This window comes from Odocoileus virginianus, chromosome 22 (assembly GCF_023699985.2).
Source record: "Odocoileus virginianus isolate 20LAN1187 ecotype Illinois chromosome 22, Ovbor_1.2, whole genome shotgun sequence".
NCBI classification, from domain to species: Eukaryota; Metazoa; Chordata; class Mammalia; order Artiodactyla; family Cervidae; genus Odocoileus; species Odocoileus virginianus.
Genome location: NC_069695.1, coordinates 32,220,581 through 32,364,759, shown reverse-complemented (window position 1 = coordinate 32,364,759; position 144,179 = coordinate 32,220,581). Strand labels below are relative to the sequence as shown.

Genomic DNA, 144,179 nt, shown 5'->3' with positions numbered 1-144,179 from the left:
ATACAAGTAGCTCAATACATAAGACAAATACTAACAGACATAAAAGGAGAAATTGACAGTAACACAATAATATTAGGAGACTTTTAACACTCCACTCACAACAATGGACAGATCATCAAAACAGAAAATTAATGAGGAAACACAAGTATTAAATGATACATTAGACGAGATGGATCTCATTGATATCTCCAGGACATTCCATCCAAATGCAGAAGAATACACCTTCTTGTCAAGTTCACATGGTATATTCTCCATGTGGATAGACCACATCTTGGGTCACAAATCAAACTTCAGTAAATTTAAGAAAATTGAAATTGTATCAAGCATCTTCTCTGACCACAATACTATGAGACTAGATATCAATTACAAGAAAAAAACTGTAAGAAACACAAACACATGGAGATTAAGCAGCACATTTATAAATAACCAACAGGTTACTGAAGAAATCAAAAGGGAAATCAAACAATTTCTAGAAACAAATGACAATGAAAACATAACAACTCAAAACCTATGGGATGCAGCAAAAGCAGTCCTAAGAGGGAAGTTTATAGCACTACAATCCTACCTCAACAAACAAGAAAAACATCAGACAGCCTAACTTTATACCTAAAACCACTGGAAAAAGAAGAAGAACAACAACAAAAAAACAAAATTAGTAGAAGGAAAGAAATCATAAAGATCCAAGCAGAAATAAATGAAAAAAAGAAAGAAGAAACAATAGTAAAGATTAATAAAATTAAAAACTGGTTCTTTGAGAAGATAAACAAAATTGACAAGCCTTTAGCCAGACTCATCAAGAAAAAAAAAGAAAAGAATCAAATCAACAAAATTAGAAATGAAAAAGGAGAGGTTACAACAGACAGTGCAGAAATACAAATGATTATAAGAGACCATTATGAACAACTATATGGAAATAAAATGGATAACCTAGAAGAAATGGACAGATTCTTAGAAAAGTTCAATTTTCCAAGACTGAACCAGGAAGAAATAGAAATTATGAGCAACCCAACTACAAGCACTGAAATTGAAGCTGTGATCAAAAATCTCCCAAAAAACAAAAGCCCAGGACCAGATAGCTTCACAGAATTCTATCAAACATTTAGAGAAGAGCTAATGCCTGTCCTTCTAAAAGTCTTTCAAAAAACTGCAGATGAAGGAATACTTCCAAACTCAATCTATGAGGCCACCATCATCCTGATACCAAAACCAGACAAAGACAACACACAAAAAACAAAACTACAAGCCAATATCACTGATGAACATAAATGCAAAAATCCTCAACAAAATTTTAGCAAACAGAATTCAGCAACACATCAAAAAGCTCATGCACCATGATCAAGTTGGGTTTATTCCAGGAATGCAAGGATTCTTCAATATATGCAAATCAATCAATGTGATACACTATATTAACAAATTGAAAGATAAAAACCATATGATAAACTCAATAGATGCAGAAAAAGCTTTTGACAAAATTCAGCACCCATTTATGATTAAAACTTTAAAAAAATGGGCATAGAAGGAACCTACCTCAACATAGTGAAGGCCATTTATGATAAGCCTACAGCAAACATTCTTCTCAATGATGAGAAAGTGAAAGCATTCCCCCTAAAATCAGGAACAAGACAGGGATGTCCACTTTCATCACTGTTATTCAACATAGTTCTGTAAGTCCTAGCTACAGCAATCAGAGAAGAAAAAGAAATAAAAGGCATCCAGAACAGAAAAGAAAAAGTAAAGTTCTCACCCTTTCAGTATGATATGATACTGTACATAGAAAACCCTAAAGATAGTATCAGAAAATTACTAGAGCTAATCAGTGAATTTAGCAAAGTTGCAGGATACAAAATCAATACACAGAAATCACTTGCATTTCTACATACTAACAATGAAAAATCAGAAAGAGAAATTAAAGAATCAACCACATTCACCATTGCAACAAAAAGAATTAAATATCTAGGAATAAGCTTACTTAAGGAAACAAAAGAACTGTACACAGAAAATTATAAGACACTGATGAAAGAAATAAAAAATGATATAAACAGATGGAGAGATATTCCATGTTTCTGGTTAGGAAGAATCAATAGTGTGAAAATGACTATACTACCAAACACAATCTACAGATTCAATGCAATCCCTATCAAATTACCAATGGCATTTTTCACAGAACTAGAACAAAAAATTTCATAATCCATATGGAAACAGAAAAGACCCCGAATAGCCAAAGCAGTCTTGAGAAAGAAGAATGGAGCTGGAAGAATCAGCCTTCCTGACTTCAGACTATACTACAAAGTTACAGTCATCAAGACAGTATGGTACTGGCACAAAAACAGAAGTATAGACCAATGGAACCAGATAGAAAGCCCAGAAATAAACCCATGCACCTATGGGTACTTGATTTTTGATGAAGGAGGCAAGCAGCCTCTTCAATAAATAGTGTTGGGAAAACTGGACAGCTACATGTAAAAGAATGAAATTAGAACACTTCCTAACATCATACACAAAGATAAACTCAAAATGGATTAAAGACCTAAATGTAAGACCAGAAACTATAAAACTCTTAGAGGAAAACATAGGCAGAACACTTGATGACACAAATCAAAGCAAGATCCTCTATGACCCACCTCCTAGAGTAATGGAAATAAAAACAAAAGTAAAAAAGTGGCACCTGACTAAACTTAAAAGTCTTTGCACAGCAAAGGAAACTATAAGCAAGGTGAAAAGACAACCCTCGGAATGGGAGAAAATAATAGCAAATGAAACAACTGACAAAGGATTAATTTCCAAAATATACAAGCAGCTCATACAACTCAATACCAGGAAAACAAACAACCCAATCAAAAAAGTGGGGAAAAGATCTAAGCAGACTTTTCTCCAAAGAAGACATACAGATGGCTAACAAACACATGAAAAGATGTGCAACATTGCTCATTATTAGAGAAATGCAAATCAAATCTACAATGAGATATCACCTCACACTGGTCAGAATGGTCATCATCAAAAAGTCTACAAAGAATAAATGCTGGAGAGGGTGTGGAGAAAAGGGAACGCTCTTGCACTGTTGGTGGGAATGTAAATTGATACAGCCACAATGGAAAATGGTATGGAGATTCCTTAAAAAACTAGGAATAAAACCACCATATGACTCAGCAATCCCACTCCTAGGCATATGCCCTGAGAAAACCAGGGTTGAAAAAGACAATGTATCCCATTGTTCATTGCATCACTATTTGAAATAGCTAGAACATGGAAGCAACCTAGATGTCCATCAACAGATGAATTGATAAAGAAGCTGTGGTACATATACACAATGAAATATTACTCAGCCATAAAAAGGAACAAATTTGAGTCAGTTCTGATGAGGTGGATGAACCTAGAACTTATTATATAGAGTGAAGTCAGTCAGAAAGAGAAAGATAAATATCATAATCTAATACACATATACAGAATCCAGAAAAATGGTTCTGAAGAATTTATATACAGGGCAGCAATGAAGAAACAGACATAGAGAAAAGACTTAAGGACATGGGGAGAGGGGAGAAGAGGCTGAGAGGTATAGAAAGAGTAACATGGAAACTTACATTCAGTTCAGTTCAGTTCAGTTCAGTCGCTCAGTCGTGTCCAACTCTTTGTGACCCCATGAATCACAGCACGCAAGGCCTCCCTGTCCATCACCAACTCCCGGAGTTTACTCAAACTCATGCCCATCGAGTCAGTGATGCCATCCAGCCATCTCATCGTCTGTCATCCCCTTCTCCTCCTGCCCCCAATCCCTCCCAGCATCAGGGTCTTTTCCAATGAGTCAACTCTTTGCATGAGGTGGCCAAATTATTGGAGTTTCAGCTTTAGTGTCCGTCCTTCCAATGAACACCCAGGACTGATCTCCTTTAGGATGGACTGGTTGGATCTCCTTGCGGTCCAAGGGACTCTCAAGAGTCTTCTCCAACACCACCATTCAAAAGCATCAATTCTTCAGCACTCAGCTTTCTTCACAGTTCAACTCTCACATCCATACATGACCACTGGAAAAGCCATAGCCTTGACTAGACAGTCCTTTGTTGGCAAAGGAATGTCTCTGCTTTTTAATATGCTATCTAGGATGGTCATAACTTTCCTTCCAAGGAGTAGGCGTCTTTTAATTTCATGGCTGCAATCACCATCTGAAGTGATTTTAGAGCCCAGAAAAATAAAGCCTGACACTGTTTCCACTGTTTCCCCATCTATTTGCATGAAGTGATGGGAACAGATTCCATGATCTTAGTTTTCTGAATGTTGAGTTTTAAGCCAACTTTTTCACTCTCCTCTTTCACTTTCGTCAAGAAGCTTTTTAGTTCCTCTTCACTCTCTGCCATAGGGTGGTGTCATCTGCATATCTGAGGTTATTGATATTTCTCCCGGTAATCTTAATTCCAGCTTGTGCTTCTTCCATCCCAGCGTTTCTCATGATGTACTCTGCATAGAATTTAAATAAGTGGGGTGACAATATACAGCCTTGACGTACTCCTTTTCCTATTTGGAACCAGTCTGTTCCTGTCCAGTTCTACCTGTTGCTTCCTGACCTGCATACAGGTTTCTCAAGAGGCAGGTCAGGTGGTCTGGTATTCCCATCTCTTTCAGAATTTTCCACAGTTTATTGTGATCTACACAGTCAAAGGCTTTGGCATAGTCAATAAAGCAGAAATATATGTTTTTTTTGGAACTCTCTTGCTTTTTTGATAATCCAGTGTATGTTGACAATTTGATCTCTGGTTCCTCTGCCTTTTCTAAAACCAGCTTGAACATCTGAAGTTCACAGTTCACATATTGCTGAAGCCTGGCTTGGAGAATTTTGAGCATTATTTTACTAGTGTGTGAGATGATTGCAATTGTGTGGTAGTTTGAGCATTCTTTGGGATTGCCTTTCTTAGGGATTGGAATGAAAACTGACCTTTTCCAGTCCTGTGGCCACTGCTGAGTTTTCCAAATTTGCTGGCATATTACCATGTTTAAAATAGATAGTCAACGAGAATTTGCTGTATGGCTAAGGAAACTCAAACAGGAGGTCTGTATCAACCTAGAGGGGTGGGATGGGGAGGAAGAGGGTAGAGAGGTTCAAAAGGTAGGGGACATATGTATACCTATGGCTGATTCATATTGAGGTTTGACAGAAAACAACAAAATTCTGTAAAGCAATTATCCTTCAATAAAAAATAAATTAAAAAAAAAGAGTATTTGTCACCAATGTTGTGAACTAAGCCATCAACTATCTTAACTGCCATTGACAGAACACAACACCTCATAAATACAGATTTCTTCTCTCCAACTGTATCTTTTTAAAATTACATAATTAATTTATTTTTGGCTGTGCTGGGTCTTTATTGCTGTGTGGGCCTTCTCTAGTTGGGGCAAGTGGGGATACTCTTCAATGTGGTATGTGGACTTCCCATTGCCATGGTTCCTCTTGTTGCGGAGCGCAGGCTGTAGTGTGTGCTGGTTGCAGTAGTTGCAGCTCCATGCTCTAGAGCACAGGCTCGGTAACTGTGGTGCACTGGTCCAGTTGCTCCGCAGCATGTGGGATCTTCCCAGACCGGGGATCAAACCCGATTCTCCTGCACTGGCAGGCAGATTCTTTACCACTGAGTCACCAGGGAAGCCCCACCAACTGTACCTTTTAAATTTTCTGATTTCCTTTAAAGTTTATGTTGACTAATGGATTTTGACTCAAAGATGTGGACTACTTTTCAAAAATCTAATGAAAAAAGCTGTAATCATGTAGAATATGCTATTTCACTACAACAGGATTAAATGAAGAATCATAAAACAGGCATTTTGGTGTAATAGGCTGATACAGCAAAATACCACAGCCTATATACTAGAAGTGCTGAAGGGGGAAAAACTGTCAACCCAAAATCCTATATCTATAAAAATCGTCCTACAAAAATGAGGGGGAAATTGAAATATTCTTAGAAAACTAAAAACTGAGGGAATTGATTACCATTATCCCTGTCATGCAAGAAGTCCTTCAAGTTGAAATGAAACTTAACAGTAAGTTAAAGCAGTATGAAGAAATAGAGACATTTAGTAGAGGAAAGCATATGAACAATTATAAAAACTAACATTATTATAAATTAAAAAAAAAACAACACAGCATAGGTAGCTTAGGCAACATAAATGAATTTTTTCCCAGTTCTGGAGGCTGGAAGTCTAAGATCAAGGCACCAAATTGGTTTCTCATGAGTGTTTACTTCCTGGCTTGAAGACAGCCACTTTCACATCACCATGTTTTCTCATGGTCTTTTCATGGTGGGTGCATGAGACGGGGGAGAGAGAGAGAGAGAGAGAGAGAACTCTGATGTTAATGTTTATAAGGACACTCATCTCCATTTGTTGTTCAGTCGCTAAGTTGTGTCTGACTCTTTGTGACCCCATGGACTGCAGCACGCCATGCTTCCCTGTCCTTCTCTATCTCCCAGAGGTGGCTCAAACTCATGTCCATTGAATTAGTGATGCCATCCAACCATCTCATCCTGTCATCCCCTTCTCCTCCTGCCTTTAATCTTTCCCAACATCAGAGTCTTTTCCAATGAGTCAGTTCTTAGCATCAGGTGGTCAAAGTATTGGAGCTTCAGCTTCAGCATCAGTCCTTTCAGGGAATATTCAGGGTTGATTTCCTAAGATCTTATTTAAACTTAATTACTTCCTTAGAGACTCGAACTTTAAATACAGGCATACTGGCATGTAGGGTCTTCAACATATGAATTTTGGTGGGGCACAAACAATCAGTTCATAACACGTGGAAAACTTCAAATATTTAGAAGGTAAACAAAAAGCTTCTAAGTATCCATAAGTCAAATGAGAAATAACAGGGGAAATCGGAAAAATATTTCAAACTAATGACAACAAAAATACAAGATATCCATTTTATGATGAATGCAACCAAGGCAGTGCTCAGATAAAAATTTATAGCTTTAAATTCTTAATAAATTAAATAGAAGAAAGTTTTAAGATCAGTGATCAGAGATTCCAGCTTAATAAACTTTAAAAATGAGCAAGGTAAACCTTTAAATATAGAAGCCAGGAAATAAAGCTAAGAGCAGAAATCAACATAATAGAAAACATCAAACACTAGAGAAAATTAATAAATGTAAGAGCTGATTTTTATATTATTTACAAATTATGCTATAAAGATTAGCACAATTAGTCAAATTTTAGAAAAACTAATCAAGGCGGAAAAAACCCCACATATTACCAAGGAGTTAAAACCACAAATCCTAGAAATATTAAAATAATAATAAAAGATATTATTAAAACATTTCACCAATTTGAAACATTACATGAAATAGAAAACTTCCTAGAAAAATATAACACATTAAAATCAGCAAAGATGAAACAAAATCTGAGTATCCCTATGTCTATTCAATAAACTGATTTTTAAAGGTTTTTTTTTTTTTTGGCTGCATGGTGAGGCATGTGAGATCTTAGATCCCTCCCCAGGGATCAAACCTGCACCCCCTGCACTGCAAGGGGAAGTCTTAATCACTGAATCACCAGGGAAGTCCCAGAAACTGATTTTTAAACCGGAAACATTTTAATGAAGAAAAACCCAGTTTCGATGCTAAATAATCAAATATTTTAGTTAGAAATAGCACCAACCTTGCATAAACTCTTTCAGAAACAGAAACAAGAAAACTGCCAGCTATGTGACCAACATAGCTACAAACCAGAAAAATATATTAAATACAAATAATTTAAATTACAGACACTAGAATGGCTCATGAGTATAGACTCAAAAATTAATAAAATATTAGCAAATCAAATCCAACAATACGTAAAATGGAAAATATATCATGATAAAGTAGGATTTTACCCTGGACTGCAAAGCTGATGAAACATTTGAAAATCAATCAGTATTCACCATAATAACTGAATAGAAAATAAAAGAAACATGCCATTTTAACAGATGCAGAAAAAGTGTTAGACAAATCTCAGTACCCATTCATGATTCAGTTAATACCTGAATCATGAGCATAATGAATGGTCAAATGTTGAATGTTTTCCTTCTAAAGTTCAGGTCCAAATAAAAGACACTCCTTGAACAATTTTTTAAAAGTATAGTTGAGTTACAATGCTGTGTTAGTTTCAGGGGTACAGCAAAGTGATTCAGTTATACACCTACATAAATTTTTTTCAGATACTTTCCATTATAAGTTATTATAAGCTATTGAATATTCCCTGTGCTATACAGTAGGTCCTTGTTGTTTAAGGATACCCATGGTAATACTTTTATTCAACCTTGTAAATAGACATCACAATAAAAAAGAAAAATAAATGCAAAGCATAAAAATAAAAAAAGGAATAATCCTATGTATTTGCAGATGATGTATAAAAAGGCTGTGCAGTGCTGTGCTTAGTCACTCAGTCATGTCCGACTCTGCGACCCCATGGACTGCAGCTCACCAGGCTCCTCTGTTCATGGGGATTCTCTAGGTAAGAATACTGGAGTGGGTTGCTATGCCCTCCTCCAGGGGAATCTTCCCAACCCAGGAACTGAACCCAGGTCTCCCACACTGCAGGCGGATTCTTTACTGTCTGAGCCACGAGGGAGATTTTAACCCCTTTCCAGGAAACCAGGCAGGCTTTGTCCTTGAGCCTAGACTTTATTAATATGACCTCTGATCATGTAACCCAGCATACACTTCTGACTGCAAATAAAAATATTAGAGCACAGCCTAATAAAAGGCTAGAAATGACTATAAAATGCTAGAAATCAACTGCTATAAATAATGAATTTAAGCAAGATCAAAAGGTACAAGGTCAATATACAAGTCAATTATATTTTTATATGCCGGTAGCAAACAATTGGAAATAAAAAAAGATTCCATTTACAATATTACACAAAATGTTAATACCTAGGAATAAATTTAACAAAATATATGCTAAATTTCTTTTCCGAAAAGTACAAAACATTGCTGAGAGAAATGAAAGGACTAAGTAAATGGTGAAATATACTATGTTCATGGGTTAGAACATTCAATATTGCTAATATCTCAGTTCTCCCCAAATTGATTTACAGATGCAGCACAATCCCAATGATCATTTTAGTGGGGTTATTTTTGTAGAAATTGATGAGCTCATTCTAAAGTGACCTAGATGTGACCTAGAGTAGCTAAGTAATATTTGAAAAGTTGCTCATTCAAGAAATATTTATTGGTAGACGATATAAAATGATTTAAAATAATTTTAAAGCAAGAACAAATTTGGAGGACTTGACCTGATTTCAAGACCTACTGTAAAGCTATAGTGATATCAAGATGGTGCAGTACTGGCAGAAGGATAGACATAGATCACTGGAGCAGAACAAAAAATACAGAAATAGACCTTCAGCTATGGGGTAAATTTTCTAAAAAGGTGCCAAGGCAATTCAATCGGAGTGAAAGTTCTTTTAACAAATGATGCTATGATAACTTGATATCTGTATAAAAAAATTAATGTCAACTCAGTCTCAAATCACTTACAAAACTAACTTGAAACAGATAATAAATCTAAGTCCTAAACCTAAAAACTATAAAACTTCAAGGGAAACAGAAAAATATCTATGGCACCTTAAGGTTTTCTGAGGGGAGGCAAATTTTAAAAAGGCATAAAATATTAATGTAAGTGTACAAATGTAAAATTTACAGATCACTGAACTTTTATCCTCTTGATGAAAGTGAAAGAGGAGAGTGAAAAAGTTGGCTTAAAGCTCAACATTCAGAAAACTAAGATCATGGCATCTGGTCCCATCACTTCATGGCAAATACATGAGGAAACAGTGGAAACAGTGGCTGACTTTATTTTTTGGGGCTCCAAAATCACTGCAGATGGTGATTGCAGCCGTGAAATTAAAAGACGCTTACTCCTTGGAAGGAAAGTTATGACCAATCTAGACAGCATATTAAAAAGAAAAGACATTACTTTGTCAACAAAGGTCCATCCAGTCAAGGCTATGGTTTTTCCAGTGGTCATGTATGGATGTGAGAGTTGGACTGTGAAGAAAGCTGAGCACCGAAGAATTGATCCTTTTGAACTATGGTGTTGGAGAAGACTCTTGAGAGTCCCTTGGACTGCAGGAAGATCCAACCACTCCATCCTAAAGGAGGTCAGTCCTGGGTGTTCATTGAAAGGACTGATGTTGAAGCTGAAACTCCAAAGCTTTGGCCACCTGATGCGAACAGCTGACTCATTGGAAAAGACCCTGATCCTGGGAAAGATTGAGGGTGGGAGGAGAAAGGGATGAGAGAGCATGAGATGGTTGGATGGCATCACCGACTTAATGGACATGAGTTTGGTTAAACTCCAGGAGTTGGTGATGGACAGGGAGGCCTAGTGTGCTGCGGTTCACGGGGTTGCAAACAGTCGGACACAACTGAGCAACTGAACTAAACTGAACTGAGTTGAACTTTTATAAATGAATACATCTATGTAACAACTCCCAAGATCACAGTCTAGTTACCAGTGCCACAGAAGTCTATTTCATGCTCCTTTCCAGTCAATATTCCTCCACCTAAGTTAACACTATCCTGACATGTCATTATAGCTTAACTTGCTTGTTTTATTTTGCTACTTGGAATTGTATAATATCTTTCCACATGTAGCACTGGTTTAGTCTCTTTGAATAGTATTCTATAAATATACCCTAATTTATCCACTCTATTGTCAATAGACATTTTGAGTTTTTCTAGTTTTGAGCTATTATCAATAAACTGCTATGAACTTTCTTGTACAAATATCTGGGGCATATATAGTATATGTGTTTAGTGTGTATTTGAGTGGAGTTGCTGGGTCCATAAAAGTGTGTTTGGCTTTATTAGATAACTGAGATGTGACATATTTGTGTTTCTGAGAGGGTCCTGGTGTAGGTAAGGAAGCCAGTAATGGATTTATTTAGTTCCCAGGATTCTAGTGTAAAGAGTAGCTGAAGCCAATTGGACTGAATCATTTTAAACTTCCACCAGCAGAGTGAGAACTCCAGGTGCTCCACACTTTTGCCAACACTAAGTATCAGCAGTGCCATAAATGTAGCCATTATGTTGGGGGATAAATGATGTGGAACACACTTACATATGCTTATTAGGCATCTGGATATTTCCTTTTGTGAAGCACTACTACACATCATTTGCCTATTTAAAAATTGCAGTTTGTCTTTTTCTGATTGATTTGCAGAAGTTACAAATATATTCTGGATAAAATTTTTATCACATATGTATATTGCAAATATCATCTCTTATTCTGTGACTTACTTTCTCATTGTCTTAAGAGTATATTTGTTAAATAGAAATTTAAATTTTAGTCAAGTCCAATTCAGCAGTCTCTTTCATTATGTATCTTGTGTTATGTTCAGAAAGTCTTTACATATTCTAAAGTCTTTGACATATTCTTCTGTTATATTTTTAAAGTTTCTTTTTTTTTTTTTTTCCCTTTCACATTTAAGTCTATGAGCATCTGGCATAGAATTTTGGTGTCTGTTTTTGAAATTTTTATTCTGTTCCACTGATCCATTTGTCTGCACTTGAATCAACATCACATTGTTTTTGTACTTTATTCAGAAATGCTTTGGAATCTGATAGTGTAAATTTGGGCTTCCCTGGTCTCAGTGGTAAGGAATCCGCCTGCCAAGCAGGAGATGCAGGTTTGGTCCCCGGGTTGGGAAGACCCCCAGGAGAAGGAGATGACAACTACGGGAATCCCTTAGACCGAGGAGCCTGGTGGACTACAGGTCACGGGGTCATGAAAGAGTTGGGACTAGTGACTAAGCAACAACAGTGCAAATTCTCAGCTTTGTCCTTTTTCTTCAATATTGAATGTTATTCTTATTCCTTTACATTTTATTTTATTTTATTAGTTGGAGGCTAACTACAATATTATAGTGGGTTTTGTCATACATTCACATGAATCAGCCATGGATTTACATGTATTCCCCATCCCGATCCCCCCTCCCACCTCCCTCTCTGCCCGATCCCTTTGGGTCTTCCCAGTGCACCAGGTCCGAGCACTTGTCTCATGCATCCAACCTGGGCTGGTGATCTGTTTCACCCTAGATAATGTATATGTTTCGATGCTGTTCTCTCAAAACATCCCACCCTCGCCTTCTCCCACAGAGTCCAAAAGTCTATTCTATACATCTGTGTCTCTTTTTCTGTTTTGCATATAGGGTTATCATTACCATCTTTCTAAATTCCATATATATGTGTTAGTATACTGTAATGGTCTTTATCTTTCTGGCTTACTTCACTCTGTATAATGGGCTCCAGTTTCATCCATCTCATTAGAACTGATTCAAATGAATTCTTTGTAATGGCTGAGTAATATTCCATGGTGTATATGTACCACAGCTTCCTTATCCATTCGTCTGCTGATGGGCATCTAGGTTGCTTCCATGTCCTGGCTATGATAAACAGTGCTGCGATGAACATTGGGGTGCACGTGTCTCTTTCAGATCTGGTTTCCTCGGTGTGTATGCCCAGAAGTGGGACTGCTGGGTCATATGGCAGTTCTATTTCCAGTTTTTAAAGGAATCTCCACACTGTTCTCCATAGCGGCTGTACTAGTTTGCATTCCCACCAACAGTGTAAGAGGGTTCCCTTTTCTCCACACCCTCTCCAGCATTTATTGCTTGTAGACTTTTGGACAGCAGCCATCCTGACTGGCGTGTAACGGTACCTCATTGTGGTTTTGATTTGCATTTTTCTGATAATGAGTGATGCTGAGCATCTTTTCATGTGTTTGTTAGCCATCTGTATGTCTTCTTTGGAGAAATGTCTATTTAGTTCTTTGGCCCATTTTTTGATTGGGTCATTTATTTTTCTGGAATTGAGCTGCAGGAGTTGCTTGTATATTTTTGAGATTAATTCTTTGTCTGTTGCTTCGTTTGCTATTATTTTCTCCCAATCTGAGAGCTATCTTTTCACCTTGCTTATAGTTTCCTTTGTTGTGCAAAAGCTTTTAAGTTTAATTATGTCCCATTTGTTTATTTGTGCTTTTATTTCCAATATTCTGGGAGGTGGGTCATAGAGGATCCTGCTGTGCTTTATGTCGGAGAGTGTTTTGCCTATGTTCTCCTCTAGGAGTTTTATAGTTTCTGGTCTTACATTTAGATCTTTAATTCATTTTGAGTTTATTTTTGTGTATGGTGTTAAAAGTGTTCTAGTTTCATTCTTTTACAAGTGGTTGACCAGTTTTCCCAGCACCACTTGTTAAAGAGGTTGTCTTTTTTCCATTGTGTATTCTTGCCTCCTTTGTCGAAGATAAGGTGTCCACAGGTTTGTGGATTTATCTTTGGGCTTTCTATTCTGTTCCATTGATCTATATTTCTGTCTTTGTGCCAGTACCATACTGTCTTGATGACTGTGGTTTTGTAGTAGAGCCTGAAGTCAGGCAGGTTGATTCCTCCAGTTCCATTCTTCTTTCTCAAGATTACTTTGGCTATTCGAGGTTTTTTGTATTTCCATACAAATTGTGAAATTATTTGTGTTGTGATTTTTGATGGCCATTTTGCTTTTTGTTAGAACTTGATTTTCTTTCCCTGTGCCTTGAGACCAGGGCTCTCAGGAACACTTATCTAGACTATCTCTAACTCCTGAGACTGAGGGAAAAGGGAAAAAGCCTTTAAAATTTTTTATTTATTTCAACTTTTTTATAAACCAGTAAATTTTATACTGTAATATCTAATTCATGACCAAACTTAAAAAATGAAGCTAGATCTTGCACTGTGTCTGTCTAAATATGGTATGTCTTTGTCTCTGGGTAATATTTTTTAGGTTAATTTGTAAAAGAGGTCTAATTAATTGGCTTTAAAAAAGAAAAAAAGGTAAGTGCTTACAAATCAAATAATTCTAAATTAAACAATAAATTCCAGGTTCAGGTAAACTGGAAAATATTCAGTATTAAATACCTGATATTAATGTTTGTTTGTTGACCTATCTAATATAGACATGTCTTAGAGTATTTAACATCAAGTAAAATATTTTCATTATGCCTAGGTTTTTATAAGTTAAATATTGTTATATTGTAATATCTGTTACAAGTTTGTCAGCAAGGAAACTACCTCAAGTAAAGAAACTTCAAAAAAAAATGTAAAGGAGATAAGAGCTTTTAGATAAACTATTAAAAGATCATCATACTTTAGAAATGTCTCTCTGACAGTCCCTTTAGATTTTGGTAACCTGAATTTCTAGGGTTGTGCTAAATTAAGTGACTGATTTACTGAATAGCTAGATCATTTAAAAAAAAAAAAAAGATTCTGAAACATTCATTACTGAACACTAATTTCCTCTTACAGAGAAACTAGAGATTTTGGACTATTAATGAATAATGTTGGATGCCATCCTGAGATGTTCGCTAAATTTTTTTTTTAAAATTCTCACTGGTATTTATGTTCACCAATCTGTAGAATGATAATATAAAAGTCAATTCTTGGCTGCTTAAGGAAAGATGTGTGTGTTCAGTGAAGAAGGTATGAGGAATGAAGTTACATTTTATGAAGGAAAAAGGAAGTAAGTCTGACTTATAGTTGACTGTTCCAGGATGGGAGAACAAATGGGTACAGAAAGTGATAAAAAGGTTTTATAGAAACCAGACCCCAAGGAAAGAGTTTTGTGTATAAATAAAAGTTTTCTTGAGATGTTGAACTGCTTTTGATAATGGATTTTAAGTTTCTTTACCTCTGAAGTGATCTGTTCTATGTTTACCTTTAAAATATCCTTTTTTACTTTGGCTAAGTAAATATATTATTTCACAGTGATCTATATGATTCTACCTGACAGAGTACTATAAACCCTTTTGATATTTATTGACAAAACTGCCTAAATAGCTTGACTTCTGGCTGACTTTGGGATGCTTCAGAGGGCCCCTGAGACATCCCAAAGAGCTATTAAACTACCTGAGTTCATTTGACATGTTAAATTGCATGGGAAATATTGTTGGAGGAGTGATAAATCTTCTCAGGTTATATTGTATGGTTGATGTTACTTATATAGATATCCTAGAAAATATGTGAAATTCATAAAAATCTGATATGTCCTGGTAAAATGTTGTCAGTTATAATTTTAGTTATCATGTTAAAGTGTTACAAGTCACAGCAATGACCAGGCTACTTTGTTAAGTATAATTTAATTAGATTTTAAACATGCCTTGTGTGGTTTCACTCTCATGCCTTTAAAAAAATACTGCTAGTTCTTCAAGATTTATAAAAAAGACTTTTCTAAGATTAACTGATAAATTTTGTTTGTTTGCTATCTGGTAAATTGGTAACAGACTAGAATTTAGTCTACTCTATATGTTAAGAAAACAAGGTTTTCTTAAAATAAATCTTTCAATAACAGATTATGAATTTCTTTGCCTTTAAGTGATTTATATTTGTTTTTAAAATCTTTTGTTACTTTAGTAAAGTAAATAAGTGCTATTTAAGATTATGGTACGTGTAAAAGCTCATTTTGCTTCTCAAAAATAACCTCTCACTGTTAGACTTGTGCTATCCTAATGTCCTTAAAACATGGCAACAGTCTACTCCTAAATCGAAAACTTAAAAATGGGTGAACAATAACTGAAAATCAAAGAGTCAGGGCTATGGAAAATCCAAGACGGCCACTTGGCTTTTCCCAGCTCCCTGACAAACCTCATTTTTATTTGATGGGTTAAAGCCTTCCCTGGCTACAGGGTTAATGTATCCATAATTAAAAAATCACTGAATATTAAGTTTTGTAAATTGTTAAACTAAGTTTCTTAGTTTTGTTAATTAAGGTTTAGTGTTTACTAAAACTCACTTCTGAGATAGTTCCTTGTTATGTTATATTGCTAACAGATTTAATTAAGTCATTGAAAAAGACACTCTAAGTTTGTTTCTAAAGCTTATTTCAGTAATCTATCTTTGGATGAAGATCAGATGCCTCATGACCGGCAACCAAGACATTCTTCGAGGGTAACTCAACAAGCCTCCATACCCACATGGGAACAAATTAAGTCGCTTTGCCATCAAGCACAGAGAATAGCTTCTCTACAGGGATCTTCAGCCTCTCCTAAAAGGTTTTTATAGCTATGCTTGCTTCACTTTCTTGCAAGGTAAATGCTACCTCTTCTACATCAGAAAAATACTGGGCATATTTCCCTGACTCCCCCACCTTCCAAGTAGTTACTTGGAACAATGACCCTATACAGGTCAACACAAACCAGCCTCATCTTTTGGGAGGATCCTATACTTTCTATTGTCAGGGAATGTTTGACGGGAGGATTCCTACGTGCCGTCTCTCATGAGTCCTGTGTCCCTCTTTAAGCGGAACAGCACGCTGCTCCCAGGGACTGAGGTCATTGTGTGAGGCAGGCTTGGGTCTCCTTTAGTAAACATTCTCTTTAGGACAAAACTGCTTAGTCTTGTTCCCCTTTCTTGAGATATGGATTGTGTCCTGACCTTGTGACTAATATTACCCCTTGTTCCCTTGGTAACAGTTGCAGTACGTTTGGTTTGCTGAACTCTATCATTCCTGAAAGATGTTTCTTGTACTGCAGCCTGTATATACTCATAGAAAAATCATTAAAGCACCTTTGTTCCATTAGAGCTTAGGTCCCCGGGTCTTTTTTTGTCTCTCTCTCTCTTTCTCTCTTTAACTTTCTTATTGTCGACTCTGTACCACCAGCTTCCGGTCCATTAAAGGACCCCAACAAATGGCACCCAAACAGGGACACTGGTTAATGTGGCATATAGGGTGGAGTGACTCATGGACCTATTGAGGTCGGTAAGTACTAAGGCATGGGTTAAAAGGCTGGCCAGCCCCATTATTTTTCTACTTTACTTCACCACTTCTTTACATTTCAGGGACTTCTGGTTTCACGCCAATGAATAGAGGCTTGCCTTCAAACAGTAGTTGAACATAATCCTTAGTTTCCTCATAAATGCAGTTTTGACTTATAAATATGGGTCCGGGTCAAAGAAAATGTTAAATGAGCAGCCAAACAAGGAAAAACTATTTCAATTGATCTCTAGCCCCATGCGCTCTTATTAAAGCTGTAATTCTGCCATTTCAAGGTATATTCTAGCCCTTCCAATATTCAGCAACAGACAAAACACTTACAAAAGGCTCAATTAAAACATTACAAAATATCTCAAAATTTTCTTGCTAGCCCTGCCCTGGCTGCTCCAAATGCTTCTCCTCTGCCAACAGTCGCAACTCCAAAAGTCTCTTTGTTGGAACCTAATGAAAAGTTACATTAATTTTTAAGCTAGACTAGAAGCTGCTATTTCCCATACTGTAATCGGAGAAGAAACCAAAAAAACAGCTAGAGAAATTCCTTGCTTATGAGAATGCATATCAGAAATGTCAAAGAGCTATAGCTGCAATTTGTGAGACTAGGATTATTATTGATTATATAAAGGCTTGTCACAACCTAGGATCAAAAACTTTAAAGATGCAAATACTAGCTGAAACAATTCTACAAACTTTTAAAAAGAGTAATGTAGGACGCTTTACATGTGGAGATAAAAACCGTTGAAAAAGGGACTGCCCTAAAAAGGCTAATAAAAAGCCTCAAAATATTTGCCCTTGCTGCCACGGAGGAATGCACTGGGCCAAAGACAGTAAATTTAAATTTGATATTAAAGGAAAACCTATTCCAAGAAACTCCAAAGAGGGGACCTCCCAGGTCCCCTACAACAAAAAAGAGGGGCAAATTCTATCTTTTCCCTCAAACCCTCAACGTCCAGCAGTGCTGCCATTAATATAACAGCCCTAAATGATTATTTCCTTTACCCCTAAGCAGTCCCTTCTAAAGTACCTACTGGAGTTTTTGGACCCCTGTCCCCACAAACCTTCAGTCTTTTACTTGGCTGATCTAATTTGGCTTCTAAAGAAATTACTGTTCACTCTGAAATAATTGATTCAAATTATAAAAGAAAAATTCAAATTATGATGTCAGCTCAGATTCTATGACAATTCAAAAGGGCGGACAAAATTTCTCAATTACTTCTTTTGCCTTACACTTCTATTAACATCTCTACTAATGTATGGAGAGGCAGATTTGGTAATACAGATCAAAAACAATCCTTATGGACATCTTTGTTATTTAAATATGTCTGACCAAATATAAATATCAAAATTAATGGTAAAAGATTTTCTGGACCCTCAGCACTGGATCTAATATTATCATTTCCAAACTATTTTGGCCCAAATCCTGACCTATACAAAAGGTCTCTTGCCAAATTGCAGAAATTTCTCAAGCCAAAGTACAATAAATTTATCAAAATATTCAAATCTACACATATGATAGACCAAAAGGCCAACCTACAACATTAAGACCTTATGTGATAGATGCACCCCTTAATCTCATAGGAAGGGACTTACTTATGCAATGGCAAACTCAGATATACATTCCACATTTTTCCTAGGGGCCACTGCTCATTTTACAAACAAAACAGTTATTAAAATAACTGAGAAAATTTATGAGCCTATTTAGACAAAGCAATGGCCCCTTACAAAAGAAAAATTACAAGCTACTAAAGAACTTAAAAACACAATTAAAATTAAAACATATGGAAGAATCTTGCTCTTTTGGAACTCTCCTATTTTTGTATACAAAGGAAATACTAACAAATGGTGTCTCTTAACAGAGTTTAAAAAAGTTAATTCTTTTTTGAAACCTATGGGTGCATTGTAACCAGAGATCCCATTATTACTATTCCTCAAAATTGGCACATTATTATTACTGATTCACAAGATTGATTTTTTAATATGCCTTTACACCCTTTAGACCGGGAGAGACTAACTTTCTCTCTCCCTTTTCCTAATCATATTGGGCCTCATAAAAGATTTCAGTAGACTATGTTACCTCAAGGTATGCTTAAAAGTCCTGCTACTGCTGCTGCTAAGTCACTTCAGTCATGTCCTACTCTATGCGACCCCATAGATGTCAGCCCACCAGGCTCCCCTATCCCTGAGATTCTCCAGACAAGAGTACTGAAATAGGGTTCCATTGCCGTCTCCATAACAGTCCTAGCATTTGTCAAAATTTTGCAGCCAAGGCTTTACTTCCTATGTGACAAAAATTCCCTCATGCATATATCATTAATAATATACTATAGCTACAAAAAAGAAAAATGATATTTTTGACACTGAATGGCTATGATATTCTTTAGACTCCAGAAAAAACTGATGAAAATAAAATCTTTATTGAAATTACAAAACCGGTACTTGATACATGTGTAGTAAAGGAAAGGTTAACTTGTTAAAATATTTTTTTTTTTTCAGAACTCCAGTTCTGCCTGGGAAACAAAAATAGGCCTAAGAAAAATCCTTAAGTTAACTCTTATCATGTCCTTGGGATACGCAGCCCACTCTATCTAAGACTCCAGCAATGAGCAAATTGGTGGAGCTCAAAATAAATAAATAAAACAAAAAGATATTTAAATTTCATAAGGGGAACTATGTCTATGTATCTAAAATTATCTATGTCTCAATGTATGTTTTTGTTTTTGGTTAATATAAAGTTAATAAGCTCTATTTAAATTCAGCTTCACATGAACTAAAAAATGTTCAATATTAAATGTAATGTTTATTTAAATATAAATATAATTTAAATATAATTATTTGTTGGTCTAATTGAGACATGTCTTAAGTCATCAACATTGTATAGTACTTTTGTTATGCCTTGGTTTAAGGTAGCCTGGGTTTGTCAGCAAAGGGGTAACTCTTTATGTATATATATACAGATATATAAATGAGATAGAAGCTTTTGGATGGGCTCTATTAGAAATAATTAATTTTTAATAAAATAATCTGTTGTCTATAATTTAAAACAGTCTCTTAAGATTAGAGTGACTTGGGTTTCTAGAGTTGTACTGAACTGAATAGTGAAAGTTTGTTGAATGGCTGGGTCATTTCCAAATGAATTAGGATTTTAAAGCATTAATTGCTGAACATTGGCTTACTCTTACAAGGGGATTTTCTTGCAGAAGAGCTAAAGAGATTTTGAGCTCTTAATGAATATAAGTATATATTTGGACTGGAATGGACGTATGTACAATATAATATGATTTGATAAATATGTTCAATGATCTATAAAATGCTAACATACAAGATATTTCTTGGTTGCTATGAAAAAATAAAATATATGCTTTTAATAGAAAGATACAAAAAATGGCAAATAAAATGAATACAAAAATATTTTTTAATTGTCAAAACATTTATTATAAAATAAAGTAGTATTTACATAAGATTTACTAAACTAGTTTTTCATTGTCATTCTAGCTACAGCAAATGTTTTTTCTCCAAATTAAACCAAATTAAAAACAAAAAAAAATTCTAAAAAAACATTTAACAAAATTAACTTTAGTCAACAGATACATTCAGACTACAAAAATATTAAAAAATGCAGTTAAAATACTTAGGTAGATCACAATAAAAACCACAAAGTATGATGTGTTTATTTGAAATAAACATTACATTTGTTTATTGTGCTATCATATTTTGTTTTGGCCTTTTAACTTTTGTGAAATTTGCTCAGCGTTCAAATGTTCTTTCGATGAATTTGTAGGGGAGAAAGTGGTCTCCCCGTCCTATTCCTCCGCCATCTTGGCTCCTCCCCCTTTTAACTTTTAAAAATATTTAGTGCTAGAATTTTAAAAAGGCTTATGACAAATGAAAAAAAAATTTTATGACAGATAAATGTGACTCATTGTCCTAAACTTTCTTCCTCTTCCTTCTTATATGTCTCGATCAATACAAATTCTTCTTTCCTAGGGGCAACACCTCTCTAAGATAAAACTACACAACATGTTATAACCCACCTATCAACTTACTTCTCGATAATGAGAACACCTAATTCTATAAAAACAATGACTCTGCCTATATTTCTAAGCGGTTCAAACAATTTTTACATTCATTCTCTATTAAACAGATTACAGACATTCCTTATAATCCACAAAGACAAGACATAATTAAACACATTACACGCTGTAACTAAAAATAAAAAGTTAAATAAAAAGAAATACACAAAAACACTTTTATCTTCCTTATCCAAAACAAACTTTGCTAGATTCTAATGTAATATAGTCTTTAAACCTATAACTATTATTAATATGACTTTATTTATTTCCAATCTGTAAGATTCTTAAAACAAAAACAACATAAAAAAAGACACCATTTCCCAAGTAAATTATTTGTTCCTAAGAATATAAAAAATGTAAAATATTCACCTTCTTTTCGGGTCTGTCTTGAAGATGAGGTCACCTTCTTTAACACACTGAACAGTGAAATTCAACAGTTGCTAAGCTACATTTCTTTTTCAAAGACAAGGTCAAATATATTTAAATGTGAACATTTCATTTGTCAAGTTGTTCTACATCACCTTTTCAATAATTTCACTTAAAAAAAAAAATTTAAATGGTTACTCCTAATCCTTTGCCCCAAATAACACAAACTACAGCCAAATACTAGTCCCAAACAGATTTCTGAATGATTTTTTCTTTTAGACTAAAATATTTCCTAAAAATGTTTTCATCATTATCGCTTTCCTTTCTTTTTATAACTATTATTAATATAGCCTTATTTGTTTTAAATTTTTTAAACTTACGACAGAGATGTTTTGACAAAAACAAAAAACAAACAAACAAAAAGTTTTAAAACATTACAAGACACCTCCTTTCCTTTGCCCATTTGATATCAAGACGGGTTAACTAATCAATGGAAATCTAAAAAACTAATCTTACAGAAAAAAGATATGCTTCTATTTCTCCAAATGGATCCAACGAGCTCACATGACTTCCTCTTCAAAAGATTCAACCTAAAGGGGCCCCCAGCATTCAGACTAGAGATAAAACAGAAAAAAAAAACAGAAAAAAAAAATTCCAATACAAGCCATGGCGACATTAAAAATTTCCAAAAAACGCCACACTCGACGTCCATCGACCTTATGATCTCCCTACTTGGGGACAAATAAAAACCCTTACTAATCAAACTGAAAATCTGATTTCTCAACAGAAAATGCCTCAGAATCCTGAAAATAGTTTTCTTCGCTACGCTTGCTTTGCTTGCTTTTGCTTCCCCTGCTCAGGCTGACATGATTGATCACACTTACTGGGCTTATATACCTAACCCCCCTTTTTTATTATAGGTTATAAAATAGACAGATATAAGACCAATCATATCCACTAATGAGTCAACACATATGCCCCCTCCTTAAAACTTGGAGGGGCCCTCTCATCCTAAAAAAAAAAAAACAACAAACTAATTAATACCTTTCTAAGTTATAAAATCCTTCCTTTGTGTATGGACACAACAAAATTATACATAAACGTTAGCTGACAAACTTAGGCCTTCCCCTGCCTCCAAAAGAAGACTTTCTGATGGTTCTTAGATTACTTACTGCCCTTTGTCCATAAATCATGTTTATACTACTAAAACTTTAAAAAAAAATTAAAAAAAACAAAAAACACTATACAAAGGGTTTACTAATAAAAACTTTACAAATATTCCTGTTCATTAAAACAATTTTCAGGCCAAATCAAAAAAATTAATGTTTATAGTTAATTATACTATTGTCAATTAGAGACCCCATAGTATATAGCTATTAAACTGCTCAAATGATATTAGCAGTACTATGTATGATTATATTACTCAAGTAACATGAAAGGTTACTAATACTACAATAAAACATTACCATGACAAAAGACTTCTTGGCTAGCTTGAGGATGAAATGGCCCCCACCTCGTCCTCAAATCATCCTTGATAAACAGATTGGGCCTAAACAATGGGACATCTAAAAACTTGCTACAAACACCAAAAAACTTGAGACTTAGACCAGACATTTCACAGAGACCAATCATAGCTATAACAATTATTCCTTTCACTATAATCAATCATATTTTATACAAGCCTATGTTCCACTTCCTTTTGTTGTAGCTATAAAAAATTTACAATTCAATAAGACTTTATGTTCTGTAACTTACATAAATTGTAAATTATATACTTGTCTTAACTCCTCTATTTCCTTAAAAAATGACTCCCTTTTGATTCTTCGATCTTGACATAATCTATGGTTACCAATAAATCTCCAATGGCCCTAAATAAAAGGTCCCAAGGCTAGACTTGCTTCCCAGTTATTTACTAAATTGCTCTAGCGATCTAAACGATTCATTAGATGGCTGATTTTTGACATTATAAGATTAATAACTATTTGCACCATTGCTGCCATCACTAGCGTTACTTTACAAACCTCAATTCAAACACATAATTTTATCCAAAATTAGACTAAAGATGCTCATACTATGTGGGCCACTCAGGCTCAAATAGATAAAGATATTAAAAAAAATACAAAAACTAAAAACAGCCATCAAATGGGTTAGAGATCAATAAACAAATGTACAAAAACAAATGATGCTAAAATGTGATTAAAATTCTATTCAATTTCATGTTACTCCTGTTCATTTCTATAATAGTGGCTACAACTAAAAACAAATCAAATTTCATTTACAAAACATATATGATAATGCCTTTCTGAATGTACAGTTATTACAAAAAAAATATGTAAAACCTTTTCTAATAATCTGCCCTCTTCCACTATTATGAGAACTTTAGCTAAACAATTAGCTGATCAATTATCTAGGCTAGACCCACATGGATGGTTTCAAAGCCTTACTCATAACATTGGGTCTAAAACTATAATTTTGGTGATTGTCTTAACAATTATATTTGTTGTCTACCGTTGCCTTCAAACAAAGATTGTCAAAACTAAACAAACTCTGATGGTCAGAACTCTTCTTACAAATATTATAAATAAATAAGGGGGAATTGTCAGGGAATGTTTGATGGGAGGGTTCCTACGTGCTGTCTCTCATGAGTCCTGTGTCCCTCTTCAAACGGAACAGCACGCTGCTCCCAGGGACTGAGGTCATTGTGTGAGGCCGGCTTGGGTCTCCTTTAGTAAACATTCTCTTTAGGACAAAACTGCTTAGTCTCGTTCCCCTTTCTTGAGATATGGATTGTGTCCTGACCTTGTGACTAACATTACCCCTTGTTCCCTTGGTAACGGTTGCTGTACGTTTGGTTTTCTGATCTCTATCATTCCAGAGAAGTTTCTTGTACCACAGCCTATATATACTCATAGAGAAATCATTAAATCACCTTTGCTCCATCAGAGCTTAGGTCCCCAGGTCGTTTTTTGTCTCTCTCTTTAACTTTCTTATCGTCAACTCCGTACCACCAGCTTCCGGTCCATTAAAGGACCCTAACATCTATGATAAAGATCACTATCCCATTAATTTTAACTGTACTTTTAGGGGGTTAACAGATGACCTTCCCCTTTGCTTTAACTTCCCAAGAAACCTTATCACTCCCTCTAAGGAGGGGTGTGTCGGAGCCTCCCAGAAAGCAATTTTGACAGATTCTCCAACATCAAAATTTTCAGATAAAACAGGAGATCGGCTGGTGTGGATATTACAGGCCCGTATGCCCGGGGTCCTTGACCCCTATAAATCCTTGTTCCTCAACGCTCCACCAAAATATCCAAATTGTATTGATGTTGCTCCTTCAGACGTCATATGGAAAACTATAGACAACCGCCTTGGATACCTGGTATGGAAATCCTGTACTTATAATTAAAAAATAGATTATAGAATACCAGGAGGCAGAAACTATTCAGTACAAGACTGGAGCAATCCAAACCCAAGTCAGGATCCAGGATCTGTTCCTGACTATGTCAATAGGTTTAGCATTTGGAAAGATGATTCTGTCCCTTGGCCGCTGGCAGCTAGCAGATGGCATCATAATCAATTTGTTCCCCCCATGTTATCCTATACAACTAAGGGCAAAACCTTTTGACAACCAGAAATTTGGAGAGCCCTTGCTGCCACCTCCCTTATTACTCTATCTCGGCCAGAGAACGATTCCACTTACTCTGTGCTGGCTTGTTTACCCTCCCCTTAACGTTTTTTTGTTCACTAACAACTCTAGAAAGCTTCATATACAGTTGAACTATTCAGGTGGACCAAATATAGCCTACTGTGAACAATGCATGCTCTCGTCCTGCCTAACCTCTCAATATAATATTTGTTCCTTTGTGGTGCTGCGACGCCCACCTTACCTGATGGTGCCCGTCGCAGTGAGTACCTATTGGTATAACAATTACGGTCTAGCCGTTCTGCAACAACTGCAAGATTTAATGTGATCCCGACGGCTTGTAGGACGACTTATCTTAGGGATTTCAGTTTTAATAACCGCAATTACCTCTGTCACTGTGGCAGCGATATCATTGACTCAACAGGTACATACTGCTCAATATATCAATGATATGTCAAAATATGTTTCTTTAGCTCTAGCTACGCAAGAGATTATAGATAGGAAATTAGAATTAAAAGTAGACGCCCTAGAAGAAGCGGTCATGCATATTGGAACTGAATTACAGGCCTTAAAAGTAAAGTTAGCATTATCCTGTCACGCCGACTATTGGTGGATTTGTGTAACACCTCTAAAAGTAAATGATACAGATTATAATTGGGAAAAGATTAAAAATCATATTTCAGGTGTATGGAATAGCTCGAGCATTAGTTTAGATCTTAGAAAGCTTCACGGTCAGATAAACACCTTAGAATATTCCCGTCTGGACTTTACTGCTGCAGGGGCTGCTAATGATTTTTTTCATACCTTTTCTAACTTTATTACTGGAAAAAATATCCTATCAACTATCCTCAGTTATGCTACTGTGGCAGCCCTAGTCCTACTTCTCATTATAATCCTTCCTTGTATTGTCAGAACTCTCCGGCAGAATACTCAGAAGCTCGTGACTGAGATCCATCTGGCTGTCTTAAAAAATAAAAAAGGGGGAGATGCCGGGAGCCAGCACACGAGATCCCACCCATGACAAGGTCATGAGGAGAAGACCTGACAGGCAAGGCAGATCAGGACTTCAGGGATTTCAAAAAGCTGCCCCGGTGCCCACCTTAAAGATGATCTCTGTCTTTCTGATGCTTGCTATATTAGACTACTCCCTAATTTCTGTGACATGGGTAGAAGGCCTTCCCCGATCTCTCTCCAAACAGAATCAACTTAGAACTTTAATTAATATGTCCGCCAGACGGTGGTATCCTGTAAGATTATCCAGGATGAAAGGGGTGTTTCAATTTAGACCCCTTTGCTGGCATTCTAGCCTGCTTGGCAAATGCGTACTAATGCACATAACTGCTCACAACACCTTAATCATAAACAGCATAAAGAACCTGATCACATAAAGGCCCTAATAGGCACAGAGCCCTTCCAGGTGAGGAAGCCCTATTAGAGAACAGAAAAATATTATTCTAAAAGTGGTTATAGTTAAAGATTTAGAAAAATAAGAGTTTAGAATTGTTCATTTTAACCAGGAATGCTAAACAGGGGCTGCCTCACGGGAGCTGCAGAGTCTTTGTGTGGTAAATCTTTTAGATAAACTTAACTGATAACTTCTGCAAAAGGACTGACCTTTGTGTTCATTAAAGAATAGATTACGGAAAACAGCTTTGCATTCACCTAGGTCATAAAATGTCAATAGGCCCCAAGGCCAGAAGATAATGTACAAGACTCTCACAAAGAAGTATGCAGAAAACACCCTGGTTTTGTGAAGGATGAGCCGATGTAATATTAAACTATCTTCACCTTAAAAATGTACTAACTTAGAATATAAAAGCTACGGTAGAAAATAAAGATTTGCCAGACTCGGCTGCACCCCACCCCCCGCGCCGTCTGGTCACTCTCTCTGTCTCTCCCCTCGCAGACTTGGCCCCATCAAGGCCGGTCTCACGTGTCTTCTCTCACTGATGCCGTTCATCCTGAGGGTATCCCCTGGATCCTGCCGAGGCTGGACCCTGGCAAGACTGCAGCACAGTAGGCTTCCCTGTCCCTTACCATCGCCTGGAGCTTGCTCAAACTCATGTCCATTAAGTTGGCGATGCCATACAAACATCTCGTCCTCTGTCACCCCCTTATCCTCCTGCCTTCAATCTATCCCAGCATCAGGGGCATTTTCAATGAATCAGTTCTTCGCATCAGGGCTAAAGTATTGGAGCTTCAGCATCAGTCCCTCCAATGGACACCCAGGGTTGATTTCCCTTAGAATTGACTGGTTTGATCCCCTTGCTGTCCAAGGGACTCTCAAGAGTCTTCCCCAACACCACAGTTCAAAAGCATCAAATCTATGGCGCTCAGCTTTCTTTATGGCCCAACTCTCACATCCATACATGACTACTGGAATAACCATAGCTTTGACTATATGGACCTTTGCCACCAGAGTAATGTTTCTGCTTTTTAATATGCTGTCTAGGGAGCATCTTTTAATTTTATGATCACTATCTGCAGTGATTTTGGAGCCCAAGAAAATAAAGCCTGTCACTGTTTCCATTGTTTCCCCTTCTATTTGCCATGAGCTTGTACTCCAAAACAAGAGAAGTCACTGCAATGAGAAGCCTGTGCACCACAACAAAGAGTAGCCTCCACTCACCGCAACTAGAGAAAGGTCGCACAGCAACGAAGACTAAGTGCAGCCAAAAAATAAAGCATAAAGCTTTAAAAAGCCCCACTGAATCTTCAAATCCATGAACATGGCATACACCTTGATTTACTTGGGTCTTCTCTAATTGTTCTCAGTAATGTATTGTTAGCTTTCTGAGTACAGATCTCACATATATTTTATTAATTTTTCCTTAGGTATTTTGTGTCTTTCAATGTTATTATAAGCTATATTGTTTTAACATTTTATTCTCTATTTTTCCTAGTGATTTTTAAAAATATACTGATTTTATATGCAGTGACGTTACTAAATTGATTTACTGATCCTAGTGGTTGATCCAGACTCTCAAAATGGCTATACCTTTGTAATGATCTCCATTCCTCTGTCTTCTACATTTCTTTCTTAAGAGTCTCTTTTCCCTACTCTGTTTCACAACTCTGGTGTAAGCTTACACAGGAGATATTAGTGAACTAGACTTCCGTCTTGGTGGGCAAGAATTGTTCAGAACCATGGAGAGCAGCCCACATAGTTCAAACTTTGCTTAGTCTTGATATGATCATGACAGGTCTTTGTGAGCTTTGTTCTAAACCCTAGAGTTTAGAGTATTGTCTAATCTATAAAAAGTAGTAAGTATTTACTGAATGAAATGAGTCTTCCATGGTGAAATCAAATTCATGTAGGACTATAAGCATTTTCATAGCTCTTGTGCTGTGCTAAGTCACTTCAGTCATGTCCGACTCTCTGTGACCTTGTGGACTGCAGCTGGCCAGGCTCCTGTGTCCATGGAAATATCCAGGCAAGAATACTGGAGTGGGCTGCCATGCCCTCTTCCAGGGCATCTTCCCGACCCAGGGATCGAACCTGCATCTCTTGCCTTCTGCATACTTCCCTGGTGGTTCAGATGGTAAATAATAAGAGGTTTATTTTTCTTTCTGATCTATAAATCATATATATCTTTTTCTTGTCTTATGTTATCTAGGACTCCAGTATGATGGTGAATAATATTAGTAATTGACATTCTTAAGTAAAAGAGTTCATTCATGAAGAGAATTTAGCAATACTAAATTTAATGTACTTAATGAGGAACCTCAAATTACATGAAGCAAAAATTGATAAGAGTTGAACTGAGAAATAAGACAAACCCTCAGATATTTCTATACTTCTCTCTCAATAATTAATAGTAGTACACCAAAAATCTTAGTCAAAATGTTAATCTAAAGATATAGAGGGTTATACTTCTATGAGGAGAGATATAATGATATAAAGCAAGATATAAGAATGGTATTGTAGGGGAGTTCCCTAGGATTCCAGGCTTTCACTACCATGGTCTGGAGAGAGTTCAATCCCAGGTCAGGGATCTGAGGCCCTGCAAGATTCAAGCAAGACATGGACAAGAAAAAAAAGAATAGTATTGTACTTGTATCCCCCACCCCCCCACCCCTTAAAAAAGATATGTTGAATTCCTAATCTCTATGACTATGAATATGACCTTATTTGAAAACAGGTCATTTGGAGAAGTAATCAAGTTAAGTAAGATGAGATTCTACAGGATTAGAGTGGGCCCTAAATCCAAGGATTGGTGTCCTTCTAAGGACAGACAGAGAGAGAGATTTGAAGATACAGACACATAGGGAAGCAAGCCAAACGATAAGCAGACACTGGAGCTTCCATAAGCCAAGGAATGCCAAGATTTGTCAGTATCCACCACAAGGTGGAAGCTGGAAGAGGATTCTTCCCTAGAGCCTTCTAAGGAAGGTAGTCTGATATTTTGCTGATATTTTTGACTTGGGGCTTCTAGAACCTAAAAAGATGACAAAAGAAATTTCTGTTGTTTTAAGCTCCTCAACTTGTCACCAGTTTGTTAGAGCAGCCCTAAGAAACCAATGCCTCAGCAGTAAAGAATCCGCCTAACAATGTGGGAGATGCAGGTTCGATACCTGGTATTATAGAATCCATCACTGTGCTTTCAAATGTGCGAAGAACGTTTACCAAGACAGACCATATTCTTAAATCAACTCTCAATAAACTTAAAATAATCCAGTCTACCAAGTACCTTCTGATCACAGTGGAATTATAAATCAATAACAGAAACATACTTGAAAAATCCCAAATGTTTCAGATATGAATAACAAGCTTCTAAACAATCCATAGGTACAAAAAGAAATAGCAAAGGGAATTTGAAAAGTATTTTGAGCCAAACAACAATGAAAAACAAACATATCAAGTATTGTGGGATGCATTTAAAGTAGTGCTTATTAGGAATTTAACTTGTAGCATCTTTACAGGAGCATCTAAGGGATTTTGCTTTTGCCATCTGTGGCTATTAAAATTTTCATGGGTTGAGACAATCTACTAAGTCAGGAGTATGGATTTGAATGTGTGCCTTTAAAAATATTTTCTAATTGAATTATTGTTGTTCATTGCTACTGACCTTATGAATTTAGAATCCTTTATTGAGTACTTTTATTAATTCTCATGATTTTTTTTCAGCAAATTTGTCTGGCCTTTCTGAGTACATAACAATCTCCTTTTCTTTTCCAACACTTATTTTTATCTCATTAGCCCCACATCTCAGAATTAGTATGAAATAGTAATAGCAATTATTAGTAACAATGCCTTATTTAGGATTTTCACCAGAGTGCTTCTGATGTTAATCAACTTCTCAAAGAGATCTGTGCCTGGAGAATCCCAGGGATGGCGGAGCCTGGTGGGCTGCCGTCTATGGGGTCACACAGAGTCAGACACGACTGAAGCGACTTAGCAGCAGCAGCAGCAGCAAAGAGATCTGTAATTCTGAAAAATTAAGAACCATTGTTTAGAATCCTGAGTTATTAGCATTCATACAATCTTTATTCTATAGGTAATGATTCTTAAGATCAGAAAGTTTAAATGACTAGTTACAAGGTCTTAAAAGTAGGCAGTAGAAGAACCATGACTAGAATTCCCTTTCATTTATGGTTTTGTTATCAAACCTTACAGCACAAATAGTAATAGTTTTACTAATCTCTGATTCTTTAAAAATTGAAAACATTGCATTTGTATATTTTTTGGTAACATGTTTATTAAGATATAATTCACATACAACTCACACATTTAAATGATACAGTTCACGGCTTTTAGCTCATTCACCAAGCTATGCATCATCATTACAATCATTACTAGGATATCCTCATTACTCCAAAAGAAACCTGGCATCGCTTAGCCATAACCTTCCAACTCTCCCATTCCTCCTGTCTCCCTCTTTACCTCCAGGCCTAGGCAAGCACTCATCTGCTTTCTGTCACTATGGAGGTACCCACTCTTAATATAATTTTTATACAAATGGAATCTTATGTGGTCCTTTGTGACTGGCTTCTTTCACCTGGCATGTTTTCATTGTTTATTCATGTTGTGGAATGTATCAGTACTTCATTTCTTACTGCCAAATACTATTCTACTGCACACCTATAAAGTGAAAGTGAAGTCGCTCAGTCACATCCGACTCTTTGCAACCCCATGAAGTGTAAGCCTACCAGGCTCCTCTGTCCATGGAATTTTACATGCAGCACTTATTTATCAGTTGATGAATATTTGGATTGTTTCCACATTTGGCTATTATGAATCTACTGTTATAAACATTCAGGTGCAAGTTTTTGTGTGGACACAAGTTTTTATTTTTTTTAGGAGTGAAACTGCTGAGTCAGTAACTCTGTGTTTAACATAGAGTAAAACATAGGAAAAAAGCTTGCCTTCCAAACCAGCTGCACCATTTTACATGCCCACCAGTGGTACATGAAGCTTCAAATTTCTCTATATTCTTGTCATATTTGTCATTGTCTTTTGGATTATAGCCATTCAGTGGGTGTGAAGTGGTATTTTATTATGGCTTTGATTTTCATTTCCATGTTGGTTAATAATGGTGAACACTTTTTCTTTTCTTTTTTTTTTTTTAAGTCTTCCAACAGTTTATTAGAAAGAATGTAGACATTAAAAAAAAAAATCTGTCATGAACATAAATTGAGGTTTTCAGCTGAGATACAAGCTGAATCAAAAAAAAAAAAAAGGAATAAAAAAATCCAATAGTGTATTAACATTTTTTTCCACTCATTTGCCATACTGACAGTGCAAATACAAATTTGGTCTAAACATACAGACTCTCAAGCAACAATGTACAGCCTTTCTTCGTCCTCCATGCTAAGAGATGTAAAAGTTTAAGGGTCAAACAATACCAAATGTACAGGCTTCAAAACCATCTAAGTAATAACGGTGAACACTTTTTCATGTGCTTACTGCCTATTAGTATATCTTTTTTTTTTTGAGAACCATCTATATCCTTTGCTCATTTTTTAAAAATTTTGAGAATACTTAAATGTATATTGGTCATTCAAATTTCCTCTTCTGTGAATTTCTGTCACTTGCATAGTATTGTGTTGCAGTCTGGCACTTCAGTTCAGTTCAGTTCAGTCGCTCAGTTGTGTCTGACTCTTTGCGACCCCATGAATCGCAGCACACCAGGCCTTCCTGTCCTTCACCAATTCCCGGAGTTTACTCAAACCCATGTCCATCGAGTCGGTGATGCCATCCAGCCATCTCATCCTCTGTCGTCCCCTTCTTCTCCTTCCCCCAATCCCTCCCAGCATCAGGGTCTTTTCCAATGAGTCCACTCTTCGCATGAAGTGGCCAAACTACTGGAGTTTCAGCTTCAGCATCAGTCCTTCCAATGAACACCCAGGACTGATCTCCTTTAGGACGGACTGGTTGGATCTCCTTGCAGTCCAAGGGGCTCTCAAGAGTCTTCTCTAACACCACAATTCAAAAGGATCAATTCTTCGGTGCTCAGCTTTCTTCACAGTCCAACTCTCACATCCATACATGACCACTGGAAAAACCATAGCCTTGACTAGATGGACCTTTGTTGGAAAAGAAATGTCTCTGCTTTTTAATATACTATCTGGGTTTCCCTGGTGGCTCAGACGGTAAAGCGTCTGCCTGCAATGCAGGAGACCCAGGTTCGATCCCTGGGTGGGGAAGATCCCCTGGAGAAGGCAATGGCAACCCACTCTAGTACTCTTGCCTGGAAAATTCCATGGACTGAGGAGCCTGGTAGGCTACAGTCCCATGGGGTCACAGAGATTCGGACACGACTGAGTGACTTCATCTTCTTCTTCAGGTTGGTCATAACTTTCCTTCCAAGGAGTAAGCATCTTTTAATTTCATATACAGTATCAATTGTATTATTGCCTTTTTCCTTATTAACTATAGGAGCTCTTTAGGGTAGATATGTATCTTTGTACATTTGTAGCTTGAATTTTCACTACTTTGTGATCTCCTGATTAAAAAAAGACCTTAAATTTAATATTTTCTGTTCAATTATCAATCTTTCCTGTTATGGTTTGCAATTTTTGAATCTTGTTTAAGAAATATGCCCTTATATCCTTCATAAAAGGCAGGCAGTGTAGTGTACTGGTTAAAAGGGAGACCTAGGATTTCCCCAATAGTCCAGTGGCTGAGACTCCCACCTCCAATGTACAGGAGGCCCAGGTCTGATCCCTGGTCAAGAAACCAGATCCCACATGCTGTAATTAAGACCTGGCACAGCCAAATAATTAATTAATTAAAAATAAATAAGTAAATAAAACAGGAACTCAAGATGCAGTTTACCAGAGTACAAATCATAGCTCTTCTACTTTATGGTACTGTGGCCTGGGGAAATTTAGCTAACCTCTTTTGCCTGAGTTTCCTCATCTATAAAATGTAAACAATATTAGTAGTACTTACTTCAGAGGGTTGTTATGAGGACTAATTAAATTGGGATATATAAAATGCTTAAAATTGTACCAGCATGTAATAAACATCAAGTAGTGTTATTATTGTTTGCATCTTTATTCCACCTGATTTATTTTGTTGTGATATAGAAAACTAATTGGATTTTTGTTCCATATAGATAACCAATTCTTAAAACACTGTTTATTGAATAATCTGTCCTTTCTGCATTTTTTTGTCAACGTTTCAAGTTGGTCTGTCCCACACCCCTCCATTCTATTCCATTGGCCTATCTGTGTCCTCCTGACTCTTAAAAACTTTAATATACCTTGCTTGCTGTTCAGGCAAATTCCTCTACCTTTTAATTCATCTTCAAAATTATCAACTATTCTTACACCTTTGCTCTTAAGTATGAATTTTAGGTTTGCCTTGTCAAATTCCATAAAATCTCTGTGGGTATTTTGACTGGAACTGCACTGGATCTCTGGTTAAATTCTGGTGGAATTGATTAAGTTTATGGTACCTCTGTCACTACCAATGAGAGCATAACTGAAAGCTCCCCAAAATGTGTTTCCTCACACAATTGACTATCAGATAGGATTCTTGCACATATATGTCTAGTCGACAAAACCCACATCAAACGATGATGTCTTAGCTATAAGAGAAGGTGAAAACATGAGTTCTGCCTCCTATTTTGGGGAGGGCAACTGAAGAGGAGATGGAGAGTTACACAGATATGATAAAAGTGTGCTATATATTTAGCCCACTATAGAATTTCTAAATAAGCAGTTTTGTTCTTTTTGAAATCTTAAAAATTTATTTTTCTCCTCCAGCTGCTTTTGTAAGGAAGCTAGAAAATTTCTGAATAGAAACAGTGATAATGAGACAAGATAATTCTTGTCTCATTCTGATTTTAAAGGGAGTGATTCTTACATTTAACCATTAAGTGTAATATTATGTATCTTTGTTACATAACCTTTAACTGATTAAGAGTTTCCTTTTATCTAGCTACAATTGACATATAATAGTATATTACTTCTAGGTGTATACGGTAATGATTCAGTATATATTGTGAAATGGTCACCACAAAAAGTCTAAAAAATGTCTATACATTTAAAAGTTGCTAAGAGAAGAGGTGTGAAAAGTTCTCATCACAGGAAGAAACAATTTTTGTTAACTACGTTATGGTGATAGATGTTACCTAGATGTTGCACATTTTTAACTGGATAATTTATCCTTTTTATTAAGTTATAGTAGTTCTTTACATATCCTAGGTTTTTCCCCTTGTATCTCTACACTTTGGGTATCCAAATCCCATTTTTATCCATATTTATATTTATCATATTTTCACCAAATCATTTTAGATATGTGATTTGCAAAAAAACTTCTCCAATGCTGTCAGCTGTCTTTTCACTTTCTTAACAGTGTCCTTTGAAGCAGTTTTTAAAATTTGGTGATGTTCAGTTAGTCTCTTTTTGTAGTTGTTTCTTCTGCTTTTGCTGTTATATCTAAGCAACCACTGCCTAATTCCAGGTTATGAAGATTCACGCCTATGTTTTCTTCTATTGGTTTTATCATTTTAGATCTTACATTTAGGTCTTTGAGTTAATTTTTGTGTATATGGTGTGACGTGGGGGTCCAACTTCATTCTTTCGCATGTAGATAACCAGTTGACCCAGCACCATTTGTTGAAAAGACTATTTTATTTTCCTTTAATTGTCTTGGTACCCTTCAAGAAAATCAATCGCCTTAAACATGAGGGCTTATTCTGGGACTCTCATTTCTATTCCATTGATCTATATGTCTATTCTTATGCCTATTATCATACAGTCTTGGTTACTGTAGCTTTGCGGTAAGTTTGTAATTAGCTGGTTTGAGTCCTTCAACTTTGTTTTTTAAAGATTATTTTGGCTATTCTGGCTCCCTTGAATTTTGACATACTTTACCATCAGCTTGTCAATTCCCATAAAGAGGTCAGTTGGTAATTTGATATGAATCTATAGAACAATTCGAGGAGTGTTGATATCTTAATACTAAGTCTTTTGATCCATGAACATATCATTTCATGTGTTCAGGTCTTTAATTTCTTTCAAACTGCAAATATTTTTTTTTAACATGCAAGTTAGCTAACAAGTATTCACACATGGCTTTTGGGAACTGCTTAGCAGCTGTAACTATTCCTTTTATTTTTATGTAAAATCATTTTAATGCGTTGAAATTAAAAGCACTTACAAAGATGTATAAAACAGTATCTGTTGCATTAAATAATTTCTGAAATAAGGAAGGGCAAGTAAGTAAAAATCTTTTAGTTAATATATAAACTGGGGAAGTATAATGAAACATGTTTGAGACTGAAAGTCAGGAAACTGGGAAGCTTTTTCCATCTCTGTGCTTAACTAAGCATATGACCTTGGGGAAATTATATCTCTAAGATTGTTTCTTCACATTTAAAATGATATTGTGATTTTTCCTAAACAGAAAGTCATGGGTCTATGCAACCAATCTATAACATAGCATGCAAATTTTTACCCTAAATCTTGAGGATTAATGTTTATAGAATTGTTTGAAGTTGAGACCTTCAACATCCCCGCCCACTGCTTCCCTCACTTATATTTTTCTTATCCAAATCCAGTTGCTTTTGGAAGTATTTACACATGATTTAAAACCAAGTACTAATATTATTCCCTATCTTAGAAGCCTAAAGGAAAAAATATGTATAAAAGAGTTTTACTTGCTGCAGATTAAATTAAAGGAGGATTTATATGGGGCTTAAATACCTATAATAAGTATAAAATAGAATTATGAGCAATACCGTGGCTATGATTCATCATTAAAATAACCAGGAAATGGATGCCATCTGTTTTAGTCAGAATGTTAATGATAATAAGCCGACTTAAAACATCCAGTACAGTAAATAAGATAACAAGTGTGGGCCAATATGAGGATTATATATTTAAACCTTTCTTTTTTTAGTGTTTGAAAGTATCCTAGCATAAAAATCTTTAAGAAACGTTTTAAAAAAGTATCTTTAATATTGTGTTAGTTTTAGGTATACAACATAGTGATTCAGGATTTTGCAGATTATATTTCTTTATAAGTTATTACAAAATATTGGGTATAACTCCTTATGTATACAGTAAATCTTTGTTGCTTATCTGTTTTACATACAGCAGTTTGTATCTGTTAGTCCCATACTCCTAATGTTCCTCCTTTTCCCCACCTTGATAGCCATGTGTTTTCTATGTCTGAGTCTGTTTTTGTTATACATCCATTTTTTTTAGACTCCACAAAAGCTAGGAAACTTTTAATGCACCACTTTTCTTAGCATCCCTAGACCTCCAGTTATCTTGCATGTGAGATCCATGTATTCAGGAATTGTTTTAGTGGCTAACTAGAACCAGTTTTTTAATTGGCTTTTGAAGCCAATACTCTATAGCACCATCTACTGTTAATACAGTGGAATTTAATAATAGTGAAAAGATCTTCACATTGGAATGAATACAAGAAATCGTCTAGTCCCAACTTCATAAGCTCACAGATAAAGAATGTGAGGCGCAGAAAAGACACGTAACTTGTTAAAAGTCACAGATTTACTGCTAAAACTGTATTGCAAGCTATTGCAAGTTAAAATTTCTGTAGGTGCTTTCAAAGTAAGGAAACATGTGGAAAAGCAATTTATCCTAGCAATCAAGTCTCTGGGGTTAAGAACCGAGCTGGTTCTGCTCCAGTGTTATCTTGGGGCAAGTTAATTAACTTCTCTGTGCTTTAGGTGCTATATGTGGTAACTGGCTACCCATGTGCTTCTCAGGGTTTGTGTAAGGAGAAGTATCAGTAAAGTGCCATGCTTGATGTATGGTGATCGACAATGGTGGTATGACTTTTCTGCACGAGTGGTGGAGCTACCTTCAAGTCCAGGCCTCTCTGATTTCAGTGTCCATGTTTTTGACCACAGCAGATATCACAAGAGACTGGCATTATTTTACATGCAAAATAATTCACGGGCATTTGATAAAACAGTATTTCAAAATATAAGCCTACTGGCATAGCATGTTTAATGGGATTCTTTGATTTGGGGAGTCTAGGAGGTTGGGTCTCATCTTCAATACTTGGAAAAGAGATCCTTAGTTGTTTGTGTTATCATTTGGCCCAGCAAGCTTCCTCTCTTTTAGTGATAGATCTTATTATCCTCTTTTCCTTGAGGGTTCTGTAGAGAGTAAATGGTTCCGAGGACAAGGGATGTAAAAAGGGTCACTGTCCAGAGAAGTCAGAGAAATGAGAGACGTGTGATATCTTAGAATTCAGGCAAATACATCTTGTGGGGTACCTCATTCCTAATAAAGTAGGGAGGAGAACCTTGTCCTGTCATCCCACTTTCATTCTCTTCATTTAGCAACAGAGCTCTCAAGCCCATACTTTCTAGTCTCCTCTGGAGACACTAGAGCCAGTGATATGACAGTGAAATTGCTGGATGCCATTTTTAAATTTGATCTGAAACCATTAGTCATTTACTTTTCCATTCTCTTTCCCCCATTCCTGTAGACTGAAATGCAAATATGGCAGTGACTCAGGTTTAATCTATAGAGAAAGAAAATACCTTAGAAGATGAACAAGTGAGGTAGTTTAGGATAGACTAGGAAACAGATTTTTAACAGTGCAGTCACTCACTGGAAACTGTGTGCCTGTGGTGTTAGATAGTAAATTCAATGCATAAGCTAACAATCCATTTACGCTTAGACATAAAGAGGAATGACATACTAATTCATGCTACCTTATGGATGAGCCTTGAACATTACTCCAAGTGAAAGAAATCAGACACTGAAGGCCATGTATTGTATGATTCAATTTATGTGAAATGTTCAGAATAGGTAAATCCACAGACACAGAAAGTAGATGAGTGATTGCCAGGGGCTGCAGGGGTGCTCTAGGGACTTCTCTGGTAGCTCAGACTGTAAGCAGTCAGCCTGCAATGTGGGAGGCCCAGGTTCAATTCCTGGGTTGGGAAGATCCCTTGTAGAAGGAAACGGCAACCCACTCCAGTATTCTTGCCTGGAGAAATCCCATGGCTGGAAGCGCCTGGCAGGCTACAGTCCACAGGGTCGCAAAGAGTCGCTCACAACTGAGTGACTTCACTTTAGAGCGGTATTGGGGTACAGAGTGACTGCTAGTGGGCACCAGGCTTCTTTGGGGGGTGATGAAAGTGTTCTAGGATTACTAGTAATGATTGTGCACCTTTCTGAATACAGTAAAAACCACCGATCTGTACACTTTAAAGGAATGAATTTTATGATATGTGAAGTCTATCTCCAAATATCCATTTAGAGTAAATTACACTTTAGAGTCCTTCTCTCAGAGTCTAATACAGTTAGTTTACCTCCAATGTAAAAAACAAGTTGCCTTTTTAACTTCTGAGTTGAGAACTAAAGTAGCATGCTTGCACTGAGGCGCCTGGTCACAAAAAATGTATTGAATCACCCGCAATTACATAAGATTCTCACATTATAAAGCGTAAGGGACATATCAAAGGTATTCACAAGGGAATATGTATACTCCTGGGGATAAAAGACGACTTTCCAAGAGGTTCTCAGGCACAGATGGTTTTAAGGAAATGAATTTCCAGATCCTCAACTTGCACGTGTTATCGTTTCTAGACTGATCTGTGGCTCAGCTGCCATGTCATTAAGTCCTATTGCCCTTTCCTACCTCCCATTTTTCAATTTATAGGAGAAAGGCATACTCACCTGTCATGAATTCTAACCATGGTGGAAACTTCAGGGTGCCAACCAATCCGACAGTTTGAGATACTCTTGTTTGGGGAATGTGCTTAGTCACTCAGTCACGTCTGACTCTTTGCGACCCCATGGACTGTAGCCTGCCAGCATCCTCTGTCCAACCGGTCTCCTGCGTCTCCTGCATTGCAGGTGGATTCTTCACCCATTAAGCCATCAGGGAAGCCCCCTTGCTTGGAGAAGCCTCCTTTAAACCAAGGACCATAAAGCCACGATACGGCGTTGCATTCTTCCCCGTCTTGTATTTTTGACATACAATTCAGAATAAGTCCAATATTTTAGTAAAATTCCTTTCATTCACTTAGGCACGTTTAGAAGAAAAATCTACAAAAATGAAAGCTAGGAAGAGAGGAAGTCAAATCAGGTCCTCATTCAGTACATGATTACTGGCTTCCTACACCCCCATCCCTAGGAAGTAATTTCTCCAGCAGAGTGCGAAAAGGAAGCGCCCGAGGATGAAGGGGTCGGGGGCCAAGGCTTTCCCTGAGACCAACGAAAACGCAGGAGTTTCTCTTACACTCGGGTTAACTGCCACATATTTATGTGCCACAACGGCACATATTTATGCCCGCTGGTTGAGTCCACCTTCGTAGCAGCCCTTTCTAAAAGCATGGTTGTGTTCAAACGGTACGTAGGCGATTTAAGCCGGCACCAGAGAAACCTCCAAGAATCCGGCCGGCAGCTAGCTCTCTACGGTGAGCAGGTGCCCCAATCATTCCACCAGAAGCGTGGGAAGGGCGGGGCGAGCCGGCCGGAAGTTGCTAGAACAGCCACACAAGGTTTGTCCACTGTTTCCAGGGAGGACCAAGTCGGCGTGGAAGGCGAATGGGCACCTCCCGCACTGTGACAGCACCGACCACCAGCGTCATCCTATCCACTCCCTCGTCACACCTAGCTGGTCTTCTACGCGCTGAGAGAACCAGGCCGAACATCGCGCGGCTCCCCGCCTGGCTCCGCCCACCACACTCGTAGACCCGCCCAACAGGAGGTCCACCTATCGCACTTCCGGCATCAGCCGGCCGACCTGCCTCTTTCCCTTTTCCAGGCTCTCTTCTCCCGCCCCTATCGACTTTAACACTGTCACGTGAGGGGCGAGCGCGGGGGCTGCCGGGATAAGTACGCCGGTGGGTCAGGGTTCGGCCTCAATATGGCGGTCCCAGTCCGGCAGTGACCAAGGCTTTGCTGTCGAGAGGACTAACTGGCGACTGCCGGCGTCTCCACCTATCAGGGTGGAATGCGAGGACGCCGGGGCGAGCGCTGAAGAGCGGCGGTGACGGGGAGGGGTCGGTGGCGGGTGCTCCGGGAGCCAAGGCGGCAGCGTCTGTTCGTTCTATTGGTCTCAAAGCTTCAGCGCCCGGCCCCGCCCGGCCGGGCCAGGCCGGCGGGCGGCGGCGGTAGCTGCTGCAGCCGCAGGATCAGCCTCCGAGGGTGGGCCGGAGGGCGGACGCCGCCGCTGCCTCTGCCGCGGTGATGGCCCAGTGTGTACAATCAGTGCAGGAGCTCATCCCGGACTCCTTCGTCCCCTGTGTGGCCGCGCTGTGTAGCGACGAAGCCGAGCGGCTTACTCGTCTCAATCACCTTAGCTTCGCGGAGTTGCTTAAGCCCTTTTCTCGCCTCACTTCCGAGGGTATGTGGTCTCCCCTTTGCACTGAGCTCCCGCAAAGCCGGGGCCGGGAGAGGGAAGTCGGGAGCGGGCGGGGAAGAGAAGGGCGGTGTTTACATCTCGGAGCCGGGAGAGTGGCGTCGGGCTGGGGCCCCGCGGTGTCTTTAGTGGCCGTAGGAGGAGGTTCCGTAGAAGAGATGGTCAAGACAGCAGCATGGTTCTGACCTCCAGTTTTTCGGGCACTTCCCGGACAAACCAGACTGTTGGGCAGTTAAAGAAAAACGTGAGCCGCGGAGAAGGGCATTGAGCCTGTTCTCAAGGGCCGTAGGGAGGGAATTAGGAAGTTGCAAAGCAGGTCAGCCTTAGAAGATGCTCGCTGTTAGACCAGTGAGGTCTTAGTAAAGAAGACGAATCGTCTTCCCCTGGGAGTTAAACTGAGTTTTCAAAGTTGCCTTAAGTATTATATTGTTTAGCAGTGAGGCGTATCCCTTTCAAGACTTTAGTTTACTTTACTTTTTTTCTTTTGAAAACATCTCTCTAGGTATCCAAAATTTTACTTTACCCCTCAAGCAAATAAAAAGTATTATAAAAGTCGTGAAACTTGCAACAGCCTTTTTTTTTTTTTGCCTGATGGATGAGGAAATAATTTAATCGAGTTAGTTGCAGTTATACAGATTTATAGGGATGGAAAAGTCCTGAAGTTTGTGGGTTTTTTTTTTTTCCGGATAAAAGTTTAATCAACAGGAGAAATATCTTTTATTGAAGAGTTGCCTGTTTTCTCCAGCTTTAGATTCTTTATTAGGGAAAAGTAAGCGTAATAGTTGTCTAGTGTGGTTTAATCAATATCTTTACCTGTACTTTACAAACAGAACATTGAAAAATATGGGTAAGATTTTTTGTTAAAGACTTTAAAAAGGTTCTATAATAAAGGTTGTCAAGACAACGACCATGATGTTTATTTGGTTATGATGACTTCTTCACACACACAAATGCTGTGCCATAAGTTTTATGTATTTACAGGCCACACGTGTGTATTCTTTGGGAGAATACTTCCATTATAAGTTCACTTTTGTATTTAAAAGAGACAAGGAACTATCCAAAATAAAACAGGTTGAGAACTCTTGAATTTCCTTCAGCCTGTACCTTAGCCGTCCATCTCATCTCCTGCAGTATTTTTTACTAACTCAACAAAAACGACAAAGTGCTCTACATTCTTAAATTCTTAAAAAACAAAACAGGGGAGCAAGTTTGCCTATGATTGGAGTGCTGTTTCCTGCTCTGTTAATAAAGACTAGTAACGCTAACTGATATATGTACTTAGCGTTTCTCTTTTAGTCCGTCTTGAGTCCTATGAGAAAGGTACTGTTAACACCATTTTAAATTTGAGCACATCCAGACATACAGATACTGACTTGGTCAGTCTTAGACAGGTGGGAAAGATTTAAAAACAGACAGTGTGATTCAAGACAAGGTGTTCTTAGTCAAATCATCTTATCTCCTGGCAGTGTTTAGAATTACTTATTCACAGGCAGGAGCAGTACCTTCCAGTAGTAACAATGTGACTCACATGCATAACTTGAAGTTGCTTTGTAGTCACATTGTAAAAAGATAAAAAGAAATTGGTAAAGGAGATTAAATAATATTTTACTTAATCCAATATTTTCAAACTTGTCATTTCAACAGATAATAAGTATAAAAAAACTTAATGAGATTTTGCATTCGTTTTTTATTGCTAAGTCTTTGAAAGTTGGTGTGCATCTTACACTTATATCAACACCTAAGTTTGGACTAGATATATTTGAAGTGCTCGGTAGACCCTTGTGCCTGTTGCCTTCTGTATTGGACAGTGCAGTGAATAGAGGCTGAAATCTTTACTCTTATCCTTGTGTAGACTGCAGAAGATTTAGGGATGGAGTATAATGAGATGGACTTGAATAGGTAGATGTTGGTGGACTGGAAGAGGATGAGCATTCCCTTTTGAGAACAGAAATGAGGTTAGAATGGTATGGACTAAGGTAGAAATGATAACTGAGTGGTTGGGGAACAGTGGGAAAACTCCCTTTTCAGTACCGGATAGTAAGGGAAAAGGCCTAGATAAGGAAGGATCTTGAATTCTGGGAAAGGAATTTTTGATTTCCTTATCTCGTGGGTATGTGATAGTTAAAAGATTTCTTGAGCAAGGGCATGGAGTTTGGGGGAGTTGTGTGGTTCTTAAGCAACTGAGGTTTTATTTTTTAATATAGTAAAGTTTTATGTGTTGCATAAAGTTAAAAGATATTATTTTTCAAAATACATTCTGTAGAACACCAGTTATGTATGTTTCCTGAAAAAATTTTGTGGTCAAGTAAGTTTGCTTAAAAAGCATGTATTTGGGAGAATTAGTGTCATTTAGTGTATTAAGAGCTCTGGGAACACCTACTGTCAAGAGACCTTTTAAAAGTGTAATCTAGTTTCCCAAATTTATTTGAACATGAAGTTGAGTTTTTAGAAACATTTGTCTTGAGCAGCCAGTAGTCTGTGGGCAGCACATACTGGGGAATGTTGCTTCAAGGAGCTATATGCGGCAGTCTATAAAAGTAAGGCAGTGGTGGAGCCGAATTTCACCCTGAAATTGAGGTGTTATATGCTATATAAAGTCACCTTTTGTGACGTTATAATCTCAATAAAGCCTTAATTATTTAATTTTGAAGCTTTTGGGTTTTTTTGTGCATGAATTAAGAGCTTTTGTCAATCATTTTTAATTCTTGCCTTTCTCTTTATTAAGTTGATTTTGTGCTACTCCAGTGTATTACTTATCAATTGTTATGTAATAAATTGCCCTGAAACTTAGCACCTTAAAACAAAGTGTTTTTAAAAATTAATTTTATTTACTTATTTTTGGCTGTGGTGGGTCTTGGTTGCCGTGCCGGCTTTTCTCTAGTTGTGGCTGGGGGCTACTGCTGTTCCAGCGCAGGCTTCAATAGTCGTGGCTCCTGGGCTCTCGGGTACACGCTCAACAGTTGTGGCACACCAGCGCAGCTACTCTGTGGCACGTGTGATCTTCCTGGATTAGGGATCGAACCCGTGTCTCTTGCACTGGCAGGCAGATTCTTTACCACTGAGCCACCAGGGAAGCCCCCAAAGCATCCTGTATCTCTCAGTTTCTCAGGGGTCGGGGAGTGGCTTAGCTGGACTGTTGTCTCTTGAGGTTGCCCTGGAGCTGAACACAGAGGCTGTGGTCATCTCGGGCTGGAGGATCCACTTGCAGGCTCACTCCTACAGTTGTCGTTTCCCTTCTTCACTGGGTGTTGGCCTGAGACCCCAGTTCTCTGCCATATGGGCCTCTCCAGAGGTTCCTTGAGTGTCCCTATGACCTGGCAGTAAGTTTCTCCTAGAGGGAGTGATGAGAGAGAGAACCCAAGATGGGAGCCATACTCTTAAAACCTTATCACAGTAGTTTTTGCTGTGTTCAGTGGTCATACGTGGGCTTCCCAGGTGGCTGTAGTAACATCCACCTGCAGTGCAGGAAACGTGGATTCGATTCCTGGGTCAGGAAGATCCTCTGGAGAAGGAAATGGCAACCCACTCCAGTACTCTTGCCTGAAAAGCCCCATGGGCTGCAGAGCCTGGTAGGCTACAGTCCATGGGGTCCCAAAAGAGTCAGACATGACTTAGCGACTAAACAACAGGAACATTGGTCACACATATCCATCCTGGGATGTGGGAGAGCATGTACTGGGAGATATGGGGATCATCAGGTGCCGTTTCAGAGGCTGGCTGCCACACATTGACTCATTTCTGGTTTATTGATAAGATTACCCAACAACTAATGACCCATTCCGAATATAGGACACAACTCTTAGTAGAATAAATTTTTTTGTGTTAACACTTAAGAATACCAGAGTCAATTTAAAATTTTGAGAGAGGTTTAATATACATAATGGTTGCTTATGTTATTTGACAGTTATGGATCAACTTCAAGGAAACTGCTTGTATCCTAAAAGTATCAGAAATGTATCATAGTATTTTGATGTTTTTTGGTTTCTCTATTTCATAGACCAGCTGAGAAGTTTAATTAGGAAGCTTGAGTATGTTTATTTAAATCATTTAGAAAATGAGCAATTAGAGATGAATGCAGAGAATGCAAGAAGCATCTAGCTCCCTACTACGTAGAGCCAGCGAATCTTGTCATATTTGCTTTGTATCTTTTTCTTTGCTTTAAGAAACGAAGTTGAATTCACCTTTTACCCTCCCTTAGTCCCATTTCTTTCCTGCTTTTACCATAGGTAATCATTACAATGGAATTTGTGTGTATACTTTCTGTACATATATTTAGTTTTACAGGTACACATACTCATGTCATATGTAGTATTTTTAAAAGCTTTTTGTCTTATATTTTTTAATTGAAAATTTAGACATCAGCTGAGAGAACACATTGGAAATTTAGGAAGACAGTTTTAATGGATGTAACTTTATTTAAAACATAGGCGGACCTGAACTTAAATGTTTATTATACAGCATTTCCTATTAGGGGAAAATGTCATTTTTTTAGTGGGTAGGTACGCAAAGTCAGTCTTCTAAGAATTGCCCTGTATTGGTGGTGTATGATGATTCATGACATACTTGAAATAGAGGATATTATATGTGCTGCCACCATCCTAACTACCTACTCATGTGTTAGGCCTTTGCTGAGTGCTTTATACTTACTATGTCTTCTAACAATATCTCATCTAAATCTTAAAATAACCCTGTGAAGTAGGTTATTTTCTTCATATGTTACAGGTGAAGAAAAAAAATGAAGCATTGAAAAGGTTAAAAGTTGTTTAGGATAACCCAGTTAAAAGTAGTGGGTTAGTATTTCAAGTAAAGTCTGACTCCAGGATTTGGGTCCTTAATCTCTATAATGGACTACTTCTAGTGCTACTATGGAAGCTAATCATCTTGTCTGATTATGAGAAAAAAATATACTTAACATTTCCTACTGTGCACCATGGGCCCTGTCTTACTACAGTGGCCTAAGAACCTCTTGCCTGGCCTTGAAGCTCTGAGCCCTGGTTATAAATAATCTAGACTGAGACAAGGCCTGTAGTAGGGAGGAGACCAGAGGTATTTATTAGGTTGGGAGAAGGAATATGGTCATTGATTTTTGTTTTCTTCCTTTTTACTAGACTTTGTTTTTTAGGGCAGTATTAGATTCACATCAGAATTGAGCGGAAAATAGAGAGTTCTCATATACCTCCTGTTATGATATGTGTACACCATCACCTGCTAGGGGCTGAGAATTCAGGCATCACTGTCAGGGAACCAGAGGAACCCTGCGTGCAGCATTCAGTGCCTTTTCTCCCCTTTACTATTTTCAGTTTTGATACCATAGATCTCACACTGCCCTGGACCAGCCTTAGGGTAAAGTGAGAATCAGAGATCTGGTATGGACGGTGGTTGGGCTTCCCAGGTGGCTCGATGGCACAGAATCTGCCTGCCAAGCAGGAGATGGGGGGTTTGATCTCTGGGTTGGAAAGATCCCCTGGAGAAGGAAATGGCAACCCACTCCAGTGTTCTTGCCTAGAGAATCCCAGGGACAGAGGAGCCTGGGGGGCTGCTGTCTGTGGGGTCCCACAGAGTCGGACATGACTGAAGCGACGCAGCAGCAGCTAGTATTCTTGCCTGGAAAATCCCATGGACAGAGGAGCCTAGCCAGCTACAGTCCAGGGGGTCACAAAGAGTCAGACACAACTTAGCGACTGAACCACCACCACCACCACATGGATGGTGGTTATGTGCTGCGTGGTCAATCGCTTCAGTTGTGTCCAGCTGTGACCCTATAGCAAAGAAAGCAATGGCACCCCACTCCAGTACTCTTGCCTGGAAAATCCCATGGATGGAGGAGCCTGGTAGACTGCAGTCCATGGGGTTGTGAAGAGTCAGACATGACTGAGCAACTTCACTTTCACTTTTCACTTTTATGTATTGGAGAAGGAAATGGCAACCCACTCCAGTGTTCTTGCCTGGAGAATCCCAGGGATGGGGTCGCACAGAGTCAGACACGACTGAAGTGACTTAGCAGTTAGCAGTGACCCTATAGACTGTAGCCCGCCAGGCTCCTCTGTCTATGGGGATTCTCCAGGCATGAACACTGGAGTGGGTTGCCATGCCCTCCTCCAGGGGATCTTCTCAACCCAGTATTGAACCCACATCTCTTATGTCTCCTGCATTGTCAGGGGTTCTTTACCACTAGCCACCTGAGAAGTCCTCCCTGGCAATTCCAAAGGTAAGAAGAAAGGAAAAGACCTATGGTAGAGTAGCTGTGAGCAGTAGCGTTACTGGAGAGGAAGGTTAGACTGTCTAGCTAGCCCTTTGGTGTGTAATGGAATGTTGTTCAGTTGCTAAGTCCTGTCCAACTCTTTGGGACCCTGTGGACTGCAGCACACTATAAGTCAGTTGTATTTTGGAAGACTGTCACACATGGAATGTCTGGTTTCCAAATTGAGCATCCTTTGTAAATCATTAACCCAGTTTTTTTCTTTTTAATTGTTATTATAATCGTTGGCTTGTTATCCTTTGTGTAAAATTAATTTCAAGTGTTTTTTTCTTTTTTTAAGTTCATATGAGAGATCCCAATAATCAGCTTCACGTAATTAAAAACTTGAAGATAGCTGTAAGCAACATTACCACCCAACCACCTCAGCCTGGAGCCATTCGGAAACTCTTGAATGATGTGGTTTCTGGCAGTCAGCCTGCAGAAGGATTAGTAGCTAATGTGATAACGGCAGGAGATTATGACCTCAACCTCAGTGGTATGTAATAAGGTTTATTATTTTTTAAATGATATTTCTTTTGTTAGAAAAGGTAATTCTGTAACTTGGAAATCATTCAACACACACTTAAGTACTTGCTGAGTGCTTGAGCCTGAGAATACAATGTGGAAGACAGGTCCTTACTTTTTAGGAGATTACAGTCAAGTAAGCAGGCAGCCATTCAAATAACTACGAAATACATGATTTTACTTTTTCATAATGAAAAATTTTTTTGTAGTTCTACTTGTAAAGTTAATGCCTAGAACATGTGCATAATATTTCTTAAAAGAACCAACAGTAGACAAAATTCTTTTGTGATATTAGTAATACAGTGATTATGTAAAAGCATTAAGTTTATTGTCTTTTATCTTGCTTAGTGTTAAATGGAGGAAATGTTTATAGTATATAAATAAATACTTATCCTAATCTGATGTGACTGGTAAATATTTTCATAATAAAATTTGTAGGTGAAACTGTAATAATATGTAAAGTCAGTTAGCAGTATTTGGTGTGACTCTTTGCCAGTGTGGAAAAGACTTGATGGGGGGACATGGGATAGATTTTTAGAGGGGAAAGATGAAAAGTACATCATCTAGGAATTTTCTGGTGGTCCAGTGGTTAGGACTCCAAGCTTCCACTGCAGAGAAGCATGAGTTTGATCCTTGGGCAGGGAACTTAGCTCCTGCATCCTCCATGCATCATCTAGTTAGGCTATTTTAGCTACCTAATAATCACCTTAGATCAGTATAACTTATAATCTATTATATTAATGCCTCTTAATTGCATAGTTGAAGATTTTCCCAAACATACAAAGAGAAATTAAGAGGAATGTTTTAGATCATGAAGTTACTTGGTTGCACTTGTTAGAAATGTTTGTAGATTTACTTTGTTTAAAAATTAATAGTTTTTCTTCTTTCTATGTCATTTTAATTCCAACAAGATAAGTTACCTTGATAGGATTAAGTTTAGAAAATTTTGGTTATCTTTACAAATCAAAAGAATCCATTTCAGGATATGTACTTTAAGCAGTTCCTGGCATAACGTATTTTCATGAGGCAAGATTTGTGTATTTTTGGGAGAAAGTGATGGAATTTGAATTATTTCTCTCATCAGTGGAGAATTTGAAGTGTGAAAGGTACTGAATCTAATGCCAGAGTATCCAGGTTTTTATATTACCATTGCTAGGGTTAGTTGGATAATCTGAATCAGTTACTTATTCAGAATCAGTTCTGTTCTCTGAAGATGAGAGAATTTGACTACATTACTTCTTAAGGCCTCTTCTAGACCTTTAATCCTGTGATTCTGTTTTATGGGGACTTTAACATTTTTATTATTCATGCAACAAATATTTATTGATTTCTCTCTATATGCTTTGCACTGAGATAAGATGCTATATGTAACTTCATAACCTGATCAAAAATTAGGAGACATTCTAATTTATAGTATCTTAAAATACATTATAATAGAGATATAGCATATCTAATATGCCAGAGTGCTGAGGGGCACTGAGAGGAATTAACTATCATATGTTTTCAAAATTATTTTTTTTATAGTGCAGATACTTTGCTGACCTCCAAAGTTCACGTACCTTTTACTTTAAAAAAAATTATTAAAATGAAACATGCACAGAAGGAAAGCAAAAGTGTTAGTCAGTCGTGTCTGACTCTGTGTGGCCCCATGGACTGTAGCAGGCCAGGCTCCTCTGTCCGTGGAATTTTTCGGGAAAGAATACTGGAGTGGCTTGCCATTTCTTTCTCCAGGGGATCTTCCCAACCTAGGGATTGAACTCTCATCTCTTTTGTCTGCTGCATTGCAGGCAGCATCTTTACTGTCTGAGCCACCAGGGAAACCCCATACTAATAGAGATAATGCTGAAAAGACTTAAGAGAAACAAGCAACAGTAATCTGCTCTCTGTACCCCTGCCCCACCAACTTTCATTGGTTTTCTCTGCTATTCATTTTGTATTTCCAAGTAATATTTTTATATGGTTGTTTATGGCTTAATTATCCTAAAGGAGATAAGTCCTGGGTGTTCATTGGAAGGACTGATACTGAAGCTGAAACTCCAATACTTTGGCTACCTCATGCGAAGAGTTGACTTGTTTGAAAAGACCGTGGTGCTGGGAGGGATTGGGGGCAGGAGAAGGGGACTAAAGAGGATGATATGGCTGGATGGCTTCACTGACTCGATGGGCATGAGTTTGAGTAAACTCCGGGAGTTGGTGATGGACAGGGAGGCCTGGCGTGCTGCGATTCATGGGGTCGCAAAGAGTCGGACACAACTGAGTGACTGAACTGACTGACTGATGGCTTAATTAAAATTTTTATTTATTGATTTCTCATTATAATTGATGAAGATTTAGCTTAAGCACACCCCTTCTTCCATCTCCCTAATGTGGTTTTTTATAATATTTGGTTAATACTCACTGTTGACCATACTAAGTATTCACTTCACTGCTGAGCCGAATATTGGGCTTTCAGTTCGTTTTTATACAGCATTTTGTTTTTTTCAGGATTTAGTTAATCACCTTTTGAAAAACAACTTGCCCAGAGTTCTTCGTATTTTTTGCTAGTTTCTCAAACTTCCAGTAGCCTCCCAGTAAGATTTTCCCTTTGATAGATTAATTTGAGATAATCCATTTATTAAGGTCTCTTTCCTAATGTCTTCTCTCTTTCTATTCCACACATTCTCAATAGGGAATGATAAGCATTCCCAAGTGGGTGAAAATTTGGTCGTTGGGGGACAAAAATATATACTACAGTGATTTGTGGCTCTCCAAAGGACCACAGTACATTAATGGATATATAGTATATCTGTGGTATTATGTAAGAGTATTCTGTGGGGAGAAGGAACAATTAGAAGCATATTTTAAAAAGCTCACCAGGCGGGGTTGGGAGGTTGGAGGGGAGAGGGAATATAGTGAAATGGAAGTTTCAAACACTGTTCTACTCTGTCATGGTTTGGCTGCACTCCGAGACCTGCTCCACAACTGCTATCCTGGAGATTTCCTTCCCTACTCTGTAGCCTCTCATTCATATCTTTAGGTATATTTCATTGATTTGGTAAAGGACATCTCCAGTATCTTCCTAAAAAGATATATGTTTTGGAAGGTAAAATTTTTCAGGAATGAATATATGAAACTCCTTAGGCGGACTTTAAAAAAGAATCTCAAGTGGTTAGGACAAGCTTCAGAAGAAAGCAGTTTCTTTAGCTTCTTACTCTGCTACTTAAGGCACTTCTCTTTAGCTTTATTGTTTCGTTGGTCTTGAAGGCTGATAATGTGAGATGCTGAAGTACTGAATTTATTTTAATAAAATTCTGTTAGAATAATACTCTGGAGATTTGAGAATGTGAGATGATGAAGTACTGAATTCATTTTAATAAACTTCTATTAGAATAATACTCTTTGGAGATTTGAGTGGTTTTATTCATTTTAAGTAAGATTAATTCTTTGTCTAGAAATACTCTCTAGTTTTACCATTAATGTGAGTCGTCATACTTTTCACCCGTTCTGTTTATGAAATACATGTTAGATACTTACCTCATAAGCCTAGCTTCACAGTGCCATTTCTTCATCAGATTGGTCAATTGAAGCTAGTGTTCCTTGGTATAGTAATTGGAGAGACATAATGATGGAATTGAAAGAATCCTCATTATGTATAGGTATTTCCTCTGGTGGTCTCAGTTTTCCAGATTGTTCATAATCTACTCCTTGTCTATTACTTTTTTTCCACTCAGCTACTACTTTTTGGTATTTGTTTCAGTTAACCTGTCTGTTTAATTTTTCTAAAATGGAGATAACTTTTGTTATCTCTTATCTGTTTGTTGCCTATTGTATTTACTCTTGATTTACTGTATTATCTGCTAAACTCAGGCATTGACCTTGAAAAGTATAATTTGGGCTGCATAAAGAACCCTTTTAAAAAGTGGTTATTATTTAAAATGTGGGTAGTGCAAAATAGGAAATTATTGTTTTTATTTTTCTAGTATCTTGAAGTATTTTTCTGTTTTTTGTCCTGGGAATTGTTTATCAATACCAGTTACTTTGAACTATAAGAAAGTCCTGGAATAATGAAATTCCCTAGGATGATACAATAGTGAACAAAATCACTGTTATATCATCCTTCAGTTTGAAATTTTGTATTGCCCACAGTACTACATCTTCTTTCAGGAAGTTATGAAAGAAGTTTGGAGACAACATCTTTATATTCATATCTTTATCTTTTTTTTTCTCCATTGAACACAGTTGAGACTTGGGAATTTTTAGTCCATATTGACAAAGAAAAGAAAACTAACAGTGGAATACACAATTTTTCACAGTTACTAGACAAATCAGAAGATGAATACAGTGACATATGGCAGTTTAGACTCATGCTATCTAGTAAAAATAAATGAGCCACTTACATTATTCTCAGTGTTCTGTAGCTACAATAAAGAATGTAAGAACAGGGAATTCCCTGGTGGTCCAAAGGTTAGGACTCTGTGCTTTCACTGTCAGGGGGCCCAAGTTCAATCCTTGGTCAGGGAACTAGATCTCACAAACCTTGTCACTTTGCCAAGAGTAGGGAAAGAAAGAATGTAGAAAGAAATGAGTGAAATTAACTTTAATATATTTAATTTTAACCCAAATATTATCATTTCAAATGTAATCAATGGAGTTTTTTGTGTGTATTATCTTCAAAATTTTATGTGTGTTTTCTTTTTTAAAATTTTATTTTAATAAATTCTTTTTTTAAAAAATTTATTTTAACGAATTAAAAAAAAAACACATTGACATGAATCAGCATGGGTGTACTTGACATGAATCAGCATGGGTGTACATGTGTTCCCCACTCTGAACCCGCCTCCCACCTCCCTCCCCATCCCATCCCTCAGGGTCATCTTATACTTAGAGCACACCTCAATTCAGACAAGCCACATTTCAAGTGCCCAAGAGCCACATGTGGCTAGTGGTTACTTACCTTACTGGATTCTGATGACAGTGGTGAAATTGATCATATATAGAAATCCCAGTCTTTGAGTCTTCAGATGACAGTATCTAGGACAGTTGTCTTCAAACTCAAGAGTTGATGAATGAGCAATGTATTTCTAAAAACAAAAAGAAAATATAGTATTTTCACCCAATTTAACAGGAAGGACTTAGTTTAACAGGAAGGGTTTCATATAGTACTTTGAAATGCTAACCTAGACCATCCTATTTTGTTAAAGGACATGTGACCATATTCTTTGATCTTTTATGATGTTTGTGTAACAGAATTTACTTGATACATTTTGTTTCAGGCATGTGTATGAAGGTAATTGGAAGGAATCAGATGATGTAGAAATGAAAATTCATTAACTTAATCACTGTGTTTGCTGTTTAGAAGTCTAAAGAATGAAAATGCTTCGCAGTGATGGAGCAAAATAAAATGACCTTTTTGTTTTCAGCAAAATTTTGAGCCATCATGTTTTTCCAAAATGTTGCACCTTGGCTGTGCAAGAAAAACCAGAAACAGTGATAAACTAGAAGTTGTTCAACATGTGTTTAAATCTGGAATCAGTATTTACATGGTGAATGTGTTCTAGGTTTGTGCATAATAGTTGATGGACTTTCAAAGAACATTGCCTAATTGAGGCATATATCTTTGAAACTGGAAATAGATGGAATACAATTTGAGATTGCTTTATTAAAATTTATAAAAAGTTTGTTTTGGTTTTATTCTTAATTCTGTGAATTATCAAATGAATTAGAAATACAATAAAATATCAAGGGTCAGTTAAATCCAGGTAGTAAATGCAATGACTATTTTTCTTGGTATACAGAGGGTTAAAAGGAATATAGTTGCAAAACAGAATGATCTGTTTTTTAAAAAAATCTATGGTGTATGAGAAATTTAATTATTGGGCATAAGTTATCATGGCTTGCATCTCTTTAGAATACTTTTGAGTTTTGCTGATTTTTTTTTTTTAGAAAACACTTGATTAGAAATAGTCTCATCAAGGATAGTTTTCAAAAAAAAAAGGGTGTTGTTAAAATACAAGGTTAGTATTTCTTAACTCTTCATATTATTTAAGATTATTTGATTTGCAAAATGCTCATAAATTTTATATAAAAGTTCTGGTTTTAGTTTTTTGTAGCTTTTGTAGTCTGAGATCTTCTGAATTAAACCATATATTCTGATAATCACTGTCAAGTATTTTTGACTCGAGACTTCTTTTATTGAATTAAATAATTATCTAATTATCATATTTCTTTCCCTTACTTGAATATTTTCATTTGGGAAGATATTATTTTGCTACTACTGTTTATCAAAAGTTAAAGTTTTAAGTGCCAGCATTATGTGGAATTTGTAATATTTCTTAATGCTTTTTTGTTTAGTCTGAATGGTGGTTTTCTGGTACTTTCAATGTTTGTGAATGACTAGAAAGGGAAAATAGTGATTTATGGGTGATGTTTATGTTTAGGTAGCCAGTCTTTTTCCCTTACAGGTTTGGGACTACTGATGAGAGTGTTTGGTTTCTTTTTTTTATTATTTATTTATTTATTTATTTTCATTTATTTTTATTAGTTGGAGGCTAATTACTTTACAATATTGTAGTGGTTTTTGTCATACATTGACATGAATTAGCCATGGATTTACATGTATTCCCCATCCCGATTCCCCCTCCCACCTCCCTCTCCACCCGATCCCTCTGGGTCTTCCCACTGCACCAGGCCCGAGCACTTGTCTCATGCATCCAACCTGGGCTGGTGATCTGTTTCACCCTAGAGTGTTTGGTTTCAATAGAAAGAAGACGAGAGTGGCTGTAGGTCTGTCTCAATGCCTGCAGCCCTTGTTAGATATGTATTTGAACACTAATAACTTAGGCCCCCAGGTGGCACATTAGTAAAGAATCCACCTGCCAGTGCAGGAGACACAAGAGACGCAGGTTCAGATCCTGCGTCCGGAAGATCCCCTGAAGTTGGAAATGGCAACTCACTTCAGTATTTTGCCTGGGAAATTCTGTGGACAGAGGAGCCTGGTGGGCTACAGTCCATGGGGTCGCAAAGAGTTGGACATGACTAAGCATGCACACACAACTCTGTTTGCCAAGTTACTGGCACTAAGAAGGGAACGAAGAATAAATGGGGAGAGAGAGAGAGGGCTGCCTTTTGTATGAGTGGAGGATAGAGCATTACATTTTTTTTCCCACTTCTTGGCTGCCGCCTTTACCTTTCTTACCGGGGGAAGAGTACATTCTACATAGAGAAACTAACTGGTAGGATATCATGGTTGCTGTTTCAGTTCCAAGCAAAGAACATGTAGAGAGGGAAAGGAATATGAGCAAAACACTGATTTCATCCCAAAATATGTACAAGAGAATTTTTAAGGGATGAGAAGTGTCACTAAATGTTAGTCTTTTGTTAACATTAAAAAAAAAAAAAAACCAAACCTTTTTTTCCCTACATGCTGCTAAAACATTGCTTGAAAAAGCAGAAAGAGAAGGATACCCTAATCTTCTGCCATGTGAGAAAAATGGAGGAGGACTTCTTAATTAGCCCTTCCAGGAAACATGTGGCTGAAGGAAAAAGTTACCTCATCAACCTGTATGTGACCGACTTGAAGGATAAAACCCACTTCTGCCATATATTTAGAAAATTTTCCTTTGTTCCTATATTCTTTGTTGAGTACCCAGTGTTTTCTTGTACCAGTATTTAGAAAGTATTATTTCAGTTTAAGAACTCCTACATGTGTATGTGTGCTTTTTTACTTTTGGATTTTTTTTTTTTGTTAGGTTTTGTTATCTGGAACATACTGTTGCAGAGTCAGAACTAGACAAGAAGGTACATTCACAGAGGCCTAGCTTCTGTTCAGGCCCTTCCCCTTTCTCATCTCTTCTTTCTCTTACACATGGTGACATTTGTTAGGTTCATCCTGTCTTTTCTCTTTGACAGAGTAAACTAATACATGTGTGGCTCTTTTTCTTTTTCCCTTTTTTTTTTTTCCACAAAATTGCATACTTTTCTACTGTTGTCTTTTTTCACTTAATTGATCCTGTGGGCACTTCATAGTAATCATGTGGAGATTTCCCCCTTTCTCTTAAAACGCCATAGCACATCCAGTGTGTGTCCCATAGTTTACTTAACTAGTCCCCTCCTGGTGGACATGTGCATTTTCTAGTCTTTTATTACAGGAAATGTTGCAATGGATAGCTATTTTGAAAGACCTAATTTGTTTATTCAGAACTCCCCAACCCACTGTGAAACAGACCCCTTGTTATATGTCTATAACTTAACCTGTTTTTTGTTAAATTTAAGCATTGTTGAAGCAACAAAGAAAATAGAAAAATAAAGTTGATAAGGTCATTTCCCCTATCATCTGTGGTGATTTCTTATCTAACCAAATTTTTCATTATTTATATTTTATTTTCTCTTCATTGGTACTGAGTGAAAATAAAAACTAATTTTCAAGCTAGAGACTCATTTTGACTGATTTAGGGGAAAGATATATTTACTGGTTAGTAAGAAAATTGGTTTCCTGTTGTAACAGACTAGTCTGTGTCATTCTCCAATTATGCCACTGTTCGTGTATATGTATATATATAGTACTATTTCTGGGAATGTTTTTCCTCTTCTGTAACAAGAGAACATGAAAATTTTGTAGTACTAATCCTCCTAAACAATGTGTGGGTTATTCTCATAATCCATTTGTTGGAATTAAAGTTATTTTGTATATATGATGCCAGGTTGGATATGCTACTTGGTTAAGATGAATAGCTTTATTATTTCACCCTTCCCAGTTTAATGTAGTATTGCAGTGTAAACAGAAAATATACTTGCTATGCTTTCAGTGATTATAAGAATAAAACAAAAAGTACATAAGGTTTTATAGTCAATATAAGTAACTAGGAATAGAGTGTCCTTTTAGTAAAACTGTGATTTAGATAATCTGCTTAAACCTGATGAAATGACCAAGTTTAACAAAATTCAAGTTTTTAACAAGTTAGAATAGTTGTAATGTAAAATGCTTAGCATGGAGTGAGAGAGATTTGACATTTTAAGAATCACATGACATACATGTATACAAAAAGTAAAAATACACATCTTTGTATTTGTGAGGTAAGCATGTTTTGAAATTCCATTTGAAGAGGTTTAGTTGCTATCGTACTCAGGTAATGAAGTAAGGTTTGTCAACTTCACCACTATTGATGTTTTGAGTGAGAGAATTCTTTGCTGGTGTTGGAGTGGGGTGTGTGTGTGGGGTATTGTTATCCTGTTTTCTTCAGTGTAGGATGTTCTCATTATTCCACCGTTCCTGACCTGTTTCCCTAGATGCCAGTAGCACCCCTCCTTGTCCCTGTTTGTGACAACTCACAGTATCTCCAGACATTGCCAGATGTTTCCTGGGGGTCATGATTGCTCTTGGTTGAGGACCACTGTTCAGAAATAATGCCATTTATGAGAAAGAGCTACTTACAACAGCGTGACTAGTGGAAGCGAAAACTATAGTTATAATATCTGGTTGTTCACATAGGTAATATTGAATTAATAAATAAACCATGGTATCATTGTGTAGGTTTGGGAATAGGTCAGTTTTATTTTTGCAAGTACATGTACTGCCATGTATGAATATATTTGTGTGTATTGCTTATGTGTGTGTATCTATATATATTAAAGCACATGTGAAAAATGCTTGTTTATTGCTAGAAATGATGTTTTATACCTTTTAGGAATATGAACTTGATATGTGGTCTGTTGTAAACTGATTCTACTGAACAGTTTTAACTTTTTCTTTATTGATTTTAGCTACTACGCCATGGTTTGAGTCTTACAGAGAGACCTTTCTTCAGTCGATGCCAGCGTCAGATCATGAATTTCTGAACCACTATTTAGCATGTATCCTTTGACTTTTATGTTCTCTTAAAATATTTGGAAGTTACTAATGTCAGAAAGAGTTACATAAATGCAAAATTGTTGAGAGGATGGAAAAATTATATTTTATTGAAATGCTTCAGGTTTTCTTGTTCTTGTTAAATGGCATCCTAGATTCAAGACTGGTAAAGCTAACTTTTGATTAAAAAATAAGAATACTAAGAGCCTGCTTATTTTTTGTCATCCAACTTGCATATTTCATGCTTAATATGTTTTTAAGCTATTTTAGAAAGAAAAAATGTAAACTGTCAGTGTTAATTGCTTTTGCTGGTTGTCTCAAAATTCCCTGGTGGTTCAGACAGTAAAGAATCTACCTGCATTTCAGGAGACCTGGGTTTGATCCCTGGATCAGGAAAATCCCCTGGAGAATGGAATGGCTACCCACTCCAGTATTTTTGCCTGGAGAATTCTGTGGACAGAGGAGCCTGGCGAGCTACAGCCTGTGGGGTCTCAAGAGTCGGACACAACTGAGGGACTAACTCTCTTACTATCAAAATTAACTGCTTATGCAAAAGCTCAGATTTAGAAACAGCTTTCCATCCTTTAGTAGCAAGTTTTATAGCTGTTAACCTCCGTTCACAGTTATGACTTTCTTTCTTTTTTTTTTTTTTTACGTGGTTACAGAGAAAAGTTGAGAAGGGACAGAGTATGAAATTGCCCTGAGATGGAAGGGAGAGGATCAAGACTCAGCAGAAGTTTTCATTATGTTGATAGTTGGACAGTTTTCATATTGTCCACTTTTATTTTCATCGATTTCCTTATTGTATAGATAAGTGATCTAAACAGCAGTCAGCAAGATATCTTTAGTACTTAGAACCTTGAATTACATAGAAATGTTGAAGAAATTATTTTATGCTTGCAGGAAAACCTGTAAAAATCAGATTTTGTTTGTTTTAGCTCATAAAATACCTCCCTAAATTTACTTTTAAAGAATAATATTAAAACAAAAATAAAGAATAATATTAATTATTGGACTTCCTAGATGGTGCAATAGTAAAGAATCTGCCTGCCAGTTCAGGAGATGCAAGAGACACAGGTTCGACCTTTGAGTTGGAAAGATTACCCTGGAGAAGGAAATGGCATCCCACTCCAATATTCTTGCCTGGGAAATCTCATGGACAGAGGAACTTGGCGGTCTGCAGTCTACTTGGTTGCAAAGAATTGGACATGACTGAGTATGCATGCATGCATGCAGTTTATTTTAATAGGATAATAGTTACTCTTAAGTGATAAGTGATAATTACCTTAATGTGGTTTACAAGGTATGTTGGTGGCATCCTCTGGTGAACCTGAACCTGTGGAACAGTTTTCAAAATTGTCACAAGAACAGCATCGAATTCAGCACAATAATGACTATTCCTACCCCAAGTGGTTTATACCAAATACGCTTAAATATTATGTACTTTTACATGATGTAAGTGCAGGAGATGAACAGAGGTAAGCTTTATTTTTTTTAATTTTAAAATATTTCCTGTCAAATGAGTTGACATTAATTTGGACATGGCTTAAGTTTTTGATACATTTTTCATCTAAGAAGGTAAAAATTTATTAATAAATTAGCTAGATCTTTTATTTGAAGTTATATGTAGCAGCTACATCATTTTATTTCATATGCTTATCCAAACTTTTCCTTCAGCATGTATGTCTATTAATCTTTGTTCACGAGTGCTTGCCATTTTGTATCTATAGATCTTAGCTGTTATTTCTTACTATGTATATTATTATTGCTCATTTTTTTCTCTTGTCCCTTTCCCAGTTTTCCTGTAACTTTTTGTTTCCTGGTTTATAGGCACTTCTTTTTTCACTCTTCACTCTCATCACTTTATATTTTTAAACTTGATGTTTTTCACAGTCTCAAAAAAACATCCAAACACTTATTTCTTATGTCCTCTTTAATATTCGTTGTTGATGATTTGCCATAGTCCTTTTATGTTTGGGATAAGAGAATAGCTTATCTTTAAAGATGAGTTCTTGGAAAAGTAAGATAATATTAAAACAGTTTTATGGCTTTTTCTGGCCAGTGGGGATGGGGGAGAAGATGGGACACCCAATACTTTTTTGTTAAGAGGGAAACTTAAATGTCCAAAAAAGGTTAAATGCGTTAAGACTTTTTGCTACTTTGCAGTTTATTTTGATTTTTGGTTTAAGATATTGATCAAAATTAATCTTTTGTTTCAAACTGCTATTCTGTTATGTCAATGCTGTTTAGAAAATGCAGTTAAATAATTGTTTTTTGTCCTTGTTCTGAGCACACGCCACCGTTTTAAAATAAAGTTTTTTCGATAAAACCAAAGAATTGTTCTGAGGATTACTAACCTTTATAATTTTTTTGACATCATAAATAATCTGTAGCTTCTTGGATCAAGTATATTATATAAATAGGAATAATTTGAACTGGCTTTTATTAGTTTCAATTGTTTGAATATGGATACCTTCCATATTAAATGGTTATAACATGGATATTTAAGTGGTAATTAAAGTGTTAGATCAGTGTTTTTTTTTTTTTAATCAGTGGTTCTTATGCTTAACAGTGTCATTGGTAAAGCAAGTAGATGTTTAGTTTATTGTACATGAGTAAATATACATACACATATACTATATGTGTTTATACAAATTTATAACTGTTTTACTTAACCGGCCTTAATTTTACAGTGTGTAATAGGATTTAATTATTTGTTAGATTTGTTATTTGTATAGTATTAGTATCTGCATTGAATGGGATATATCCACCTGTTTTTTGATACCAGATAGCTGATGAGTTCAGTGAGAAAAACTAATTAGGTTAGCTCTATGTTCCAAAATTTCATTTCCATTAGAATGTACTATTTGATTCTTAGGCTGACTTATTTGAATTGTCTCATCTCTTACCAACTAGCAAGTCTAGTTAACTAAGAGTAAGGAAATCAACTGCTTTTTTTTGAATCTGTGATTTGCTCATGGATCCAGCTGATAATAAACTAAGCAAAAAAGTTGGATTTCTATATAATAAGTATTTTGACTGCTTTTCTTGTTTTTTTTTTCTTCTTCTAAACTGTGTTTTCTTTGGAGACTGCTTAGGGAAGGGTAAAGTGTAGCAGTAAAAGATGATTTTTTTGGGGGGGGGATGCTATAATTATCTATTTTAACACTTATATCTGTTATCTAAGGCAGAATTTCCCAAAGTTATTTCCTGAAGACTAGGCCACATAGTTGAGTTTCTGATTTAAAAGTTTGAACCCATTCTTTGGAAATTCACTGTACATAGTAGTGGAAGACTCAGAGGTGGTCTGCTGCAAAGAAGCTGGTTGGCTTGATTACTGTAGTTCCCCAAACTAGTGTGACCATTGAAACTTTCTTTTTTAATAACATGAGTATTTTTATAAAATTTATTCTATGAGATGTACTTTGGTAACTGGGCTTTAAGGTGATAACCAAGCTAGCTAAACTTCAGTTAGAATCATGAGCTTTGTTTTAAGTTTTAAAATTATGCTACTTCTATGTTTTCCATGGTTTTTGTATTATTTTAACATCTATTATTGCCTAAGATCCTCTCTTCATTGGCTACAAACTTTTCCATTTTTTATTTTAGAGCTGAGTCAATTTATGAAGAAATGAAACAGAAATATGGAACTCAGGGTTGCTATCTACTTAAAATTAATTCTCGAACATCTAATCGAGCATCAGATGAACAGATACCAGATCCTTGGAGTCAGTATCTCCAGAAAAATAGTATTCAAAACCAGGTATATGTAAAAAACAACAATGAAGCAAACCACAAAAGCTGTATTTCAGTTTTATGGCTAATGGCATCACTGTAGAATTTGTAGAATTACTAGTAGTTATTTTATGGAATCTGGCTAGTTTTGATCCATTAGTATGTGAGCTCTTAATGTTTCAAAAGCTGTTTTTAACTGCGGTAATCCCTTCTGTGTATACCTTTCCGGTATAAATATCAGCGTTAATTGTTTTCTTGAAAGATGAAAAGTGGAGACTTCCCTGACAGCCCAGTGGTTAAGACTCTGTGCCTCCACTGAGGGGGGAATTAAGATCTCACAAGGCACATAGTGTGGCAAAAAAAAAAAAAAAAAAAGATGAAAAGTGAATTATACATTAAGAATTGGATTAGATTGACTAAACACGTATATAATAGAATTTTGGCTTGCAGATTAAATTCATTATGAATGCTTACAGTCAATTCTTTATTATCCACATGCTCTGGGGGTTGCCTTCCTTCATTTTCAACATGCCGTTCTTATGGCCACCTTTTGGAGCTCATACTTTTTAGGTGGGTGGGCTTTTTTCCCTAACTTTCCTTTGATTTCCTTTTCTTTGGAATTTCCAGGAAGTTTTGTTTCTTCCTAATCAACTCTTCTAATGTTGATTTCTAGACTAATGTTAATTACTGTCTGTTGGCTGGTGTGTGGTGGGTGTAAAGTTTCACGTTCTGTCCAACTGTTAAGATAGAATTTTATGCCACTTGGTACTAGTCAAATGCCAAGTTATATGCTTAATTCAGATAATCAAGAGTTGACTGTTTTTTGTTTAGAAGGAAGATTTCCAAAGTAAATGGAAAATATATTTATATTTTGTATAATTAAGCTACATTATATACTTTATGTTATACTATTTTAAGAAATATGAATTAGAAAGTATGTACATTTTGATGTTCTAATAGAATTGTTTAATAATCTGCCTTTTTTTGTCTTACATATGAAATTTTAAATCACTTTAGATTAAAAATTTTACTCACTTTAATATTGAGATGATTGTTGACCTTCTTTAAGATAATTCTGGGGGAAAATGTCTGAGAGAAAAAGAACCAGTTGGAGGTAGAAGAGCTTTTAAATGGTGTTTCAGGGCCATACTCAGAGTAGAAATAGTATTGAAATAACTCAGTTTAGAATCTTAACCGTCTAAGGTTGGGAAAGGGAACATAATAGGTCAGATTGTGCAGTTGGAGAACTTTTAATAGAAGACAGAGCTATAGATATTCTACAGCTTAGAATCCTAGAAGTCCAGGATTGGAGGATAGTTTAAAGGTTGTCAGATCCAGTCGTCGTTCTGATGCTTTAATTTCCTTTAAATCTGTGAGTGACCTTATCTATTGAAAGTACTCACTGTCTTTTTAGGTGACCTGCTCCCATGTTTAAGCAGCTTGAGGATCAACCAAAATTTTTCTTCCTTTGCTTGTACTCAATCCTATTGGGATCATGTCAGTTTTTCATTAAGATGACTTTCAGAATATAGAACATAACTCTCATGTCTTTTAAAATATTTTTTCTAGGCTAAATATACCATTTTTTCAGCTCTTAACTGTTTTCAGACAATTTCTTGTCCTGATCACCTTCCCCTTATTAAGTTCTAGGTTATATATTTTTTTCAAAGTCTGGCACTCAGAATAATACCTCATGGTATTAGTGGGCTCATGCAGTAGTATGGATGTTGTTTTTTTTGGTGGCTGAAACCAATACCCTTTGTACAAGTAAACATTGCCTTGGATATTTTCCCAAAACTTCTGTGTTTTCGGAATTCATTCCAGCCTATTAAGACTGCGTCCATGAGCCCGCGGATTCCATACCATCCTTTTTTACCCCTGCTGACTCCAGGAGTCTACCTGTCTTGCCATTCTTCCTTACATAGTTGCACATACAGGGATTCATATAGGCATGTGCATATCACATATAAACATAAACTGAGATAGAAGTAACTTGAATTCTGAAGAATTAGGGTAGTTTGCATGTGAAACAATATAAGGAAGGATATAATAAGTGTGGATTTAAGTGATAGAATATGATACATAGAAGAAGTTAAGAATTTGGAGGATTAGAAATTTTTTGCTGTAGGAAAAAAAATGAGGTTTTATTATAGTTGATAAATTTGGTAATATCTTAAACATGATTAAGTGTAATCATTAACACTTTTTGTATTTTATTTTGATAGGAATCATATGAAGATGGCCCTTGTACTATAACTTCAAATAAGAATTCTGATAGTAACTTGCTTTCATTGGATGGATTAGATAACGAAGTCAAAGGTCTTGATATACTTTCTCCTAAGTTTGTCTTTTGATTGAGAATAGCACTCTTGTTGAAGCATGCTAATCTTTATATGTAGAAGATCGGGGAAATTTTCATAGTGAAAAGAGATAATGGACAGATTAACTTTTCCTCTGAAGATTTTATTGAGTTAATTGAGTTTGATGTTTTTTGACATTTAAAAATTTGTTTTATAATAGTAATAAGTCAAACTTCATAAAAATTTTTTTGGTAGAAAGCAAAGGACGGTATGATATGTAGCATTAATTATTCCCCCATTCACATAATTTTGAGAGTTTTATTTTTGTATTTTAAATTACAGTTTAGATAGTGATAGCTTTAAATTTTTTTTTGTTACAATTTTTTTCATTGGTTAGTTGTGCTATTTAAAAATAATTTTTGTATTTTAACACTATTTTTCTTCATTTATTTACATGAATTAAAAATTTTCTATTACACATAATATGTTTTAACCCAAGTCTTGATTTTAGGGGGAAACTTGAATGCTGTCGTCTTAGACTTCTAAGACATACAGTAAGAGAAAGGGTTCCAATACTGTTTCTTTTCTTTAGCAATATGGTAGTAATGCCACAATTTTCTGTTGCTTTCTGAGAGTAAAAGAAGGATCTGTCTTTCAGTAGATGGCTTACCAAATAACTTTAGAGCTCACCCGCTTCAATTGGACCCCTCCAGTGACTCTTCTCACAGTATTGATGGCCCAGATAATGTAAAATCTGCTTCATCATTACACGAAACAAAGAAGGCAAATGCTGGAATTATTCATGGTGCATGTTTAACCCTTACTGACCATGATAGAATTCGACAGTTTATACAAGAGTTCACATTTCGGGGCCTTTTGCCACATATAGAGAAAACGATTCGGCAATTAAATGATCAGGTAAGATTTAATTATTTGCATTAATATTTTTTAAAATTTCAGGAAATAATAAACTTGAAAATATAGTAGTATAAGTTAAAGAGTTTATGTTTTTATTTTAAAAATAGACCAATATTAGAATTTATTAACTTATTATCAGTGATGAAATCCTAGTAAATCCTAGAAGAGGCTTATTTATTTTCACTAGGGATTTTGGATGATTTTCTTTAAATCATTGTTATTAAAGTGCACATTTGCTTACTCTTAAAACTTTTTAGTTATTTAGAATTTTTTCTTTTCTATGTAAGTAAAGAATACTAAGCTCATGTTTGTCAACATATTTCATTTGTTTTCTTAGCTAATATCAAGAAAAGGTTTGAGTCGGTCTCTGTTTTCTGCAACTAAAAAATGGTTTAGTGGCAGTAAAGTTCCAGAAAAGAGCATTAATGAGCTAAAAAATACATCTGGATTGCTGTGAGTAAAATATTACTGTTTTTAGTTTTCCTGTATTTAACTCTGATTAGTGTTTAACTAATGATGTTCTGCAAAAAATGACTATATCTATAGTTTATTAGTTTCGTTTTGGTCAGAACTCCAGTAGATAAGAACAGTGACCATAAATAAGTTATATTAAATTAAAAAAAAAACTATAAGTAATTCCATATCTAAAAATAAACAAGATCACAGGGAGGTCACATTATTTTGGGTCTGTTTTCCTTAAAAAGATAAGGGTTGGATTAGGTATTCACTGATAACTCTTCTTTATTAAAGTACTGAGGTCTAGTAATTCTAAGACATAGCATGTATTTAGAAATTTTGTCTAAAATCTGGTTTTAAGGGGAAATAAAATTCATTTTAGACTTTTTTTGACTGTACATAAAGGTGAGTCACCTGGAATTGATCATTTGCTTCCTAATTTGACCATGGAGAAAGTGCTTGCCTTCTGAGAAGTTCTCAATATAGGGATCTAAATTATATAGATACAGGTGTAACAGTCTGTTTCCAAATATCTTTGAGAAATTCTGCCTGAATTTTTATAAGACAGGATCAGATTTTCCTATGTTTTGGACAGTTGGGCATCTTTTTAGACATTTTGTAATATTTAATGGCTTAGAAGTCATAGATTCTGAATTCCTTTCTTATTTTGTATCTACAGGTATCCACCAGAAGCGCCAGAACTTCAGATCAGGAAAATGGCCGACTTGTGCTTTTTGGTGCAGCACTATGATTTGGCGTACAGTTGTTATCATACTGCAAAGAAAGATTTTCTTAATGATCAAGCAATGCTTTATGCAGCTGGTGCCTTGGTTGGTATTCTGTAGTACTATAATCTCTTGTTTCTGCTACCATGACTGACTTAGAAATTTTTTTTATGAAATGGCAAGCAGAATTTTCCTTAGGGATAAAGTTGTATTCAAAAAGCACATAATGCTTTATAGCTTTTGAATTAACTGATGATAACTTGATGAATTTCTCTTAAATTAGTATCTTCAAACATGGTCATACATGAGGGTTTCTTAGATTTGATTAGTACTTTCTATTTAATTTGAACTACAGTTTGTACTGTATTCCCAGGATAAGAACTTCTCATTTTTAGAGGATTCTTTTTTTTCCTCTTGAAAAATATTTTAAAATTGTTGAAATGTTTTTTTTTTGATCTAAGACTGTTTATTGGTTAAGAACATGTACTTTGGTATGCGACAAACTTTCATCTTAGGCAAGTTACTGAACATCTCTAAGCCTTAGTTTTCTCTCTGTAGAATGTGAATCCTAAATATGGTTAGATAAGGTACAAGGTTTGTAAAGTGCCTGGCACACCACCTTATATTTAGGCTTGTCAGTAGGCATTGGCAATGTTAGTTTTGTAATGGATATAAAACCTAGGTATTTCAGAAAGAATTTTCTGTGTTGCCTTATAAACTTCTAATGTAATTGAAAAGTTGTCACAAATATGTTTGTAATGTACTTTCTGTGCTTAGGAAAGCGTAAACTAGCATTGTTACTTTCTACATGGTCTATTTAAACAACAGGACACGTGACTTAAAGGGAAACTAGGATTCATTTCTTTTAGGGTAATTTATCCCACACAAGGACAGATTGCCCTGCATGTAACAGCTACATACAGAAAAGTTATAAAATTGTTATTGGTTTTAAATGATAAATGAAAAACATTAAAATTTTCCAATTGGATAAGGTATGCAAGGATTTTTATGTCCTTTTTGTATTAGAACAAAGTGAGTTGCTGGAATATAAAAATAAGAGCTCAAAGAGTATGCCACTAATGGAGAAAAGAGAAAGGGATACTTTCAGAGAACCAGTATTTTTCCCCATCTCATCCTCATTTGATGTTGAACAAAGCATACCATTGGCCATTTGGTTTTAAAAAAAATGCTGTGTGCTTGTGCACATACACCAGTTACTTTATGTTCAGTTAAAGAATGGGGAAGGGGAAAAGGAAAGAACAGAGAAACTGTACTGTAGTAGTCAGGATGTGGTGGAACCAAATTGCAGCTTTCTAACTGAGAATGTCTTCTTGGTCTGGAGGAACAGAATTCTGGAGTTAAGTAGCAGGTTCCCTTTTTAGTAGAAACCTCGTCTGCCACTGGAACACATCAGCTGTATCTTCAGCCTCCATTTCCAACTGTGCAGGTGTGTCTGTTTCATTGATTGGCATCCAGGCAAATGGGAATCTGGTCTGCCTCATTGACAAAGCCTGTTGTTCACAGTAGGCTTCCATTAGTTTACTAAGTAGTGTGTGCCTCTTGATCTTCAACTGCGCCACAGAACCCTCTGTCCTGCCCCCTTCAAATTAATAGGATTATCACTGTCAGTCTTGACTCTTCCCTTGGGCTTTTCATTGGCCATGGCATTTGCAGGAGTCTCCTCAGCTGTTGCTTCCAAAAAGAGGTACCAGGTCCACACCAAAGGGGCATACGAGTGAGTGGCAGAAGGAGGTGGCGGCAGTGGTGGCGGAGGCAGAGGGCACACGTCGTGTGCTCGCTTCCCTGAGCTGCGTGCCTCTGTAGTCTTCTTTAAAACATGTAAGCTATAAACAGTGTGAAGAATAAAAGTACGTGAGAACTCTACTTCATTGATAATTATCATGTAGATAACCTGTTTAATAACTGCCGTCTATTTTGCATTTAATACTGTATATATAAAAATAAGATAGTCATTTTAAAAAGTAAAGCTAAAATAGCAAAAAGTCATCTAACTTTTAAAAAATCTTCAGGAACTGAAAATGTTGATGAATAAAAGTATTTGAAAAAGTATTTGAATTTTGCTTGGCTAGACAACCTCTGGTTTATGGTTAACTAACATAAGCTAATAGAAAATCACAAACACTTAAATGTTATTTCATCAGTACTTTATAATGTAAGTTCATAATTACAAAATTATGCACAATGTATCTGCAAATTGAAAGTTTGGAAAAATCTTATGGCAGAAAATTTGTGTGATACTATGGTATTTAAGCTTTTTCATTTCTGTCTACAATCTGATTAATACTGCATTTAAACCATTTATATGGAGGCAAATTAGTGGCATATCGGGCATATTAGTAGAGGCATATGAAGGAAAAATAACTGAACACTGGAAATTAAAGGCATAGCTGCTATAACGTATGTACACCTAAAAATCGTTGTAGTCTATAATTACCCTAAAAATAATAAGCCTTAGAGAAAAATTGGTCTGGTAGAGTCCTCAAAACTATGTATCTTTGTAACCATAACATAAGGTGTTGTGTGAGACATCTTAGCATAGTGGAGGTTATCCCAAGAAATTAAAAAAAGTACACAAAACCAGTTTGTGGACCCTGGGGTGGGGAAAAGAACTCTTTTTTTTTTTTTTTTTTTTAAATTTATTTTTTTAATTATTTTTTTTATTTTTATTAGTTGGAGGCTAATTACTTTACATCATTACAGTAGTTTTTGTTATACATTGAAATGAATTAGCCATGGATTTACATGTATTCCCCATCCCAGTCCCCCCTCCCACCTCCCTCTCCACCCGATCCCTCTGGGTCTTCCCAGTGCACTAGGCCCGAGCACTTGTCTCATGTACCCAACCTGGGCTGGTGATCTGTTTCACCCTAGATAATATACATGTTTCAATGCTGTTCTCTTGAAACATCCCACCCTCGCCTTCTCCCAGAGTCCACAAGTCTGTTCTATACATCTGAGTCTCTTTTTCTGTTTTGCATATAGGGTTATCGTTACCATCTTTCTAAAGTCCATATATATGTGTTAGTATACTGTAATGGTCTTTATCTTTCTGGCTTACTTCGCTCTGTATAATGGGCTCCAGTTTCATCCATCTCATTAGAACTGATTCAAATGAATTCTTTTTAATGGCTGAGTAATATTCCATGGCGTATATGTACCACAGCTTCCTCATCCATTCGTCTGCTGATGGGCATCTGGGTTGCTTCCATGTCCTGGCTATTATAAACAGTGCTGCGATGAACATTGGGGTGCACGTGTCTCTTTCAGATCTGGTTTCCTTGGTGTGTATGCCCAGAAGTGGGATTGCTGGGTCATATGGCAATTCTATTTCCAGCTTTTTAAGAAATCTCCACACTGTTTTCCATAGTGGCTGTACTAATTTGCATTCCCACCAACAGTGTAAGAGGGTTCCCTGGGAAAAGAACTCTTAAGCAGTGGAATTGTCATGAAGGTAAGCATGGAAAGAAGTGCAGCCTGCCTTGAGCAGGAGCTGCAGAGAGACGCCCCCTGCCCCCAGGCACACACACTTACAAAGAGTAGGCATTCAGTTTTCATTTCTTAAAGCACGGATTACAAAAGCTCCTGCTTGGGCCAAAGCTAAGTTCAGAGCTTTATCCTTTCCTGCTGAAGGTTATAATTCTTATTTGCTATTTTTGATCCCCTTGCCTAAGAAAAACTATTTTTGAACGAATAAAAATTCTGTTTGTACTGATACCACTTTCCTATTTAGTTCACATAGTAGATAATTGATCACAGACTATACTGCCTGTCTTTTTTGATGAAAATTAAGATATTTAATTATTTTAACTATAAAGTTAAAAGTTACATCACACCTAAACCAATAAAAAATTTTGGAGAAATACTGTTTATTTTGTAGTTTAATTTGTCATAACTCGCTGAAGGTTAAGTAGGTCACTCCAGTTCTTGACGAAAGTCTTTTTAAAATGTGTTAACCTGTTACTGTATACTGTAAGAAATGATTTAGTGGTTGATTATTGAAGATCATGCAGTTACTTGGGGTGATCATTCTGAATGTTTCATTGTATCCTTAGAAATTGTTAGCTTGTATGTATATTGGTTTGTAATTTCTTGTAGAATTAAATTTGAAAGTGACTTAGAATTTGAAGCTTATTTTTCTTACAGGATTTTTTCCTTTGTACACTTTTATTGATGTGTGTATGTATGTATGTGTGTGTGTGTGTGTATATGTAGTATATATAGTAGTATAGTGCCTATGTAGCAAATATAATGTATTTTTATATAGTATTATACAATATATGTGGGGCTTCCCTGGTGGCTCAGATGGTTAAGAATCTGTCTGCAATGCAGGAGACCTGGGTTCGAGGTTGGGAAGATCCCCTAGAGAAGGGAATGGCTACCCACTCCAGTATTCTTGCCTCAAGAATTCCATGGACAGAGAAATCTGGTGGGCTACAGTCCATGGGATCTCCAAAAAGTCAGGCATGACTGAGCGACTCACATTTCCACTTTCATGCTATATATGTAGTATGTTTTAGGTTTTTTTGTGTAATGTAGAACCCTATGTATATTCATTATATGTATTAGTTAAAATACAAGCTGGTTAAGAGAACATGATATTTCAGAGCTGTAGAAAATTTTGTCACTTGGAGATCACATATTTTCATTCAGTTGCTTCAATAAATTTTTGCGCTGGATGCTGAGGATACAGGTACTCTGAAACAGGTAGGGTTTGTACTGTCATGGAACTTAAATAGGCTGTCAGGTTAAAGGCTTTAATCATATCCTAGTTTCTTATCCCATAATTTATTTTTGTGTTTTTTTCCTCTATTTTAAAAACTATTGCAGAAAAGTGTTTATTCATCCTATAAGTAGGTTGGCATTAGCAAATTTCCCCCAATTTATGGAAGTTTCATTTATTTCTAGTTAGATTTTTATTAAAAGTTGGTATATATGAGACTACAAGTATGAATGTAATACAGTATTTTACTAAGAGTTCAAAACCTTCATTTTTATCTTCATTTCTTTCTCTTTTTTGGCTGCACAGTGAGGCATGCAGGATCCCAGTTCCCCACTAGGGATGGAACCCGTGCCTCCTGCATTGGGAGCATGGAGTCTTAAACACTGGACTACCAGGGAAGCCCCTCATCTTCATTTTGAAATCCTTTAGCACCATTGTATATTATTTGAGTTACTGACAATGGAATGGGTCTTTGAAATAAGAAGTCCTAAGAAGTTGAAAGATCGGTTTCAGAAATGGTTTTTGCATCTTCTGATATAGAATATGAACCATAGAGTTTGTAAGAGGTGAAGCGTATATAGTACAAGTTGTTGTGAGCTCTGTTTTCAGATATCGAAGCCAATAAATTGGAAACAGATGTACTTTGTTTCTCTGTCTATGGTTCTATCATTGGTTGTTCTCTACTGTCTAAGGAATAGGCAATAATGAGGAGGTGGCAGCAGAAATCTTACTTGATAGTTACAGACCATGACCAAAAGTGTTTACTAGGTCTTCTTGAAAAAAAACTCATTTAAATAATGAATGACAGACTTTGGAATGTGATTGGAGAACTTTAAAACTGAAAGCATATAAACATAATTATTTCCAAGTCTGCATTAGGCTATCAAATTTATATATGTGGCTACATTAAAAAGCTTAGTGAGCTGCATTCCTATTTTTAGACTGAATGCTAAACTTACTACAAGAATTTTCTTGTTTTGAAATATTGTAATGTCTTTTCCTTTAGGAAATGGCAGCTGTGTCAGCTTTTCTTCAGCCAGGAGCACCCAGGCCATACCCTGCACATTATATGGATACAGCAATTCAGACCTACAGGGATATCTGCAAGTAAGTGACTAGAATATTTATGTTCTATTCCTTTAGAGATAAACTTGACATTTATATTGTTATTAGATATAAGTGGTTCTTGGTTTTTTTATGTTTTAATCTAAAGCTCCCAAATCAAGTTAATATATAGATGAGGAGATCATTTAAAACTAGTGTTTTACTACATTTCCCTTTCCTGGAAGGATTTGTAGTTAGGAATTTGTTATATATAATGTTGAACTTACTTGTTTCATTGAGGGCGATTTGTATTTTGAGATCATTTTTAACTTTAACTACTGTTAAGCCAGGAGTTAGCTAGTTTGAACTTTCCTTGTTAAATAGGCAGATACAGAGAGGTAGAGAATGGTCTTGGGAAGAAAAAGAGAAATGTTTTGTACATGTAGTGAGTTCTGTTGAAACTCCGTGGAAGTCAGAACTCACCACCTGTAAAGGAGACTATTAAAGTTGGTCCAGAGAAGGTTTCATGGTATGTTTGAAGAATAGACCTTGAAAGAAAGGTGGTTGGGATTTGAGAACCATAAAGGTATTTCAGGAATTTTGGTTGGCAGCAACAGTATTTTGGATGTAACATTACTGGAGAAAAGGAAGAGAGCCCAGCCTTGATTAGAGGGTTTTGTGTATATGGAAAGGTGTTTTGAGAGAAATCAGTGTGGCAGAGCATTAACTCTCATTTATTACTATTTTTAATCTGTAGTTAAGCTTTATGTTTAATAAATGGGGAGTTACTGAGTATTTGAGTAGAGCTTTAACATGGTTGTTTTTCAGAAAGAATTAATACTAGCCTTTTCTATGTAGAAGGGAAAAATGAAAAGATGAGGACACAAGGGCAGTTTTGTCTGCTATAGTGTTGAAGTAGTAGTAGTCATAATAATGTGTTTAGAATACAGCACTAGTAATAAAGATTAACACTGATACAGCACTCAGTGTTTACCACTGTGCCAAAGTAATTTATTTGCTCATTTATTCTTTACAACAAACATATGAGACAGTGGATACTATTATTACTGCATTCTACAGGCAAGGAGATTGAAACAAAAGAGTTTAACTTGCTGGAATGGGTGAATTTAACTCAGATGACCATTATATCTACTACTGTGGGTAAGAATCTCTTTGAAGAAATGGAGTAAACTTCATAGTCAACAAAAGTCTGAAATGCAGTATTTGGATGCAATCTCAAAAACAACAGAGTGATCTCTGTTCGTTTCCAAGGCAAACCGTTCAATATCACAGTAATCTAAGTCTATGCCCCAACCAGTAATGGTGAAGAAGCTGAAGTTGAATGGTTCTATGAAGACCTACAAGACCTTCTAGAACTAACACCCAAAAAAGGTGTCCTTTTCATTGTAGGGGACTGGAATGCAAAAGTAGGAAGTCAAGAAACACCTGGAATAACAGGCAGATTTGGCCTTGGAGTACGGAATGAAACAGGGCAAAGGCCAACAGAGTTTTGCCAAGAGAACACACTGGTCAGAGCAAACACCCTCTTCCAACAACACAAGAGAACACTCTACACATGGACATCACCAGATGGCCAACACCAAAATCAGATTGATTATATTCTTTGCAGCCAAAGGTGGAGAAACTCTGTACAGTCAGCAAAAACAGGACCAGGAGCTGACTGTGGCTCAGATCATGAACTCCTTATTGCCAAATTTGGACTTAAATTGAAGAAAGTAGGGAAAACTACTAGACCATTCAGGTATGACCTAAATCAAATCGCTTACGATTATACAGTGCAAGTGACAAATAGACTTAAAGGATTAGATCTGATAGGGTGCCTGAGGGACTGTGGACTGTGTTCATGACTTTGTATAGGAGACAGGGATCACGACCATCTCCAAGAAAAAGAAATGCAAAAAAGCAAAATGGCTGTCTGCGGAGGCCTTACAAATAGCTGTGAAAAGAAGAGAAGTGATAGACAAAGGAGAAAAGGAAAGATATACCCATATGAGTGCAGAGTTCCAAAGAATAGCAAGGAGAGATAAGAAAGCCTACTTTCAGTGATCAGTGCAAAGAAATAGAGGAAAGGAACAGAATGGTAAAGACTAGAGATCTCAAGAAAATTAGAGATACCAAGGGAACATTTCATGCAAAGATGGGCTCAATAAAGGACAGAAATGGTATGGACCTAACAGAAGCGAAGCTATTAAGAAGAGGTGGCAAGAATACACAGAAGAACTGTATAAAAAAGATCTTCATGACCCAGATAATCATGATGGTATGGATCACTCACCTAGAGCCAGACATGCTGGAATGTGAAGTCAAGTGGGCCTTAGGAAGCATCACTTTGAACAAAGCTAGTGGAGGGAATGAAATTCCAGTTGAACTATTTCAATTCCTAAAAGATGATGCTGTGAAAGTGCTATACTCAATAGGCCAGTGAATTTGGAAAACTCAGCAGGGGCCACAGGACTGGAAAAGGTTAGTTTTCATGGCAGTGCCAAAGAATGCTTAAAATACTGCACGGTTGCACTCATCTCACACGCTAGTGAAGTATTTCTCAAAATTCTCCAAGTCAAGCTTCAACAGCATGTGAACCATGAACTTCCAGATGTTCCAGCTGGTTTTAGAAAAGGCAGAGGAACCAGAGATAAAATTGCCAGCATCCTTTGGATTATTGAAAAAGCAAGAAAGTTCCAGAAAAACATCTATTTCTGCTTTATTGACTATGCCAAAGTCTTTGACTGTGTGGATCACCAAAAACTGTGGAAAATTCTTAAAGAGATGGGAATACCAGTCCACCTGACCTGCCTATTGAGAAATCTGTATGCAAGTCAGGAAGAAGCAGTTAGAACTGGACATGGAACGACAAACTGGTTCCAAATTGGGAAAGGAGTACATCAAGGCTCTATACTGTCACCCTGCTTATTTAACTTATATGCAGAGTACATCATGAGAAACGCTGGGCTGGATGAAGCTCAAGCTGGAATCAAGATTGCTGGGAGAAGTATCAATAACCTCAGATATGCAGATGACAACACCCTTGTGGCAGAAAGTGAAGAGGAAGTAAAAATCCTCTTGATGAAAGTGAAAGAGGAGAGTGAAAAAGTTGGCTTAAAGCTCAACATTGAGAAAACAAAGATCATGGCATCTGGTCCCATCACTTCATGACAAATAGATGGGGAAACAGTAGAAACAGTGACAGACTTTATTTTGGGGGGCTTCAAAATCACTGAAGATGGTGATTGCAGCTGTGAAGTTAAAAGACGCCTACTCCTTGGAAGGAAAGTTATGACCAACTTAGATAACATATTAAAAAGCAGAGACATTACTTTGCCAACAAAGGTCCGTCGAGTCAAGGCTATGGTTTTTCCAGTGGTCATATATGGATGTGAGAGTTGGACTGTGAAGAAAGCTGAGCGCCGAAGAATTGATGCTTTTGAACTGTGGTGTTGGAGAAGACTCTTGAGAGTCCCTTGAACTGCAAGGAGACCCAACCAGTCCATCCTAAAGGAGATCAGTCCTGAATATTCATTGGAAGGACTGATGCTGACGCTGAAACTCCAATACTTGGGCCACACAGTGCGAAGAACTGACTCATTGGAAAAGACCCCGATGCTGGGAAAGATTGAAGGTGGGAGGAGAAGGGGACGACAGAGGATGAGATGGTTGGATGGCATTACTGACTCAGTGGACATAAGTTTGGATAAGCTCTGGGAGTTGGTGATGGACAGGGAGGCCTGGCATGCTGCAGTCCATGGGTCACAAAGAGTCAGAGATGACTGAGTGACTGAACTGAACTGAAGGGCGTGCAGTTAATAAATGGTTGAGCCAGTATCAAATCCTGCCCTTTTTATTATTGTTTGAGACTATATTGGAAGTTTCTGGCAGAAGAAACAGCCTTCCGTCAAAGAGGAACCTTCGAAGAAGTCTGAAAAAAAGTTTCAAAAGATAGAAGAACTATGAGAGGGAGGCAGTAAGGAAGCCAGAAGTCCTTTAAAGTCCTTTCTCCGCGAAGGGCTAAAGTTCTCATAAAGTCCCATAAAGTCCTCTCTCTGAGAAGATTTTCCTTGCCTTCATGAAGCCCAGAGCTTTTGGAGAGAGATTCATATGCAAGACAAAAGTGAAAATATCCATTGACCCTGATAGCTATATGGCAGTCTGGTTTTTTCCTCCTGTTCACAACAGACTGTATGCGTTTTCTAAATACACTCTTAACTGTCATGCATTTACTGTATAATCTTCGTTCTAAGTTACCATGTTTGGTAAGGTTTATCATAAACGTAATAGATATTTGGGCATACACTACATTAGTTATACATAGCAATTTTAAGAATCTCCCCAATCTGAGAAATATTAAAATATAAATAAATTTTCTTAAAATACAGGAAATAGAGTATACTTTAGCCATGCCCTTAGAATGCCACGCCCCACTTTTTAACTGATGCAGTCCTATTTATCCGGATAAATTTCTTAAGCTTTCTCTTCCCTCCTTTATCTCTCATAACATGACAAAGATCAGTTGTACTCTATTCATTATCTGTTTTATGTCCATTTCTGCTTTTAGATAGGGATTGTGTTTTAGAAAGGGCTTGAATCTGTAGCACTTCCACTGCTTGACACAATGAGTTTAAAATATTGCTTAAAGAATCAGTAAAGTCCTAGACTTGTGGTAGCCTTGTCACTTCATAACTGGTCATATGGGGGAACATGTGAAGACAAAAATAAAACAATTGTGTTAAGATTTATAAAGTTTATTAAAGATTATTTAAGAACTGAGCTTATTTGAGCATGTTGTAGTATATGTAAATTGTTGTTGTTTAGTTGCTAAGTCATGTCTGACTCTTTGTGACCCCATGGACTGTAGCCCACCAGGCACCTCTGTCCATGGGATTTCCCAGGAAAGAATACTTGATTGGGTTGCTATTTCCTTCTTTAGGGGATCTTCCCAGCTCAGGGATCGAACCCGTGTCTCCTATGTCTTCTGTATTGGCAGGTGGATTCTTTACCACTGAGCCACCTGGGAAGCCCAAAACACTCTCAGATAGTCATAAATACCAACCCTCTAAGAAAAATCATGGTTTGTAGAAAGTTTATGGCAGGTGACTACAGTAATTTTGGAAGCAATGAATTGTATTTTAAAAGTATAACTGTTCAGAATGGCCTTCAAGTTAGTGATCCTTGGTTGTAATTTTAAGGCCAAGGTATTTTCATATAAGGATTAGAAAGTAAAATGAGAACTTTGCTGCTTCAGTTGACCCTTGAACAAAATGGGTTTGAATTCTGCGGGTCCAACTTAAATGTGAATTTTTTCACAAAATATGGACTACAGTACTATACAATCCTAGGTTGGTTGAATCCACGGATATGTAACTGTGGGTACTGAGGGCCAGCCACGTAATTTTGACTACACTGGGTGGTCAGCAACCCCACTCCCTGAGTTGTTCTAGAGTCAACTGTATTTGTGAACAAAAGGATTCCATCTTGAAACTTCTCAGTTTTCATTTACTTTTATTCAAGAATAAATAATCCAATTCTAGATTTTTGATGGTAGAAGTCCATGAGAAAAATCAACTGATTTCATATTTTCACAAAGAAGATTTTGGTCAGGAACAGTTAGACAGCACTAGCTCCTTGATATCTCCAGGTGAAACATCTCAATAGTACTACCAGAGAGAAAATGTCTCATTATTCCCAAAAGTAGTCAGTAAAATGAAATACACATAACCAGAGTTTACAGTAAGGAAAGAAAAGAAATCTGGGTGAAATGTTTACCTTCCTTTATGTCTGAGAGCAGGTTTTGTTTACTAACTGCTGGTTCCAGTTATGTTCCAGCATTTTTCATATAGGAAATGTGACTTTGTATTGTGTTCTTTTTTTTTTTTCTTTAAACATTTATTTATTTGACTCTGCCAGGTTTTGGTTGTGGCACATGACATCTTTAGTTGAGACATGTGAGGTCTAGTTCTCTGACCAAGGATCAAACCTGGGCCCCCTGCATTGGGAGTGCAGTATCTTAGCCACTGGACCACCAGGGAAGTCTCCTTATATTGTATTCTAACTGCAAAATTATACAGTGATAAAAAGTTTTGATGAGTTAAGAGATTCTTTGAAGTTGTTTTATTTAAGCGTTTTTGGTAAGTGGAAAACAGGGATATGAATTTCTTTTAGAATTGGAAATTTTTGTTGAATTCATGGTTACTGTGATGTACTAAAATATTATTCTAGTGCTAATTATATTTTTCTTGACTTTTTTTCTTTAGGAATATGGTATTGGCTGAAAGATGTGTATTGCTTAGTGCTGAAATCTTAAAAAGCCAAGGCAAATATTCAGAGGCTGCAGCTCTCCTAATACGGTTGACCAGTGAGGTATTAAAACTGTGTAGTACTTGTTTTAATTAGTATTGTTTCATATTTTTTAAAAAATATTTTCTTTTTTCTTGAGAAGGCTATGCAGAACAAAATTAAAGGGGCATCTCTTTTTTGGAATTTATAACCTGGCTACTTTAGTATAGAATTAATTTTAAATGCAATGTTTTGTAAAGAGGATTTATTTTATTTACACATTTTATGTCTGCATGATTATTAACCACAGCCATGCATTGTATGTCTTCTGTAAATTAGGTTTTGACTTATGGATAACAGTATTTAAAGCAGCACGCATATGTATCATTCCTGATGTAAAATCGATTCTTAAAAATATTCAGGAATTTTTAATTTTGTTTTCATTCATAAGAACTTGTTAAATCATCCTAAGCATTTAAAAAATTCTATATTATGAATATTTCAGAAGGAGGAAAAACCTGCTCATAGCTGCTATTTAAGGTTTCCAACAGACATTAAGTTGCATTGACTATAGGCTTGTAAAGAATGGCAGTAACATGATTAAAGACATGTTATTTTAGATGAGTGCTCAAGAACAGAAAAAACAGACACATTTGTTTGCCCATTAAATATTAACTTACCCTAGGGTTTTAATCCTTGGACTGTTGTACCTTTTTACTTTTGTGTAATCTATTTACAGTTATGATTTTCACTCTCAAATCTCTCCAGCCCTGGAGCTTTAGATTTGAATGACCAACTGCCTTTTAGACTCACCTACTCAAGTGTTTCCAATGCACCTTTGAGTCCACATATCAATAACTAAACTTAATACTTTGTAGATCATGATCTTAAATTGTAGCCAACCAGCTCCTAATAGCTCAAGGCAGAAACTATTTGAGATGCTCCTATAGTCTTCTATACTGTTAGTGACACAGAGGATTTTTTTAACTTCTTAAATATGTGTTCTTTTTATAACTTCAAATATTTCACTTACCTTTCTCTTCTTAAAATCCCTCCTGTTACTATCCTGGTTCGTGTCCTTAATGTCCTTCTCCTGGACTTCATCCCATTTCATCTTTTCTTCACCTCAGTTCGGTGGTTCCAATAGCAATTAGATCCTTCAGATGGTACCCAGGTTGTCCTCAGTGTGTCTGTCCTGCCTTCTTATATGCTGTGAGACCTGACATATCATATTGAAAATTTATGTTTAAGCTGTTAGCTTCTTGAGGATAGGAAACTGTTGCTTTCAACTTTGTTTTTCCCTAGTGGCTAACACTGGGCTTGACACATGGTATATGGTTTACAGATGTTTGTTGAGCTGAACCATTAACTATTCTAAAAAGATTTCTTTAGGATACAACTAAGTAGACTAAGGGATGATACTAAAAATATTTTATTATTGACACTGTGTGAACACTGACCAATACGAACAGTTGTCAGACGTTAAACTGTTTGGTAGAGTTGAGTATAGGCTCTTGAGTGTGTTGTTATTCTCTCTTTTAATAAATAATCTTAACTTAGGTTTGAATATGTTGGCTATATTTTTCAGCCTAGGAATGAATTATCAGTGACTGTAAAAGGAGTTTATGGTTTAGAAGCTTGGAATAAAATTTCTTTTATTAGAGCAGATTCTTGTGTCTCATTGTAACATTATTTTCTTTCACTGTTTTTTCTTTCCAACTCTTTTTTTTTAACCCTTTTTCAAACCTGGATGATTTATTTTGTTATGAAATTCTAGAAAATTTATCATTGTCTTTTACTGCTTTGGGGTGAAAGATGGGGGTGAATGTATTTCCCTCGAAGTTGTGATTTTTAGTGGCCTTTTCTACTGTGCTTTCCAGGTAATTCTTTGAAGTAACTTGAAAGTAGAGACTGCTAGGCATAATGTGTCTGAGATTATTAAATTTTAGCTAATAATTTATATTTATTGTGCTTTTGTTTACTAGAAAAGCTGTATAAAATGACAAGTCCGTTTATCCTGAGGGTAGAGAACTGAGTCACATAGTCTTGACACTCAGGAATTGTTTTTCCTAGTTTTTTGTTAATACCATTATAGCACTTGACAGCTGTGATGCCTTGATGAAAGAGTTGAGCTTTGAGTTTGTTGTTTGCACTGTAAGTTTATGGGCAAGTGGATCTTACTCTTGTGTCGTGCCCTGGGATTTTCAGCATGGCAGAGCAAATACAGCTTAATGATAAAACATGTCACATTTATCAGCACATAGGTAGTATGTCTAAATTTGGTGCTTTAAAGCATGATGCTTTCCCCCGACTTGTGTCTGTATTTCTGTGTTGAACGTTTATTCTGGTCATGTAATGCTTTTTGTGTGCTACTCCATTTAAATACAAATAGATCAGCTCATCAGAGGTATTGTGATAGCAGCAATTTGCTATAAGTTTCTTCAGCTTGGGAGGAACTGTTCTGTTCCTGTGGTAAGTTGGTCAGCTGTTAGCACCTTTCCTATTAATTTCACAATTATGCAAGGGAAAAAAATCTTAGTGCCATGCCACTCTTGAGATCTGATTCAGTGAAGTTTGTACAGCTGTTGTCTTCATCAGCTGTGTTTTTATCTAAGTTTTTACTGACGCCTCTACCCCAGATGATTTTATATCTGGTTGCGGGCAGAGTTCACAGACTGGAGTTCTTGCTGAAGTGGCACCATGGGTTTTTCCTTTTCTCGGTTCCTCACAGAGCATGCATGATGGCCTTGTCACAGCATGGTTGTGAACTGCCACTGGAGTAAAATTGTATACTTCAAACATTCAAAGCCTCTCCTTCCTGGATAAAACTATCCCTCTGTGACATTCTGCCATTTTTCTTCCGTCAACACTGATGACAGTTACCATTCTTTTCGGAGCCATTTTTTGGTTTCAAAGCAATGTTTTCCTACTTTAGGTGTCTCTGTAAGACAGGAACTAAACAAAGAACAAAGCCGCAGTGAGATGTAAGTGCAGTGTTTAGCTCTGCAAATCGACTCTCAGAAAGCAGCTTTACTGAACGCAGGAGGCATATTTTGCTTCAGCTAAGTTAATATATGCTGTGGACTTCCAGGTCTTTCTTGGGTTGGTCAGTCCAGTTAAAGTGGAGACTGTTGAGGGTTTACTATCCTGGTTCTCAATTGATGTACATTAGAATCATGTACACACCACCAAAATTATCTAGGGTATATTCCTTAATTTAATCAGAATGTCCAGGATTGCTGCCCACCAAGTTTTGCAGGATAATGAAGCTTTGTAGAGAATTAAGATGTTTTATGCTCTGTGTGTGCATGCATGTGTGCGTGTGTGGATGTGTGTGCATTGCTGGGGATACACTTAAGAAACTTACTGGACTTAAACTGACTCCATTGAGAAACCTAAATTCCAAAGTAGTTTTAGAGGGAATCTACTTGTTCTAGATATTAATGATAAAGTAATAGAATAGAATGAGAATTTAAATGCTACATATGATTGGCTGTCATTGTGTCATATTAGTGGGGAATGTTAGATTAGTCACTGAATGGTATTGTGACACCTGATTAACCGATTCCTATCTAATTCATTGCATAATATAATTATAGCTTGATTAAGTTATAATATGAAAAAATGAAATAACCTCAAAGAAAATATGGAGCATCCCAGGTGGCACAGTGGTAAAGAATCTGCCTGCCACTGTAAGAAACACAAGAGACGTGGGTTTGGTCCCTGGGCCAGGAAGATCCCCCTGGAGTAGGAAATTGACAACCATTCTTTGCCTGGAAAATTCCATGAACAGAGGAGCCTGGCAGGCTGCAGTCCATAGGGTCACAAAGAGTCGGACATGACTGAGTGACTGAATATACATATGCACACACACTGAAGAAAATACGGAAGAGCATATTTTTAAATTTAGGAATGATAACATTCTTTCTTAGTTTGATGCAATATTTTGAAGCCATGAAAGTGAAGATAGTGTGTTTGACTACTAAAGAATAGACTCTTTTATAGCAAAACTGGGAAATACTGTTTGCAAATGTATGACAAAGGCTTAATATTGATTAAGTGTACAAAGGGCTCTTACAAACTAGATAATCACAAAAACCCATTCACAAATGGGCATAACAGGCAGTTTGCAGAAAAAGTACAAAGATCCCTAAACATATGGTAAATGAACAGCCTTACTATTAAAGAAGTCTAAGTTGAGGAATTAAGTATTATTTTTCTTTTATGAAAAAGGTGAAAAATCTTAAAAACTTATTTTTGGCTGGGTAGAGTAGAAAATAAACTCTTGCTCTCTGGGAGTTTTTACTGGTATGACCTTTTTTTTACCGATATACATATATATTGATTAGAATTTGAAGTATATGCATAGCTTTCATTAACTAAGCACTTCTATTTCCAAACACTTGTCTAATAAAAATATTTGTATAGTTATTAAAAAATATTTTTTAAAGATGTTTATTGGAGAGTTTTTTGTAGTAGTAAAAGTTTGTGGCAATATTAAATCAGTCAAATGAAGACTATATTAATAAATTATACATTTATATAATGGAATACAAAGTGGCTTTAAAAGAAATGAGAGATGTAGATGTTTTGGAAAGATGTTGATGGTACTAATGTAAAAAGCGAGATAATACTCTTGAGTAATACCATTTCTGTATAAGAGAGTATGAATATTAAAACTGTGGCATTTAATATATAAATACATATGTATTTAGAGAGGATGAGAGAAATGAAACAGGCCAGCACCATGTTGGTAATGGTAGTTATCCCTGAGTCAGTCAGATGAGGCATGAAGTGGGGAAGAAAGATACTTCCTTATCTCTACCATCTACTGAATGCTTTTCCTCAGATGTTTCCACTCTAATATAATTTTATGATTGCTACGGAGATAGTTACAGTAATCAATAATCTATGAACACTTTTTGATGTGACTATAATTTGTTGGAATTATTGCATTTAAAGTCAATGTTTTCTGTTTTCAACTTTCCCTGGGGAAAATAATGGCAGCAGAACACATGGAAGGGCATGGTAAGTTCAGCTTGAGAATAGCTGAAAAGCTAGAGAAAGTTTGGTGAAAATGTTGTTGATGCTTGATCAGCAACCTTCCGTGCTTTCTCAGTTATTTGTCAAGTGATGATGGCTCTGTCAGTTGAAAGATTGTCCTTATGGTGAGGCTATAAATGTACAATGTGGTTTTTGTAGACTCTGTTGTAAGTCAGTTGCAGTGGAAACTAATTTGAGTCGTATCATTTACTAATACACTAATAGTAGGTGATAATCTTTGAAGGGGAAACCTTCTGGATGTTTTAATGAAAAGCAGTTATCTTGGCTGTTTTAAACTAGAGCAAAACTGAGAATTCCTTTTAAGTATAGTAAACCTTTATAGAGGATAAAGTAACCTTTGATTATTTAATGATCTACATACATTCTGTTTTAGCTTTCTTCTTTTATTGGATGAATAGAAATAGGCTACTGCATGTCACAGATCAGTTTCCAGAAGACATTAGATTTGAATCTTATTCTGTACTCCGTTTTCTGGTTTGAGTCAGTATACCTGCGTTAAACTCTCGGTTGATGATCTTTCTTTGCCATTTGAAAAGGGGTCACATTTCTTCACAGATTTATTACGTGGTGCATTTCACAGCCAGACTTTTGACTTTATGTAAAGTGAAAGAAAGTATTTCATGGTAGAGACTTCTTTGAACTTTTTTAAAATTTGTGCTTATTGGAAGAAAGAATCATCAAGACTGGATTGTCTATTGATCTCTGCCCTTAGATACTACCAAGTTAAATATTGGATACGCTGTATATTATTTTAAGAAAGAAAATGTTTTTTCACTGATTACTCTGTAATTTTGTGAAGTTAACCCTCTTTTTCTTTAAATATTCAATAGGATTCTGATCTTCGAAGTGCACTTCTTTTGGAACAGGCGGCACATTGCTTTATAAACATGAAGAGTCCCATGGTTAGAAAATATGCATTTCATATGATATTGGCAGGCCACCGGTTCAGTAAAGCAGGGCAGGTGAGTGTGCTGGCTTTAAACAGAAGATAATTTGTTATTTATTTTAATTTTTATTTGTTGTAGCTTGTTTATTTTATAAATATGTTATTTGCTAATTTTTTTATTTAAAATTATTAAGATGAAACTAAATTTTGTACTGAGGTAATGTGTTACATTGGTAAGGACATGAGATTTGGATTTAAACAAGTCTAAGTTTTTTAAAGTTATGTCTTTGAGCCTTTTTTTTTAATTTATAAAATTTTTGATTTTGCCCAAATTTCTGTGAGGCTAAATGATATTTGTGAAGGCCAGATATACTGCACTTAAGTAACTTTAGTCCTTCTTAAAGGTGATTGTACCTTCCCTACTTCAACTCTGGTCTTCTGTTGTTTCTCAGAGTATCTCTTAATGGTATTTGCTAAATATTTAATAGGTAGAAGTCACCTATTTCTTCTCGCTGGGAGCAGCTAGGTTGGAAGAGACCTTTATTAATTTGGAGCGATTCTCTGGCCCCCAGTAGTCCTTTTAAACATTAGCTGGAGGGAGCTTTCTTGAGGCGGAGAATGGTAATAGCACCGGAGATATGGTCATTTGAGTCTGTGTGTGCTCAATTGTGTCTGACTCTCTGCAACCCCATGGACTGCATGACTGTGCCCCTGCCAGGCTTCTCTGTCCATTGTGGTTTGCTATAAGTATACATAAAAATGTGGGCTTAGTAATCATCTGTATATTCCAAGCACTCTGCAGGAGCTGAGCTTATACTTGTAAAACTAACATGGTCTTGTCTCTTAAGGAATTTTTTAATCTAGTCAGAGAGTATGAGGATTTTTTTGAATTTAATTAATATGAATTTTTATGAACATTCCTTTTTCAAAGTCTGTGATAACCAAAACACACCAGTGTGAATTCAAAGGTGCAAAGAAGGAAAGGTGTTCAAAATTACTCTCAATTTCATGGAAGAATGTCATGATTTATAAAAATCAACTTTTCAAGATTGAGTTCCTCTACTTTTGGAAAATGGGAAGTTAGAAAATATGTGAACTTGCTTTATAGTAAATACAAAATTGTAAAAATATTTATGAAATTAAGTCTTTATAATAATTTTATGTACCTTATTAGAATTTCTCAGGTTCTGAAGTGAGGAAAAAAATAAAAAAGCTCTGATTTTTCACAGCCCATTTTCCATAGTTTGTACAAATGAATGAAACATACTATCCCATTGTTTATCTTTACTTAAAGTGTTCTATTAAAGAATTCTACAAAATATGTTAAGCTGGAAGAAAAATTATATGCCCCACTAGGAATGGTTCTGTCATTTTCCTGCATCTTTGTCCACTTTTGTGAATGATTTCACTTGTGGTTATGATGTCATTGGATCCTGTATTTACCTTCTAAAGGTACAGGGCATATTGCCTTTAGGAAGTGCATGGCATGTTAAAAATGCTACATTTTGGTAGGTTGAGATACATTTGCTCTCTGGCCTATAATCATCTTTAACTGTAGTTATCTTTTGGAGTTAATGATTCCAAGGTAGCTGGTTTGCTGTTTTGTGACCTGTATACCTTGAACCCAGGGGATTGCTTTCTCAAATAGTAGAAATCTGAAATATGCAGACCTGTTAGAAAAGCAAATATATGTCCCATTGAAGTTGGTCAAGAACAGTGTCTTCCTTATGTGCTCATCGTGCACATAATTCTGACTCAGGCCAAGTTGTTTCTGAGAAGCTCCAAAACTTTTCATGACATTTGCATTAAAAACAGATGTGGCTGTTGACAGAGATGAGTGTGGAGCATAGAGGAGATTATATGTATATAGTGATGTCATTTTTCAGTCCTCTGTGATTGCAAGTTCATGCTGAATTGCTTATCCCCAGAAATTGTTTATAGTTCAATTTTTTTCTATTAAGAATATTAACAAGTAAAAGGTATTTTAAAAGAGAACCAACATTATAATCAGTATTAAAAAAATTAAAGTGAAGAGGTGTTTCTGATTATGCCCAGTATACCCTGGATGATCTTTCTATTACTTTGAAAGGCAAACTTTAAATCCTTGTTACCTCTTAAATCTCTTTAGATGCTTTTCCAAGACATCCTAAAAAATGCACTTGAACTTGACACTTTTAGACACATTTTATTGTTTCTCTGTATCTCTCAGTTTTTGAGATTCAGTATTTATTTGTTCCTTTACTAAATGCAATATGGAGATTGGGATTTTTTTTTGTTTGTTTTGTTTTTAAGAAACATCACTTAAAAATTATTTTGAAATGATCTCAAACCTATAGAACAGTTTCAAGTACAGTTCAGAGACTTTTGTTTCCCTGAGCCATTGGGGAGTTAAGTTGTCTACCTGGTGCCCCAGTGCCCTCCCAATACTTTAGGATATATTTCGTCTTTCTTAGAAACAAAATTCTTTTCTCCTGTACAACAGTAAAACAACAATGCCAGTCGAGAACTTAGCACTTGATACAGTATTACTGTCTAATCCTCAGACCCTATTCAAGTTTTGATAGTTGTATAGTGAAGGATCCTGTCAGAGGTACTTTGACTTTTATGATGTTGACACTTCTGATGACGATAGGCCAGTTATTTTGTAGAGATGTGCCTCCATTTAGGCTTGTTGAATGTTTCCTCATCCTGAGATTCAAATCAGGTATATTTGTAGGAGTATCACAAAGAAGAGACTGTGTTCTCACTGCATGCTGTGATGATTTTGATTTTGATTTGCCTTAATTACCTCTTGATCAAGAAAACATTTCCTTAAAAAATTGACCAATTCTGGATGAAAATGATACAGATTTTGTTAATCTACCCAGGTAGAGGGTGGGTATAAGAATTTTCTCTGAAGCAAAAGGTGTAGTGGAGAGAAACCTTTTTCTTGGTGAAAAAGTGAAAAAAAGTTCGTTGTTCAGTCAGGTCCGACTCTTTGTGACCCCATGGACTGTAGCCCTCCAGGCTCCTCTGTCTGTGAGATTCTTCAGGCAAGAATACTGGAGTGTGTAGCCATTTCCTTCTCCAGGGGATCTTCCTGATCCAGGGATTGAACCCAGGTTCCCTGCATTGCAGACAGGGTCTTGAGCTGCCAGGAATACCAAATCCCATTTTTAGAATGGAGGTTGTCTGAGTTCAGAGGGTGGCATTAATAATAATTAAAGCCTAACACCTACTCATGGGTGTGGCAGGATGCAGCCTTAGGCAGAAGAAAAGAATGCCAAACACTGTCACTATCAAAGACCAACAAATACATGTACACACATAATCACTGCAGATGGTGATTGCAGCCATGAAATTAAAAGACGCTTACTCCTTGGAAGGAAAGTTATGACCAACCTAGATAGCATATTAAAAAGCAAAGACATTACTTTGCCAACAAAGGTCTGTCTGGTCAAGCCTATGGTTTTTCCAGTGGTCATGTATGGATGTGAGAATTGGACTGTGAAGAAAGCTGAGCACTGAAAAATTGATGCTTTTGAACTGTAGTGTTGGAGAAGGCTCCTGAGAGTCCCTTGGACTGCAAGGATATCCAACCAGTCCATCCTAAAGGAGATGAGTCTTCCGTGTTCATTGGAAGGACTGATGCTAGCGCTGAAACTCCAATACTTTGGCCACCTCATGTGAAGAGTTGACTCATTGGAAAAGACCCTGGTGCTGGGAGGGATTAGAGGCAGGAGGAGAAGGGGACAACAGAGGATGAGATGGGTGGATGGCATCACCGAGTCAATGGGCATGAATTTGAGTAAACTCGGAGAGTTGGTGTTGGACAGGAAGGCCTGGCGTGCTGCGATTCATGGGGTTGCAAAGAGTCGGACATAACTGAGTGACTGAACTGAACTGAACTGATACCTTCATACTTATATGTGTAGAATTAGAAGACACTTTACTGTTTAGTCCAGGGCAGTGGTATAGAGAGCTGACTAACCAAATTTAAACTTCACAAGATAGCTCTCAGCTGCAAACTAACAGCAAGTCTCTCACTGATCTATGACTCCACGTGCTGCTGCTCTGGAAAATCCCAGATGGTTTTTCACAAAGTCAGTATCATCCGTGACTTCTCAGACTTCTTACCCTTGGACAGAGCAGCTGCTTGTCTGCTTCAAGACCTCTTGGTTTTTAGCGATCATTGCAGAGTTTAGTTTCATTTTCTTCATCATCCCAGTCTCTGTTGGAAGAAGAACTCGTTACTAGTTATTTGATTGTGTGTGTGTGTGTGTGTGTGTGTGTGTGTTTGTCCAGTCCCAGAGAAATTTGAATTGTAATACTTTGCTTTATATATTTTCTTACAGAAAAAGCATGCTTTACGCTGCTATTGTCAAGCCATGCAAGTTTACAAAGGAAAAGGCTGGTCTCTTGCAGAGGATCATATTAACTTCACCATTGGGCGACAGTCCTACACTCTCAGGCAACTGGACAATGCTGTGTCTGCTTTCAGGCATATTTTAATCAATGAAAGTAAACAATCTGCTGCTCAACAAGGGGCCTTCCTCAGAGAATATCTTTATGTTTACAAGGTGAATACTTATTTTCAGCAGTGGATATTAAAATTATATTTGTCATTATTTTCAGCAAAACTCATTTTCAGTACTATCTAGTAAGAGTCTTATTTTATTAGACTGCATATAATTATCTTTCATAATAAAATGCAGCAGACTAGGCTTTTTGGTCATAAATCTGAGTTACATTGCCCTTCTACAGTTCTCATAAAAGAGAATTTTAATATTGCAGTAAACATTTGATTTGTGGCTGTATTTGGAATCTTAAAAAATACCATGAGCTTTTGGGGCTGTTTTCTTACGTATTTTTGAATTATAAGTGGTTTTACAGCATTTGGGTTATTGTACCATTCTTTGAAAAAGTACATTCCTCTCTGTTTCCTATGAAAGATGAGTAGATATAGATCTGTGAGAGGTAGACATTACTTGGATGTAATGCAGAAAAATTAATAGGAAGAAAACATTTCACTGAGACAGGAGGATAGCAAATTTAAATAATTATTTTGTGGACAAAATGGAAAGTTGTAATTTTTTCCTCAGGGTCCATGAATAGTAAATAGTTTACCTGTCCTGCAGAATATAATTACCCTTTTTTACTTTATTAATTTGAAATCATATGGGTAAGAATTTTGGCAGATAGAATGCTAAAATGAGTCTAGGAAGTAAAATACATATAAAAATTATATTTGGACCTTTAGCATCCAAAGAGAACTAACTTGCTGAGTAACCTTAAAGAGATTCTCTTGGACCAAAATAAATATATCTAAAGTTCTTCCTCGTAAAATTTTATGACTCATATTAAGTAAAAGTATCACTACGAACAAAGCTAGAGGAGGTGATGCAATTCCAGTTCAGTTATTTCAAATCCTGAAAGATGATGCTGTGAAAGTGCTGCACTCAACATGCCAGCAAATTTGGAAAACTCAGCAGTGACCACAGGACTGGAAAAGGTCAGTTTTCATTCCAGTCCAAAAGAAAGGCAATGCTAAAGAATGCTCAAACTACCGCACAATTGCACTCATCTTACACACTAGTAATGCTCAAAATTCTCCAAGCCAGGCTTCAGCAATATGTGAACTGTGAATTTCTAGATATTCAAGCTGCTTTTAAAAAAGGCAGAGGAACCAGAGATCAAACTGCCAACGTCCGCTGGATCATTGAAAAAGCAAGAGAGTTTCAGAAAAATATCTATTTCTGCTTTATTGACTATGCCAAAGCCTTTGACTGTGTGGATCACAATAAACTGTGGAAAATTCTTCAAGAGATGGGAATACCAGACCACCTGACCTGCCTCTTAAGAAACCTATATGCAGGTCAGGAAGCAACAGTTAGAACTGGACATGAAACAACAGATTGGTTCCAAATAGGAAAAGGAGTATGTCAAGGCTGTATATTGTCACCCTGCTTATTTAACTTCTATGCAGAGTACATCATGAGAAATGCTGGGCTGGAAGAAGCACAAGCTAGAATCAAGATTGCCAGGAGAAATATCAATAACCTCAGATATGCAGATGACATATGCACCCTTATGGCAGAAAGTGAAGAGGAACTAAAAAGCCTCTTGATAAAAGTGAGGGAGGAGAGTGAAAAAGTTGGCTTAAAGCTCAACATTCAGAAAACTAAGATCATGGAATCTGTTCCCATCACTTCATGGGAAATAGATGGGGAAGCAGTGGAAGCAGTGTCAGACTTTGTTTTTTTGGGCTCCAAAATCACTGCGGATGGTGATTGCAGCCATGAAATTAAAAGACACTTACTCCTTGGAAGGAAAGTTATGACCAACTCAGCATATTAAAAAGCAGAGACATTACTTTGCCAACAAAGGTTCATCTAGTCAAGGCTATGGTTTTTCCAGTGGTCATATATGGATGTGAGAGTTGGACTGTGAAGAAAGCTGAGCACCGAAAAATTGAGGCTTTTGAACTGTAGTGTTGGAGAAGATTCTTGAGAGTCCCTTGGACTGCAAGGAGATCCAACCAGTCCATCCTAAAGATCAGTCCTGGGTGTTCATTGGAAGGACTGATGCTGAAGCTGAAACTCCAATACTTTGGCCACCTCATGCGGAGAGTTGACTCATTGGAAAAGACCCTGATGCTGGGAGGGATTGGGGGCAGGAGGAGAAGAGGACGACAGAGGATGAGATGGCTGGATGGCATCACCGACTCGATGGACATGAGTTTGAGTATACTCCGGCAGTTGATGATGGACAGGGAGGCCTGGTGTGCTGCAGTTCATGGGGTCGCAAAGAGTCAGATACAACTGAGCGACTGAACTGAACTGAGTGATTCTTAATATTCTTTCTTAACATGCCTTTAATAGCTTGTGTATTAAAAATGAGGACGGATGAGAGTTCTCTCAGAAATTCCTTTCGTCTTTTGTGTCTCTCTCAGAATGTGAGTCAGCTCTCCCCAGATGGCCCTTTACCGCAGCTTCCTTTGCCATACATTAACAGTTCAGCAACCCGGGTTTTCTTTGGCCATGACAGACGACCAGCAGATGGTTAGTAAAGTTTAATTTGGCTTTGTTACCGAGTGACTTTTTCTTTGGAGTTATTTCATCTTTTTCCACTAAAAAATAATATGTAATTATTTGAAAGAATATTTGAAAGTAAACAACTATACCATATCATCTTGTCATCCTGCCACTTGAACCTACTACTTTGGTGCTTTTCCTTGCAGCTTTAAAATCTAAAAACAATAACAACAAAATAGCTGTACATATCATGACTTCTCACATAATATAAAGAAATTCTCATATAGATTATATAATCTTGATAAACATTTTTAATGGTTGTAATGCATTCAATGGATATAAAGTATTTTAATATTTGCTATATGGTGTCCATCTTCTTTGATTATATGAAATCTAAGTTGTAATGGACATCTTTGTGGATGAATCTTAACATTTTATTATGGAAAATTTCAAGTATACACAGATGCAGCGAACAGTTGCCAATATAATTGCTTTTTCTTGTTCTGAGACTTTTTTAAAATTCAGGATTATTTCCTTAGCATTGAGCTTTAGAATGACGATACTGGGCCAAAAGTTTATATTAAAGGTCTTTATGCATGTTTAACTTTGTAATTCTAAGTCTTTTTAATTGAAGCTTAGTATGTTTCTTTTTGAGAGCTAATTTAGTATTTTATTTAAAATATTTATCAGGGTACTTGTAGCAGCATTGTTTTTAGTAGTAAAAAAAATGAAACAGAATGAATTGATAGATTTTGGTACGTTCATATATTGGTTTTCATGCTGTAGGATGTGAGTGAATGAGTTCTGTGTATTTCAGTGTGGATAATACCCACAACATAAAGTTGAGTGAAAAAAGTTGCAGAAGGATGAATCAAGTTATTCCATTTATATAAATTTCAAACATATAAGCTAGTTCTATGAGTTGTTTATATACACACTCATATTTGATAAAGTAAAAGCAAAAATTATGAATGTGCATGCTGTACTTCAGCTTTGGAATAGCTCTGGGAAGAATTGGTACCAGTGGAAGAGAGGAAGGAGAGAATTGGGGAAGGTGAGATAGAGGAAATCAGCTTCATCTGTAACATTTATTGTATTTTTTAAATAAAATTTGGTTTCTTATAACAGAGTTGACATTTCTTAAATTTTGATACACAAGTATTTGTTATAATATTTTCCATATTTTGTCTGTATGTTTGAAGTATTTCATATAAAATTGTGGGCACTAAGAAAATATATTCTGTCAGAGTCAGAAGGAAAAGAGCATCAGTATTACAAGTTAAGTTCCAATTAGGCTAGAATTAGTAAGAGAGTGTTTTTCTCTCAGATAAAATTAAAAATAGGCAAGAATGGTATATGTATTTATTTGAATACCTTAGATTTTTATTTAAAATATATTTCATTTGAAGACAGGTGTTAATAAATATGTGTATTTAATAGTGACACTTTTTTTTTTTAAGGTGAAAAGCAAGCAGCTACTCATGTAAGTCTTGATCAAGAATATGACTCTGAATCCTCTCAGCAGTGGCGAGAACTTGAGGAACAAGTGGTGTCTGTGGTCAACAGAGGAGTCCTTCCATCCAACTTCCATCCCACGCAATATTGTTTGAACAGTTATTCAGATAACTCAAGGTTTCCCCTTGCAGTTGTGGAAGGTGATACACTTGAATTTTTATTCATGGTTTTTTACTTGTTTGTTTTGCTTACAGCATATTCACGGTAATTTTTTGCATGCCAAATATGACTGGAGGCTGAGGATACAGAAGTAAATTGAGTACTTATTACTCAGGGAGCTGTATTTATAAAACCAAGCAATGGGGACTTTAATACAGGAATATTCAATGTGCTATTGGCATGTAGAAGGGAGAATGACAAAGAGTACAGAAAAATTATGGGGGAAATCTTCTAAGGAAGGTAATTTCAAAACTGTATCCTGGATAAATGCACATTTACAAAGTGATAAAAGACAGTCCAGGCAGAAGTGCAGAGCTTTGAAAGCAAGGTATGTTCAGAGAATTGAAGCATACGGTGATGTGTACGGTTTATTAAAATTACTAATTAAGGCTTTTCTTTACCAGAACCAATAACAGTGGAAGTGGCTTTTAGAAACCCTTTGAAAGTTCCACTTTTTTTGACCGATTTGTCATTGCTCTGGAAGTTTCAACCTAAATATGTCAGTGGAAAGGATAATGAAGAAGTTAAAGAACTAGTAAGTTGTTAAAAGGTATTTGTAATAAGCATGTTTCAGTAATAGTCTAACAAATGCTGTAATAACATTTCAGCAGTTTCTGTTCAGGAAGCTGAACTTACTCTTTTCTTATGCTTATTTTCCCTCATTACAAAATGTATAATATTATGTTTATTGTTGAAAATTAAGAATATAGAATTTTTCCTTGTGATGAGAACACTTGGGATTTTCTCTCAATAACTTTCTTATATCACATGCAGCAGTATTAATTATATTTATTATGCTTTACATTGTTTCTTATACCTTTTGATTGCTTTTATCCAGTTGCTCCTCTCCCCACGTCCTACCTCTGATAACCACACATTAGTCTCTTTTTCTGTGAGGTTGTTCATTTGTTCTGTGTTTTTGAAGTACAGTTGACTTAAAACACTACAGTAGTTCCTGATACACAACCCAGTGATTCGCTATTTCTGTGCATTTCAAAAGGATCACCATAAGTCTAGTTGTCCTCTGTCACCATTCAAAGATGTTACAGTTATTGACTATATTCCCCACTTTGTACACTTCTTGTGACTCATTTACTTTGTAAGTGGAAGTTTGTACTCTTAAATCGCATTCACCTATTTGTTTCTTGCCCCCAGCCCCTCCCCTCTGACAACTATCTCTTTCTTCTCTGTATCTATAACTGTTTCTGTTTTGTTATGTTGTTCACTTTGTGTATTGCTTAGCACATAGTAAAAACCTAATAAATGCTAACTATAGCTATTGTCATTGTTGCTAAGTGTTGATATGTAGCAGTGTTAATAATCTGATACTTTATTCGTTAGAATGTATATTTTACATAATTTACTTTTCAGGTAAAAGGTGAACCTGAAATGATCGGAACTGAAGTTATTTCAGAATTCTTAATTAATAGTGAAGAATCTAAAGTGGTAATTACTTTATTACTTTTCTGTCACACCTTTCTAAAAGTAAGATGACAACAGATTTTTAAAGCCTGTTTATTTAGTTTGTTTTCTAGTTTTCTTAAAAATTAAGATTTATCATCTTAGGAGACTGGAATTACATAGAAGGAAATAGGTTGGGAAAGTAGGTTTGCAGTGGTTTTGAGTTTGTTAATTTCCTAAGAAGCCTGGTGAAAAAAGGTTTTGCTTTCTTCTTGGGTTGAGTGTTGTAATTTCATATGATATTTGGTTAGCCAGATTATCTTGGTTTTTGTTAAAAGTTGTGATGCCTATAATTACTGAGTTTAGAAAGTTTCTTTTGAAGAAAATGCTTGCCAGTAGGAGAAATCAATTGAGAATTAAGTAAATTTAGGTCTGAGCTTTTATTTCTGTAATATTACAGAATTTAGGTGTTGCACTATTTAAGATATTGTGAAAACAGGTAATAAGAGTGACTTAAATATCTCCACAGGCAAGGCTAAAGCTCTTTCCCCATCACATAGGGGAGCTGCATATTCTGGGAGTTGTGTATAATCTTGGCACCATTCAGGGCTCCGTGGCAGTAGATGGCATTGGTGCTCTTCCTGGATGTCACACAGGTAAAGTTATAGCATTGCTGAACAATTAGAAGCTAATAAGTAACTCTCCTTAGAATAAATTGAGAAATGAGCTAAGTACCTTTAAATAAAGACATAATCAGATGAAAGAATGAATAATTTGGATTATTTTTAACTCTGCCATTGCTTAAAAAAATCAACTTTATTCCCTTCTGATGTATTTTTGATAATTCTGTGGTTCTACCCTATGTATTTTTCTTCTTTGTTACTGATCCACATTTAGTAAATTCTAAATTAATGTATTCTAACCATTGGTTGAGATGTCTGCTGCCAGTACGAAGGTTGACTAGGATAGTCTCTTTTTTTTTTAATATTTATAAAAACATAGAGTGAACCAAGGACCAGTGTTTTCACATCCCTGAATGTGAAATGACATAAAATTCTGTCGTCTGTTTTGTAAAAAGAGAAGGGATTAGAGTTACGCTGGTATTCTTGGTTCCCCAGAATTGGTAAGTTTTACAGATTTTTGAAGAGTAAAACTACCAGATACATGTTTAACTCAGCTTGCCTTTTGTTTTCCCTTTAATTTCAGCAAACCATTCTCATATTATTTTGTAATAATTGTGTGTTGCTATTTGAGTTTAAGTTGACAAGTCTAGAGAGAGGGTTTACTATAAAATTCCTCACTTCTGTCTCTTCATTTTAATGGCTGTCTATTTTTAACAAATTAATAGTCAGCAGACTTGAATTTAGCATTTATAAAAGCTGATTATTAATATTGAAAAATCTTTGGGGACCACTTGGAAAATCTGTTGGTTCTTTTAAAATTTAGTTTGAAATTTCTCCTTGCTTGCATATCTAGGGTAATTTAGTAAAACTTTTTTTTGGAACGTATACCGAAATGGAATGAATCCATAAGAATTCAAAAATTATAAAACAAAAAATTGCCACTAGATGTATAGTATTCTGCATTTTAGTACATGTATAATTCTTGGTTGACAAACACCAGAGAAAATGCTTTTACAAATAATACTGCTGATTTTTAAATATTTTAAGTAAATTAGCTGAGTGTTAAAAACTTTTTGAAGCTTCTTTCCTTTCCCACTAACCTATGATTTTAATTTTGTACCACGAAGTTATGATTGTCAATAAATTATAGCTAATTACTTCATTCAAGTTACCAAATATATGCATTAATAGTTTATAAATTTTTTATGATAGTGGGAGAAGACCCTGAATTAACTATTAAATTGTACCTTATAGTAGAATTTGAGTGAGGTTTTAGTGTAAAATGCTAATAGGGATCTGGGTCAAATGAGGTAATGGTAATGCTACCTTGTACGTCTGGTCTGGGCAAATCACAGTGATCTTTGGCATATTAAAGGTTCTAAGTATTCCTGCTAAGAGGGAAATGGCAACCCACTCCAGTACACTTGCCTGGAAAATCTCATGGACGGAGGAGCCTGGTAGGCTACAGTCCATGGGGTCACAAAGAGTTGGATGTGACTGAGCGATAGGTTCTAAGTATTCCTGCAGGAAATACACTTGTATGCCTTCGCTGTTTTCACACCTACATGCAATGTGTGGAAGCTTTTGGGGAAAAGCTCACATGCATATTAAATGAGTTTAATTTTGAGAAAGCTATGTATATTATAATTTGCTTTGTGTGGTCTATTGAGAAGGTGCAGTTAAGTCTGTTGAGAAAGTATATTTATAATCCAGAAATAATTCAGATTAGTATATATATTTGAATATGAGTAGCTATTCTGTCAGATAGATCTTTTTGGTTGATTATAGGTTTCAGAAACTTTCCATTTGATGATGTGCAATCCTTCTGCAAAGTAAGTAAATCCTAAGAAAATGAGAAATTAAGCAGCATGCAGTAATAGATGTGGTTAAGCATGAACATAAAATATGCTTAGTTCTTTGCTTAACCATGTTAATTGGTAATTGTCTAGAGTTCTTCTAGAAATAATCTGAAACATACAGTACTCATATATTCAGACTAACTTGATGTCAGTTAACTTATCAAATTATTTTAGGGCATTGACTGTTTTTTATTTCAGGAAAACATTCCTTGAGTATGTCAGTCCGAGGGAGACAGGATTTAGAAATCCAAGGTCCTCGACTTAACAACACAAAAGAAGAGAAAACATCTATTAAATATGGTCCTGATCGACGTCTAGATCCCATAATCACTGAGGAAATGCCACTATTGGAGGTATTTCAGTTTTTAAAATTTCATGGGCTTAATAATTTATCTCTAAGGTGAGGATGATATTTTGGATAGATTAATTTTAGACTTTGAGATTGTTGATACATTGAAGTGCGGTTTTAAATTCTTGGTAAGCTAATGTTAAATAGATGTAATTCACAAAGACAAGATAATCATGCAAATTGGCATTAAGTCACAGCCAGGTTATAAGATATAATCCTCAAAATATTAATAGAAGTTGTGAAAAAGCTTCTAAAGGAACACTTTGATTGTTATTAAAATCAATGGCTCTTTCTGGGTAAGATATAAGAATAACATAGGAGTTAATTTTTATAAAATATTTAAGCAATAGATTGGTGTATGAATAAAAGCAATATTCACTTCACTTTCTTTGTGTCCCACATTGTCCTGCCTTCATGCAGTCTTTTAGCTGCAAAAGATAGAAATTGATGCTAGGTAGTATTGACCCTCCCCCTGCCGCCACACCTATTATTTAGTTCAAAGGATTTTGGAATAACCTCATGGAAACTATAAAGCATCATAGAACAGTAAGCTCAAGGAAGAATAAAGAAAGAATAAAGACTCAGCAGCCCCGAGAAATTTGTAAAACCTTTAGAAAGCATTACTTCCTAAATAACTTTTTATTTTATATTGGACTATAGCCAGTTAACAATGTTGTGATAGTTTCAGGTAGTCAGTAAAGGGACTCAGCCATACATATACATGTATCCATTCTCTTCCAAATTCCCCTCCCACAGCCTACTATGTAATGTTGAGCAGAGTTCCACGTGCTGTATAGTAGGACCTTGTTGGTTATCCATTTTAAATGTAGCAGTGTGTACATGTCCATCCCAGACTCCTATTTTGATATGACACTATTAGTCTTATAACTTCTGGTCTTTGTGCCACTTCATTACAAATATCAAGTGTCTGGGACAGAACTGTGGCCCACCTTGAATCAGGTATCTACCTGAGAGGCAGGCCACTGGCACAGCCATGAAGTATAAGTGTGAACCCTGGAAGGAAGTTCTTCTCCTGCATCCTCAGATTTCCCTGGAAGGGGAGTTAGAAGCTTAGTCATTCACCATCAGAAAGTGCCAGTGATACCAAACTGATATTTCTCTTTTCAGACCTTTCCTTGTATATTTGTATATATTTTTAGTAATCATACTGCACGTTTTATTCTGTGACTTGCTTTTTGCCTTTATCAACAAAACCTGGTCTTTGTTTTCATTCAGTAAAAATTCTTTCACAGCTACATAAGGAATGCATTTATTCAGATACGTTATACTGTATTTTAGTCATTTATATATTGATGAGTATGGTTCTGGCTTTTCATCATTACTGACAGTTCTGCAGTAAACATTATGTAATGTTTTGTCCATGCTCTAGTTTAGGCAGGACTTCCCTGTGGCTCAGATGGTAAAGCGTCTGCCTGCAATGCAGGAGACCCGGGTTCGATCCCTGGGTTGGGAAGATCCTCTGGAGAAGGAAATGGCAACCCACTCCAGTACTCTTGCCTGGAAAATCCCATGGATGGAGGAGCCTGTTGGGCTACAGTCCATAGGGTCACAAAGAGTCAGACACAACTGAGTGACTTCACTTCACTTAGTTTAGGCCATAGACTTTTAGAAATGGAATTGTTGGATCAACTGTGCAGTGTACCACAGAATTACCTTTAGCAAGCCTCTCAGAATTGACACTTTTCCTTCAGAATGAGAGTGCCATTGCCTTGTGCCAGTGCCATACTGGATACTATCATGTTTTTATTTTATTATTATTATTTTTTTTAACTTTTGTAAATCAGACCGGTGAAAAATGGCATTTCTTTGGTAACTGATAAGGTTGGTTAGTCTTCATTTTTTTTTGTCCATGTGATTTTTTTCTTCTGTAAGTCCATATGATGCCCTTTAATTGGGTGTTACTTCCTTTTTCTCATTGGATGATTTTATGGGTACTAATCCTATACTTATAGTGATGGGAAAGGTAACATGCTCATGAAAATGGTGGTATCTGTTGGTGTTGAGTAAAAGATATTGTTGAGCTGCTTATTTTCTGCCCAGATTTTACACTTGCTTAATTATGTTGCAGACTTCCCAAGTGGCTCAGTGGTAGAGTCCACCTCCCAAGTATGAGAACATGGGTTTGATCCCTGGGGTGGGAAGATCCCCTGAAGAACGAAATGGCAAGCCAGTCCAGTATTCTTGCCTGGAGAATCCCGTGGACAGAGCAGCCCGTTAGGCTGCAGTCCATGGGGTCTCAGCAGAGTCAGACATGACTTGGTGACCAAACAGCAACAACAATTATGTTGCATTTAAAGAGCTGTATGGGGGATTCCCTGGTGGCTCGTGGTGAAGAATCCACCTGTCAATGCAGGATACACAACAATAATAATAATAATAAATAAAGAGATGTGTAGGGCAAGTAGAAGACTTACAGACTGATGTCAGTACTCATTTCTGGTTAATAAATACTTGCTATACTTTATCTTTCATCTGGCACTTTTCATCATTTAAGATTTTTTTAACTTAGTTAAGAGAACTTCCATTATATTTGGATGAGTAATAGTATACCTTAATATTAGTAAAAAATTCATAGAATATTCCCATTCCTAATACTGTATGTCAGAAATATTTCATAGAGTTTGAAGTGTTTTAAGGGAGTAGTGAAAGAAGTAATCAGTCTATAACATCTGATGAAATAGTCTCTTAATAAAAACAAGAGTGAGCATGAAAATTACTGAAGCTGAGAAAAGATGAAAATTAAAGTGTCGTGTGTTAACTGTCACGTGTGTAGCATACAGCTGTGATATCTACTGATTAGAAATATTTTGTTTTTAAGTTCTGTTGGAGAAAAAGCAGTGTCATTGCAAAACTTTTTCTTCCCTTATTAATTTTTTTTACATTACATTAGAAAAAAGTTTTACATAGAAAAGTAGAAGAGCAGGCCCTTCAGGTTCTCTCTGTAGGCAGTACGTTGTGTATATGACGTTTATTCAACCACACTTGCCTATCATGTCAGATCACTTGATGTTACAGATGAAATCACAATGACTAGCCTTATGTATATCATTTTTACTTTATATGCCTATCACACATCTTGAGGAGTAATTAGTGGAAGTGAAAGTCCTGGTTCTCAGTTTTATTTTCCATTAAAATTTGAAGCTGTTTAAAACATCAACTTTTTATGAGGACTTTTAGCAGAAATGCATTTGAAGTAAAGGCTAGATATACTTGTTCTCCTTAGAGTCAACATAGTATATTTAGTAAAACCTTATTCTGAAGATATATATACACAGTATCCTAGATATGGTTTATCACTGGTCCTAGTCTGTCACCCTTCCCGTTTTACCAGTGCCTTACCCGTGGTATCTGGGTATCTGTGTGTTTTAGTGCATCTTTACAGTACTCTTATTTCACTGGTTACTCATGCAGTTGTTTTTGATGTAACAATTCAAAATTGATATTCCTTCACAAATTTTAGCTTATTTGATACTGGCTAATTAGTACATTATCTGTGTTTTCAGTATAATGTTATGCTTAGTTTATTTTTTCTAACTTCTTAACCTGTGTTTTGGATTTCTGCATTAATCCCTTATTTTCTTGTGTCCATTTTTGAAGCTTCTCATTTCCCCTGACTTTATCTGATTCCTTAAGAATTTGACCAGAATGAAGTCTTATTCAAACTTAGATTGAAAGACACAGATGTTTCCGCTGGACTTTGATAACTCCTTTGGGACAGCCAGCTGTACCTTTACTCTTCATCCTCTTACCCTCTTAATCCTCCTTTCTTTGATTCTGTCAGAGTTCTTCTGACATTTATGCTTGTGGATCTTTTCAATGCAAATGACTTACTGGATGATTTTGTTAGTTCATATTTCCAGCTCTTTAGTATAGATCGACAGTCCCTATCTGAAATCCTGAGGCCAGGCATGTGTTCAAAGACTTTTTTTTTTTTTTTTTATTTTAGAAATCACACATATGCATGTGTGTTTTTATTTCTACATTTTGTGACCCCTGTTGGGTTTGTGGCAGCACTGGTTATCAAGCACATTAACATAGCTTGAATGAACCACATGAATATTGCACTAAATGGGAAAGGCTATAAAGAGTCTCCATTAGTCAAACCAGGTTTCACTCACACATTGGGTTATGGAAACCCTGAGGATACTCAGAGATACCAGGTTTAAAAATTATGGATGTGGAATCATGCTTCTGTATGTTCTCCTCTTTTCAGACCTATTGTGCATTGCTTCGTTTTAATGATGTATAGATAAATAGATGAGCTATTTTTTAAGTTGACAGTCTTAGGGACTCTTCAACTGATAACTGTTCATGTAATCATGTTAAATTACTTATAGCTAGTCTTAACCATAATCTACACAGTTGTGAAAATTTTGCCGGTGGCCCTGAAGTTGTTGACATTTTACCTTTAATATGTAACTCTGAAATCTGCTACTGAGTAACATTGGTCTCTGTCTTATCCCTCTTTTTAAAAATGGAGTTCTTAATAACCACATACACAGGGAGATATCAAGGAGAATGAATAAAATGCTTGTAACCCTGTAGTAAAGAAATAGCAGCATCTTAAAGTGTTATTCAGTAGAGGTTCAGAATTTTTAACAGACAATATAATAATATTTTTTCCCTCCAATGCAGGTGTTCTTTATACATTTTCCTACAGGGCTCCTCTGTGGAGAAATCCGAAAAGCCTATGTAGAATTTGTCAATGTCAGCAAATGTCCTCTTACTGGATTGAAGGTTGTTTCTAAACGTCCAGAGTTCTTTACCTTTGGTGGTAACACAGCTGTTCTAACACCGCTGAGTCCCTCGGCTTCTGAGAACTGTAGTGCTTACAAGACTGTTGTGACAGATTCTACCTCTGTGTGTACAGCACTCGTATCATCAGCTTCTTCTGTGGACTTTGGCATCGGCATAGGAAGTCAGCCAGAGGTGATTTCTGTTCCCCTTCCTGACACTGTTCTTCTACCTGGAGCTTCAGTTCAGCTACCAATGTGGTTACGTGGGCCAGATGAAGAAGGTGTCCATGAAATTAACTTTTTGTTTTACTATGAAAGCATTAAAAAGCAGCCTAAAATACGGTGAGTATTATAAAATTTTTTAGATTTAACCTCTGTATTGAGGATACATATATATGAAAAAAGTGAAAGTGTTAGTTGCTCAGTGGTGTTCAACTCTTTGCGACCCCATGGACTGTATGTAGCCCACCAGGCTCCTTTGTGCATGGAATTCTGCAGGCGTGAATACTGGAGTAGATTAGCCACTCCCTTCTCCAGGGGATCTTCCTGACCCAGGGATCTAACCTGGGTCTCTTACATTGCAGGCAGATTCTTTATTATCTGAGCCATTGGGAAAGTATATACCCATTCAAATAAACATTTTATTAGTTGTTAACATATGTCATTGTTTACTAAGTGCATGAAGTTTTTATCTGAGGTTATCCCTAATCTGAGTAGCCAAAAGTGGAAAAAAATTAAGCTACATTAATCTTTCTCATGCTTCTTTCTGTAAACTTCATGGTTTTTTGATATAGCTAAGTACTATGGTCAGAGTTACCACATAATAAGGAAATTCACAGGTACCATGAATTAAGAGTGTCATTTGTATATGAAGACAGGTTGCCTACAGTCATCCTTTTTAAAGAAAATTATTTTAACTTTTCCTTTTCTCTAGCCCTCCTCTGCCTCCCCAAATTTATGTGTTTGCAGAGCAAGTAATTTGAGTGGTGGTATGGGTATCTCTGAAGAAATTAAAACACAGGGAGCTCTAGCTTGTATATTTGCACAACAGAGTATTCCGTGCTAATCCCATTGTCATTTTTACAGAATTAACTTGGAATAATTGTGCTACTTTTAAAAATTTATTGGACTATTAAAAATATCATAAAAGGCTTACTATGAGAACAAAAAGATACAATACTTGTAAGGAAAAGTATGTTGTAGGTCCTCAGTAAATGTTAATTCTCCCTTAAGAAGATGAGTCATCTGGCCAAATCAATTCATTAAGACTTTGTGGAATGTAGTAGTGGTGAAATGAGCTTCCAAAGAAAGTAAAGATTTCAGAATTTGAACGTCAAAGGGTATAGGCAAAAGAGTAGTGGGTATTCCAGGAAGTAGCTGTATATGTGGATGAAAATTGACGAGTTAGGAGATACAAACTGAATATAGTTAGTTTGGCTACAGTGTAAAATGTGTAAAACGGGAATAAAGATTGAATTGTAAGGCTCTGTTGTGGAGAGCCTTGAATGCCAGGTGAAAGTGTGTAATTTATCAGTACTTGGTAGGCATCCAGTAACTTTGGAACTGTTATCAGAAGAGTCATAATCAAGACATACGGAGAAGGCAATGGCAACCCACTCCAGTACTCTCACCTGGAAAATCCCATGGACAGAGGAGCCTGGTAGGCTGCAGTCCATGAGGTCGCTAAGAGTCGGACACGACTGAGCAACTTCACTTTCACTTTTCACTTTCATGCATTGGAGAAGGAAATGGCAATCCCCTCCAGTGTTCTTGCCTGGAGAACCCCAGAGACGGGGGAGCCTGGTGGGCTGTTGTTTGTGGGGTCGCACAGAGTTGGACATGACTGAAGTGACTTAGCAGCAGCAGCATAATCCAGACATAACTATATGATTATTTTCAGGTCTGTGCTATAGATGAGTTTGATGAGCAGGGAAAAGGGGGGACTAATAGTTTTCTTCCAAACTGGGAGTAAAGAATTGAACCAAAGTTAGGCTAACTAGATACTCTTACATTATTGTATTTGTCTTTGTTTTTTTAAGAGTATAAATGGTCCTGAGAGTGAATGGGTTTTAAAAGCTTTATTTGGAATTAGAGTATCGTAACTCTGGGAGAGGTTCTTAGATTAAATTTGTAATTTTTACTTCTTTAGTCACAGAATATTAAGACATACTGCAGTCATTTGTACCAGCCGATCTTTGAATGTGCGAGCCACTGTCTGCAGAAGCAATTCTCTTGAAGATGAGGAGGGCAGAGGAGGCAATATGCTAGTCTTTGTGGATGTGGAAAATACCAATACTGTAAGTTGGTTTAAAAATAAACTTTGTTTTTAATAATGAACTTTTTTCCTTCACAAGACAGTATAAGCTAGGAATTTAGGGAGTGTTCATTTTGAATAGAATATAAAAATATCCTACTTCTCAATTTGCTTTTGTGGTTTTATCCTTTAGCGCTTCAAATAAAAGGATCTAGTGGTATTAATATGCTGCATAGTTGTATGATATATAGCCATGCATACCAGTAATTCAACCCAAAAGAGATCTTATAAAATGCTTTCTAGTCTCACCATTGAGAATGTCTTTTGATGTAATTAAATTTACAAAGTTCTATTAGAATTTCACATTCAGTAGTAACTTGATAATCCCTCACTTACACATTTCCAACAGTACCATTTCCTTTATATAAAGCATTTCAAACATTTTATTTACCATTCCTGTTTATGTACTCTAAATATAAAAATGAAAATCTTGAAGGAAGGGAATGTGATCTTATTAAAATAGAATTTTAGCTTCAGATTGATTCAGTTTAGATACCTATTTGAATTGTTATTACTTCTGTAATGTCCTTTTTCTTTCAACTCCAAAAATTTGTTAAGGTCAGTTTGTTTGGTTATCTTCCCCCAAATCAGTATTTGTAATAGAAAGAATGTCTGGATAATTTGAAATTAGCTCTTATTAAGGAGAATAAAAAAATTGCATGCAGTTTAAATAAATATAGTTGATTGTATTTTGGGATTCTGTTCTTTGTTGCTTTTTTGCCTTAATAAGAATGTGATAGAAAGATGAGAAAAAATAAAATGAAAACCATAAAAAAAATAAAATCAAAACCATAGTTTTGATTAAAAATTGATAAATAATTTTTGATAAATAACTCAGTATGATAGAGTCTAATAACTGAATGCCTTTCAATATTTAAAAATTTGCCACCAGAAGTATATTATAATTAAATCTGTTTCTTGGATAGGTGATGACTTACCTGTTTTCAGAATGTTTGTGGAGGAGTTTAAATAATTGCTATTACTGGCAATTACTGAAATATATAGTGTTAATTTATTTCAGAATAAAAATTGCACCTTATGTTAACTGATAGTGACTTGGCAGCAGTATCCTTCTCAGTAGAATATACTAAACGAGTGCTTCTAAATCCTGAATGACTCTCTTTACTTCTTTTTGATAGAGTGAAGCAGGTGTGAAGGAATTCCATATAGTACAAGTATCAAGCAGTAGTAGACACTGGAAGTTACAGAAGTCTGTAAATCTCTCTGAAAACAAAGGTTTGTGCTTTTTCCCTTTTCAGAATAAATTCTGATATCTTTATTAGTTGACTTTTCTTCAGAACAGTACCAGAATGTAATAAGATTATTGGTGCCTTTCTTATAATTAACTTTTTAAAGCATTAAATTGTGCATTCATTACATTGCATGATTTTTAATGGAACTACTCATCTTAATTGATGAGTTCCCATCTTTTTATTCCACATCTTTTCTATTTGTATATATATATATATTTTTTTAATTCTGTTGTGGAACTTCCCTGGTGGTCTAGTGGTTAAGACTTCACCTTCCACTTCAGGGGGTACAGGTTCGATCCCTGATTGGGGAGCTAAGGTTCCACATGCCTCTCGTAGCTAAAAAGCTAAAACATAAAACTGAAGCAGTACTGTAACAAATTCAATAGCGACTTTCACAAATGGTCTGCCAACAAAAATAAAAATCCAGTTGTAAAATTAGTGCTTGGATACATGGTCACAGTCAAAATTTAAAACAGTACAGAAGCATATAGACTAGTTTCTCGTTGTTTCCTTTACTGTTGGTAAGCTGATTTTTCTGTGTATAATCATACTTGTATGTTGATTGGCTTTTCTGTGTATTTTCAAGCCCATATAACACTTAAAAGAACATGCACACTTGTGATACATATTGTCTAATTGTTTTCCAAAATATTTCTATCATTTTATCATCTTGCCAGTAATATGAGAGTGCTTAGTGCTTGTCAGAATAGCTGGCAAAATGATACTTACTCTTTCTAGAAAGAATTGTACATGTATTTAAAAGATTAAAATAATGTTTAAACCCTTACCTAGCCTCACAGTAATCCTTATTTTTGGAAATTATACAAAGGAATTAATTCAAAAATATAAGAATATTCATATATTCAGAGCAGTTTATTGCAGGGTTATGTTTAATAGGGAAAAATCGAATGTATCTTTAATGTGAATTAAGCTACAACTCATCTTGTCATTAAAATAAATAAGCTTTTAAAATGTGTCTGTAATATAGTGGGAAAACACATCATGGCAAACTATGTGCATATAATAATATTGATATAAATTATCCACATGAAAAAATACTGATAGGAAATGAAATGATGGAGTGGTGGGGTTGTGTACTCCCTGGCTCCCAGATTCTAAATTTTCAAAATTTCTGTTTATCTGTATGAACATGAATTTCAGAAAGATTTAATCTTACCCTTTTAAAGAATTGAATGAGATTTGCTTCATTGAAAGAAAAGCAAAGATGTTTTCAGTCAGTCAATTCAGTTGCTGAGTCATGTCCGACTCTTTGTGACCCCGTGGACTGCAGCATGCCAGGCTTCCCTGTCCATCACCAGCTCCCAGAGCTTGTTCAAACTCTTGTCCATCGAGTTGGTGATGCCATCCAACCATCTCATTCTCTATCGTCCCTTTGTCCTCCTGCCTTCAATCTTTCCCAGCACTGGGGTCTTTTCTAGTGAGTCAGTTCTTCGCATCAGGTGGCCAAAGTATTGGAGTTTCAGTTTCAGCATCAGTCCTTGCAATGAATATTCAGGACTGATTTCCTTTAGGTTTGACAGGTTGGATCTCCTTGCAGTCCAAGGGACTCTCAAGAGTCTTCTCTAGCACCGAAGTTCAAAAGCATCAATTCTTCGGCACTCAGCTTTCTTTATAGTCCAATTCTCAACATCCATACATGACTACTGGAAAGACCATAGCTTTGACTATACGGACCTTTGTTGGCAAAGTAATATCTCTGCTTTTGAATATGCTGTCTAGGTTGGTCGGAGCAAGCGTGGTTTTTTTTTTTTTTTTTTGCGTGTTTTAATTTCATGACTGCAGTCACCATCTACAGTGATTTTGGAGCCCAGAAAAATAAAGTCAGCTACTGTTTCTGTTGTTTCTCCATCTGTTTGCCATGAAGTGATAGGACCAGATGCCATTAAACATTATTTCTAATGATGAACTGTTTTCTCGTTTGACTATAGAAATCTGAATAATGAACTAGCTTTTACCATGTTACAAACGGAGAAAGATCTTTGAAATTTTCTCTTTTCTTTTCCTAGATGCCAAACTTGCCAGTAGGGAGAAGGGAAAGTTTTGTTTCAAGGCAACACAATGTAAGGAAGAAGAAGGTAAATTCATTTTAGTGTCACACTTTCTTAAATGGTCATTTTCTATTTCATGCCAATGATATGATTAGTTTATTCTCCTCCATTTTTTAGTTACGGAGGTCTCAGAAAAATACACCTTTGCAGATATCATCTTTGGAAATGAACAGGTATGCAAGTAAACCTAATAGTGTTTGACATTTATAGTTCTGGAGTATCTTGACTGTTTTGGCAAAACTGTTACTCTAGTAATCTCTAAATTCTTTGGTGGATGAACATGTCAGCTTTGTTGAGTTTTGCAACTTGATGTCATGCCCCCAAGCAAATAAAAATGCTATATGTAATATGCCATTTTAATTAGTAATTTAAAATTAGCTTTCTTTTAGAGTGTAAGATACTCAGGAGATAAATTTAGTCCTTGGCATTTAAAAAAAGGAACAGGATTATATGAAGGAACCTATCTATTTGGAAAAGTGGTCACAGTGGAACATACAGATGATGATCCCTTGGATTTGGGAATATCAAACGGTTCTGAGACCCAAATAATAAGCTATTTGTAATTTTGTTTTTTGGTAATGAGATAACTGTGAAAAATTTTTGTAATTTTCATAATGAGCGAGCTATGTGAACAATGGTTTACCAGAAAAAAGTTCATGTCTGAGGGGGAAAATCTTATGAATTTGTTAATATTTAATAATTAACTTGGAAGCTTAACATCTACTTAACATAGTATATAATGCAGGAAATTAAGTGTTGAGATTCTACAGTGAAACACAGTATTTCATTAACTAGGGGAAATTCTGTAGTTCTGACTCTGTTAAAAATCTTTTCTCTTATTCTCTCCCTTCAAGTGTAAAAGTCAAGTTAATGCTCATAACTTCATTTGAGTTGTGTTTCATTGGGTATCACCTAGTCTTCTAAGTATTTGATTAGGAAATACTTGTTATTTTTAATAGTAAAAAAAAATATTTTAATAGGAAAAAAATTTAAAAAATTTTATTTTTAACAATTTACTTTTTTTTTAAACTGAAGAATAATTTGCGATATTTTGTTAGTTTCAGGTGTACAGCAAAGTGATTCAGTTATATATACATATTTATATATATGTTGTTCTTCATATTCTCAACAATTAACTTCCTATTTTCTTTGAATACCCATTTGTCTTCCCTGGATACTTGGAAGGTCCAAGTTAATGTCATGGCAGTCTAGATTTAAGATTCAGGGTAATTTGAAGCAAATGTTTTAGATGTTCAGGCATTAGGGTGGCCTTCTTATATTCAACCAAATTGATAAGAAATGTGTAAGTTGTAGAAATATAAATTTTGACAGGGTATATTTAATTGAAAACACATATAGACAAGTGATTTTCTTTTAACAGATAGTAAGTTCAGCAAGCCCATGTGCAGATTTCTTCTATAGGAGTTTATCCTCTGAATTGAAGAAACCACAAGCCCAGTCTTTGGTGCATACAGAAAAACAGTCAGTAGAGGATGTTATGAGATTAATCCAGAAGTGCAATGAGGTGGATTTGAATATTGTGGTGTTGTGGAAGGTATGTGTTGTTAAGTTATTTCAGCAAGCCTCATTTATACTTGATTCTTAAGCTGAACAGTAAATTTAAGCTATTGTGTATATTTTTTCTGCTTAAATTTTCCAGTTTGAGTTTGAAAGCTGTTTTATAACTTTTTGTTAACAGTTCAGATGACTTTTTTTTTTTTTGCCTAAAGGAAAAAAAATTCATTCAAATTAAATGACTTTGTTCTGTTACTTATTACTTACAAGAGGTACTGAGAATATTGTAAAACATGATAAGCTCCACTAAAGCAAAGTGCTATTATTAAACTCTTTATTGTGGGCATTTTCAAACTCTGTAAAAGGAAAAATAACACCACGTACCTCTAGGTACCCATTACTCAGGCTCTAGCAGCCGCTAATTTGCTGCTGTTCATTTTTCACCTGTATTCCATTAGCTCCTTTACTTTATTTTACCTTCCTTTATTTTTTATGCTGTACTATATATTTTTAATGACCATAATATTTCATCTATAAAAGCATTTTGTAAACTGCTTTTCTAGCAGATGAGGACTTTCTTGTTTAATATAACCCTGCCATATGATTATCTCACCCTAATTAACAGAAATTCTTTATAATTACCTAATTGTTGGTCTTTGAGATTTTCCAGATTGTTTGAAAATATCATTTTAATTAAAAAAAAAATCAGATTAAATGCCATCTACACATACACATGGCAGACTAGAATGAGGTAATTTAGGTATTGGTCTCCCCTAAGGTTAACTGAGGGTTTCATCCCTGGGTTGGGAAGTTCCCTTGGAAGAGGGCGTGGCAACTCATTCCCGTATTCTTGCCTAGAGGATCCCTACAGACAGAGGAGCCTGGCGGGCTACAGTCCATGGCATTGCAAAGAGTCGGACATGACTGAAGTGACTTAGCACACACGCAAAGTTAACTAACTATAATACAGAGATTTATTTTTCACAGTATACCCTTTTTTATCTTAAGTATGTGTTTTTAGAAATGATTCTACACTGAAATTTAGGGTCTTGCCTAGGGATATTCACCTGAACTATGTGAAGAGGTTTTATTTTTGTATTGTCTAATACAGAGGCCTAACATTGGGACATGTTCATGTTAGATGATTGGAACATGCATTTTAAATTGATTCACATGTTCTAGCGTGTTCTTTTTACTAAGCTGTACATTTTAAAATAAACTTTCTTGAAACCGAGTGGGCTTTACATGAGTTCCAATAACAGTTCTTAAGCAAATTGACTTTTGTTGATTACAGAAGGTGAAGATGCTTAATGCTTAAAGGATAAATTACACACTGTTATCTTGAAATCAAATGTCCTTGAAGCTTTGAGTCAAGAAAATTCTATTTTTAGCCTCAGGAGCATTGCCTCTTTATGTAAACCAGCCATCATTAAATGTATAATAGACCATGAGCATTTGTAGCTGTCACCCCACAGATTGCTGCCATGTAACAATTGTAATATAGCCAAGACAGGACCTTGAGTAATGTATGCGTATTCTGTACTTATTGCTGAGCCCACAGTAACCTTGGTTGGAGGGGTGAGTTATCATTTTAAAAATCACCCTGAATGAAAATCAACTACTACTATTGCTGGTCACATGAAGAAGAAAACTACCCAAGATTGTGATGCTCCTTAGTTAGGGAATGGAAGTTTGAATAGATTAAAGGATGGGATATTGTCTGGTAGTGGCTAGTATCTGTGGTAAGTTTGTGATTCAGCTCATTTGAGAAAGTGACTAGTAGATTTTCCTTAGTGAGGGCTCTGGATAATGCCCACATGATCCCCTTGACTGAAAGAAAACTTGACAATTCATTTAAGTTGTGGAGTGGATGCTTATGGAACATAGCACTCTAATAAAATATGATTCAGAAGAAAGCTAAGACCTTGGACAGCATTTTTCTTTAAAAAATAAATTAGTTGTAAGGGGCTATAATGAAAGTGTTACTCACTCAGTTGTGTCCAACTGTGCAACCCCATGGACTGTAGCCCCCCAGGCTTCTCTGTCCATGGGATTTTCCAGGCAAGAATACTGGAGTGGGTTGCCATGCCCTTCTCCAGGGGGTCTTTCCAACCCAGGGATTGAACCCAGGTCTCTTGTATGGCAGGCAGATTCTTTACCAACTGAGCCACCAGGGGAAGCCCAAGGGGTTGTATAATACAGCTTCTAATTGCTTTTAACCAAAAATAAAAGTTTGTTTTGAAAAACAAAGACTTTGTGCAGGAGAGACTGCATTATAGGGTTAAGCATGATTTTTTTTTGATCCCTTGAGACCACTGAAAGAGATGTATGTCCCGTGTCAGGACTTTATCAGCTGTCATCCTCTCGATTAAAGGTCACTTCATCAAATATTTATTTAACTCCTCCTGCATTTCTCAGTTGTGCGTGGATGGATGCTAAGCAGGCCCTGGGCCTGCCTGGGCCTTAACTTAGTGCAGCACTTCTCCAAGTGTGATCAACGGATGGCAAATTGCCACATGTGATAAGTATAGAAATTGAAAATAAACATTTTAGGAATGTTTACAGCATTTGACTAAGTAATTTTGAATCTGTTGAGTCTAATAGTTAAAAAACATTGGGCTTGTCAAAAAAAAAAAAGGAATTTAACCATCTGTATTTGCGTAATGTGACGTTAAGTGTATCAGAGCCATTTAGAGATTTTATTTTCTCCAGGACAGAAAAAGTTTAAGAAGAAGAATTACATGCTGGAATAAGTTTTAATATAGATTAAATCAGGCCATTGTATAAGAAGAAAAAAGCCCCCCCCCCCTTTTTTTTTAAAGCTTACATACTTAAAGTTCTCCAAGGACATGGCATTTCCACTTACAGGATTTACAGTTGTATACTCACTGATTCTGCTCTACTATGTGGTAACTCTGGTGCATCTTAGAAGCACAACTATAAGAAAAAGGCTTCTGCCCGCATATTGTCAATCCAGTAAAGAAAAAAGCTTGTGTTATGGTATAGCACTGTTCTTTTAGGCTAGCTTCTTAAGCACTCTAGAGAAGATTGGGAAAGTTTTCAAGATTTGTTTCTCGAATATCCAGGCCAACTGTTTTATATTGAGACAGAGCAGATTTTGACAGATACTTTATTGATTGAATGAATGAATGAAAGTTAGAAATGCTGACACAGTCATGAATCTTGGTATTTGATAGATATTAGCTGTAACACCTCCACTTTCCAGCAGATTTTGCCTTGGTTACTTTTGAGGTTGACTGCCAAGCAGGGGTAACACTTTTGTGTTTTGTTCTTAGGCTTATGTAGTGGAAGACAGTAAGCAGCTTATTTTGGAAGGTCAGCACCATGTTGTTCTTCGCACTATTGGAAAAGAAGCTTTTTCATATCCTCAGAAACAGGTAATGACATGTTTTGGGGCCTCCTGTGAACTTGTGGGGGTTTTTGTTTGGTTGTTTTGTGTTTTTGAAGGTGTCTGATTTCTGCAAGCTTTTGTTTATTTATTTTTATTTTTTCCCATTTATTTTTATTAGTTGGAGGCTAATTACTTTACAATATTTTGTAGTGGTTTTTGCCATACGTTGACATGAATCAGCCATGGATTTACATGTATTCCCCATCCCGATCCCCCCTCCCACCTCCCTCTCCACCCAATCCCTCTGGGTCTTCCCAGTGCACCAGACCCGAGCACTTGTCTCATGCATCCAACTTGGGCTGGTGATCTGTTTCACCCTTGATAATATACATGTTTCGATGCTGTTCTCTCTAAACATCCCACCCTCGCCTTCTCCCACAGAGTCCAAAAGTCTGTTCTGTACATCTGTGTCTCTCTTTTTCTGTTTTGCATATAGGGTTATCATTACCATCTTTCTAAATTCCATATATATGCATTAGTGTACTGTATTGGTCTTTATCTTTCTGGCTTACTTCACTCTGTATAATGGGCTCCAGTTTCATCCATCTCATTAGAACTGATTCAAATGAATTCTTTTTAATGGCGAGTAATATTCCACAGTGTATATGTACCACAGCTTCCTTATCCTTTCGTCTGCTGATGGACATCTAGGTTGCTTCCATATCCTGGCTATTATAAACAGTGCCGCGATGAACATTGGGGTGCACGTGTCTCTTTCAGATCTGGTTTCTCGGTGTGTATGCCCAGAAGTGGGATTGCTGGGTCATATGGCAGTTCTATTTCCAGTTTTTTAAGAAATCTCCACACTGTTCTCCATAGCGGCTGTACTAGTTTGCATTCCCACCAACAGTGTAAGAGGGTTCCCTTTTCTCCACATCCTCTCCAGCATTTATTGCTTGTAGACTTTTGGACAGCAGCCATCCTGACTGGCGTGTAATGGTACCTCAATGTGGTTTTGATTTGCATTTCTCTGATAATGAGTGATGTTGAGCATCTTTTCATGTGTTTGTTAGCCATCTGTATGTCTTCTTTGGAGAAATGTCTGTTTAGTTCTTTGGCCCATTTTTTTGATTGGGTCATTTATTTTTCTGGAATTGAGCTGCAGGAGTTGCTTGTGTATTTTTGAGATTAATCCTTTGTCTGTTGCTTCGTTTGCTATTATTTTCTCTCAGTCTAAGGGCTGTCTTTTCACTTTGCTTATAGTTTCCATTCTTGTGCAAAAGCTTTTAAGTTTCATTAGGTCCCATTTGTTTATTTTTGCTTTTATTTCCAATATTCTGGGAGGTGGGTCATAGAGGATCCTGCTATGATTTATGTCAGAGAGTGTTTTGCCTATGTTCTCCTCTAGGAGTTTTATAGTTTCTGGTCTTACATTCAGATCTTTAATCCATTTTGAGTTTATTTTTGTGTATGGTGTTAGAAAGTGTTCTAGTTTCATTCTTTTACAAGTGGTTGACCAGTTTTCCCAGCACCACTTGTTAAAGAGGTTGTCTTTTTTCCATTGTATATTCTTCTGCAAGCATTTATACTGAGATTTGAGTTGGGGGTTGGTGGCAGAAAGCTGATTAAAATTCAAAATGAACATAAATTGATTTTGAAGTTCACTAGCCCTTAATAAGAGCATTAAGATGCATTTGTGATCCTGGAGTTTCCTAAGATATACTCTTTATTGAATCTCGAACTCATAGTTATAAAAAGAATTGACTTGCATGAGAGGACGGAATCCTCTATCTTACCTTGCTTGTTGTTCAGCAGGCCCACGCCATTGCAGAGCTCCACGGGGCTGGTCACGTAGCGTAAAGGAGGGCCTCTGGAGGTGTGCAGCAGCTGATAGTACTGTTTGTTTTCTTAGTTCTCCTAAAGTACTGTTGAATCTTATCAAAAGTTCTCATTATATATATATAAATAAAATTTAAGCATATTTAGTCCTGTGACTCAAATAGTGACCTTGTATTGTGTTCAGAAATAATTCATTCTAATTGTCATGCTTTTCTCCCCATTATTTTTGACAACTTGTAGTTTGAAATTTTGAAACTTAAAGAGAAAATCTTATAAAGCTTTTCTCAGACCTTTCACTCAGGTTCACCACTGGTTAACATTTTGGCTTATTTGCTTATCTGTTAATGTACATATTTATTTTTTTCTTCATCGTTCTTAGATTATCCCTTCCAAGTAAGTTGCAGACATCTTGCCTATCTGCCCCTAAATACTTGACTGAGAGAGTATTCCTGAAGACACAGACAATTTTCTCCATAATCACAAAAACCATTCAGGAAGTTTAGCATTGATGCAGTACTCATATATACAGTCTAAATTCAGATGTCATCAATGGTCTTGGGTATAAGACTTGGTTTGCTTTTTTCCCATTCAGAATCAGTCCAGGATGGTGCATTGTGTTCACTTCAGTCTCTTCAGTCTCTTTTAATCTGGAACATTTTCTGAACCTTTATTTTTCAGTTATCATGTAGACATTTTTGAAGAGCCTTAGCCAGTTATTTTAAATATAGAATAATACTTTGAATATTTCTTATGATCAAACTAAAGTTACACATTTTTGACTGAAATACTTCCTAAGTGATGTTATATCCCTGTCAGTGTATTACTTCAGAAGGCACATGAGGGTCTCCCCTGATGGTCCAGCAGTTAAGACTTTGCCTTTCAATGCAAGGGGTTGGTTCGAGCCCTGGTTGGGGAGCTAAGATCCCACATGCCTCAGTGCCAAAAAACCAGAACATAAAACAAAAGCAATATTTGTAACAGATTCAATAGAGACTTTAAAAATGGTCCATGTCAAAAATTAAAAAAAAATAAAAAGCCATTTGATATTAATTCATCCCATTATAGGTGATGGATCATTTGATTAAGATATTACCTGCCATGTTTTTCCACAGTATTACTATTTTTCCTTTTTATTTATAAGAAGAAGTAATTGTGGGGAGATAATTTGGGACTATGTAAATGTCTGATTTCTCATCAAAGTTAGGTATACTAGCTTTACATTCCATTGGTAATAATATAATTTGAATTGATTTTTACTTTAGTGATGACTAATGGTAATTTTCTGTTAGGTTAATGAAGATATATTTAACCCCAAATCTGTTTCTTACTTTAAGAAAGTTGTTTTTCTCAAACTGATTTGATTAATTAAAAATCTCATTTTATTTATAAATTGTCATATTTTGATAATTTGGAAAGGCAAGATTTTCATTTATAAAATGAAACAAAGTGTTCTGTATAAAATTTACTCATGTTATATTCCCATTTTACAAAAATACTGTCTAGGGCATATCCATTTTATTTCTCTGTATTTCACTTTTGAAATATTTTACATGATTAGCTGAGTTGTGAGCTGTGGCATGTTCATCATATTGAGGATAATATATATGGAGTTTAGAGACTTTTAGATTGATGACCTAGTGGAATTTACTTGCATAACTTGATAAACTTTAGCTTACTTATAAAACAGGAGAGTATTTTATATCTTGCCTCTCTTGTGATGGAACTCTGTCTTGGGGTATAACTGTCACCCTTATTGGAAAAAACTACTGTACAAATTGTTCAGCACTTATTGTGAAAATTGTTGCTGCTTTTAAGCTGAGGGAGAGGGAAACTTTTGTCAGTATTCCCTTGGTAAATTAGCTTCAGGTTTTTGGTATCCTTTTATGGCTGTTGTTCATGTGTTTGCCTCCTGGTAGGTGGTATGTAGAGATTTATTCAATATAGTTTAGAAGTCTCAAATAACAGCTTGTTTATCTTAGATGATTATACTATGTTAAACAATAGGATATTTTTTGAACTTTTTATTAAAGTTTTACAAAAATGCAGAAGAGTGACTTTTCACAAATTGAAGAACACTCCAGTATAAGCAGGACCCAGATTAAGAAAGGGAATATGACGTGCACTTCAGAAGTTCGGCTCCTTCTGGCTTTCAGCCACAAGTTTTTCCTTCTCCAGAGTAAACCCCTACAGTCACCTTCTCACTCATAAGTCAAAAACAAATTTGAATATTGCTTTTGAAGCTGTATAAATCAAGGATCAGCAAACTTTTTCTGAGAAAAGCTGGATAATAAACATTTCTGACTTTGCTGGCCAGAAGGTCTTTGTCAGAATTACTCATCTCTGTTGTCCAAAAGCAGCCATAGCCAGTATGTAAACAAATGGATGTGGCTCTGTTTCCATAAAACTCTCTTTACAAAGACCAGAGGCAAGCTGGCTTTAGCCCATGGGATATGGTTCGCCAGTCCTGGGTGTAGATCAGATTCCAACTAGGCTACCAAGAAATTAAAAAACAAAATTTTCTGATGGTAAAGGAAAACAGAGAAAAAATTAATCAAGGAAGAGGACTTCCATGGTGGTCCAGTGGTTGGGAGTCTGCCTATCAATGCAGAGGACATGGGTTTGATCCTTGGTCTGTGATGATACCACAGGCCTGGGGACAACTGGGCCGGTGAGCCACAACTGCTGACGCCCATGCCCCTGGAGCCTGTGCTCCACAGCAAGAGAACCCACTGCAGTGGGAAGCCTGTGCACTGGAACTAGAGAGGAGCCCCCACTCACTGCGGTTAGAGGAAGCACACCCACAGCAAGGAAGACCCAGTGCAGCCATAAGTAAATAAGGAGAATATTTTTAAAAACTCACGAAGCAGATGATAGCCTGAGTACTAAGCAGTTTTATTAGATGAGAACCACAGCAACTTTTGAAATTGTTATTATTGTGAACCCTTTTTTATATATGAGGAAATTAAGTCTTGAAGTATTAAATAACTTACCCAGGATCATAGAACTATTATGTGTGATAGTTGGATATCAAGTTAACACCAGCACATAATAGAGAATGAATAAATGATTACAGATCCTAATTTTTTATCGTAGGTTGTATTGCACATGATTCCTACTGTTTGTTAGTTTTTACAGCAGAAAAAACATTGTACATGCTTTACTTTATTTCCACTGGTTTTTTTTTTTTTTTTAATTTCTACTGGTTTTAAGCTTTTGTTTGTATCTGTTATACCTTATTTTAAGAAGGCAGTGTTTTCATTGTCATATTTTTTCTTTTCTCAGGAGCCACCAGAAATGGAACTATTAAAATTTTTCAGGCCAGAAAACACTACAGTTTCCTCAAGACCATCAGCAGAGCAGCTTTCTAATCTTATTAAAACGAGTCTTCACTATCCAGAATCATTTAATCATCCCTTTCATCAAAAAAGGTTTGAGATGTATTTTTGTTAAAAATTTTCTGCAGTGTACCCACATGTATGTGCATGCAAACACATCAACACATTTATTAATACCATTAACAAAAACATTGAAGAAATCTAGAATAATATTGAGTATACAGAAATTGCCATTAAGTAATTTACCCATTACTATGGTTATTATTACTGTAATTAAGAGATGGATATTTCCTCAGCCAATTAGTTGTCAAAAGTTTTCTTTTGATGAATATATTTATCATTAAGTCAAAAAGAAGGAAAAAAATAGTATATTATTTTGTTTTTGTTTTAGATACAGAATAAACCTAAGACATGACTATGGTATAGATTCATCAAACAGTTTAAATTTAGACAGCATCATTGACTTAAGGTTTCCTAAGTGTTAAACTTTTGGGGGGATGATGTATTTATAATTTTGATAAATAGCTTGATTACATAAATTTAAGGTTCTAAAATAAAAGGTCCTAAGTCAGGTGATACTTCAAAAAGGAGCTGGTTTGCAGATAGAAAACAAGATGGAGTGAAGTCTGTTAGAACCAGTCTGTAAGTTAGAATTGAAGGTGTAAGTTTTGGTGAAGTCACTGTGGGTAGGGGTAGGGAAGAGGTGGGATAGAACAAAAGAGAATGGTGACCATAGAACAGTGGTATTGGAGAGATGAGCTAAGGAAAAAGGAGTCCGTCAAGAAGAATGGTTGAGAAGTAGCAGTCAAAGAATTAGGAAGACAAGACCAGTGAGTAGAAAGTGGGATCACAGAGGTGGAGCGAGAGCAGTTCAAGGAGAGGAAAGTGGCTACCAGTTTTGAGTGCTGCAGAAAAGTCGTTTCATTGGTTCTGACAGTAAAGAAATCGTTCCTGATTTTGAGAAGACTATTAACTGTATGGGAGGTGGAAGCATGACACGGTAGGTTTTGAGGAGCGATGGGACTGGGAAGGAAGTAAGGATACTAGTGTAGACCACCAGCCTTTTAAGAAGCCTGACTGTGAACAGGGATCAGAGAATATCCTTCAGTGTGCTGTTTTCTTATTTAGAAGATATGGATTTATTTATGGTCTTGAAGGAAATGATAGGATGCAAGAAGGGCAACAAAACCCTTAATAGATGAAACGGTAACACTGAAAAGTGGCAGGATTAGCTTTGGACAGAAAGATGAAAGTAGGGAGAAAATTTTAACAAATTTGCACATGCCTCCCTTTTAGAGAGTTTGTAGGAATGAGGTTAAGTACTCAAAGTTCTCTAGGAAATAAGAGGAGAAAGGGTAGAGAATTTTTAAAAGTGAAATTTGAGGATAACTACTGAGAGGAATGAGAAGCTGGCTGAGAACACACAAAGTGCTGGGCAAAACGAAGACCTTTACAGAGACTTAGGAGCATCAGAGATATCTAAAAAGTAACTTGAATGGTGCTAACCATTTTTAAATCTTTTTATTGTGAAATATAACACATAAAAAGTGAAGTCACTCAGTCGTGTCCAACTCTTTGCCCACCATACTGTAGCCTACCAGGCTCCTCCGTCCATGGGATTTTCCAGGCAAGACTACTGGAGTGGGTTGCCATTTCCTTCTCCAGGGGATCTTCCCTATCCAGGGATCGAACCCAGGTTTCCCACATTATAGGCAGACGCTTTACCATCTAAGTCACCAGGGAAGTATAACACACAGAAAAGTTCTCAAAACTGAAAACGTGTGACCACAGTGATTCTTTTTCACAAAACTAATACCCAAAAAATCATATCTAGGGAAGAAATTTAAAAATTGCTAGCAATCTCAGCAGCAGCAGCAACAATCTCAGAAGCCCCCTGAGTACTTGCTGTCCATCCCCAGTATTAGCAGTCATCTCTTTGCTCCTCTTTCATTATAATTTTCCGACCAAGTTTATATCTCTGTATTTTGATTTTTGTGGGGTTTTTGAACTTTATTGTATAAGTGGTATTATACAGAGTTTATTCTTTTTATGCCCAGTTTCTTTCAAACTAGTTTTACTAATTCGTACATCCCACTAGTAGTACGTGGGAGTTCCTTCTGCTGATACCTTCACCAATACTTTCTGTTGTCAGACTTTTAAAAATTTTAGCCATTTAAGTTATTTTTAAATACTTTTGGTCTTAAATATTTGTCTAGGTCTTAATTGCTCGGTACTCAGTCTGTGTGCCTTTGACTGACAGAGGCATGCTGAGGTCACTTGGGGAAATTTTTTAAAAAATACAGAGGCTTTGATCCTACTCCCAGAGATTCCCGTTTGATGGGCCGAGGGTGGGGGGCAGGACATCCAGAGTTCCTGAAGATCTCCAGGTGATTCTCATGTGCAGCCAAAGCTAAGGAAAGAAATGTTTTATCCCTACTGAACCTATCTTGACCTCACACGCTTCCATAGATAGTTTTGATTCCACAATGTTTCATTTTACCTCACACTTCTGCTTTGTCCCTAATTATCAAACCCTGTCCTGCTTCATGTATTTCCTGAACATCTTAGATTCCACAGTGCTGCTTACTGTTTAAAACCTGGGCTGTGTGTTAGAGGCTGGAACATGTAGGACTTCTCCATGTGATTTTGTTAGGGTTGAAAAGCATCATAGAAACTTGGTAGTGCAGGGAAGTATGTAAAACAGGATAGATTTGATCAAACTAAAGCAGAACAGTGAGCTAAAATAAAGCACCACAGAACTCAAACTGTGCATGGAAGTATGTGAAAGCAAGGAAGGCTCAAGAAGGATGACATACAGCAGTTTCTTCCAACTTGGCTGCACATTAGAATCACCTGGAGAATTTTTAAAATCCTGATGTTCAGGCCAGTTAAATCGGAACCTCTGGGAGTAGGACCCAGGTGTCTGTATATTTTAAATAAATCCTCAGATTGCCACAATAATGCTTTGTGAGACACCACTCCAGAATTCAGTAGCTTACAGGGTATTTAGTCCCACGCTCATGGGTCTGCAGAGCATCGACAATTTCACTGATTCTCCTTCAGGTTGTGGGTTGGTTGGATTCCTGTCTGTGCACATGTATTTTGGGGGTCAGTCCAAATGGGCAGCAACTAGCTATTCTTCTCATGGCATATCTCTGAAGTACAGAAAGTGAGCCACGTTGCAGTAGCACATTTAAAGCTTCTGCTTGCGTCAGTCATTATTACTCCATTGGCCAAATAGCCTCTCCTTCACCGTCAACAAAGATGATCCCCCATCACACAGCTGGAAGGTGAGGGGAGTGAATAATTGTTAAACAATCATCACCATTACCAGAGTAATCAGGGTTGAGAATCGGTGAAATAGAGGTCAAATGACTGGATATACCTGTGAAACTGAAGATCAGAAGCATAACTGAGTGAGAGAGCTGGCGATTGTGGTCAGTGAGTGGAAAAGCTGAGGAGTATTTCAGAGGTAGTTATTTTAGGTGACTAAAAAAAGTTCACAGTTAAGTCATGAAAGATAGATGACTGAGTTTTGAATACTCTTGGTGGTTATGGATGTGATAGATCAAGGGTTTGAGAAGGAGCTGAATAAATTGTCTACCTAAACAGTGAAGTTCACCAAAAAGATGACAAAATTCAGGATTGAAAAGAAGAAAGCAAACTCATGCAGAAGTGTGTAATAAATGAAACCGGTAAGATGATGTGGAAGAGAAGCCCTGTGCAGTGCTTTCTATCTAGGTGGCAGGCCTCTGCTTGACCCACATAGTAGATGAATCAAGGGTGGGGTGGGGAGAAGCGGATGCTTCCCTCAGTCTTTACCTCAGATATTTCAAAATGCTTATCCCTTCCCCTGCCCCAAGGAATCTCTGTTGCACTAAGTTACGTTCCCTGGTTTAGTTTGTCAGTTTGAGGGCAAAGAAAAAGAATAAAAACCTTGGAGTAGTTTATGACAAAAGTGGAGGTTTTTTTATAGGAGAGAGAGGAGGAAGAACTCAGCAAGTGGTATGAACTATATTAACGAGACATTCTGGCCTGAGATGCGGAAGATACTGGAAGATAAACAGTATCTGTTGTGGCGAGGCCTGTAGAGGCAGCTGTGTCCTTAGCCAGATTTCAATTAAAGTGAGATGTGGACACATAAAGAGAAGAGACTGAGGATCTGGAGGAATGTTCTTAATGCCGTGGGGAGGGGGGCCGTGGGACAGGAGGCGACTTGGCCACAGCAGTGGGACACGGGGCAGCAAGGGAATGAGAATATGGGAAAGAGCAAAGCGTCACACTGGGCTTAGCTGCCATAGCTCCTCACAATAAGAAGTCATGTTAAATAGTGTTTGTAAAGCTTTTGAACTTGTGCTAGGCATTATTGTCAGCGTGTAGCATATTTGATCTTACCCAGCCACAAGAAACTCAGGAGATAGGTAAAGTTATTATTCCCAGGTTACAGTTGAGGAAACTGAGAAACAGAATTGTTGAACTGACATGTGAATCCTAGCAGTCTGACTCTAGAACTCATGCCTTTAATAATACCAGATTTTAGTGGTGGGGGAATGGTTAGCAGTTTGGTCTCAAGGCACTGTTTTTGGCTTATCAGATGAGCGTTTTAGAAAGGCTGTTGTGTGAAGCAGTGACTTTTGAAAGGTGGTCCCAGAGCAGCAGCAGTTGGGAACTTACTAGAAACATAGATTTTGGGCCCCACCCAACCCTTCTGAATGAGAAACTCTGGGGATGGAGCCCAGAAGTCTCTTTTATCAAGCATTCCTGTGACTGGTGCACGTTGTAGTGGGAGGATCACATGTCAGGTATGAGAAACACCCAGGTGAAGATTGGTTTACATCACAACGCTAATTCAGAGGTGATTAGTAAACCAAGAGATGCAGTGACTTGAACTTGTAAGGAATGTGAATTTTGAGTGAAGTCACCAGCCTCCAGAGCTGTGTGGGAGACAGAATTGATAGGAATTTGTGACGAGTAGTAAAAAGTTGGGGATAGGGGGCTAATGAGGCAGTAGCCCCCATTCCCACTTTAAAAAAAAAACAAACACTTGGGGTGATGCCTAAGCTTTGCTGGGGAGATGAAGGTGCTATTCACTGAAACAGTGATGGAGGAAGAAGAGGAGTGAAGATAATGACTTCGGGGTTAGGAAGCATCCAGATGTCCTCATTTCTTCTTTCACTGCAAGCATTTAGATAGAGCATGGAGGATTTGAGGCTCAAATGGTAACACTGTTAGAGTTCCTGAGGTTTTGCTTTGGGTTACAAGTTCCGTGACTGGAATCTAACTTGATGAGGGGCTCTAGACTGGACCCCCGTTCGTTAGTCTTGGTTGTCCTCCATTCCTGTGAGAAGTTTGTGGGGGAGGTAAGGGTGTAGCACCAGTATCATCTAAGGATGAGTTTTTGAAAGTATCTTAGTTTTTTGTCTAGGGAAATCTGTTATTTGCAGTGTGGTTTAGAAAGCATTCCTTAGTAAGGGGATATAAAATTTCTGAGAGCATAAAATATATTATCTGAGCAGAATTTTAATATTGTGTGAGCTCATAAGATTTTTTTTTTACTATCTCTTTACTATTGTTCTTTATGTTAATAGGGTAAAATATTTTAAATAATAGTATGTAACCAGGCTTCATTTGTGCATAGATAATGTTCATTTATTACATTCTTAATATGTACTCTGCACCAGTCTGTTCTTAGGTCCTCTTCTCTCACTCCCTGTCCTTTTTCCTGTGTTTTAGTGACTTATGATCATAAAGTGAGATCAGAAGCTAGGTTAACTGAGCAAATATGTCTACTTGAGAGGGCTTTTCTCATAACTTGCTATACAGAAATAATTCATAGTTTCCCAAGCATGATGGCTTCTGCGCAGATTTGATAGGATAGCAAATGTCAGTCTAGGCCAAGTTCTCAAAGTTAAGTAATTTTTGAGAAACGCAAAGAACAGCATTAGTTGTTGGCATTTTCACGATTTTTTCTCCCCTCCATTTATCTTTCTTAGTTGCAGTTGTTTCCTTCTGTTTTTCATTTTGGGAAATAACCACTTAGGAACATTTTGGTTACTTTTAAAGATTAGCTTTAATAAAAGGAAATAAAAATGGTTTTGTGAATGTATATATTCTAATATTTAGTATTCAAGCATTGTATTAATATGTTTTACTTCTTATTTATGTAAATCATTTGGCTTGAGTGATTTTAGAACTCAATTTTTTTCCCTTACTTGAATATAATTGTTTTTGAAGATCTTATGCCGCTAGGTAATTGTAAGTTTTATTTGCAAGAAACTGTTTTTGTTTTCAATACCCCATTAATCTTTTTTGGTTTTTCTTTTCCACAGCCTTTGTTTAGTACCAGTGACCCTTTTACTTTCCAATTGTTCCAAGGCCGACGTCGATGTAATAGTTGATCTTCGGCATAAAACAACAAGGTAAAGATTTATTTAGGGCAGGCTTGTTTTGTAGTTAAAGATTGAGTTGAAGGTAGTTTAATATTTCTAAATTATGCAAATAATTATCTAATATAGACAGAGTTTACTCAGACATGCCCTTTTTTGTTTGGTATTAAGAAGTGTTAGCAAAGGGACTTGCCGACTCTGCACTCCCAAGGCAGGCATTCCAGGTTCTGTCCCTGGTCGGGGAACTAGATCCCACATGCCACAGCTAGGATTGAAGATCCTGTGTGCTGCAGCTAAGACCTGGCACAGCCAAATAAGAAAAAAAGAAGTGTTAGACAAGAGTTACAGAGATTTGTCTTAGCATTTCAGTAGTCAGAAATGAAAAGTGGTTTCCAAAAGCAGCAATTCTGGCCAGAGATGACAATTTTTATAAAAGCTTGTTGGTGATAAAGAACTCTAAACTTGAAAATCAGTAAGTTCATGATAGAAGTTTTTTTGTCTTGTTTTCTGATTTATAAAATAATGCTTAACAGCAAAAAAAAAAAAAAAATGCAGGTCTGTACCAGCACTCTTAAGAGCTAGGTGCTTTTCAGAATTCAGAAAATGTGGAATCTATAGAAAAACTATGAAACATATGCTGATTATTAATTACAGTGTAACACTGCAAACAGGATCTGGGTCAGCTCTCTGAAATCCGAACATGTTTTGTGTATCATAAATTAATTAACCAATGTCTTATTGGTAGACACTGGGTTGCCTTCCATATTTCAATATTAAAAAGTCTCAGTATTATAACCATTCTTATATATACATTTATCTTTATGTGTGGAGAACCAGGTGGTTAAAAGCTCGGGTTTGAAATCAGGTTCCCTATTTACTGGCTGCTGTCGTGAGTGTTAAATGAGATAATTCATTCTTAGCATTAAGTCTAGAACATAGTAACTGTTAATAAATGTTAGTTATTATAGAAATAGTAATATTAGTTATTACTATTGATGTTATTATTAACAAACAGTTGGCATCATAAATAATTTCTAGAATTAGAGTTGCTGGATGAAAGGAATGTGTTACTGGGGCTTTGGGAAAAAATTCCTGAAGAAAAAAATACCCTTCAACTTACCCTTTTCCTCCTCCCTTAGCCCAGAAGCTTTGGAAATCCATGGATCATTTACATGGCTGGGACAAACACAATATAAACTTCAGCTTAAAAGCCAGGAGATTCACAGTTTGCAGCTGAAAGCATGCTTTGTCCACACAGGTGTTTATAACCTTGGAACTCCTAGGGTATTTGCCAAGTTATCGGACCAAGTCACAGTGTTTGAAACAAGTCAGCAGAGCTCCATGCCTGCCCTGATCATCATCAATAATGTGTGACAACTTACAGATTTGTACTGAAATCCACGGGAATCAGTTTTATTTTACTGAATGGGTTTTACAGCAGTATTTGAAATGCCTAACTTGTTCGGGAGGTTGGTGTTGGATCACTGCAGAATACTTTTGGTTTGTCTATTTGTTGATGATGCAAAGCACGTTGGACTGAGAATACTTAAATTCTTTTTTTTGTATTTCTTTAAACCCTGGTAATAATTTACACGCTCATAATACAGAATTTCAGCATATACATGCACCTTATTAAGCCCCATCTTAAAACCAGTGTCTAAGTCTGCTGTTACAGCTTACTGATGGTATATGAACATTAGGAGATGATTTGAAGGAAGAAAGGGCCTTGTTGGCAATACTCCTGTTAAGCCATTAGTCTATAAATTCCAGCTTTACTGTGAAGTTCTATAGAGTGTTAAATACACGGTTTCTTGTCTTACTTCACACAATTCTCTAAAATCAGTTTGAACTTTGGTTATGAGTCTTCATACTTCAGTATCTGGTCGTTCCTATGGCTTATACATAACTTTGTAAAAAGAAAAAAATTTTTTTCTGATGCTTTGAATATAGTTTTGAAAGGAGTATGACTTCCCCCCTCATTCATCTCAGCATAGAGTGCACTATTTCACAATATGAGATTTTTGTCATTTAAATTATCATATTCTTTATTATGTAACTTTAACAATTGAGTTGATCTGTTTAAAATATAAATCTACTCAAGTTAATTAAAAATAAGCTTTTAAAAAATGTATTATATTTATAACAAATGTACTGTAAATAGAATAAAGACATGCTATTCACTGTATAGATTTATTAGATGCCTTTAAAAAAAAATTTTTGAGAACTTAATATATTCTTTATTCAAAAGGAGTGCCAACCATATTATTATAGCAGGTAGCAGATGAGTTTCCTGAGAAAGCATTACCTTTGTTTCCAAAAGTGAAGAACAGTCTTTGTTCCTACAGTCCTTGGTGGCTGTGTTATAAAAATGAGCAAATTAATTTTGTCTTTATATGTGTCATGTCTGATAACCAGTTACAACTTTGATAATCCTTTCATATCTTGGGAGAAAGGAAGATCTATGCTTATTGACACTGTTGTAAATAACCACAGTACAGATTCTGATGCTGGTTACAGAGGACTAGGTAATTTAGCTCTCCTGCTGAAGAAAAGCAAAATGTCGGAACGAAATCAAAGAAAATGTTTTACTACTAAAAAAAAGCATTGTGAATATGGTTCGTTATTAGAAGACCAGAGTCCAGGAAAAGAAGTCTAGAGAGATGAGACTTGGGCCTACTTTGCCTTGGGAGGTTTGCCCACATAGGAAGAAGCAGCTGAGAAGCAGAGCCTACAGTTGACTGACTTTGAGACAAGAAGTATAGGTCAGGAGAACTATTTGAAACTGAAGGAAGGAGAGAAAAAGGATGGAAAGTAGACCCCCAAAAGATAAGAAACCTACTGGATTCTGTAAGAAAGTCTTATATCTTTATTTGGAGTCTGAGAAAGGGGAGAAGATAGGGCAGAAGCATTTGAGAATTTTCCGAGATGGACAAGTTACAGATTCAAGTAGTTCAGTAAATCCCAGACAACATAAATAAAAAGGAACCTGTATCCAGATGCATCGTAGTGAAGCTGCTGGAATTTAAAGGCAAGAGGAGTCCTGAATACAGAAGACAAAACTTACATGAGCGAATGGTAGCAGTGATTCAACTGATAGCAGACTTCTGAACAAAAATAATGAAAGCCAGAAGATAGTTCCTTTCAGTCCTTTGAAGATACCCTACTAACTGCTAAGCCTGAATTCTAAACGATAAGGATACCTGTCAAGAAGGGAAGTGAAACAAAGATATTGTCAGACAAAACCAGAGAGTTTGCTTCCTTCCTGGTGACTGAGGATAATGGTGTCTGTGTGTGTGTGTGTGTACGTACATATGTGTGTACCTGTGTGCAAACATGCTCCATCATGTCTGACTCTTTGCAGCCCCATGGACTATATTCCACCAAGCACCTCATGTCCAGGCAAGAATACTGAAATGGGTTGCTATTTCCTCCTCCAGGGTATCTTCCCGACCCAGCCGTCAAGCCAGTGTCTCTTGCGACTCCTGCATTGGCAGGCAGATTTTTAACCACCGAGCCACCTAGGAAACCCTGTGATGTCTGCCTGAATCTAAATCTTTACACTCGTTCTCCAAATGAAGTATACAAATCAACAAGAGCAGATGAAACCATGCCTACCCTGTGCTTTTAGCATAACTAGACAGAATACTAACTTCAGACTATCTGCACATAATCTGAAATTTTAGCCTTCAATTCCAGCTGCCTATCTTGAGAATCTGTGGCAAGTCTTTGTAGAACGGATGGATGTGGGGAAGACAGGAATCTGGAAAGACACTGTGGAAGGGAGATAAGAGAACTGGGCTTAAGGATGAGCCAAAATCACTCAACAAAGAGGAAGTCATTCTGACTGTTAAAAATACGAGACATCTGGTAGACCAGAGCTCTTGTGACAGGCAAGGCACTTGAAGCTTTGCAGTGGGGCATTGTAGGAGCAGGGGTAGGGGGGCACAGGGTCTGTCCATCACATGGCTAAGGAAGTACCTCCTGATAGGAATTAGAGTGTTGAGTATTTTGAGGTTTGTGCAGCTCAAATCAAGTGAAATTGTTCCATTAAAGATTTAGACCCTTTGGCCGGAGTTCCAAAACACTCCCATTAAAACAACCTAGAGGGCTGAAGATAGTATGGGAGGTGGGAGGGAGGTTCAAGAAGGAGGGGGCGTATGTATACCTATGGCTGATCTGTGTAGTTGTATGGCAAAAATCAACACAATATTGTAAGGCAATTACCCTTCAATTACAAAGTAAAATGCAAAATATTCAAAAAATGCAAATGCATGTAGGTACCCCGATAGCACACCCTCATCAGTCTTTAAAACGTAAGATTTCTCAAGTAGGCTATAAGGGCAGTGATACTTGGAATGGAACACAGAGCAGTGTCTAGAAGGGAGGATGTGTGGCGAGCTGCTGGGAGGAGCAGAAATTGGGGAGAGAAGGAAGAAAGGATAGGATGCTGAAGGAAAGAAAGCTTGATCTATTTCATGATTTTGCTTAGGGTCAATCATATTTGGTGTTTCTCATCTCCGGATAAAGGTTTGGTGTCCTGTGTCGGGTGTCCTGTGTCATCTGTCCTTGCCTTGCCTCCCGATGTTTTTGTTTTGATTTTTAAGCTTTGATTGACATCAACTTTCCTAAAACTTGTTAGCAGTTCTCCTCAGCCCCTTACCTATTTGAATTACTGTGTACTTCATGGCAGGAAAGGACACATCTGATAATTGGATGTTTGTGAAAGGCAAAAGGCAAGTGTTCATTTTCACATGTGAATGAATAGTTCATTAGTTAACTGAATACTCTACCAGGATGTAGTGTATAAAACCATCTGAAAACTTTTTAAGACCTAGCAAACTTGCTTAGAAAGTCAGCTCTCAAAATAACTTTCTGGGACTTCCCTGGTGGTCCAATGGTAAGGAATTCACTTGCCAATGCAAGGGACATGGGTTCGATCCCTGATTCAGGAACGTTCCACACGCCAGGGGGCAGCTAAGCCCATGAGCCGTAACTATTGAGCCCACTCCCCCTAGAATCCATGCTCCACAACAGGAGAAGCCCGGGCACCACACCTGGAGAGTAGCTCCTGCTCACAGCAACGACAATCAAGCACAGCCAAAAACCAATTAGAATAACTGAGCTAGAGAAGAGGCATTTGACTTCAGGAGGCAAACAATAGGGAATTTTAACTCAAAGCGCAGAGGAAGAGGAGGAGGGTGCTTGGAAGGGAGCTTTCATCCTTGAAGGAGAAGGGCTATGGGTGGGCCAGGGTGGCTGTACTGGGGCAAGTGGACCCAACCCTGCTGCCACCAGACAGCAGACTGTCTGTCCCAGTCTGTGCCCCAGCAGCCCTCTGGGGGAGCTGCACAGAAGTGAGGAGAGATCAATAACCCCATTTTCCAAGTTCAGGAAAACTGAGGCTCCTGAGAGCAAAGCTGCTGATTCATGCAGGCATCTCATCTACCCTGCCACACCTTCTGCCTGAATTCTTGGTGCAGGTTTGTGGCAAGGTGGAGAAGAAAGTCACCTCTGGGGACACATTTCCTTCTTGGAAGTTAAGGGCCATGAATCGCAGGGGGAAAAAAAGCAAATTTGAGTGTGAGGGAGATGTAGTGAGTAGGTAGGTGTGAAACCACACACCTCAGATGGGACTGGAATCCACAGTCTTCCAACTGGCAGAAACACTCAATTCAGATGTGATGATGGGTGACAAGATTCAGCTAACCTTCAGATTGGATGAAATCAGGTGGTAGAATCAACTGATGACTAAGTACCTGGAACAAGGACTGAATTTTAGCCTTGGGCCAAGAATGCCACTGCAATGAGAATAGGTTACTGGCCCAGCTAGATTCCTGAGCCCCAGTGTGGAGGAGCTTTACAATATTTTTAGCCAAGACACATAGCTTGAACTCCACTTACATCTCCTTTATGTTGGTTTCCAATGCTAATATCTGCTGGGAGAGCTGATATTTGAAAGGCTTTGGGTAGCCACTTCTGGATTTGTGGACTGACCAATTTTTCAAAGGCGAAATAACCATCCCCGGGTTAGATACTTAAAGTGTTTTTTAACTACTCCTAGGTGATTAAAACCATTTAACATACATATTTGTCACACTGTCTTTGGTAAAATATTTTAAAGTAAATTGTACTCAATATAACATTTGATGCCCAAGGCACAATGTTCAAGACAGAATTTCCTTTTAGATTGGTAAGAAGTGTAATAAGACTTAAGTCTTAAATTTAAGCACAGTATTATAAACTTGAATTTCCCAAATTGTCTTCCACTGAATAGGATGTTAATAGGTATTAGGTGAAAAAGTAGGGAAATAAGGAATTAAACTAAAAAGTTATCTTTATTGCTCATGTGTATTTCTGGGGAGTTTCCCAAACATTGATAGGGACCAGGCCTTACTAACCAAAGCCTTTTTCAGAACTAATGATAGGCTCATAGACTAGAGATTGGCAAACTTTTTCTGCAAAGTGGCAGATAGTGGTTTAGGTTTTGTGGGTCATATAGGCTGTTGCAACTACTCAGTTCTTCTGATTGTAGTGCAAAAGCAGTCAAACACAAAATGTAAATGAATGATAGTGACTATTTTTGTAAATATTTCTGTAAATAAAGTTATATTAGCTTTGACACTGAGGGATACTGTCAGCATATCTTGGGAACCTGGACAAAGCTAGAGGAGAAAGGAGAGAGGACGACCTTGTTCTTGTTTAGTCGCTCAGTCGTATCCCACTCTCCCGACCCCATGGACTATAGCCCACCACGTTCCTCTGTCCATGGGATTTTCCAGGCAAGAAAACAAGTGGGTTGTCATTTCCTTCTCCAAGGATTACCTTAGGGAGCCATGTTCCTCTGTCCATGGGATTCCCCAGGCAAGAGTACCAGAGCGTTCTGCTATGCCCTCCCTCAGGGAATCTTCCAGGTGGACCCAGGGATTGAACCCTAGCCTCCTGCCATTTCTGCATTGCAGGCAGATTCTTTACTGTGGAGCCACCGGGAGAGTCCTTTTTCCTAGGGCACGTTTCCTGTTAAAACATAGCAAGTGGGTCCTGAAACCAGCTATCCACTAGAGGGCAGCAGACGTGCAATTTTGCCTCAGCGCCATCCTTACTACTTGCCTTTGAAGTGTCGGAATTAGATTTTGACATAGCCCTTGGTAGAGATGGGTATCACATCAAACATTTTTTCCTTTTACTGTAGAGAATTAGACAAGTTAATGATAGTTCACCAACCTAAAATTACGATATTATCTCAGAAAATACTTCCTAATTAAAGCTGTTGCTGACTTTTTAGTAGTCTTTATTTCAGAGAATCAAGATAGATGGGTTTTCTTGAAACAGTATTTTAAGACACTGTAAAGTTTTATTGATCAAAAGTCATTTAATTTGTCATTGCACAATCTAAAATGAAGGCTAAAATGGGACATTGTTAATGAAACCTCTGATAAAATACGTGGGTGAGACTTCTTCCATCCCTGTTTATTAGCTATGGACAAATGTCTTTGTTTCCTTATAACACAGGATTCTTTTACAATGTATTTAAGTGAGATAATGAGTTTTTAAAGTTCTTAGAGCTTGGTTGGTATCCAGTGCATGCTAAGTCAAATCATGCGTTGGTGAGCTACTGGAAAATTCCTCCCGGCAGGATATGACATTACAGGACAAGATGACTTAAACCAGAAGAACTCCCAGGCAATATGGAGAATAAGAGAACTTATCAGCTTGATTCAATCATTTAGGCAGCTTTTTATTTTATTTTTATTTTTTAAAGTATTTATTTGGTTGTGGCAGGTCTTAGGTTGAGGCATGCAGGATCTTTAGTTGCAGCATGTGGGGTCTAGTTCCCTGGCCAGGAATTGAACCTTGGGCCCCCTGCATGGGGAGCTCGGAGTCTTAGCCACTGGACCACCAGGGAAGTCCCTGGGAAGGTTTTTAAAAGTATCTCACCATTATCCAAAAGTCATAATCTGGGGCTAAGAAGAAGTTGGCTTGCGTACTCTTTCAAATTCTGAAATAAAAGTTACAGTATTATAAACTAAAACATTGATTTGAAAATCAATACCAAGATTGAGATATCAAGTATAATACTTAAATATTTTAGATATTTAAAGGGAAGTTGTAATATTTTCTAAGCAAAAATGGAAGGGACTATGATTTGGGGCACATGAGTTTACTTGTGGGTAACGAACCATAATCTCTGCAAACAAGACTACCTTAGAAGAACTAGTACCAATGACTCCCAAGTCTACATGGGTTGGAAACCAAGGCATTGCTCCTTCAAACATGAGACCTTGGGAAAGTAAAAGTAACTTAACTACCCAATTAGTCTTCTCATTCATACAGTGCTGAACTATTCATACAATAGTTCCGCTCTCACTGGGTCATTGTGGTGATCAAATGACAAAGTTTCATAAATTTATTAGTTCACTGACTGGTAGTGAACACTCAATAATCTGTTATTTTTAAACATGATTTACTTAAATCCCATTTGAGAATACCCATTGTAAGTTCCTCTAATAGATGCCATTTCAAATGACTGCATGAACCATAAACCCATAATCAATTCTATCTATAGCAGCCACTGCACTATTTTAAGTTTCCAATTTTGTTCATGATTATAAGCTTTATTTTGATTACAGCCTTGGGCCTCGTGCTCATTGACTTGGGTCTCATGAAAGGAGCAAAAAGATTTGCTCCCTTCATATCATCCTTTCCGTAATACTAAGAACAGTGCAAGACATATGCTAGAAATTCTTGTTGAGTTGAACCGAAGACTTGGTTAAATTACCTTTTGTCTATTACAAGTAGAATGCATTGTGTGATTAGCAGTGCCAGTGGGCAGCAGTTCTTCGATGGCTTTATTTAACATGTGTATAATGCCTTTTTAAAAAATGTTTATTTTTGGCTGTGCTGGGGGCTACTCTCTAGCTGTGGTGTGCAGGCTCCTCGTTGCAATAGCTTCTCTCCTTGCAGCTCTTGGGCTCTGCGGCGCACGGGCTACAGTAGTTGTGGTTCATGGGCTCAGCAGCTCTGGCTCCCAGGCTCTAGAACACAAGCTCGATCGTTGTGGTACACAGGCTTAGTTGCTCCATGGCACGTGGGATCTTCCCAGATCAGGTCACAACCCATGTCTCTTACACTGACAGGCAGATTCTTTACCACAGAGCCACCAGGGAAGCCCTTTACAATGCTTTATAGATGAGAGATATTCATAATCCTGGCACTTAATTTGATAAAAATGAGCTTTTAAAACTGAATTCACATACTTGGAGTCAAATGAATTCATTTTCCTGTTAAGAAAATGGAAGAAAACAATAACTAATCTTTTATCCACGACAAAAGTTTAAGAATTGTAGGGAAGTGGAAACGCCGGGTTTGCTTCTGTATTTGCCTGTTTTGCTAACATTTTCACTAAAAGTGACTTCAAGTTTAGGAATTCTAGTGGATCATTCATTCAATAGATATGAATGTGGTTTTGCCTTAGCACTGTTTTAGGTGCTAGAAACCCCATCCTAGGCATTGGCTGCAGTAATAGCTAATACTGAATTAAAGATATTAACTTTTGGGGACTTCCCTGGTGGTTAAGTGGCTAAGACTCCATGCTCCCAATGCAGGGCCCCAGGCAGGGTTTAATCCCTGGTGGGGGAGCTGGATCCCACATGCAGCAACTAAGACCTGGTGCAGCCAAATAGATGTCAGTCAGGTCAGTTGCTCAGTCGTGTCCGACTCTTTGCGACCCCATGGACTGCAGCACGCCAGGCTTCCCTGTCCATCACCAACTCCCAGAGCTTGCTCAAACTCATGTCCATCGAATTGGTGATGCCATCCAACCACCTCATGATCTATGTCCCCTTCTCCTCCTGCCCTCAATCTTTTCCAGGCTCTTTTCCAATGAGTCAGTTCTTTGCATCAGGTGGCCAAAGTATTGGCGTTTCAGCTTCAGCATCTGTCCTTCCAATGAATATTCAGGACTGATTTCCTTTAGAATTGACTGGATGGATCTCCTTGCAGTCCATGGGACCCTCAAGAGTCTTCTCCAACACCATAGTTCAAAAGCATCAGTTCTTCGGCACTCAGCTTTCTTTATGATCCAACCCTCACTCACATCCATACATGACTACTGGAAAAACTATAGCTTTCACTATACAGATGGCAAGGTAATGTCCCTGCTTTTTAATATGCTGTCTAGGTTGGTCACAACTTTTCTTCCAAGGAGCAAGCATCTTTTAATTTCATGGCTGCAGTCACCATCTACAAGTGATTTGGGAGCCTAAAAAATAAAGTCACTGTTTCCATTGGTTCCCCATATATTTGCCGTGAAGTGATGGGACTGGATGCCAGGATCTTCCTTTTTTGAATATTGGGTTTTAATCCAGCATTTTCACTCTCCTCTTTCACTTTCATCAAGAGGCCCTTTAGTTCCTCTTCCCTTTCTGCCATAAGAGTGGTGTCATCTGCGTATCTGAGGTTATTGATGTTTCTCTGGACAATCTTGATTCCAGCTTGTGCTTCATCCAGCATGGCATTGATGTCCTCTGCATAGAAGTTAAATCAGCAGGGTGACAATATACAGCCTTGCTGTACTCCTTTCTCAATTTGGAACCAGCCAAATAGATACATAAATTTTTTAAAAGTACATTAATTTTTTTTACCTTCAATGTGGCACTCTTCAGACAGCAACTGTGTGAGTAGTACATTTGTGAAGAATCGGAATTTTATCTTTGAAAGTTACAGGAAAGTATTTTGCTATGTGAATTTACTAAACCAAGCAATGAAATCTTTTGTTAACATTTTTCAAGTCACAACCCTTACATTTTTTGCTCACTTTATTTACATACTGTAAATGCATTCCTTTTGGTGTACACTTTTGAGTTTTGACATATATGTATAATCATGCGACTGCCATCATGAGTTACTTACAGAGGAGCTCGTCACCCCCCCACACCCCCTCATGCTGCCCCTATAGTTTTCTAGTGCTGCTGCAATAAAGACTACAAACTGGCTGAATCGCACAACAGAACTTAATTTCACATTGGTTCTGGAGGCCAGAGTCCAAGATCAAAGCTGGCAGAGCTGGTTCCTTCTGAGAGCTGTGAGCCCTGTTCCACCCCTCTCCCCTCCCTTTGGTTGGTTTGCTGGCAGTCCTTGGTGTGTGGAATCACCATCCTATCTCTGCCTTCGTCTTCTCCTGGGGTTCTCTCTGTGTGGATGGCTGTGTCCCAATTTCTCTCTCTCTCTTTTTTTTATAAAGACACCGGTCATTTTGAAGGAAGGGCCCATCCTACTCCAGGATGACTTCATCTTAGCTTAATACATCTGCAATGACCCCATTTCCAAATAAGGCCACGTTTTGAGGTACTTGGGAATTAGGACTTTATATGAATTGATTTAGGGGTTGGGGACACAATTCAACTCATAACACTAGCCAGCCACTACCCCAGCTGTCATCCCTGGCAGCCGCTGACCTGTTTTCAGGTCCATAATTGTTCCTTTTTCAGAATGTCCTGTAAGTAGAATTACACAGTACAGATCCTTGTCTCTGGCTTCTTTCATTTAGCATATTGCATTAGAGATTCGTACACACTGTTGCCTGTATCAGTAGCTTATATCCATTTTTATTGCTGAGGAGTATTCCATTCAATCACAATAAACTGTGGAAAATTCTGAAAGAGATGGGAATACCAGACTACCTGACTTGTCTCTTGAGAAACCTGTATGCAGGTCAGGAAGCAGGAGTTAGAACTGGACGTGGAATAACAGACTGGTTCCAAATAGGAAAAGGAGTACATCAAGGGTGTATATTGTCACCCTGATTATTTAACTTATATGCAGAGTACATCATGAGAAATGCTGGGCTGGAAGAAGCACAAGCTAGAATCAAGATTGCCAGGAGAAATATCAATAACCTCAGATATGCAGATGACACCACCCTTATGGCAGAAAGTGAAGAACTAAAAAGCCTCTTGATGAAAGTGAAAGAGGAGAGTGGAAAAAGTTGGCTTAAAGCTCAACATTCAGAAAACGAAGATCATGGCATCTGGTCCCATCACTTCATGGGAAATAGATGGGAAAACAGTGGAAACAGTGTCAGACTTTATTTTTTGGGGCTCCAAAATCACTGCAGATGGTGACTGCAGCCATGAAATTAAAAGACACTTACTCCTTGGAAGGAAAGTTATGACCAACCTAGATAGCATATTAAAAAGCAGAGACATTACTTTGCCAACAAAGGTCCGTCTGGTCAAGGCTATGGTTTTTCCAGTGGTCATGTGTGGTTGTGAGAGTTGGACTGTGAAGAAAGCTGAGCGCCGAAGAATTGATGCTTTTGAACTGTGGTGTTGGAGAAGACTCTTGAGAGTCCCTTGGACTGCAAGGAGATCCAACCAGTCCATCCTAAAGGAAATCAGTCCTGGGTGTTCATTGGAAGGACTGATGCTGAAACTGAAACTCCAATGCTTTGGCCACCTGATGCGAAGAGTTGACTCATTGGAAAAGACCCTGATGCTGGGAGGGATTAGGGGCAGGAGGAGAAGAGGACAACAGAGGATGAGATGGCTGGATGGCATCACCGACTCGATGGACATGAGTTTGAGTAAACTCCGGGAGTTTGTGATGGACAGGGAGGCCTGGTGTGCTGCGATTCATGGGGTCGCAAGGAGTCAGACACGACTGAGCGACTGAACTGAACTTAACTGAACTGATTCCATTCAATGGATATACCAAGTTTGCTCATCCATTCACCAGCTGCAGGATATTTGAGTTAATATCAGTTTTTGGAGATCATAAATAAGCTTGCTATTAATATTCACATTCATGTTTTTATATGACCGTAGTTTTGATTTTTTTTTCTGGTGAATTCCTAGGAGTGGAGTTACTATGTCCCGTATACACAGGTAGTGTATGTTTAACTGGATAAGAAATTCCCAAATTTTTTCTAAGGTAACTGTACCTGTTGCATTCTCACCAGCAATGAATGAGAATTTTTGTTTCTCTGCATTATTGCCAGCAATTAGTATTTATTTTCAAAACATTTTAGCTATTATAATAGGTACATTAATTCTCAGCATTTTTTTTTTTCTTTTTGGCCACACCACTTGGCTTTGTGGGATCTTAGTTCCCTGACCAGGGATTGAACCCATGCCCTTTGCAATGGGAGTGCGGAGTCTTAACCACTGGACCATCAGGGAATTCCCCTCTTAGTTGTCTTAATTAGCATTTTTCTAATAGATATTACTTAAAAAAATTTTTTTAATATGGTGGGTATCTACTGTTCATACTGTAATTGTTATGCTATGTAAATCCTGTCCTCTCTTGATATTTGAGGACTCTCTTTGTATCTTTTTTCTTAGAAGGAAAATCACTTTATTTTCATTACAGGTTTTAAACCTTGTTGTAATATATTAATTAGCATGTGACTTAATGGGCTTTGCCTGATGGGTCAGCAGGGAAAAAATCTGCCTGCAATGCAGGAGAGACAGGAGATGTGGGTTTGATCCCTGGGTTGGAAAGACCCCCTGGAGGAGGAAAATGGCAACCCACTCCAGTATTCTTGCCTGAAAAATCCCATGGACAGAGGAGCCTGGTGGGCTACAGTCCATGGGGTCACAAAGAGTTAGACGTGACTGAGCAACTGAGCAAGCAAGCAAAAGCATTGCAAGTATTACTGCCTATTAAGAAAGTTAGCTTGCAAACCATGCTTTCTAAAATGTGAATGGATTATAACCTCCAAGCCCACCGGAGTTGATGATTATGGCTGCTATTTAAATACAGATTTTGAAAAATGCAGATTTTTAGACTATATTTCTGGAAGGTTACAGAAGAACCCATCATGGTGTTTGTCTCTGGACTGGAAAGTCAATAACAGTGAGACAAGAGTGGAAAGGAAACTTGTTTTTCACTTTATATTTCAAACTAGGCAAATATCTTTCTTTTACAAATTGAAATAACTACAAACAAATAACTTAAAAGCTAATTTCCAGTTTTTAATTAAGCAGCTCTGAGTAGGGAATCATGAATTTATAAATTCAGCAACAAAAATGTTAACTTTTTAGGTTTCCTTAGGAATTTGTTTTTATGAATATCATGATAAATGTAGAATTATCTCCTAAAGGAATGCGTAGCATCAATATTTACCAGTTTTTGCTGGTTAATTACTACAGTTTTCACATTAACTAGACTCATAATAGTCTAGTTTTTCTTTGTCTCTAAATGATGTTTTTGGATCCATTCCCCTTGATGATAAAGAACTGGCGTGTTCCACAGAGATTCTTACGAATTATTTTACATCACTCATGGGGCAAAACACGTCTTGTTTCCTCACATGATGCTCAGTTTCATTCTCTAAAGAACCAGTGACCCAAATTCTGTGTAACAGAAACTTGAAGGTTTGTGGCATTGGAGGACTTTGATATTGAAGCCAGCCCAACAGCAAATAGAAACCAGCCTTCCAAGTCGAAGTCCTTCGATGACCCTTATCCTTGGGCATCATTTCCCACTGACCTACTTCCCACAGTTTCCATCTTATCATCTGGCTTCCAGACCTTACTGTCTCCCCTTTGGACTGCCTCCAGACCTGCAATCTTCTGCCTTGTGCAGCTTGGAAAGAGCAGGACTCTGTAGGAGTGAAACAGAAAGACTTCTATTCTTTTCCACCCCCCACCCACTCCAAATACACACTCCCTAACCCACCCAGGCATATTGATTGAAATGTCAGTAACTCTTTCAACATCCTCCTGTCACTCTAAATCTTAAGAACAGCCTCAATTCCATCATTAAATTTTCAAAACACTTCAACAGCCAGCATTCTGAATGTCATAATGTTAAACCTCTAGTTTTCTGCTGGGAAGACTTAAATTGGGCCGAGGCGGGGGAGGAATGTGGCTAACTTCTCCCTTTTCCTAATGTACGCTTCTCCCCTTCTGTCTTGATATGCCTGGCTGCCTCCAAATCTCCCAGAATTCGTCTTCCCTCTCTGAGACAGTGGGAATATGACATTGACGTCCTCTGGGCACTTTGGTCTTGGTAGCTGTTTAAATCTCATTCTCAACAACTTGTCCTTGAGATTCTGTATCTTGTGCTCTTGTTATGTAGAGGGGTTTGGTTCATTGTTTGTTTTTTTATCTGATGGGTGTGTCTTTGGTTACATATTCTGTCTGCTGTGTCAACATTACTCTGATAATTTCTCTAGTTCTTCCTTTTTCCTTCTAGTATTACATATAGATGTGTATGTATATATTTATATATTGTTGTTTTGAAAGTCGCTCAGTAGTGTTTGACTCTTTAACCCCATGGACTATAGAGTCCATGGAATTCTCCAGGCCAGAACATTGGAGTGGGTAGCCGATCCCTTCTCCAGGGGATCTTCCCACCATATATATATATATATATATATATATATATATATATATGGTGGTGGTGGTTTAGTCACTCAGTCATGTCTGACTCTTTTGTGACCCCATGGGATTTCCCAGGCAAGAATACTGGAGCAGGCATTTCCTTCTCCAGGGGATCTTCCAGACCCAGGGATCAAACCTGGGTCTCTGCATTGCAGGCGGATTCTTTACCTACTGAGCCACCAGTGAAGCCCAAATATATATTTATAGTACATATTCTAGTACAGTTTCTAAACCCATCTTTAAAAGAAATGAGTTCCTTGATCTATTGTTCCTATTTTCTAGAGGTCTTTGGAGAGAGTGTTATATGTAGTTGCTAATGCTGTATCCCAGTAATTTTTCTTATGATTGAAGGTTTTCTAGATACATATACATCTATAATTTTAGCCTTTGCTACTTTTTAGCCAATTAAGATCAATAGCCGTAGAAACTGCTGCTGGATATTTTGCCTCTACTCTGCCTCACTGCAAGATTTTTTTTTTCACAGAAATGGCTCGTCAGTGTAATTTCTTGTTCAGCCCTGCCGTCACTGCTTTTCTTTACATTCAGACTCAAACAGGAGAGACTGTCACCTTGACTTTTTTGTGACAGAACACACTTCTGGTTTTCCTCAGACACATCTGGTGCTTCTTTTTTGGCTCCTTTTTAAGCTCATTATCCTTTCTTCAACCACCAACAGTTAGCCCGAATTGTTTGTTTTTTAATTATTTATTCTGGCTGTGCTGGATCTTCGTTGCTGTACTCAGGCTTTCTCTGTTGCGGCGGGTGGGGGCTCCTCTCTAGTTGTGGTCCTCAGGCTTATTGCGGTGGCTTTTCTTGTTGCCGAGTATGGGCTCTAGGTGCTCAGGCTTCAGCAGTTGGGACTCCTGGACTCTGGAGCACTGGCTCAGAAGTTGTGGAGCATGGGCTTGGTTAGTCTGAGGCACTGGGATTTTCCTGGACCAGGGATCGAACCCATGTCCCCTGAATTGGCAGATTCTTATCCACTGCACCACCAGGGAAGCCCCTAGTTGTTTCTTAAAGAGTGAGCTGCTTGGGGCATAGAATGAAGTTTCCATTAAAAGGGGGCTTTGATTCTGCTCCTAATTTTTATTTCCACACTTCTCTGAGATTGGGGGTTAATAAGCTTAGGGAATCATAGGGAAAGTGACCTTCCTCCTGAATTTCTAGGGTGCCAAATTAAGCATTTAAAAATTAATGGTGCTCAAGGGCTAGATGAATTAATAAAAAGGACAACAAATAGCTTTATAATAGAAAAAAAATTCCAGAGAAATGAGGTAAAATGAATTTTTAAAATATTCTGATACAATAAATGCTATTCTTTAGGAAGTTATTCCTTTATTATGAAAACCAAAATCATAGGCTCAAGGAAAGTTAATTAAAATCTAGGGAATGTCTGTTAATCTAAAATGAAATGCAGTTTGGGGAGATCCAAACTTGTTAAGTTTAATGTATTAAAAATTGGGACTATCTGCCTAGCAGTTAAATTTTTATGCTGCATGTTTCATATTGAATCAATCAGAAAATGGGTAACTGCAAATCAGATGTGATTTATGAAATAAATGATTATTGCTAATGCCATAATTAATCTAATTAATGTAACATAATTCCTTTATTTTTGTATATAGGAACTTGGAAAAGGCAACTTTACACACTCATCTGCCTATTTATAATTATTTTAAAATGTAAATTTGGGTCTACCATATAGGAATTTGGAATTGGGTACTTTTCACAAACATGCCTTTATTTGTCAGTTATAATTCATTTAAAATGTAAGCCTAGGGACTTTCCTGGCGGTCCAGTGGTTTAGATTTCACCTTCCAAGTTAGGGGACTTTTGAGAGTCCCTTGGACAGCGAGGAGATCCAACCAGTCCATCGTAAAGGAAACCAGTCCTGAATATTCATTGGAAGGACTGATGCTAAAGCTGAAACTCCAAAACTTTGCCACCCGATGCAAAGAACTGATGTATGGGAAAAAACCCTGATGCTGGGAATGATTGAAGGCGGGAGAAGAAGGGGATGACAGAGGAGGCGATGGTTGGGTGGCATCACCAAATCGATGGAAGTGAGTTTGAGTAAACTCCAGGAGTTGGTGATGGACAGGGAGGCCTGGCATGCTGCAGTCCATGGGGTTGCAAAGAGTTGGACATAACTGAGCGACTGAACTGAACTGAACTGAACTGAGGACTTGCACTTGTTTAATCTCATGTAATTCTCAGGTAATTCCTTGATAAGCTTCTCTGGTTCCTTTAGTCTGACCTCAGTTGATCTTCTCTGTAATAAAGAATGCTAACTCCATTTGTTGGGGGTTGTGTAAAGAGCTCTGTAAAGAGCTCAAAGATATAATTTTGTGTACGCCTTGAGGGGGCACCAGGACCCTGCCTAATGGAGTTCTCTTGGCTGCGCCTCCCTGTCTCTGCATCGCTTCCCTTCCCTGATTAGTAGCTCTTGGAATCTGCGCTCTAGGACTCAGGGAAGGCCGTGGAGGTTGGGGTCTGTCCCCTACACACCAGGAGCGGGGTCGCTGACAGGCCCTATAGCATCTCAGGGTCCTGCTTAGTTCCATAGGTTGGGGCTGGGAGACACTCAGACAAAGTCCAGAGAAGGGGGGAAATTCTTTGTTCGGCTATAGCCTAGTGCCTAGGTGGCTGGCCTTGGCATTTTGATTAGTCACCTTGAGGCATGTACATTACACTGGTTTCTAATGCAGGAAGGCAGGACATCAGAGCCACCTCTGTCTAATGGCCTCCTTGTTTAATTTAAGAGTCACAGGCCAAAGAGAGCTGGGGGGGTCCCCCCCTGGGGAGTGAGGAAGCTGCTTTCCTCTGTTCTCTTCTTGCTTCTCCATCAACCATGGCCTCCAGTTCAATTCAGTTCAGTTGCTTAGTCGTATCTGACTTCTTCTGACCCCACGGATGGCAGCACGCCACGTTTTCCCGTCCATCACCAATTCCCGAAGCTTGCTCAAACTCATATCCATCGAGTCGGTGATGCCATCCAACCATCTAATCCTCTGTTGCCCCCTTCTCCTGCCTTCAATCTTTCCCAGCATAGGGGTCTTTTCCAGCGAGTCACTTCTTTGCATCAGATGGCCAAAGTATTGGAGTTTCAGCTTCAGCATCAGTCCTTCCAATGAATATTCAGGACTGATTTCCTTTAGGATGGACTGGTTGGATCTCCTTGCAGTCCAAGGGACTCTCGAGAGTCTTCTCCAACACCACAGTTCAAAAACATCAATTCTTCGGTGCTCAGCTTTCTTTATAGTCCAACTCTCACATCCATACATGACTACTGGAAAAACTATAGCTTTGACTATACAGACCTTTGTCGGCAAAGTAATGTCTCTGCTTTTTAATATGCTGTTTATGTTGGTCATAGCTTTTATTCCAAGGAGCAAGCATCTTATAGTTTCATGGCTACAGTCACTATCTGCAGTGATTTTGGAGCCCCCCAAAATAAATTCTGTCATTGTTTCCATTGTTTCCCCTATCTATTTGCCATGAAATGATGGGACCAGGTGCCATGATCTTAGTTTTCTGAATGTTGAGTTTTAAGCCAAGTTTTTCACTCTCTTTCACTTTCAAGAGGCTCTTTAATTCTTCTTCACTTTCTGCCATAAGTGTGGTGTCATCTGCATATCAGGTTATTGACATTTCTCCCGGCAGTCTTGATTCCAGCTTGTGCTTCATCCAGTCCAGCATTCCTCATGATGTACTCTGCATATAAGTTAAATAAGCAGGGTGACGATATACAACCTTGATGTACTCCTTTCCCAATTTGGAACCAGTCTGTTGTTCCATGTCCAGTTCTAACTGTTGCTTCTTGACCTGCATACAGATTTCTCAAGAGGCAGGTCAGGTAGTCTGGTATCTCTTGAAGAATTTTCCACAGTTTATTGTGATCCACACAATCAAAGGCTTTGGCATAGTCAATAAAGCAGAACTAGATGTTTTTTAAGGACATAGGGGACTGCTGTTACTACTGCCCTGGCTGAGACTGGGAGCCCACACCACACTGTATGTGGGAGTAGGATGGCCTGGGGGTTCCCTGAACATAACACCTGTTTCTACCATCAATCATCCTGGGGTAGGATGGGAGTGAGGAGGACATCGCCTGGGGTAGAGTTGGGTCTGGACTCAATTTGTGAAGATGCTGGGAGATGCCTGGGATTCCCACCGGGGAGCCAGGACTGCCCCTGTCCCGAGGAGGTCTGTTGTAAGCTGTCAGGAGTTCTTGAGGTTAGGTTGGAGCAGGTACACAGTGTTCTCAGCATCATTTTCTGTATGCCTGTGCATGCATGCTAAATCACTTCAGTCGTGGACACTCTTTGCGATCCTATGGGCTGTAGCCCACCAGGCTCCTCTGTCCCTGGGATTCTCCAGGCAAGACTACTGGAGTGGATTGCCATGCCCTCCTCCAGGGAATCTTCCCAACCCAAGGGTTGAACCCGAGTTTCCTATGTCTCCTGCGCTGGCTGATGGGTTCTTTACCACTGGCACCACCTGGGAAGCTCTCTTGTGTTCCTCCTTTACCAAAAGTCAATAAAAGCCGCCATCTGGTCTCTGCTGTTAGTGGCAGCAGGATCTTTGAGCTGAAAACGGAGTGGAAGCATTGTTTTGGTTGTCATGAAGGACAGCTGACCCCACTAGGGGGCGATTTCACAAGGCTTACCAGGGTTGCAGGTTAAAAAGAAACATGGAGACCTTGGAAATGCTGGCAAATAGCTAGGAAGGCACTTTGGAGGAAGCACGCCTGTGAGTGTCTGAGTCAAAATAAGTTGAATAAACAAAGATGTAAGCCCGCTCTGAGATCACAGGCCCATGTCACTGGTAACAGGAGTCACAGAAATGTCTTTCAGTACCCTCCACCTCCCTTTCCCTAAAGCCACACTCAGCTGTTGACCTTCAAATAGTGATTTAGCTTCCCCAATATCTGCCAACAGGGAGAGAATACATTGATAGTTGTTTAGTTCCTAAGTCATGTCCGACTCTTTGCAACTGCATGGACTGTAGCCCGCCAGACTCCTCTGTCCACGGGATTCTCCAGGCAAGAATACTGGAGTGATTTGCCATTTCCTTCTCCAGAGGATCTTCCTGACCCTGGGATTGAACTCTCATCTCCTGCATTACAGGTGGATTCTTTATTACTGAGCCACCAGGGAAGCCCACGTTGGAGGTATTAGTGTGTTTTCTAGTTCTCCTTCAGACTTTATTTTGCTTGTTAATCCATAGTACTCTTCTGGTCCATAAAACAATCTTTTTTTGAGCTTGGTACATAGGAATCAGTCCTTGTGTGTGTACCTAGTGTGTACACAAACAAAATCAATTTTGTTTTTTTCCAGAAACAAAAATGAGATCTGGGGCCATAGCCTCTTATATTAGTCTGTTCTGGTTGCCAGAGCAAAGTACCATGGACTGGGTGGCTCAAACAACGAAATTTTATTTTCTCACAGTTCTGGGGCCTGAGAATCCAAGATCTCAGGCAGGTTTGCTTGTGGGCAGGTTTGCTTCTCCTGGAGACCTCTCTCCTCTCTGGCCTGCAGATGGTTGTCTTCCTCCTGTGTCCTCACAAGGCCTTTTTTCTGTGTACACATCCCTAATGCCTCTTCCTCTTTTTATAAAGGACACTGATCAGGAACTTCCCTGCTGGTCCAGTGGCTAAGACTCCACTCTACC

The 144,179-nt window shown here is 37.1% G+C and overlaps 1 protein-coding gene, 1 long non-coding RNA gene and 1 other non-coding gene across 8 annotated transcripts; 2 read left to right on the top strand and 1 right to left on the bottom strand.

Moving 5' to 3' along the window:
• Nucleotides 1-29,903: 29,903 nt before the first annotated feature.
• Nucleotides 29,904-39,883, bottom strand: LOC139030391 (uncharacterized). Its single transcript, XR_011482756.1, has 2 exons — nt 38,952-39,883; nt 29,904-30,264 (listed from the first exon to the last, which is right to left on the bottom strand). It is a non-coding gene; the product is annotated as an uncharacterized lncRNA (long non-coding RNA).
• TRNAC-GCA (transfer RNA cysteine (anticodon GCA)) lies at nt 32,409-32,480 on the top strand. Its single transcript has one exon. It is a non-coding gene; the product is annotated as a tRNA-Cys (tRNA).
• Nucleotides 39,884-40,327: 444 nt separating the features above from the next.
• Nucleotides 40,328-124,674, top strand: TRAPPC8 (trafficking protein particle complex subunit 8). 6 transcript variants are annotated; one of them, XM_070452786.1, is made up of 30 exons: nt 40,328-40,626; nt 47,181-47,375; nt 57,143-57,232; nt 58,531-58,705; nt 60,837-60,990; nt 63,188-63,281; nt 63,924-64,180; nt 64,518-64,633; nt 65,316-65,466; nt 71,109-71,209; nt 77,413-77,518; nt 82,442-82,462; nt 83,329-83,460; nt 87,719-87,943; nt 90,316-90,424; nt 91,858-92,052; nt 92,476-92,606; nt 93,443-93,517; nt 94,002-94,128; nt 96,153-96,307; nt 100,960-101,402; nt 103,210-103,357; nt 104,514-104,610; nt 106,655-106,723; nt 106,814-106,869; nt 108,078-108,251; nt 111,508-111,609; nt 116,685-116,830; nt 123,067-123,156; nt 124,263-124,674. In XM_070452786.1, the coding sequence occupies exons 1-30, from the start codon at nt 40,470-40,472 to the stop codon at nt 124,495-124,497; spliced, it is 4,326 nt and encodes a 1,441-aa protein (XP_070308887.1). In that variant the 5' UTR covers nt 40,328-40,469; the 3' UTR covers nt 124,498-124,674. The 6 variants fall into 6 exon arrangements, with proteins under 6 accessions (XP_070308887.1, XP_070308888.1, XP_070308886.1 ...); XM_070452787.1 differs by having other exon boundaries at nt 63,921-64,180; nt 82,445-82,462; XM_070452785.1 differs by having other exon boundaries at nt 63,921-64,180.
• The last annotated feature ends 19,505 nt before the right edge of the window (nt 124,675-144,179 follow it).

Excerpts from the sequence above, each read along its gene's own strand:
- TRAPPC8 (XM_070452785.1), top strand. The coding sequence starts at position 40,470 with ATGGCCCAGTGTGTACAATCAGTGCAGGAGCTCATCCCGGACTCCTTC. Across the intron at positions 40,627-47,180 it reads TTCTCGCCTCACTTCCGAGG|TTCATATGAGAGATCCCAAT; the intron begins GTATGTGGTCTC and ends TCTTTTTTTAAG. Across the intron at positions 106,724-106,813 it reads ACAATGTAAGGAAGAAGAAG|TTACGGAGGTCTCAGAAAAA; the intron begins GTAAATTCATTT and ends TCCATTTTTTAG.